General features: G+C 38.2%; 1 protein-coding gene and 2 long non-coding RNA genes across 3 annotated transcripts; all 3 read left to right on the top strand.

Moving 5' to 3' along the window:
- The first annotated feature begins 13,211 nt into the window (after window positions 1–13,211).
- Window positions 13,212–89,523, top strand: LOC139720829 (uncharacterized). Its single transcript, XM_071632165.1, has 17 exons — window positions 13,212–13,386; window positions 52,213–52,362; window positions 71,757–72,277; window positions 72,720–72,794; window positions 73,217–73,459; window positions 73,763–74,669; window positions 75,354–75,518; window positions 76,624–76,788; window positions 78,048–78,143; window positions 79,597–79,689; window positions 80,283–80,378; window positions 81,257–81,352; window positions 81,780–81,875; window positions 82,620–82,715; window positions 87,524–87,607; window positions 88,290–88,419; window positions 89,086–89,523. The coding sequence occupies exons 1-17, from the start codon at window positions 13,212–13,214 to the stop codon at window positions 89,150–89,152; spliced, it is 3,255 nt and encodes a 1,084-aa protein (XP_071488266.1). The 3' UTR covers window positions 89,153–89,523.
- An 11,155-nt stretch (window positions 89,524–100,678) lies between these two features.
- Window positions 100,679–104,843, top strand: LOC139720884 (uncharacterized). The gene is made up of 4 exons (XR_011710193.1): window positions 100,679–100,751; window positions 101,339–101,389; window positions 102,060–102,113; window positions 104,708–104,843. It is a non-coding gene; the product is annotated as an uncharacterized lncRNA (long non-coding RNA).
- A 2,707-nt stretch (window positions 104,844–107,550) lies between these two features.
- LOC139720885 (uncharacterized) lies at window positions 107,551–110,439 on the top strand. The gene is made up of 3 exons (XR_011710194.1): window positions 107,551–107,626; window positions 109,374–109,499; window positions 110,345–110,439. It is a non-coding gene; the product is annotated as an uncharacterized lncRNA (long non-coding RNA).
- Window positions 110,440–131,353: the final 20,914 nt, after the last annotated feature.

The following is a 131,353-nucleotide window of genomic DNA, read 5'->3' on the forward strand; positions in this document are numbered from 1 at the left end:
AATTTACAGGATTAATTCAAACCATATTCACATACAATCAAAGAAAAGATTTTCTCTTTAAGTGTCGCATTCATGCATCAATATCGCAGGTCCGTATTCCCATACATACTGATATCGACGATTGCGGTTGGAGTTCAATCGATTTGCTATAGCTGTGGGAAAACTAGTTTTCCTGGTTTTGTAAATGCAAAAGACGGGTAATGTTTCCGCCAATCGTGTCTAAAATCATTCTCAGAGCTTGAAATGACCCTGCACTTTTCAAAACTTGATCGTCACCATTCCCCTTTATACTTATAGCGTCATGTGTAATGAGCCGCTTATTATGAACTCAGTCTTCAGATATCGAAATGTGAATGTGCATTGTTTAATTCCCGCTTCACAAACTGTTCTATCAACGTGTTTGCTTGTGTGGTTGTTTTCATTTTGTTTGTTTGTTTGTTTATTTGTTTGTTTGTGTGTGTTTTTTTTTTTGCAGGAGTTATGTCATGTACATAGCTGTCAAACTTTGATTTTTTTTTTTTCATGAAGTGGAAAGTTCGGCCTGAATTGTATTGCAAATAGAGAGGAGCACTCATTGTAGGAAAGATGTGTATCCACCATTCTGCAGTTTGTTCTAAAATAACGCAAATAAATGTTTGGCGGAGATAATGTGGATCATATTGCTCACAAATAATATCAAATCCATGTGTCTCTGTCGTCACAAATGTTAACTTCAATGAAGCCTACTATAGAAACGGAGAACGATTCTACCTGATTGTATCGATACCTCTTGACAGTATCGTAAACGTCCGGGCTTGTCACTAAAATGTTTTGTCACTCGGGAGAAAAAAAAAAAAACCCAGAGCTTGGACGTATCATTATGTGCCTGGCCGAGTAGAAAAATAGCAACGATCACGCATGCTTTCGTAATCGGACAATTGAGTGTGATTTTATGGAAACCTGTCGCAACTGTCTCAGGAAATAAAGAAAGTTTGTGACGACGTGAAACATTAAAGTCGCTTTCATTTTTGAGACAGTAGTTTCCAAACTGTTTTAATCTGCTTGCAAAAGTTATAATTATAACAACATGAATAAAAAGACAATTTTTCACATGACAATATCATATTTCACGTGTGTGATAGACATTATGACAAGAAATTCAGTAACTTATCATCATGCCTTTTCCCACAAGCATAGCGTTATTTATTTTATTGAACACTAGGAGATATGGACTGTTTACAACTTGCTCAAAAACTTCTCGACAGGTAGAGGTGTGGTAGGGGAAATCGTTGGTCGTTCCGCTCTTTCCATGTTTATTGTATGAGGGGAAATCGGAAAGAAGGTCGGAGTAGACCTGATATTACCTTTGACGGCGGTCAAGTTGAATGTCACTTCCCGGAATGAATATTTGTTTGAAATCTCTGAAATATTGCAACTATACTGCCAAACAAATTGCGGTAATTCTTTGTTTTCATAGAGCACATTGTGGGGCAGGATGTGGATGATTCATACTCATGCACTAAACAGGTGTAAGATATGACTTGTTTTGTCTTTTTCTTTTTGTGTGTGTGTTTTTGTTTTTTTTTTCAAAAGTAATAAATGAATGAACATGGAAGGAAATGATTGATTGCTGTTTTGCCGATGGATGAAAAATCATCGTGAAAAATGAGCGGGAAAAACGTTGCACCGCCAGCAACAGCATAAACACCATTTTTGGGAATGGCCCATCATTATTATATGCATTTTATTTTAGCTAAGAAAAAGGAACAAACCTGTGTGTGCGCGCACACACACACACACACACACACACAGACGAATAATTGCTTCAATGAATTAAGTCAAAAACATTACCATGTCAAACAGTTGTTACGTGATCAAACAGGTGTTCAGATGGTAAAAAATGCTCACGCGGAATGTCTTTTGCAAAGGCGATACTAATTTTGTTGTGTGTTTTTTTCTTTCAGATTTCAAGGCATGTTTAAGTAACAAAGACCAGACAAAAAACAACCAAAAGATATAAACAATTGCGCCCTACTTTCAATTGCTGCGCTTTTTATACTTCGTTCCTTAAAAATCATTTATTTGATGATATGATTCAGTAATTTAAATCATGATATGTTTGCTTGCTTTGTTTGTCAAAACAAAATAGAATTACATTGTTGGATCGAATTCTACAAAATATAACTAAATTTAAAAGAAGAAGCAAAAGAAAAGCACACTCTCATATAATGCTACCGCATAATTATTCTTATAAAACATTATTATGGTCACAGTCGGTAAATCAGAAAAGGCAGGACATTGGTCTTATATTCCATAAGCATCTGTGTATATGAAAATCATGCTTCAATCAACGAGTATCAGAGGCTTACAGCTGACAGCGTTTGGTTCCCATGTATGTGCTATGTTTCTTTCTAATCAAATCCATATCTCTGTGATTTGGTTTCTAATGTGCATTGTCTTCTGCATAACGTTTTCTACGAAGTATTATTTCTTCTCTGCTGATGATTACGGGTTTTTAAAACTGAATATTTACAGGGTATAGACCACCATTAAGAGCGTGTAACAGACATAGCGGAAGAAAGCATAAATTATATAGTGACGATAATACCGAAACTCACATTTGGAGTAATAATGTTTCAATTCAATTCAATTCAATAGTTTATTCATTTCCATCATCACAAAGAAAAGAAAAGAAAAAGTTGACATAATCCAAAGTGATACAATTTTTTTTTCATTTCTCTGACACTCGTCCGATAAAGGATTTTTTCAATACAATATAAAGTATATTATACACGAATGATGTCGTAAAAAAGAAACAATGCACTTTGTCATGGCAACAAAAATAGTAAATAATCACAATGATGGAAAACAGTGTTCCACTAAAAAAGCCACGCTTGTAAAACGTGGAACACTGGAACAAAACAACAACAGCACAATTTGTTATACCAATAAGACATATTCATTTTAAATTCTTCTATATACTATTGTACATTTTACTCATTGATATAATGATGTTGATACTATGAACAATACTTACTATAGGATTTTAGGATGCAAACGTATAAACTATATAACATATCACATTTGTGGCACAGACACTATGGGGCCAGGTGTGCCAGGAAAATTGAACGGAAAGGAAGATATGCAATCTTCCACAAAAAAAAACATAACAACGACAACAACAACAACAATAACACAATACACAGAAATAACAGAATTTGAGGAAATGCACTCAGACAGATACTGGACAACGAAGAACGAGGAAAAAGGAGCAGGGAAGAATAGAGAAGGAAAAGGAGAGGGATGGAAAAGGTCTGTGGACACACTACAAAATCTCAAGGAAAAGTGAAACATGACGGGTTTTTTCATTGAACAGAATTAACTGGTATATTTAGAAAACAAATATTTTTTTTAGTTTATACTTAAATGTAATTAACTTCACAGACTCTTTTAGATCATTATCTAAGCTATTCCAAAATCTGGGTCCAGTATAAACAAATGTATTTTGAGTGTGTACAGTTCTAACTAAGGGAAGATGAAATTCTTTAGATTGTCTAGTGGGATAATTATGTACGTGGCTGTTACGGTGAAATAAAGAATAAAATATTTTGGGTAGATGATTGCAGTTGTAATTAAACATAAATTGACCGAGTTGAAACAAATACAACTCTTTTATTTTTCAGAATTTTGTGCTCAAGGAAAAGCTTGTCAGTATGTGCTCGGATATGAAGGTTAAAAACGATTCTGAGCGCCATCTTTTGCAGAAGAAAAAGTTTATCTAACAATGTCGAATATGTATTCCCCCAAGCAAGAACTCCGTAATTCAAGTACGGCAATACCAAACTTGAATAAAGCGTAATCAAAGCCGAAGAAGGAAGATAATATTTCAATCTATTCATTATGCCTATGTTACGTGCAATTACTTTACAAATATTGTTTATGTGACACTTCCATGATAACTTATTATCAACACAAACACCTAAGAATTTAATAGACGAAACCTCTTCTAGAGGAGTAGTGTTTGTTTGCTTGACTCTTCCCTGGTGACCGCATACAATGCGGACCTGAAAGGAATTACATCATATTTATACTAAGATTTCAGCTCACCGCGAATATTTAATTTAGTAGACATACGTAATCCTATAGTATCATTATCGTCATTTAATATGACTCGACCTCTCACTATCTCAGAGGTTCTTGTACCTCTTTGATATACAATAATTGTCCAAAAACGTTTTCTGTGCCTAGTGTTATTATTTCTTCATGCTCCAAAGTTTCGCTGATTCTCTCCCGTCTTGAAGGCATAGAGCTTCTAGACTGTTTCAGGGATACCAAGTTCAAAACAATTTTATGAGTGAGATTTTCATGACTCGGAATCTCAACGAGCGAATGTGCACGCAAGCGAGGGTGTAGGAGGGGTCCAACACCCCCCCCCCCCCCCCCCGTGGCCTCCCACGGTAGGGAGATTTTTCGATTTTCAGCTCTTAATGGTGCGGTCAGGTGCATACTTCAGTGACTATATTTTACTTATTTTGAAAGACAAAAGGAAGATATACCTTCAATTTGAGCTATGCTCATTATTAGTTGCCCAAATTGCAGACTTTACCCGATGCATGAGAAAAATGGGTGCCATGCGTGAGATCGTGAGACAACCCCTAAATGCTTGAGTCTCACTCAGAATGCGTGAGGCTTGGTAGCTCTGCTGTTTTACGACATTGAGATGGATACGGGAAGCCGTACGGAGGAAATTGTTGCCGGCGATTTGTGTTGGAAACACTCGCCCCTGCGACTCGTCAAGATATTGCGTCGTAGTGTGATTAAATTTGACGCTATTAGTCGGTTTACGACAAACATTGACAAAAGGCGCATTATTTGACGCGCATTTTGATTCGTGAGCTTTTGCCCCGTACCACAAACGGGCCTAACCTTTTTGAATCGGAGCGCCTCAGGCCGAGTAGTCTGTGCTTTCAGACTTCTAATAGTGCTTCCTGCTTGATAAAATCAACCACAAAGCAGTGCAGAAGAAGCTATAATCCGTGCACTGGGAAGTCTCCAGTATTCAATCGTCGATATCGCAAGCTTGATCTTTGTTTACCTCTTTTGCAGCGGATTACCCTTTCAGAATTTATAACAAAGAAACAAAATGTTTCATAGAAATTCATCATGAATGATAATCCAATCACAATTACATGACGAGGTAGCTAATTTCCTGGTTGGAACCACACGGGGTAAAGCAACACTGTTTGCAATAACTGTTATTGAAATGATAAGAAGTTGTGTCTCAAACTTCAAACGCTTCAGGCAAAATGGTATCAGAGGGTCAACAGACTATCTATCAAAAATTATAGATGCAATTATGAAAAAGGGCACGAGGTACTTCTGGGTGTCCTGAATTGGATGTGTGTACTTTGTGATCACAATATCTGTAACAATGGAAAGAATATGAGTAAAAATTCAAATTGATTATTATTCAATGTAACGTACTGTTAAATAATGGCTGATATGTACATCTTTGGCTATCTTAGGTTATGTAATGTTGTTTTGATGTGTTATGTTATGTTATGTTATGTTATGTTATGTTATGTTATGTTATGTTATGTTATGTTATGTTATGTGATGTTATGTTATGTTATGTTATGTTATGTTATGTTATGTTATGTTATGTTATGTTATGTTATGTATGCAATGACGTTTACTGCTCCTCCTGTCTACATATAGATTCCAGAAACATATCAGGTGACAGTTAAAGGGGATGGCTAGTAACTGATCAGTGGGAATGCTGGGAATGATTGTTCTAATTCTTGTGGGATTCATTTAAGAGTACATTACACATTTATTGTTGTGTGAAAATTATTTTCTTCATAACGGTCTCATATTCAAATAATGTGCAGTTTAATGCCCCGTCACTGTACAGGCATGCTAGCCTGGAACCATTAAACTGCACATTACTTGAATATGAGACCGTTATGAAGCAAATAATTTTCACACAACAATAGATGTATAATCTAAATCCCACAAGAATTGGAACAATCATCCCCAGTATTCCCACTGATTCCCACTGATCAGTTACTAGCCATCCCCTTTAACTTCATGAGAGAATAATGAAATCATCCCTGCATGTTTCAAACTTTGCTGCGTTGTTTAATCAGTGGTACCTTTTGACGTGGGGAAGGGGAAGCGAAAGGGTTGGGTTTGTCAGTCCAAATCTAAACAAAATATTATATAGATCATTACATGAAAATAATTTTATAATATGCGTCTGCCAAATTCTCATTGAAATATAACGTTTAGAAATTGAGCTAGAAAAAACGTGAGTTTAGAAAATGACGTCCTAATGACGTCACAGTTGAGCTATCACTTATAGAAAAAAAAACACGTTTTGGCATCTTGAGCTCATGATAAATAAGTGCTGCAAGTTTCAAGAGCTAAGATTTCCAGCTTTTTGCACAAAACTTGACTTTCTACAGAAAGAAAGGAACTATGATTAAAATAAAAAACCAAAGAATTCACCCAATAACAATAGGTGCTACGTGAGCTTCCACGGATCACCTGATAAGAATAGATTTTGTAGCATAGGCCTATTTCAATCTCCACGGTGAGCAACTCGACATTGCTTAAACGACGATTATATGTCTTATCATACCTGGTGAACCGCGAGGATTATTATTGTAACTGGAAAATGTAATGCCGAGCCCCGTTTCGTTTCAGATTTCATTTACTTTAACTTTCATTTTCATTCACTTTCATTTATTCACCTTGCTCACTTTTTAGTTTTGTTGAGAAAGGGGATGATCATTGATATCAAATCAAAACAGAAGATCAGCAAACGATGAAACTGTCAATTAGGACAAATGTTGAGATAGGCCAACTTACATCTTGAATATGACTTCATCATCTGACGTGTTGGTCACATGACCATGATGTGGCATAACATTCCTCCCGCATGAAATGATTTGTGATATTTCTTTCCGACTTGCAGATAATCGATTTTTCATGAAGACCATACTGACACTTAAATTACTTCTTTGATGCATTTCCGACAGCCATATCAACGAAAATATGTCCTCAGCGAAATTATGAAATTACGCTTTAGATTTCTTCCCAGCACAGTCGTGGATGAAAAGTTGCTTGTTTGTCCGTTTTAATCATAATTCACGTGCAAACCAAATGGAATTCAAAGGAATTCTTATAATCTTTGTGACGCTATACTCAAGGAAATTTTGACATGGCATAATTTCTGCACGGCATGAGTCGGCATATCCTAAATTAAATGAATAACTCATTCAGATACAAGTGGTTATAATTTTTTTGTTTCTTCCACAGTTTTTATGCTACAAATTTCACCAATCTGTCGCCTTTTGCATGCGAGTAGAGTGACTTTTGACTGGTGGTAGCCGATTAACTTTTAGAGTAGGGCCTTTCCTCTTTCCTCCAAGGTTAAAGAACAATCTCACAGAGACCATGACTGATGTTTCAACTCGACATCAGGTGTCCTGTATTTTCGACAACATTCAATGCGACTGGTGTATAGAGGACTAGCAGGAGTTAATGCTAGAATATTTTTCAAAGCGGAGCCTGTGTGGAAGAGACTATTCTCGACAAGTGAGGAATTTTTAGGGGGTTATTAAAACCCATAGTCTTGACGGATTATCGTTGACCTCTGGAGACGATTGTTACACCTCGGGCACACAGAGCGAGCCGAACGCGCCATTCTCCCGCCGATAGGGACGCTGAGCGTCAACTTTGAAAAACATCCATCGCGCCAGCCAGCCAGCCAGCCAGCCCCTCCCTTCCCTTACCCACAACGTCCACCCCCTCTCATCTCGCTTGCACTTTCTCGAATGTTTTGATGAGGAGATCGGGATCAAGCAACATACCACGTGTCAGGTTTATCAAAGAGGAGAAAATGTTGCTGCCTATGCGGCATAATCAGTTCTGAACATACAAAATGTATAGTGGATATGCGAGCACACTTGAACCCAGATATGTACTGACTTCCAACAAGCCGCGAGAGATGCCATTGAAGGTTGCCATACAGAGATGGCTTGACGTTCTGATATTTTCTGGCATGCCAGTGCTTGCTGTGATCTTTATTTAAAAAAATTGTAATAATGAACACAGGGCAATTGTACAGTGGAGAAGGTTTTGACCTTTTCATAATGATCATGTCGAGGAGCCATCAACGATGATGTCATAATGATGATGATGATGATGATGATGATGATGATGATGATGGCGATGATGATGATGATGATGGCGATGATGATGATGATGATGATGGCGATGATGATGTTGATGGTTTCTTGTATAGCGTCAGTATTCGCCTTTGCAGGCCACTTTTTGGCGCTGAAATGGACATCAAAATTAGAATGATGAACTTTTATGCTGTTTTTGTGACTACCAGTAGGCCTAATTATGTCTTCATTCATTAGTATCCATTAAGACCTTCCCAAACGACGTATTACTCAGTGATGTACACAAACACATATAAAAAGTAGGAAGTGTCTCGTATATTTTGTACATGAACACACGTTGCTCTTTCAGGGAAACCATGCTGAACACACAACATCTTCATTATACAATAAGCTAAATATGTTTAACATGCCTCAAGCATGTCTCTAGTCTGTTTAGTCAGCGTCGGCTCTCGAAGAAGAAGCCTGCACATTCCTGCTCATGTCATTGCATGTAGATCGAAATGATGAAAGTGAGCATACGGACCTATCCAAGAACTGGAGCAGGTGCATGGCAACATAATTTAAGCCGATGGAGGAGGGTTTACTTTCTTGTGGGTGGTAGACTTAAAAAGTGCAGTGCTACTGACGCCTACTCCATGTTTAACAAAACTTTAGCATTTAGTGTATAGGGCTCAAGTCGAACAAAAAGCAAAAGAAAATGTTGAGGTAGAACTTTCATTCAGACACTACCCAAAGAAAAGCGGTGCAATTTGTCCAGACCCCATTAAAGGGATTATTATAGTGGTGGTTGAGATGGGGCGTCAGGTTTCCAACTTTTTTCGTGTGAGATGATGAGAGACCTCTCATATGATATGAAAGAGAACACACTCTTAGCATGAATTCAAAGTTTATTTGATGAAAATTGGTTTTGAAATGGCTGAGATAGACAAAAACAAAGCGATCCTATAGACCTAAGATAATAGAAGGTTGGACGCATCTATTATCAGGATCGCTTAGTTTAACTTCGTTCTTGCCTATCATTCACTATCATCCAATAGTATCGTTTCAGGCAAGCAGGTGTAGATGAGACTTTTAATAAGGTGCTTCGTCCATAGGTCCGACTTTAATATCAATTCTACCCAATTCTGGTTCTTTGCTCGACATTCATTGACCAAATTCTGTGCAAAGCAAACGCGGAGTGGAGTGTGACTTTAAAGACTTCAAGTTCTAGGCAGGTCAATGCCGGTAAGCACTTTCTGTGACTTCGTGGCAAACTTGGCATAAACATGCCACTTGCAAGATTAGAAACTTTGTTAGGTGATTTAGGCGAACTCCAATAAAGAATCTTCCCAGAATATCGCAATGTTGGTGTCAGTGAATTTGATAAGGTAATTGATTCTTCTTCTTTTTTTCTCGAATAAGTTATCGGTTTCGGTGTACGTCATGTGGCTCGCATAAATATGAGTGCGAACATCAAAAGTTGAAATCATTCACATTTTATGAACTCTTATAAGATTTTTGTAGCAGTGAACCAAATTCAGTTAACACAAATTCTTAAGTGCGTTACAGAAATATCGGGTCAAATTTTTCCGTCATGATTCATCCTCTTTCTTTGAAAGTCTCTTCTTTTCTCCTCTTCCTTCTCCATCTTTTCTTGTCTTCTCTCTCCGCCTCTATCTTTTTCTTCACCTCTCACCTAGAGTAGTGTCAATGCACTTTCTATATCTTTCTCTTTCTTCTTCCACAGCAAATGGGCTTATAATATGTATGTGGGGTGTTTATGCAATTGATCATGTGAATGATCATGTGATCATGTGAAAATGTGAAAACGAAATCTTTACCATAATATACACTTGTACCTTGGTCTTGTTGTGGAACATCCTCGCATATAATATATATATACATATATATATATGTATATATATATATATATATATATATATATATATATATGCAATATGTATAATATATATAATGAATTTATAAAACTAGATCGTGCTGTCAGATTTTGTTGAATTTTCTCCTTCTTCCCCTCCCCTTACGTTTGAAAAGGTCGTTTAAATTGTTTCACTTGATATGAGAGTTTTGCCACATGTGGTATCATAGCCACTAATCGCAATGCAGCATATACTACATTAACTGGTTTTTTTTTTTTTTTGTACAATGTGGCCCTATATGCAGATTAGTCAATCTTACGCCGTTCCTCTATGGGCTGATGTTAGCTCGATTAAATACATGATGACATGTAAACAAAGAACGGATGTCATTCGTTTTCTGCCAGCGGGAGTTATTTCGGTCATGTGTAATGATCTCAACCGCAAGGAATCAAATGATCGAATAATTGTTAGCATAGGCATCCAGTAGTGGGGCCCCTATACGTCAGGGTTTATACAGCTGATCCAGCTGACGCGTGCGCTACTAGCATTACAAACTTAGTTGTTTTGTTTGTTTGTTTGTTGTTTTGAGGTGTTTGTTTGTTTGTTTGTTTGTTTGTTTGTTTGTTTGTTTTGTTGTTGTTGTTGTTTTGTTGTTGTTGTTGTTGCTTTTTTTGTTGGGGGGGGGGGGGGCGTTCTTTTTTGTAGAGTGAGCAATTTAGTAATGTGACAGTACCATAAAGGCTCGCTCATTTTGTGGAAGTGTCTTCCGACAGTCGCCGGTGCATTGCGCAATTATTGGTGAAATTTCTGCTGTTCATGTTTTTTCTTTTTGTAAATTCTATGGATATGTGTATGGTCATTGCAAACCATGTTCTAATTTAGTTATTACTTTCTTCTTGACTCTAATCCCCATCATATTGATTAAAACTATTTCTGTGCAGTCGAGTCATAATCTGTAGAAACAGAGCGAAACGTTTTACAAGAACAAGCGATTTCTGTGCCCCCCCCCCCCCTCCTCCCCCGGCCCCCGCCCCGCATTTTGCCCCGCAGCCTATCAAACTGTATCAAATGGTCACAATTAGCATTTTAATTTTTTCTATTCATCATAATATTGGTCCGAGACTTTTAACCTAGGTAAGAAAATGGACGTTGTGAAGGGAACTGCGATGTTACAAAACACCCCACCCACACACACACACACACACACACACACACAAATAATCAAAGAAAACATGCTTTCACGTCACAGCCATCTTCTCAGATGGAAAATGAACAAACAAACAAACAAGCAAACACCCCGTAAATGATTGCTGTCGTTGTTGAAAAGTGTACAGGTGTCTGAAACAAGGCTAACCATGGTCGTGTCCTGTCAGCCTCTATTTAGTTCCGGTCTGATGTGAGATAGCCTCTGGCAACTGGAATGGGATCATAGACAGATGATTTCCGTTCAGATTGACTGGGGTGACGAGAAATTGGCAGAGCACTGTCCAAAGCAATTTAAGTTGTACTTACAACAAAATCACTTGCAAATCATCATGTAATTTCAACTTGCAGTCATTATAAGCCATGGAACAAGTTTGGTCAAACCTTTTTCTTTCCTTTTTTTTTAAAATCATACTTGCTTTGTGACTCAGAAATTAATCCAGCCCTCTTTGCTAGAAAATAATCATCCTACCACAGAAGAACGGTTTAAAATAGTATAAGGAGAGTGTTTTGCAAATTATCATTAGAGACGGAAACGTTTTTGCATCAATATCCGTTTAGAAATTCAGTGTCAGACTATCTACCACGATGAGGTCACAATGAAACAGACAGCAAACGGAAACAGTGGAGCTATACGTTAGAGACTGTTGTGCACTGCTGCTTTTGTTTCCCTTCAATTTTATATATATATATATGCAAGTATATGCATATGATTTTTTTATTGTTATATGTATATATATCAGCGAAGCGCTTTCATCATACTTCGTGTATATCAAATACTCTGGACACAATGCTGGATAATGCAAAATAGGAATAAGATCACATTGCAAAAATTAACATTTCTGTCCAAAGAAAAGGAAAATAATAAAAGCTGTGCTTTTCTGCGTAGTCTTCGCTGAAGTCATGATAAAGTAATAGGATTGTAGATGAATGGTTCCCCCCCCCCCGAAAAAAAGAAAGAATGATACCATATCTCTTCAAATCGAATAATTTAAGTGGAGGAAATGTTTTACACAAACAGTAACATCAGTTGGGCGTCGATCCTCTTCTTTTCACTACGTATGTTTGCTTGTATCGGAGGATAATTTGCAAGGTCAATCAATGCTGACCATTTTACGAGCTAGTGCACTGGACGACGAGGCTTTGATATGAAAAGCATCCGTGAATTGGCAGTTATGACCGTTTTGCAGACAGGTTAATGCTTGGATATAATTTTCCGACCATCTGGAATTATTGCGTATGATTTCCAGGATGTATCCCATTACGCAATGACAGCCACCAATCATACAGTGCGCGACGGATGCTGCACGAACTCAACATTGGAAGTCTAACCTGAATATACGTAATCCCATTCAATGTTATACTTTAGCCTCGTTATTGTTACATCGAAAAGTTTGGATGTAATTAATTGCTTCTTTTTGATACAAACATGCACCCTGTGAGATTGATAAAAAAAAACACTGACGTTTCAGTAAACAGGTAATAGATATTTCCTCGGGGCAAGGCGTGATATTTAGCTTTTTTTCAATGTCATTGATTTGAAAGATGACTAAAGCTTGCGTGTGTGCATGTGTGTGGTGTGGGTATTTGGAGAGAGAGAGAGAGAGAGAGAGGGGGGGGGAGGGAGGAGGGGGGGTAGGGAGAGGGGTGGGGGAATGAGAGAGGTAGAAAACATCTATAAGATATGCAGAAAAAGAAAGCAAACGCTCCGTTACTCGACAGGTTCACATAATGATTTAATAATGACTGAATAATAAAACAGGAATGATGGATAAATGAGTGCACTTTGAATCATAATCATAGTCACCATGGTTGTCATGATAATACGAAATGACTATAATTTCAATGTTATATGTTATATCTCTCTGTCATTCCTTTCACAAAGACATTAATGATGGAACGAGAATGCTTAAAATTTAGATAACAAGGACCATGTTGTATATATAAAAAAAAAACAACATTTGGAGTATATATTTATATGGCTCGACATCGGAAAGGTACAGAGGCGGAAGAGGGAAAAATAAGGGAGAAGGAAAAGGAGGAGAAAAAGAATGAAGGAAGAGGAAAAGAGAATGATGAAGAGGATGAGAGGAAGATATGGAGGAGGAAGAAGAGGATGAGATGGAGAAGACAGAGAAGGAGGAATGGGGAAAGTGAGTAGGAGGAAGGGATGAGATGGAGAAAAAAAGGAGGTTTAAAAGACGGCTGAGAAGAAGAAGAAGAAGAAAGCGGAGAGGGAGAGGGATGACGGCGATGATGAGAGGGGATCAAGGTGATGGAGGAAGAATTAAGTGGGAGGAAGGGGGAGGGGTAATACTGTCTTAAACGGGGAAGTGTTTGCTCCGTGGTATCCTTGGAGCACAGCCGATAAAAAGGATCACAAAAGTCACATAAAAGAAGGCGAGCAGAAGAAATAAGCCAGTAAATAAGAAGTACATTGACTCGCGGAGGCAGGGATGACAAGACTTTGTAGAATTGTCGCAGAAATTTATGTTTTTCACTGAAGACCACGCAATCTTTCTCTCCCCGCCCCTGTCTTCCTTCTACCCTTTCCCATCTCCTTTCCCATCCATCCCTCTCTCTATATTTCTCCCCACCCCCTCTGTCTCCCATCTTTCTTTCTGTTTTACCTTTCTTTTCTTTTCTTTTTTTTTTTTTGCTATTTGATGGATTTCCCGCTGAGGGAAAATTGATGCGATGTTTCGAATCATCATTGTAAAGTCTAATTGTTGCATCTCCTTTCGAGGCGAAGCACAATAACAAGATATTTTTCTGACATTGATTGGTAGCACTTTTTTTTCAAATCTGGAAGAGGCGTTTGTACTTATCAAATGCTACCTTCGAGCACTCTCTCCTGCATGTGGGCACACTATGTTATGTTATAGCTTTTAGATTTTATCATGTTTTGAGATTCTAGTATATCTAAATCTTTCATGGTTCAAGACGGTAAAGCGTAGGCAGAACCTGGTATTCTGAAACAAAATAATGTAGCTTGTAGTCAAAGTTTCGAGGCAGGATCTCACTGAAGCCTACATCTTATGATAACCGTATATGCCACAATGATAATTCAAAGCAAAAGAGTCTTGTTTTCCATCTGATTCCATTTGCAAAAATAAATGAAGAAGTTTTGAATGTCTGTAAGAGATTTGTGTGGCGAGAACATCAACATTACCTTTAATTCTGTCTATAACTTTATAATATGGTTGTGACTAGAAGGCCTATACTGTTTCGTGAAAGGTAAGTTTTTATATTCATACCAGATTTGATGAATGTGCAACAATTATGCGTTTATTGTAATGCATAGTGGATTCTTATGCATCAAAGCAAACCGTAACTACGCTTAAGCAAGGAGATAACTTCAAGACGCTTGAAACATCCATTACACGGAGGAAAAACTACCGTCCAAATTAACAACAAAGAAATACATGTACTGTGTTCTCAATTGCTACAAATATCATTCATCTTTTATCACCTCACGTATCAAGTTAGATTAATGCTCTGAAGGGAAACAGAGAGAGGCGAAATAAACAGAACTGGCGAGTCGGATAAAAGTGAGAGAACTTACTGGGTGTTGTGATGAGGCGCGTTTCATTATCTCATTTGTGTTTAGTCCCACATTCGTCCCAATCCCAGTATCCCTTCGTTTTTATCTTGACCGATTCCGGACAACGGTTCCTGTTGTTCGACACCGATTCATGTCGAATGATCATGAGTGCGACAATGCACTGATGAATGTGGATCTGGACATATAAAGAACAGAAACAGCCGAACAATCACCCTAATGTAAAGAAAAAGTTCTTGTCTACACTGTATGCATTGAATGCCAGTGGTAATTCGCGAACATTTGTAATGTGTTTTGGACTTGTTCCCCAGACTGCCAAGAGATATCTTTTGAGAGACCTCTGATACGATATCGGAATATCATTCTTATACTCTATTGCACTCGCGGCGCTTGTTCAACCCGATATTGCCATGTGTCACATTGTGATGCATCAGGTATACAGCATATCGAAGTTTCCGCGTTCGCCTTTGTATCATCCGACTGCCAAGATGAAAAATAGAGGGGGAAAAGGCTGACCGGAAATACTTAGCATCTCTCCTTAAATTCTTCCGGCCACTGGACCAAGGGCTCCCACTGTTTGTCGAAATTCTTTGCGAGAAAACGATGTGAAAAAAATAGCAATAGTGATTGTGTGTGGTCTAGCTCTGTGTAGAAAAACTGAATTTACCTTCAGGTGTTTTGTTCGGGGAGGGGAAAAAACACAGATCATAATACGCAATAATATTATAATATCGCGAAGACATAACAACACAGAACAGAAACAAAAACAAAACTACAGGCGGCGGCTCAGTGATACACCTGAAGGAAAGAATGTGTCGTATAACATGACAGCGATTAAATAACACGTGCAAAGTGAAGGCATTTTGACAGTATAGCCTAACTGACGTGAATAGGTCGCGTCCTTGTCATGATCTAGCTGCTTGCGGGTGAATGCCGCTTGTCTCCCAATTTAGGCTTCAAATTGCAGCCTTTGCCCAATTCCACTCCATTTTCCTAAACTTTACGGAAAAATTGGGGTTCTTTTTTTTTTCTTTTCTTTTTCCATGGAAGCAGCAACCTGAATATGGTATATAAAAAATCAGAGTGCGTTGACAGGAGCGCAGTGTAATAAATTAGATATGTTTAGGTTTCTATTCTTATATAGGTCGTGTAACATAGTTTGTACCATAATATGTAGCAGGTATTACTATGTCGGGGGTGGGTGTGCACCCTACAAGCATTGCTTCTTTAGCATTCCTCCCCATTTGTAGCATGTTTTTATCTTCCATGCACATACTTCAGTTGTACATTCTAATGTATTAGTATGCACTTTTTTTCTCTGTTCGGGATGGAAGAATATGAATGAATGAATAAATGAATGAATGAATGAATGAATGAATGAATGAATGAATGAATGAATGAATGAATGAATGAATGAATGAATGGATCGATTGATGGATGGATAATAAATGAATGAATGAATGAATGCTTCAGTGCGCCAACTTTAAGCTAAAGCACTGTTATTCCCTGTTTTCAGTCTCTTATCTCTAACTTGAGAGCAGATCAACACATTGTCATTAATTACGTTGACATTATCCTCAAGACAAACTTTTATTTTATCGCCTGTATCGTGTTGATAACGGGTATGATGTGCATTGTTATACATTAGGTGAGTCTGCCTCAAAGCTATATTGAGCCGGAATCCTCAGGTTGTGAGTAACCCTAATCCAGAAGGAAGTATAGGAACATGACAGGGGTATACAGGATTGATGTATTATTTACAGGAAGTTTGGATATATAAGGAAAATTTGTTCATGAGAGAATAATAGGCTCCCAGAAGGATCACAGATTGGAAGGAGGAAAATTGACTCGATTGATCAAGCTTAAGCCAGACGGAAATTGCCTGCTTACGAATAACAGATTAAATAGGACACAAAGAGAAAAAAGAAACACACAATTCAAGGAATTTACGTTATGTATATGTGGTACTTGTTGGTATATTTATTTGTTGGTATGTGTGTGCGTCCTGCCTGTTTGTCTGTTTTTCAAGTTTGTAGAATCAATTGTCGCAGGTATATACGTATAGCGCCCTCATTATCCTGATTGCGAAGTGGACGAGAAAGTGGGCACAATTATTACATTCTGTTCCAATTGTCGAATAGCGTTTGTGTTCATGTCGATAACTTCTCATCATGAGTTTTTGAGCGATTAAAAACTGGAACAAGTATGTTTTGCATGGTAGGCGCCATGTTGTGCTAGCCCAGATTACATCGACAAAGTGCTTCCGAACCCCTGAAGCTAGCATAACGTACGACTTTGCAGACAAGACACAAAGTAAACTTGCCCTAAGTATTACCCCCTTTCTCCGTTTCATTTTATCTGTCTTCTATTCCGCGCTCAAAAACGAAAGAAAGAAAAAAGAGCAGTTCAAGAGAATGCTCATGATGTAGAAGGTGACAAATCAAACATGCTTTGTTTGCCTCTGGTCTGTTATAAGCTCGACACCACACAAACGCAGAAATAGCTATGAATACGACAAAGTGGTTTTTGGCGTGGCGAACAAATACAAAAAGTAGCCACAGAGTGAACTCAAAACAAATGTCTATCAGAAGTGGTTTCCTCAAGTGTTTTCTCACGCCACTTACGTTAAAATGTCAGCGCATCACTCATCGGCTAAGTCTTGTGCAGGTATTCATGATGAAACGATAATGATAATAAAAAAAGATAGATAGATAGATAGATACAATCGTAGATAGATAGATAGATGGACAGACATACAGACAGATAGACAGGTAAGCTGAGATACCGAAAGTGTACATTCGTATTACCAAAGAGCTCCATGCTATTACAGAGAAACAGTACACACGCAATGTGTGGTTTTTTTTTTTGTTCGTTCGTTCGTGAAGGGTGCATGCGCTGAGTTTGGTTGTACAGATTTATTTTTTTGCCACCATTTTGGTTATTACCTTTATGAGGAAGATATTTTGAGGGGATATTTACCTTCAGGGCGTGCTTTGTTTACCATTTGCAGATGAAACAAAATCCCAGCTTTATGCTCCAAAATAGTTCTGAAATGTGAGTAATAGGGATAGAAACAACCAGTGTAAAACAATTAGGGTCCTAATCAGTATAATCAATGTCAAGTGTTGTTAAATATACAAAATGTAAGCAAAAGTTATAATAGAATTGTGTCTATGCTAAACGGTCTACAGTTATGGTTTAGTGAGAAAAATAGTGATATCTCACTATATTTTAGGCTTTATTACAAAAATCTCATATGGCAGGATGTTTTATTATGATACAACTGACCTACACATCTGCATCAAATGTGATAACTCGAACACTTTTTAAATCACTGCCCCAATGGTAAACATTACCTTTAACAGGACTCTAACGAAATGACATTTTAAAAAAAAATGCATTTCATCACCATTTGTAGGGTCAGTGTCACATTAATCAGAACAAAATGATCCGCGGAAATCCCGGAAACATACCTTGCATTGCCAAGCCTGACTAAACACGTTCATCAGATACTTACATCACAGTGTAATATTGCCATTGACTGGTCCAAATTATAAAACTGTCTGACGCATAGCCATATTTTCCCCTTATGTCGAGTGCGAGACTTGCATGACCAGCACATAGATAACTGCTGAAGCTAATGTTTACATATCCAAGGCCTCGTCTTGGTAAAAAAGAAGAAGAAGAAAAACAGGTTCCAGTTTATTGTACACTTTGTAAAGCAGTTAGATTGGTTGCAATATACTTGTATGCTACCACAATCAATTGCAGTTAATCTTTCTTTATTTTTTTCATTATTCAGGTCTGCAGAACTCGATCGTACAATTTTTTTTTGAGGGTGAAACGTACTGGTAAAAGTCATGATGTTCCCATTCCGTGCAGATAGAATTCATCTACAATTTAGATATACATCAATGATCACAACTTTCAATAAATGTTGAATATTGTGGATTGCACATATTTGTCCATTAGTCTTTCACTTTCACGAGAGTATTCTCATGAAATGTACTTTGTCTTGATTATCAGACAGTGTCATATTGGTTCAGCAATTATCATAATAATTGTATGTTCACTTTATTGTTAATGATTTTATTTGTACATGTTTTATTGATCGGCGTAAGTTCACTCTTATCCAGTTCCTGACATTTCTGCTCTGTGTCATTACGCCAAATTCCGGAAGGAATTCTTTTGTAAATGTGGTCCTGATTTGTTCCACTTATCAATTTTACATATCAGCGGAACGATATTTTTGTTGATGGTTTAAATACCAAATAAACATAGCTATAGTCTTCATGGAATGGATATATCTGTCACAACTTTTTTCAAGGTGTGCTTTTATCATTAGGTCAATGTTTTAATGGTGTTTGGAAGACTTTAAAATGCTAAATAATGGATCAATCTACCACTGGCGTAGCCAGGGGGGGGGGGGGGCGATGGGGGCGATCGCCCCCCCCCCCCCCCCCTAAGATTTGGACCGGGGATTTGGGAGGCGGAAAAAAAAAATGCGTGTATACTGTATATGCATGCACATGAAGCGGGTCTCCTTTGCAACCTTTCATCAAATAAGATATTTTTTGAATATTTCACTCAAAGTGTGCACCAGATCGTTGAATTTCAATTCAAAATATGCAAAATCTCTCGTGCTTGGGAGGGGGATACCCCCTCCCAAACCCTCCCCCTCTGTGCCTCTTTCCCTAGCCTAGTACACTTTTTAGATTTACAAAAAATTATGAATAATTCTGAGTGCACAAGACTTATCACTTATATTCCGAAAACTCAAGGTTCCCTCATGTATAAGGGGAATTTCCCCTTTTAATCGACCCTTTCCTCCCTCAGCCCCCCCCCCCCATCAGTTTGTGCGTGTGTGTGTGTGTGTGTATTTCCCAAATGTTGATTCCATCAAAAATGCGTAGATGAGATATCTCAATTTCAACCTTAAAAAGGCAAAAGCTCGATCGGAAGGGAAGGGTGGGGATAACACTCGCCCACGCCTTCTCCCTGCTCCCCCACCCCTCCCCCCCCCCTTCCACCATGCATAGAAGTATAGACTGTGGCTATACCCAGATCGCTTTATTTCAATTCTAAAAACGCAAAAGCTCCGCGAGCGGGAGGAGGAATCCCCCTTCCTCTATATACATCACTAGACTTTATGCATACACACAGATGGTGCACATTCGGAATAAGAGCTAAATTCCGTGATTTTATCACTTCGATGAAAAAGTATTGCACCAAAAATTTGCAACAGATCGCTGAATTTCAGGTCTGAAAACGCAAAATCACCTTCGTGTGGGAGGGGATATGCCCCTATCTACACCCTCGTGTGCATGCTTTTTCTGTTTGACTGCTGAACAGACGGTGTTCATGATGTTCAGTGTAAGAATTAATAGAAGATTATTTAAATGATACCATTCTATAGGCAAATTGTTCAATAATAATATACACTAAATTATACTGCAACTTTAAACAAGTGGGACTGTTTCATCACGTTAAAACACGCAAAAACATGCATCAAATTGCACCATTTGCAACATCAAAATGCAAAAAGTTCTCACCGTGGGAGGGGGACACCCCCCTCCCACACCCTCCCCTCCCCCTTCACTCGCTCCGCTCTCTCGGGTTCAGTCGCGTTCATGATATTCAGTGAAAAGAGTTAATACAAGAAGTGTATTTTACTTATAGCATTTTATAGGCAAATTGTTCAATAATAATCTACATCAAAATAAACTGCTACCTTAAACAAGTGGGACTGTTTCACGTCGATATAACGCGCAAAAACATGCATCAAATTGCACCATTTGCAACATCAAAATGCAAACAGTTCTCACCGTGGGAGGGGGACACCCTCCCACACCCTCCCCTCCCCCTTCACTCGCTCCGCTCTCTCGGGTTCAGTCGCGTTCATGATATTCAGTGAAAAGAATTAATACAAGAAGTGTATTTAACGTATACCATTTTATAGGCAAATTGTTCAATAATAATCTACACTAAAATTACTGCTACCTTAAACAAGTGGGACTGTTTCACGTCGATAAAACGCGCAAAAACATGCATCTAATTACACCATTTGCAACATCAAAATGCAAAAAGTTCTTACCGTGGGAGGGGGACACCCCCTCCCACACCCTCCCCTCCCCCTCGCTCGCTCCGCTCGCTCGGGTTCAGTCGCGTTCATGATATTCAGTGAAAAGAAGTAATACAAGAAGTGTATTTGAATTATACCATATTATAGGCAAATTGTTCAATGATAATCTACATCAAAATATACTGCAACCTTAAACAAGTGGGACTGTTTCAACTCGTTAAAACACGCAAAAACATGCATCAAATTGCACCATTTGCAACATCAAAATGCAAAAAGTTCTCACCGTGGGAGGGGGACACCCCCCTCCCACACCCTCCCCTCCCCCTTCACTCGCTCTGCTCTCTTTGGTTCAGTCGCGTTCATGATATTCAGTGAAAAGAATTAATACAAGAAGTGTATTTAACGTATAGCATTTTATAGGCAAATTGTTCAATAATAATCTACACTAAAAATTACTGCTACCTTAAACAAGTGGGACTGTTTCACGTCGATAAAACGCGCAAAAACATGCATCTAATTACACCATTTGCAACATCAAAATGCAAAAAGTTCTTACCGTGGGAGGGGGACACCCCCTCCCACCCCCTCCCCTCCCCCTCGCTCGCTCCGCTCGCTCGGGTTCAGTCGCGTTCATGATATTCAGTGAAAAGAAGTAACACAAGAAGTGTATTTAAATTATACCATATTATAGGCAAATTGTTCAATGATAATCTACATCAAAATATACTGCAACCTTAAACAAGTGGGACTGTTTCAACTCGTTAAAACACGCAAAAACATGCATCAAATTGCACCATTTGCAACATCAAAATGCAAAAAGTTCTCACCGTGGGAGGGGGACACCCCCCTCCCACACCCTCCCCTCCCCCTTCACTCGCTCCGCTCTCTCGGGTTCAGTCGCGTTCATGATATTCAATGAAAAGAGTTAATACAAGAAGTGTATTTAACTTATAGCATTTTATAGGCAAATTGTTCAATAATAATCTACATCAAAATAAACTGCTACCTTAAACAAGTGGGACTGTTTCATGTCGATATAACGCGCAAAAACATTCTTCAAATTGCACCATTTACAACATCAAAATGCAAAAAGTTCTCACCGTGGGAGGGGGGACACCCCCCTCCCACACCCTCCCCCCCCCCCCCCTCGCTCACTCCGCTCGCTCGGGCTCGGTCGCTTCGCTCCCTCGCAGACTAACCGCCCCCCCCTAAGATTAAATCCTGGCTACGCCGTTGCAATCTACACATTCACGGCTACACAGTCATAAAAGCTTCCTTTTTATCTGATTATCAAGAAGGGCAACTTCATGAATAAGCAAGTGGAGATACATGCGTTTGACAAATTAAAGGCTCTTCTTAATTTGTTCGTTTGTTGTTGTTGGTTTTTTTTTTTTTGCAATCGACGAGAACGAAATGTTTCCAGTTTATCATAGTCCAACTCAGTTGTAAAAGTGATGGCTTATTCATCAAGTCCCAGCAGCCAGCTGTTTTTGTTTCTGTTTACTTCTTTTTTTTCTAGATTTCCCCTTTTCCTTTATCATATTTTACTTTTGTTTCCTCTCGATCTTTCGATCTCTTTTTTTTTTTGTTTATAGTGTTTTTGTCTGTTTCAATCGTGTTCAACATCAACAATCGGTTAGGGGATGCTTCATTATATAGTCCATCACCTCGACACGAACTAAGACAGCTGAACATGAAAAACAACATCGTAAGCTGAAGATTTCCTGAGGCATCCCGATTTGCTGCGATCAGGCGACCATATCATATCTTTTCTTTTTTTAAAAAATGATATACATTGTACATCTGATGAATACACTACAATTCGTCACTGGTTGGCCGGTCGAGGAACTGTATCATATACTTTGTGTGTTGTGCATCGTCTATTGTACGGCGCCTCCCTTTTGACGATAATCGGAGTTTGTTCCCATCACAGACACGATAAAACGCACTTAAATGGTGTCCGTGATGAACAAATGTAAATATTAACCCGTCCGAGTAGCAGATGATACAGTACTGTTTGGATTTCGTTAAGCTGTAACAACACTATCTGTAGAAGTTACATTCTTTTGAGAACATCGTGAGAGAATGTCGATGTTTATCATATTGACATAATAAAAGCCAAGGAGAGAGATAGACAACAATTGCCTTCTATACCTAATGTGTCTTCTCTTTCTTTCTTTCATTCATTCTTTCTTTCCATCTGTTTTCTGTCTCCCTGTCTCTCTATCCACTTACCTATCCTTCTATCCTTGAAGATCGTCTATCTTCCTATGTCTTATATCTGTTTGTCTATCAATCTATCTATCTATCTATTGATCTATGTATCTTTTTATTTATCTATCTATATATCTTCCTATGCATTTATCAGTGAAGCTATCCATGCCTATTTCTACTCCATACTGTAATCAACAACACAGTTGGTTCTGTCTTCTTGTGGCCACTCCGTTAAAGTTTTGAAAGAGCGCCAATATTGTGCATTTACTTCGTGGGAACTTTTCCAACTCGCACCGCCATCTTTTTGGTTCTCCCCTGATCAAAACAGGATACAAGTGTGACACTCGATGATTGACGGAAAATAAGGCGAAAATCATGTTTAAAGTGTCTGGATGATGACACGACAAATCAAATGCTGAGCATGCAATAAATATAATAAATAGTGAGCAATATCTTATTGCATGATGCCACACATGTCGTTGTTGGGTACGTGCCCATTTAATCACACAGTTCATTCTTCCAAAGGTATTAGATCGGCCGACAATGACGTCATACATATCATGCCAATTTTGTTTCCTCTATAGGACGATTGCTTGTTGAGCTATAAGGGTCAGCGGTAAATATCGATGCGACAAAAGTTTCGTTTCTACGATGTGTGTGAACTGCTGTTCTTATCATAAAAATGTAATTTCAGGGCAGGTTCAAGTTTGCTCTACTGATTAAAGTAAAACCAAACTATCAGAATGACGGACTTTTCATCAAGATCGGAACTTGGATAAGAACGTCATGAAATTTAAAATGTTTTTATAAAGTTTAGATTAGGTGATGATCCCAGTTCAAAAGTCTCCCATTTGCCTGCTCTCCAAGGTCTCTGTGCTTGTTATGCTACCTGAAAAAGAAAAAGAAAATGCGCATCGCTTGCATTATATCACTGTTGCGTGGCAACAACGCATATCAGTGAAGCCTTTTACCATTATCATTATGTTCGTGTGTTTTTTTTTTTGTTTTTTTGTTTGTTTTTGTTTTTTTTTTTTTGGGGGGGGGGGTTACAGTTGTGTAAGAAGCATGGGTGACTTATTTGATCAAAAAACCAATTTGGGACTGCTGAACTGATCACATCATCCCCTCGGCTAATTTGTTGGCAACGCGCGTGTTTACATTACAATTTTTACATTTTTTTACTTAATTGATTAGATGTACTCAGTAATTGATTAATTATCAATTACCTAATCGACTAATCAAATTAAACGATTAGATTAAATGCCACTGCACGGTGTGGTTACAAAATATGTCATTGTTCTGTGTATAATATGCAGAAAGCTGTTGATCTTATTCACTTTATGATTTATGATGTAAGTGCATACATTCATATAAACCCCAAAGTGTACCTAACATTGCATTAAATCAATGATCGTATAATAGTAATGCCTTGTTGTCCAGTAATGAAGTAATCAATTCAATGACAACATTCCGAGAAAAATAAGACCAAACAAAACAAAACAAAACATTAATAGGACACTGTATACCAACAAGTCGTGCATTTCGATTGACCAGTTACATTCTACCGTAAAGATAAAGTCAGAAAACAATGCATCACTGCTTTAAATCAAAGTGTAACAGCAGCATGCTACAAAAATATTATCTGTGTGGAAGTAAAACTTTTTGTGATTGCCATGAATACTTTTTCAGATGACGCCGCTCGAAGATAACCCTTATCATGCAGTCGACTAAAAGGTTAAGATACTTCTCCAGCCCACGTTGTGATTATTTTCTTTCAATCAATTCACAATCTCTCAAACTTAGACAGCAGAATAACGGTATCACCGTACTCTCCAAGGTAACGTGATGATGAAGGCCAACATGAGGTCATTTCCGTCCTAAACGAGATGTAGTACATGTATTTCTAGTTGGCCTTTGGTAACGTGTGTGTCATTATGCGTACGCGATATAATGTCGTTTTCGTGCCATCATGTAAAATGAAGTTGTAATCGTGATTCAGTTTACTTTCCTCCCCTAAATGTTCTTAAATTCCAGTATGAAAGTATTAAACAATTACATAACTCCAAAATCAGTTAATTTCTTAACACTGTTAAACAGAACAAACTGATTGGCAAATGAAATGAAAGGAAAAGAGGATTCAAGGAAATAAAGTTTACATATAGGTCTTAAATGGATAATGAATATTTGTAATCAGAGGTAGAGTCAATTACATGATTTTTTCTTTGTTCTTTCCTAATAAATTAGTAACCTGCAGATAATGTCCTTGTTCTAATTCCTACGATGACGGTCCATGGATATGATTGAGAGGAACCATTACCTTTGCCTCAGTATATATAGGCTTAGATTTGGTAAGAAGGATGACCGAGATTTTGTAGGGGGAATTCACTTCAATTATCTCTACTTATTTTAAGCTTCATCATGTTCATAAAATTTACTATATTCGTGTCTTTTGGACTTCATCGCGAAATAAAAAAGCCGACTTCCTATTCCTCTAGATTTCGAGGTATCATCCTTTTTTATAGGCTTTAAGCATGTTTGCTCCTTTTTCTCATCGCATCTATCAGGTTAAAGGGATGGTATAGTATTTTATCTTATAAAATAGCACAGAGCATACCATTCCTAGAGGAATTCAACGTTTATTTAATGACAATGGGTTTCGGAATGGCTGAAACATGCAAAAACAAAGTTAAAAAAGCGATCGTAATAAAAGGATCGCTCTGTTTTTTGGATATCTCGGCCATTTCAAAACCAATTGTCATCAAATGAACGTTGAATTCCTAGTCGAAGTACATGCTCTTTCATATTTCATGAGAGGTTTCTCATTATCTCACCAACAATGTAAAAAAAAACAAAAAAAAAACGGAAGTTGTTAGGCTCAACTTAAACTATACATTCCCTTCAGTTATAATCCCACAGGCACTGCCCAAGCAAAACAAAAACAAAACAAAACCTGTGAGTACTCCATTGGTTTGCATGATGATTACACAACATACATGGCAAACAATCGATGAACGATGAGATTGATTATTTTTGTGGAGTACTTCTCAAATTCAATACTGTGTTGTAATTGTATTGCAATAAAGGAATGCAAAGTTTGGTCTAACGTCTTGAACCCGAAATGGATAAAGCTGCAATTTTGATCACACTCTATCTATTCGCCTCTCTGTCTTTCAGCGAGAAATTTCTTCGAAGATATATACCAACACACACATATGCAGGCACACTTTCAAATCATTTCAGCAATTCAACCGTACTTTGACCCGTAAAGAGAGATGGCACAATGAAAAAGTTGTCCATGGAAAATTGAACATAAGTGGGGGGAATCGTTTCGGCAAATTCGATGTTCCCGCGCGGGTTCTGTTTCTCCGCGCATAGCATCACCAACTTCTATGGTAACGCCATACAAGACTCCGTGCATGGGATATAAATAAACACTTTGCGTGGGAATGGAGCTGAATCCGTGGACCATGTGTGACTTTGATCCATCCAATTCTGGGTCCTTCTTTACAATTTCTGCCAATGCGAATGCAAATTATGCCGAATGGATGGAGGTGCGTGACGCTGAAGAAAACCACATGTCGTTGTGCCTTGATGTATCTCCCCTGTCAAACTTGCTGTCTTCTGTATGTAGATGTTTCCAACCCAGCCATTCGCCAGTCAGTTTTTCGTGCGTCGCTGTTCCGTCCTTCCTTCCTAAGTCCATCCTCTTGTCTACTCTTGATTATAATCGTTACTCTGTATCATGTTTGTCAGATTATCACTTCTAATACATCCCCATTTTCTCATTCAGAGTTCCTTCTTGATTCCGTTTCCCGTACAGTCATCTCCGGATGTTTAACCTTGTCATAATTATCAAGGAGTTATCCTTGGTCATATCAACATGTTTTTCACTTTCTAGTTTTGAATCACCACTCCGTTCTCTAGTAACAGTTCTGCTACATTGTAAATAAGTATCAGGTTTATCAATGGCACCAAGAGATTGCAATAGTCGTCATTGCGCCTTTCGCCCAAACGTTATTGGTATCTCTTGTTTCTTCCATGAAGGCCGTCTGTCGTCCTTAAACGGTGTAGAAGGCGAGGATGAAGAGCTCAGAACATCCTGATCAAGTTGGCTGTGCTCACTAGCGCAAAAAATACAATGGTAGAAAATTTCGTCAAAATGGGACGTAATAAACTGCCATCTTTTCACAGAATAGTGATATTGATTGCAACCACATTGTGAAAAGTTAGCTGAAGTGGCGATGTCTTCTCCCATCAGGTCGTGGACAAAATCATTATCATTTACACGCACAAAAAAAAATCAAAATCACTTTTCTCGGTTTGCGATTTGGCGACTTCAGCTCTTTCTCCCTAAAAGTCATCATTGCTAATTCATCTTTAATTTCATGCCCCACAAGAGCTTCTGTGAATATTCGTATAAAGTAAATTGAGAGCATTGTAAGATAATTAGTATCATATCCAATTGCCGTATGCGGTCGATGTCAATTTGGCGCTTGAAACGCCTGAAACTTTTAAATTCCACAACTTTCTCATCTTAGGTCCGATTTTGATGACACGTCTACTAATCTGTTTTATTGATAAAACTACCCAAATTAAACGTGGTGTGGAAATTCAAAGTTCATCTCATCCCCTTTCATTCTTCCATCTTGCGAAGTTCAACCCATGGGCAATGCGATTTTCTCTACGCCCTTATAGACCCAAGGCCAAGTCTTGTTTAAACTTTCCATAAAAACCTTCCCTGCAGCTCAACGGGGTCATCCAGTGAACTCGGAGTGATTACAATGTCAATGCCAAACTGCTTCATATTTCGCACTAAAAAGGGAGAAGTAGGAACATGAGAAGGAGGAGGAGGAGGAAGAGGAGGAAGAGGAGGAGGAGGAGGAGGAGGAGGAGAGAGAGAGAGAGAGAAAGAGGGAACAGGTAGGAGTAGAAGAAGGTGAGGGAAAAGAGGATTTGTTGAGTTTGAGTTCAGATGTGTTTCATATAAGCCACTAAAGAGGCAATCAAAAGCTTATGAGCAAGCGACCAGCGGTCCATCGTTTGGGTTTGGAGCTGCTATAGCAGTCTCTTCTCCGGCGGACTAGGCACTGTGGACCTCCTTATAGCTAACGTCACTATAGTTGTTGCTGAAGAAGAGGAGGAATAAGTAGAAGTAGAAGATGAAAAAAAAAGAAGAGGAGGAGAACGAGGAGAGGTTTGGAGGTCATCATGGATATTATAAAGACACATAACTTCTCTAACGATGGTTCCCAATACCTCCACAATGAAAAGGATGCTAACAATACAGTTTTAGCTTTTATGACCCTCCTGATGGGAACAGGACACCGATGCACTCTCACACAGTGATATTGTATGTCGCACACATTCCTTTCTAAATCGAAATTTGTTTCCTCTGCTGTGCGTCTTTCCGAATGACACAACAGCTATTACGTTCAGACGGCGAGAATAAGCTCTATGGGGCGCCAAGTGTTGCACTGTCGATTTCGTTACAAAATCAACATTGCGACACTTGGCGCCCCATAGATCTTATCCTCGAAGTTAGCTTATTCTCGAGGTTAAGGATCACCGTCTCAACGTAACTATTAATAACGCGATTACAATGATACACATATCCTTAGTCAATAGCCAATACCAAGATTACTTTTATGATACTGATTATCATGACAACGATGACGACGACGATGATGATGAGGACGCATCTATCTGAGCAATGTTGTATGTTATCATACCCTCCCCTCTAGTAAGAAGCAAAACGCTGTACCTCGGATAGGACATTAATAAAGTGGAGGTACCGTATGTGAGAGAGTCACAATTTATGAACGTGAAAGATGCCGTTTTATTCTTCGAAAAAAGCAGGGTGCATAACCCAGTGAAGTGGTATCGCCTCACATCAATCTGGACCCCACGGAAGACCAGCCAGTGCAGCGTATGAATATGAACTATCCAGCCATCTTCTGAGTTTGAAAAATGAAACAAAAAGCAAACAAACAAACAACCAAACAAGGAAAATATAATATCCTAAAAAGTCTGTTGCAGAGATAATAGTAATGTTGGTGTTGATAATTGACAGTGATCATTGTTTTTTTCATCCGAACCTGCTTCTGGCCGTGGTGACACAGAGGGTGCTTGTATCAACTCTTTTTCTCTGCAGAAACAGGTTTTCCAAACAGCTTTCAAGGAATTTTTACGAGTTGATAAACACAAAGCTGTTTTGAAAGCCCTTTCGGAAAGCCTTTTCGAAAGGGTACGTTTATCAACTCTCTTTTTCTCGGCAGAAACAGGTTTTCCAAACAGCTTTCAAGGAATTTTTACGAGTTGATAAACGCAAAGTTGTTTTGAAAGCCCTTTCGGAAAGCCTTTTCGAAAGCCGCAAATTTGTGGTTTTCCAAACAGGTTTCCTAAACAGGTTTTCAGAAACCTGTTTGTAAAAGCCTTTTGAAGTTGATAAACGCAAAGCTGTTTTGAAATGGCTTTGTAGTATTGTACTGCAGTTACGTACAATGCACGCCTTATATGACTTGCGCAATGCAGGTGTGCAGTGACAGGCCAGTTATCGTGTTCGCGAAGAGAGTTGATAAACGCAACTATTTTGGAAGTCGTTTCTAAAGGGCTTTGGAGAGGGCTTTTGAATGCCGTTTAAACAGGGGAAAGTTGATAAACGCAGCCAAAGTCTCATGCCGCCACTCAGAAATATTTGAAGTATGTGCTAAACTGGAGCTGCCTCACAGATAGGAAGACAATTGATTCATGTGGCATTGCATCATCACTCGTCACTCTCAAAGGAAGATATGTCTTTATGATGGTAATTGCTTTTCGCCGTCCCTTGTTAGAAAACAAGCGGCACATTAATAGTACAGGGCTTTGGAAAGGGCTTTGGAAAGGGCTATGGAAAAGGCTTTGGAAAGGGCTTTGAAAAGGGCTTTCGAAATGGCTTTCGAAAGTCGTTTAAACAGGGGAAAGTCGATAAACGCAGCCTATGTCGAGTATCGATTGATTCTGACGTTCAAAACGTCCATTCTTCCACGTTATGTTTCACGCGGTACAAGGCATTAAACCTCAGTCTGCGATCTCTCATCCGGGACATTTGGTGTGTTTTTTTCCAGAAAGCTCTTATATAGCACCTTTTCACCCTTTGAGTTATCTGTCCCTCGAAAATCGAAAAGTCATTGCAATGCCAGGGGATTCGATGTTTCCTTGCTCTTTATCGCAAACGATTTTCTCATCACGTCCAATTTTATCAGTCCATTCTTTCAAAGGTGTGGGCCGATAATTCACTGTGTGGTTAGAAAGTTTGGCATTTGGTCGAACGTCGCTTTCTCTGAGTGTAACGTGGGTGGTGTGTAGTCGAGATAGCGAAGAATCATGGACCACAAGAATAATGTTTCCTTAATACCCTGCCCCCCCCCCCACATCGACTTTCCTCTGTATAGATTAGAATTTTAAAAAAAGGTAGAAAACAATCAAAATGATTACAGTGCAGGATTTCAGCAATGCGTCAACTCATATAATGGCTATATTGTCTAATGTCCAGGTTAGGGAGAACGGTTAGCGTTTTTTTTTTATGATTTTGGCAATCAAACTGCTTGCTCCATGATAAGGACAGGGTCAATATTTTTTTCCCTTCTCTTCAACCAGACACACACATACAGACACACATAAACAATTATGATACTTTTCGATCTTTAGTCTTCGTGTCTATAATACATTATGCTACAAACACTTCTGCTTGCTTCTTTTTTATGCCAGATATCACGTCTCTCTTGAAATACTCCTCAAGGTAGTGTCTCATCAAATAATCATTAATCATCATCCGAGTACATGACAACAATCCATTGATTTCCCAAAACATTACTTGAGGGACCTAGACCCCTCTATGCATATTTTTCAGGGGTACTGTCATACCCCCCCCATATGGCACAAGTGTGTGACCTATTTTATGCTTTTTTCTGTGTCACGCAATATATTACTTCCATTGTACGGTGTAATATGTGTTACATATAACGTTTGGACACAGGTTAACATGTCCAGGGTCTTCAAGAACACTTTCTAAACCTTTCAGACTGAAAGGCTACGATATGATTGTGCTTGTTTCTCTGCATTGCTACGCTGTGCCTTTTAACTGTCATTACTCGATAGCATTTTGACATGAATACCTTCATGATTGAACCTGTAAGGATTTGCTAAAACAAACAAACAAACAAAAAGAAAATACAGACACTAAGCTCACATAACAATCTCGCCTCCAGCAATGACATTTTTTTTTTGTTCGCTTTATGTTTACTTCTTTTGTGTTGTTGGCTTGTTTGGCTTATCCCATTTTTTTGAATTTACATTTTTTTTTTTTTTTTGGGGGGGGGGGTGAGAAGTGAGAAAGGGATATCATATTTCTACCTGTATGCAATAAAGCTGGAGCGTGAAAAGGTCTTCACGACCAGTAGATTTTGAAATTATGCAATAACTATATGAATATGTAAATCAGCAGTGTTCCCTCAGCAAATCTGATGGCATGCTTAAAACATCAAAAGTTTATGATGTTTTTGCGAAGTTTAGCTCCAGCTCGGAACCATAAAAGGAGACCCCTCGGGTGCTAACTATCCCTGTGAGACAACGAGGAACAACCCACGTGTTTGTTTGTTTTTTATTCAGATTTTGTGTGTGTGTTAGTGTGTGTGTGTGTGTGTGTGTGTGTGTGTGTGTGAGTGTGCGTATGTGTGCGGGTGTGGGTGTGTTTGAGAGGGAGAGAGAGAGAGAGAGAGAGAGAGAGTGTGTGTGTGTGTGTATGTGGTTTTAGTACATGCATATGCGATGAGTGGTGAGCGCATTTGTTATCAGCGCATCTATGCACAATCGACTTTTTCTCGGATGACAATAATTATATCATAACACTATTCATACATGCATCTCTAATAGCTCCCATTGGTATTCGATGTCAGATCCGTGTCAGTGCAGTGACACCGTGCCCATATTAGACAGTAAAGAGTAGATAGATTGTGGAGAGGCGGAGGGGACGGGGGAGGGGAAGGAGCGGAGGAGAGGGAGGGGTGAAGGGGAGAGAGGGGTGAAGGGGAGGGAGGGGTGATTGCCCGTGACAGGTGAGGTACAGTGCATGGTAGCTACATGATGGGAGATGACAATTCCATGAAAAACTAAAACCTCTCACGACGTTCAAAATGCTCTCCATGGTGGTGTATTATGCATGGTATGGGTATACTGCGTCGACAAAGGCATGACAGTACTCTTAACGATGTTTATGATCGGAACACGACCACGTGATGGGCCACATACGTTCCTCATGAGGAAGCTTGTCACGTTTAAAGGGATCGACAGAGGAGCGTAATGACATTAATGTGGCGCTCTGCGACGACTTAAGCCAGAAATTCGGGGCATCTTCTTCCCAGCTCTCGTTTAGTCAAAAGAGCCGTCTCCACTGCTCTTCTCTCGTGGTATGCCGTCAGAATCTTTAGCCCTCTAGCCCATTCCGAGGAAACCTTCCTCTAGGCTGTCGCATCTTTCCATGTGTGTATGACTTGTAGCTACGTTGTGGTTACCTATAGTTACCCAGGCTAGCGTAACTTCGCCGATTTCCCTTTTTTCCTCGCATTGTTATTATCGTTATTATTATTTTCACTCAGAAATGTAAACCAACACCGAAACGATGCTCAGCAAATGACATCAGTCATGTTTATGAGGGCGGTATTCCCTGAACACTAATGTTCACCAGCTGTGGGGGAGGAGCGCAGGGATCGAGGGGTTGAGCCGGGTGAGAGCGAACGAACCAACACTGCCATAGTTTATAGGGCGTTTCACACTTAAAGGGAACTCGTTTGTAAACGTGTGTAAAAACACGACTCATGCCAAGCGAAGTTTTCTTTTTTTCCCCCTTAAAGGCTGAATGAAGATTTGAAATACCTTTCGTATAATATATATGCATACATGTATATGTATTGATTCGAGTATTAGGGGCCCATATCCCGCTATGTGTAAATATTATATATATCGAGTTTTAATCGATTCTGCGGCATTAGATTTAAAATAAGATTGAGGAGCAGAAACTTAACTTGACCTAATATTTTCTCTTCTACCATGACGTGTGCATACATCCTTACGAACCTTGGCATGAAATCATATTATTTATTATTTATTTATTCCGTCATGTTTAAACAGGGTAGTCCCCTCAGTTTCTCAACTGCTTTCCAGGGGAGCCCTGTCTTGTACATAATGATAAAAGACTGGATTACAATAAACTTCATAAAAAATCACATACAAGTATAACACATATACACAAAACAATACACTCTTAAAAAGATACTAGACAATGGAGTCTGACATAAAATGTATTCTGAATTCGGTATAAACAAAGTGTATTATTAAAAAAAAAACAACAACTGTGTAATAAAAATTACTGTAATGACACACCAAAATAAAAACTGAGTTTATCGAATTTGCTTGCTTGTTTTTATTGTGGCACATCTGTTTTATGAAATGTAGTTCACATGACAGGTGGTTTCAGCCATAATTAGACTTAATTCAGTGTATGAGCATCTCGCATCTCTATACAAAATTAGAAACAAACGAGATGTTTCTTTTAAGTCTGAAATCGTTCTATGTTTCACGCACTATGCTATCACAAACACAACACGCGTCGTCTTTCATCAATAGACAATCGGATGAGATGTTCAGCCATCGAGAGTGCAACCCTCCCGAAACTATCCTCTGGAGATCCACTCGCCTCGGCCGAGGTCGATGTTTTATTGAGCGATGTCAAAATGTTGTGATCCCGGGCCCAATGAAAAGTCTCATTGAATAAAAGGTTAAATTCGGATGTTCCTTGGTGAATTTGGCATGATTTCTCTTGGTGAGCAATGACAGCCTGGCTGTTAGGGTGTAGGGCCAAAATGAAAAGCGCAGTACATGTACGACTGTGTTGCCATGTGCAGGTGCCTCGATCGTGTCGATATTAAACCTGATACCAAGTTAGACCATGGAGCTACACAGCTCCATTGTTAGACACACGATCAGGGAGATCCTCCTCCCCACCCCTACTGTTTGTTTCTCCTTGATCTCCATTGATTTCATTCAAATCATACATGGATTAACTCCGTGTGGGTGTAACAGGAACGCACCTATACTCACACGCACACGCACACTTCTTAGCCAAGCAACTGATCAGATAAATCATTCGAAATCGGCGGCGGAACTTGGCTGCAATAATTGCAATTATTGTGATGAGCTATATTACTCTCGTACTATATCACCGACATGATTCACAACGTTCTGTTTGTAAAGTTTCGTTATCTTGAGTAATCGGATGCTCTCGATTACAAAGATACGAAAAAGAATCCACTCTCCTTAATGATTGATACATCAAAATCCATCCCGTCGTATTCATAGACAGATTTTCACCTCCGATATGATAATCTGGCACTTAGGGATGAATAAAAAGTTCAGGTACCATTTTATAGGAACTACACCGGGTCGTTTGTTTCATTTTATTCTATTTGGCTTTGTCAGCCTGAACGCGAAGTGGAATCGCACAAATGCAATCATAATCACAATCACAATCACAATCACAATCAAAAGTACAAGCAAGAATATACACATGATCATGATGTACGCATTTCGTGATATCTTGCCCTAGTAAAATCATTGATACATCCGAAACGCTTCGTCGTTAGAGACTGACATAGCAAATAGCATGGAGATTCCCTTCTATAGAAAAAAAAAAAGAGCGACGCAGAGAATGATTTTAAAGTGTAGCTTGGCTGCTTAAAATTATGGGTCGTTCATGAAGCAATCTCTTTATTTACATACGTTAGTTACCTTATTTGTGGTTTGCATTTGATACCCTTAACCGCCGGCAGCCCTAACTGGTTATTATGTTCTTCATTAGAACGACAGTATACCTTTACTAGCCCTTGGCTCGTTCCAAAGACGTGTTTCCGCTTTATGAAAGCATCTAATGCGAGGTTCATGTAAGAGCATTACAGAAGGTAAAATATCGCGGTCATGTGAAGGAAGTGTGAACTTGCAGATAAATCACGTACGCTGCATCCTCATTCATCTTTAACGGGTACCCCAACGGCGTAACAAAACCATTTTGGACTTCCTGCTATGTGTGGTGAGCTCAATGAAATCATATAAAGATATATAACACCCACTCAACGCAACCAGGTATGCCGAGTGGTGTTTAATATGTGGGCAGGCACATCGCTTTTATTCGGTCGTGAACTCTTTACAAAGAAGCCTCAAGAGTAGGCCATTGGGAGGAAAAATGACACACACGCACACACACACACACACACACACACACACATACACACACACACACACACACACACACACACACACACACACACACACACACACACACACACACACAAGAAGCTGTGAGAAGTGGGAAGCTACTCTATACTCCGATAAATCTTCCAGTAATGAAGAAATAACGGGCACATTAAAGAAACTTGACTTTTTGTTGCTAAATATATGTAGAGTCCCTTTACATTGCACATTTTATCAGAGTGTTGACAAAGTACAAGTAAGTTTATTTTTCGAGTTGTGCTTTTGGCGTTTGCTTTGTTTTCATTTGCAAGTGGAATTTAGCTTTGTTGTTTTTTCCCTCTTGTTTGTAACTCTTAAAATCCTCTAAGAGTTTCAAAATGGGAGAGCAATTTGTTTACCTCCTTCAGAATGAAGAGGAAATAATATTACTCTTTGAATGTGGATGTACTTTTCATCATAAGATTAAATTTTGTGCAATTCTCTCTTTTTTCGCTATATCTATTGTGATGTCATGAAGTTATGGCCTATTATCCAACGACGACAGCACATTATTTGTATCAAAACTTAAAAAAGAAATAAACAGAAGACTTAAAAAAAAATAGATAGGGTATCAAATATTTACCAATTTGTCTGATTTTCTTCACCTTTCACATATGTGTTTTACAGATAGTTTTACATTCACTTAATCCATACTCTTGTATAAGGTTAGTGTCCCTTTAAGAGTCTAAAATGTCTTCACTGAAATTAAAGTTGACGGCGCTCCCGACTGAGGCTACAATTATTACCATGCTCAGGAAATATACGATAGACAACACCGCTGTGACACGTTGCATCACACCATGCACACACGAGCCATTTACGATTTATACGGGGCTGCATTATTTTTTGACATTAAGTTTCTTTCTTTTAAAAGCAAACTAAGATTGAGATAAAACCAAACATATAACACTTTTAAAAAGAGCCTTGTCACTCGGATAGCCAAACAATAAACAAACGACTGATCTTCAAGTGAATTCGTTTTCCATTTCTCTCTTTTCATTTTGTGTCACTACAGTTGTCCAACTGAAGATCTTGTTATCGAGTTACCTATAAATATTTTGAATTACGCTTGCTTTATGTCATTGGAACATACGTCGTTTTTCTTCAATCAATCATAACAGTAAATGCATTGCCAAACTCTCATAAGTATTGGCTGCTGGCCTCCTTTGCGATACTTGATGTTCGTTATTGGATAATGGGTGAAGCATTGTTCCCTATAAAAAACAGATACAGTATACTGGCAGAGTGGCCAACTCCTTTGAAAAGATGTAGGGCGTATTTGCAGCAAGAGAGACGCCGGAAGGAAATACATCGAAATAATTGCCATGAAATTTGGCAGCCGCAGGTACTGCCTCTAATCTAAGGATAAGTTATTTCTTCATTTTCATTATAGTCTTTCTTCTTTTTTTACGGGAACGAGGAAAACAATAACGACGGATAACCTTATAATTGAACAAAATGTTAAAGAAAAATGTAAACAACAACAACAACAAACTCTGAGTGGTTAGTAAATGTTTTCAATGACCTTTGTGGTTCACATGTCTACACGGGACTCGCATTGCGTATAGCTGATCTTTCTGTAGGTCCAGGGAGGTGGACCCTGGTAGGTCGGACGTAAGCCTCACTGAAGCTTTGGGGAAGCATTTTGGTTGCCACGGACCAGCGATGGATACAATCTGATTACATTGTGAAAGAGGGTTATTCTTGTCTACACCACGAATCTGATTTCTACTTCTTTTTTAATAAAAGGATCAGTGCCAGCACTCATGAAAACAAAAGAGCCAGCGCATTCTTTCGTCAAGATAAGTGATCAAATGCTGATTCACGTCACGTCTTAAATCGGACTACCGAAGTCAAACTGAATGGAGACAGATATTTAGAATATAGCCTAAATGAAAGGCTAAGTTTCTGTCATTATGTTAATCGTGCCAAAATCAAGCTCGAAACACGCCCTCCGTTTTGCCATCTTCAAGCATTCCTGAAAAGGGGCGTTAAAAAGGAACCAGAAAGTGCATAATGTAATACAAGGGGTTTTGTTGACTCAAAGAGGCAGTCTTGGCAAAAGTTACTGAGGTCGTATCCGGGTTGATTTCGGTGCCACGCTTGTGCCACGTTTGTCTTGGAGCTGCGAACAATTTATGTGGGCGAAAGTTGTTACAGCCGTAAATTAAACCGCATTGCCTGAAAATTGTTTTTTGTTCCATAGTCACGTCGTGATCTCGACACTTTCAACACCCTGCGCCAGGTATTTTGATTACTGGCGAAAACTCACAACAAATGACACTGATATATGTCATTTCGGGACAATCAGCCTCTTGACAGACAGATTTGATTTGATGTATTATAACGAGGCTTTCGGAGAATGTAGAGCATCCACTTGAGTCATGAAGGACCTCGAGAGTAAATCACAAGCAGTGTATGATTTTGGCGAAGTTTCGATCTCGTAAGGGAACTCAACCGATCACTATAGGTATCATAATTCTGTCTCCATTAAAGGGATAGTATAGTATTGGTGGAGATGAGGATTGGGCTTTTATCTTTTTGCGAGATACCAAGAAATCACTTATGAAATAGTACAGAGCATACCATTCTAAGAGGAATTCAAAGTTTATTCGATGAAAATCGGTTTTGGAATGGCCGAGATATAAAAAAACCCAAAGTAAAACAAAGCGACCGCAATAAAAGGTGGGTGCCACCTTTTATTACGATTGCTCTGTTTCGGATATCTTAGCCATTTCAAAACTAACTTTTGTCACATAAACGTTGAATTTCTTTCATATTTCATATGAAGTTTTTCATTATCTCTCACACACACCCCCCCCCCCAAAAAAAAAAAAAATGTTAGAAAAGAGAAGTTAGGTGTCAACCAAAACTATACGATCCCTGTATAACCATTTCATGGCTAAAGATGGCTAAAGGCGAGACCATCGAGTGCAAAAGCTAGTATGACATTTTGAAACAGTGTTCCTGAGCGGGTTACCGGTTGAAGTTCTGTTTCATTCTTGCAAGCCTTTCCCATCTATATGATGACATTAAACCTATGAAAATGAGCTGCCCTGGAAGAGGCCTAAAGCCTTTTAGTACAGATAAAAATTATTGTTGCAACCAAGCTCCTGGTAGTCCGGGTTAACAAAGGAACGTTTGTCTCTAAAATGTAAAGCATCTTCTATTCAGAGAAAAACCATGGAATGACGTTTGTTTTATTTTGGTTTTGTTTTTGGTTTTTTTTTTCAACTCGAGCATAATCCATTCATGATTTTGTAGTTCGTTTCTTGTTTTGTCGTAAAAAAGATATCAAAACAAGTAAGCAGAATCCTACAGCAATTTAGACTGTCGGAATTGGGATAGTTTTACTGTAGGGAATATAGAGGGAGGTAAGGGCGTTGGATTATCGAGGAGGGAAGCCCGGTATGATATATTGCGAAATGCCCTAAGTACGACGTGAAGATCAGGATTCGAGGTATTTAGCTGCTTTGAAGCCTTTCCGAGGTATGCGGGAGATATGATACTAGTACCTGGGGCCCCCCACGCTACTTTTTTCCCCATTTGAACATGCTTTATCGTACAAATTTTTTCACTTGTATCACGTATCATGTATGCAAGTATCATAAAAGTCTTCTCATTGTTTTGGCATGGAACGCAGGAATGCAGAATCAAACCGAATGAACTCAGACCAAGCAACTATTTCACTTTGTACGTATGTTGTTGCTGTTGCTGCTGTTTTCTCCTCTCTTTTTTTTTTGCATATTTTTCCATTTCACAATATTGTTCGGTATGCCTATTACAAATCTCATTTCTTAACGTGTGCCTGTATTAATCATGGCTTGTATCAACTCTCTTCGTTCCAATTAACTCTTCACTGAATTTTCACATGAACAATTTCTTTATTTTGAAACGTCTTTTTTTACTTTTGAAGTGTAAGCCTGCGCGAGCGGGATCGTCTCACGAACCCAAGTGGATGTAGGTCACATCGAGATCGCTGGGGCGTCTTAGAATGCGCCGTAATGGTGACAACTCGATAGGTCTGAGTGTTTAGTGCCGGGAGGAACATCCAACAAGTATGCTGACTGTTCGTCAAACCTCATCCATGGAAATAGCCCATCTCTGAAGAAAAAACAATATTAAAAGGGAAATACAACGAAAAGTCAAATAGGAAAGAGTATTAGTAGTTTAATCATGACTAGACTTTCCCTTGAACACTCGGGGACAAACGAGAGGAGGCCTCGAAATCTTTGGGCAATATTTGAGACGCCAGACTTTAAAGGACAAGTTCCCTCAAATGTATGCGTGGCTTGGGTGAATGCAGCAATATCAGTAATAATGATAATAATGATAATGATGATGATAATAATGATAATGATGATAATAATAATAATAATAATAATAATAATAATAATAATAATAATAATAATAATAATAATAATAATAATAATGATAATAATGATAATAATAATAATAATGATAATAATAATAATAATAATAATAATAATAATAATAATAATAATAATAATGTCTTATTTATCAAGGGTAGCCTCTTCAGTGTTGCCACTGCTCTACCAGAGGGCCCATTAGTATTACCCTAGCGTTGCCAGGTACCCATTTATACACCTGGGTCGAGAGGGAGTGGGTAAAACATCTTGTCCAGGGACGTTAGCACTGGGAGGTATTCGAACTCGGGTCCTCCGATCGGGAGTCGGGAGTCTTATCCACTATGCCACAGTGCCCCCACATCAGTGAAAGTTTGAAGAAAATCGGACAATTCATTCAAAAGTTATGAAGTTTAAAGTTTTGGTGCCGCCATCGCTGGATGAGAAATAAGAAGACTGCAGGACAACGGCAGGAGAATTCCGCAAAATTTCATTTGTTATGAAAGGTACACATTCCTTCGACTTTGTACTAAAACATGGTGAGGGTAATATTGTTCCCCCGGCTTTCTTAAAGAGGTAAGTCGAGTGCTGTTTTATTTTGCAGGAAATATGAAAATATGCATAATGCCATTGATATCTTCTTTATCTCTTTGTCCTCCAGTGATGTCACAAACTGTTGTAGTCTTCTCATCCAAAGATGGCAGCACTGAAACTCTAAAATTCATAACTTTTGAATGGATTGTCCGATTTTTCCCTAAACTTTACTGATGTGTTCTACTACTATTGCTGCATTCAGTCAATCCATACACATATTTGGGTGAATGTTTCCTTTAAGAGTTTCTTCGCGTATAGTGGTGATAGGGAGAAAGCGATAGGTGGAAATATGGCAAAGTCGTTCTTAGGATGGTTTGACCGCCCACAGGGTCATGGTATGCGGAGTGACGGGAGATATGACATGTTTTGAAGTAGACAGATGAATGTCATGAAGAGATATAGCAGGAGCAAGGGGAGAGAGAGAGAGAGAGAGAGAGAGAGAGAGAGAGAGAGAGAGAGAGAGAGAGAGAGGTTAATAAGGCAGAACGTGCACAGCCCACAGGAAGTGAGTTCACGGTATAACCCTTGCGCATGTCTTATTTTGACCCCCCTGCACCACAGACTTTCAAATAACATGGAAAGGTCTTGTGATGAAGCATTCTTTGCTGAAGAAGCCATCTCTGTAATCATTGTATTAAATGAGATGTATTGAGAGCTATTGATAAACATTGTTGATAAATCACTTTCACTTTTATGTTCTAGCAATTAATGTGAAGCATAAAACGATAAAAAGTCTAGATCCTCATTTTGCTTGAGGATTCTTTTCGTTTCAGAGTCAATGGCAATTACACAAACATCTGCATTTGACCATTATTTTGCACATGCGCAAATCACAACCGTGAACTGATATCCCTTATGAGATGGACATAACAAAAATACATTGACTTCTAGACAAAGACAGCACCGAACGGGGATACATGGGAGAGCTGTGAATTTAACAACTTGAAACGTTTAATAAATCCCGGATGGATTCATGAAGACACATTTCCATTATGGCTCTTATCTGATCAGTTTTGTTATCATGTAACCGAAAATACCATTCAGCCGATATATACATTCGTGGTCGAGCAGAAGACTGAGATCGTTATAATGATAAGACATTTCAGGTTAAAAGTTCATCGTGGAAGGAAAGGAACTGTGGATCAAACGTTTGCTGTGCAGGATTATCAATTAATTATGTAAGTACAAGTGACTCTGATGATTGTTCTTCAAAATATTCAAATTTTGACAGGTTGAACGAATTTGATTAATATTTACATTTACATTTTTTATGATTTGAGTGTTTGTGGTATGTGAGTGGGTAAGTGTATTCTGTGCTTTAAAACGAATGGTTTTCTTAATTCGCGAGATTAAATTGTTTGCTATTCTTTTATCTTGAAGGAAAACTCATGTAGAATGTTTTCGCTGGTTTTCACCGGTATACATCAATATATCCTATGAGATGCTACTTTCTTCATGAGAGTGATGCTATTTCATTAATACTCCTCGTGGATAACCATGGAAACAAGCCCAAGAAAAACTCCAAAACAGTGGAAAGGGGGGGGGGGCAAGGTGAAGATGAGTTAAAGGGCTTTTTACACTTGTACATTTTTGCTTAGCCCCGGACCAACGGTGGGGCTAAGGGGGGGGGGGGGGGGCCTTAGCCCCACCGTTGGTACGGGACTATCCTTAGCCCACTTTCTGTTTACACTCGTTTTTGCCAAAGTGGGCTAGCCCCACCGATAGTACGGTACTATCTGGCCCTGCAAAATAGCAGGGGTTAGCACCGCAATTGCGGTGCCAAGCAAGTGAGTGTAAACAGAACGAAAAAATAATCCTGGGCTAAGCGACGGAGACGAAGTCCGACCCTCACTGACCAATCAGAAACGAGGTAATCAAGTGCTGCCGGTGCGTGCGTGTACGTGTACAGTACACAGCGTAATTATGAATATTCATGTGGTTTGGAAAGTCCGGGGCTAAGAAATACGAGTGTAAAAAGGTCAGTTTTCTCCTTAGCCCCGGACAAGAGATAGTACGGGACTAATTGGCGAGTGTAAAAAGCTGAAAAAAATTGGTACGGGACTAACGATAGTCCTGGGTCAGAGAAAGTCCGGGGTTAAGAAACACAAGTGTAAAAAGCCCTTTAGAGAGGATTGAGGGAGGGGTAGGGTGGTGGAAGAGTACAACTGAGGTCAAGCACTCTGTCGCCTGGGACACTAATTGATGTCATATTGCGGTTGTGTTTTCAAAATAACGGAATACCATCAACGCTCGTTGGCGACCATCATCCAGTTACGAAGAAAGAAACAAAAATTCGATTCCAGCTGAAAATCTTTTCAATAGTCCCAAGTGAACCTTCTCATGAAAATAAATGACGGAAATAAATCAGAACAATGATGCTAGTTGCTGCCCACGTTCATGTCCTCTCCACTGATGGACTGTATGATTATTTTAGCAGATTGTAGCAGGTTTGAACGTTCTCCAAATTGTCACACTGTGTTGTCTGAAATTATAGTTACGCACTCAAAGTGACTTTCTGTTGCTTCGAGCGTTTCTCTTGTACATAACAAAAAAGGTGACATCTCCCCCCCCCCCCCGACATGTTGCACGTGCTAGATATGTGACCGAAAATCATGTGAAGCATCATACGTTTGCGCAAAATCGAGTTGAAAAATTGTGGGTTGATGACAGAGGTACATCAGCTGATTTGCATAATGTGATTGTGACCATTATCGTTAATCGGTGAGAGAAAGGATACTAAACAGTTAAATGTGCTCATTATTATGTCTTACGTGTTTACTCTATGTATAAGTCATCTTGGACATAATGTAGGCCTACACCCCGTTCGAAATTTGGAAGAAATTTAAAGGTACTATTTACCATTGGGAACAGTTATTTTAGGAAATGTTCGCGTTATCACATTTGATGCATATGTGTAGGTCCGTTGCAGCACAAAACATTATCATAACTATTGTTCACGTTTTGTACTTTTCACAATGTTTAGCATTGATTATACTGACTGGCATTTTTACATTGTGTTTTTTTTCCGGGTCCCTAGGTCACATTTTAGAACTACACGTACATGTATTTTAAAGAGAAGCTGGGTTTCTGTTTCATCTGCAAATGGCAAATAATAGATGTCGGCAATCCACAATGTTTTTGAGGTACATTATATATTATTACCAGATGGGTTCGATTTTGCCTTGTTACATATCAAGTGTAGCTCATGCTATGCCATGGATGGCAGGAAAGAAAGGGAGAGAAAGAGAGAGAGAGAGGGGGAGGAAGAGGCGGTCGCAAATGATCGTGATCTATTCGTCAAGTTCTCGGCCACATTCATCATATTTCACAACGTCAGTTAGTGTTTATTTTGAAATGACACCGGCATTTTGATTTAAAACACTGTTGTCATGACCGTTTACACTCTGTCTTTTGCGTTTGTGGCGCGTCATGATTGCCCAGCGTGAAAATGAGCGATTTCAAGAAGTTCGTTCTTCTGTCTGAGGGATAGCAGACCACACTGTAGTCTGGGAAACGAAACCTCATCATAAACTATGGAAATACTATCTTATAGAAGAGAAGGCATTTTGGATGGGGAATGTCCGCGTTTATTTCCTTGTTTTCAGGTGTTCTTTATGACAAATTCAAAACGAAAGCAGACTTTTTTTTCTACCTCCTTTCAAATTGTTTAGGCATGCACTGCTACTAAGTATATTCCCTATTCCCACAAGATCAATGATGTGTAACTAATGGCGTAGTTGTTCATTTGCAATCCTGTACAACCCGTGTTTTGTCTTCGGAACGAAAGTTGCTTATTGTTTATTCGGCCCTCTCTTACGTCATCAATTCACTTTACTGCCAGAGAGTAATAAATGTATCAGTGAGTTAAATTTCGAGATTACGAGAAAAGTGATTCTAAACCGTGCAATTCCCGTAGCGTATCGTCATCATACAGTATTTCGCCCATTGATCTTCATCATCTTAAGAATTATAAAAGTGCGACCCTATTTACATGGAAGACTTTTAAAGACCCTTCTGTACCCCATCCACCATAACTCTACATAATGACCAACCAATATAATAATCTCTCTCTTCTCCCACCCCTCTCTCTCTCGCTCTCACTCTCTCTCTCTCTCTCTCTCTCTCTCTCTCTCTCTCGCAAGCGCAAAAAAAAATAAACACACACACACACACTTTACATAAAACGAAATCACGCATGTGATTTTCGAAGTCGTCATACTTTGCCCTCAGATACCTGACTGGTTCTGTATTCACGATGCACTCTTTGTGACCTAATGGCGCAGTGGTAAAGGCCACGGGATCTCAATGATGACGTCTGTGGTTCGAGTCTTGCAAGAGCGGTAATGCCCTTGAGCTAGGCACGTTATCCTCATTACCTAGGTAGTCCCTTGCGCGGGACTCATCAAGGCCGTTGATATATCGGTTGCTTACTTTTGATTGCGTGTTTTATTGCCGAGAGAAATATGTCCAAACTGAATCCATCATGGACCTACTCAAACGGCTATTTCAGTTATTTTAATGACTGTTGATTTTTAGCAGATTATAATGTCTTTTGTTTCCTCTCCCACCCACGTGACCGCAATTAGGCAGCATTCCCGGGTTTTTTCACTAGAAAGGAAAAAAAAGTAGAGGTGGAATGATATCGAAGCTGTTGAAGGATTTACGATGTTTTTCTCAATCATGATGTGTTGACAGAATCTACAGAAACAACAGAAGCCAAAGTAAAGTTCCCTAAGAACCTGACATCGAAATGTGTCTCACCGAGGGCTCTTCAGACTGTTTATTTTCCAAACCAAAAATCATTTTTCATCTCCGACACATACACAAAAAACCCCGAAGAAATATATATTTTTTTTTTTCAGGTATTGAAAAATGAAGTTAATGGTGCGAGGCAAGCAGGTAGGACGAGAGAGCGAGGGAGGAAGAGAGAGAAAGACAGAGGGAGAGAGGGAGAGAAAGGGGAGGGGAGATAGGAAGAAAGACGGGAAAGGGGGAGAAAACAAGATTGAATATGAGCGTATGTGTGTGAGACAGGTCATTGTAAGAGGTGGAGTTGGAGTTCATGGACCGATATTACACATACTGTAGATTGGCGGGAAACAAGAAGTAAAACAAACAAAACAAACAAAACAAAACATGACAAAACAAAAAGAGGGATCAAGGATTAGGGGACGGAGAGTTAGGAGAAATTGATTTTTGTTATAGGCCTATGTGTGTGGTGGTTGTTTTTATCACGATACAAAACATGCAAAGAAACACAATGATACGTTTTTACAAAAGGGTCGTCGCGTAAAATTGCCGTTCTTTTCCTTTCCCTTCTTTTCTTTTCCTTCTTTTCTTTGAAAGTGAAATGTTATGGAGAGACTTATCCTGAAACCACGTGTATTTATCAAGTGTAACATTACCTCTATAGCAGCTGTGTTGCATGTGTTGCCAATGGCGTTAAGACGTATGAGCTTTGTGAAAGGGTTGGTTGACGACGAAGAGGATAATTTGCTATTGATTTTTATTAAATGTGCAATAGCATGCTTTCGTCAAAAGAAGTTTGCTCGTAACAGCTAGAAGCTTGCCTATGATTTTTCGTAGACTTGCGTACGTGTCTTTGGCACCAACTCGCACTTGCCCGAAAAACTCCTGCTACTACAGATTATCGAAGAAATACTCAAAAGATGAAATGAATTGATCACAACTGCATATCTTTGGTTTAAGAGTATCCATCTGTGTAAAAACTCATGAAGGTTAGTGTATATTCAACAAAAATTGCTTCGCTAGCAATTATCTTGAAGTGACTTGTGGATCATTCATTTCTTTTGTTGAAAATGAATAGGGGTCAAATTTAAGTCGTATAGACAAACCTTACTATATTTCAACATACATAGAAGGAAAAAAAAAAGGCAAAATACCCAGTTTTTTCCAGACTTTGAACCTCCTAGCGAGCGATAAGTGAAGATGGTTGCAGTGGGGTAATGTAAACTGTGGTCTCGTTGAGAGGACCACGGAGATTATCGCAGGGTCTCTCAGCCACGCAGTGATTGTCTCACACATGGCGCTTCATACTTTTTTTTTTCTTTTTCACGTCCCCGAGACATGGGGCTCCGCAGATAAGAGAACCTGATACAGTTACTGTATCACCCGTATCTTGAGGTGAAGACGAGTAAACAGTGAGGTTGTGTTAATGTGGATAGACAGAGAGGAAAAGAAACTAACTTTTGATATAACACTGGGTTTGTATAATAGGCCCTATCAATGCAGTGATCGATTACAGGAGTCCCATGTCGGGTCAATGAACGCTGAGACGATAAGAAGGCCCGCCCCTTTGTTTCAAACTGACTGTCGATAAGCTCGCCGAGAAAGAACGATATTGTCTCCCAGGCAAGGAACATGTTCAGTGAATCAAAGGAATTATTTCCTACTTAGTGTAAACGTTCGATGAGACCACCTGTTCTGTCTGATAACACATTCATAACAAACGTATCATTACTATCACTTGAAAGAAGAGCGACAAGGAAGTAAAACAAACTAGGTAGAGACAACAAAATACCCGATTCGTCAATCCGGCTCGTACATCACGCTGTCTAGAAGTGACGTTAACTTTCGCCTATGCCAAGGAGTTATAACAAACACCGCTCTCAGTGGACAAGCATCTTTGGGATGTTATCGATCATTCCACTGTACACGTGTGCATCTCGTTCAACAGAAATGTATATTTTCAGCAGCTAAACATGTTCATCAGGGAATTGCCGTTATTGAAAACGCGTCCTCTTTCCATTCTCCCTCTCCCAGTATAATCGCATGAGGGCGTAAGTGCACATTAAAAGCGGAAGATAATGCCCGGGGATAATGCACGAAAGCAGAAAAGTTTGTGGTGGTGACTATCAAGCATGTGTGTTATATTGATGTGTGTGTGTGTGGGGGGGGGGGGGGTCTAAGGATTAAAATGAAAGGAAATTAGCTCCTCTCTTCGTGTCTATCTTTTCTGCTTATTTCCTTGCCTTCATTTTGTCTCGTCTTCCTCAAATATCCTTCACCTCGTTCGCTCCCGTACTATACTTTCGTCACACTGTGATTTCCTTTTTTGCCAAAAGTAATTTATGGACCTGTTGAGCTAGTAGTGATTCCCCTCTCCTTTTGCCATTGATTGAGTATCTAATATTCAAAATATATGTTCAATATATATATGTTCCTGCTGGAAATGGGAAAAAATAAATGAATAAAAATGAAAATAATGTTCTGTGTCTTATGGAGCTAGTTCCATGATTTTCTCATCTTCGTCATACATTTAGGCCTACTGCATGTACTACCCTCTTTTCCGTCTATCACTTATTTCTTCCCAATTATTCTTCTCTTCTCGACTCCATATCAGTAAATAACTTTAACCGTATACAGCGTCGCTATTCACGGTGCAAAAACGAATGACTGTAATCATGGCCCAGCTTGATTCGTCGTTGTCCGCGTGTCCCGTCCCCATGCCGTTCATCGCGAGACGGTTTACTGTCTTCACTTTGGTTTCGTGTTCTTGTCAATTGTTTCCACGTGTCCATGATGTGGTAGTTATGAGCCCATCCCAGAGGTCCAGGATCATCAAGTCGTGCTGTTTTTGCCCGCTCTGTGCACACTTCTGAGCGATGTTTTCTTTCCCTCCTGTAACTCGTGCCTTTCCCCCCGCCACGGACCCGTCGTCCAGCCTGCATTCCTAAGATGTGAAATTGCAGCACCTTCATATTCTACAAGGACAATGTACCACTTATCGGCGTGTTGCACGGAAGTGAAATATCCCATAGAATAATATCCCTAAAGAGTGTATTACATAACGAAAGCCGAGCGACGTGATAAACACAAATTTATGTTATGCTGATATTTTAGCATCCGTTTCATATCGTAAGGCTTCATACACAATAATAAAGGTACCTTTCTGTGTCTGATATGATTATAGGGACGTACCCGGAAGCCTACTTGTTATCAGAACTTCACAAGACTTACCGGACAAAATTGAAGGTTAATATGGGAGGTCGCAAACTTCAGGGAATCTGACATATACCACCCAAAAAGGAAATCATAATTTTCCCCTTTCCTGTGTAGAAATTTTGTATTAAAAAATGAAGCCAGGACACACACATGGCGCGAACGCAATGCTCTCGGGCTTTGGACTTTTATTGGGCCCTAAGCAAACAACACAATATGATGTCAGCTAGCCAGGGAAAAGGGGGAGGTTTGAGGAAATTGAACCACTCTTCTGTGTTCTTACCCTTAACGCCCCAGGGTTATGGGCAGGATGTACAAACACCTCCCGCTGCTACCACCACAAAAACCGTTTGCTAACAAGATTCAATATTTTCGTATGCCCTTCCTCCCATATTCGTCCACTCGCCGTCGAATATTAACAGCCGATACAGCGAGAGGTTAACGCGTGATAATCATTGACAGATCGGCGACTTTTCTTGACCGAAGCGAATGAAAGAGAGAGAGAGAAAGAGGGGAGAGAGAAAAAAAAAACAACAACAATACCGATAATCCGATATATCTCGAAAACGTGGGCAAGGCTTATTACCAGATCTACAGCTGTCAAAATCTGATAATGATTAAGAAAAATGATGTTCCAAACTATATTGCTGCTCGCTTACCAGTGATCATGTAGCTCACCAGTGACCTGACATCTTTTTAGAAAGTTCCTTTCTTCAGATAGGGAATATCATATGGTCTAGTACAAAATAGAATAGAATAACAAAACAAAACAAGACAAAACAAAACAAAACAAAACAAAACAAAACAAAACAAAACAAAACAAAACAAAACAAAACAAAACAAAACTCTCCGTAGAGAGGTGGGGCACATTCGTGACATTATTTTAGCTGCAAGCGATGTTGTGTGTGTGTATGCATGTGTGTCTCTGGGCGTACGTATAACATTATGTTTGTTGAACGAAATGTTAGCGCAGGATCCAATGCAAGCATGCATGTGTAAACTTCCACTGACTAATTTGATTCAGGAGATACGATCTGCAATGAGACAGAAAACGCGCCCTGTTCATCATCCAGTTTACTGTTTACTTCCACGAGGCTACAGACGAGATGACGAACCGTGGTCCGTGTCCGTGACCTCGGCCTTTCGTCACCCCTGGCTCACTGCATCAGTCATCTCTGTCTGACAACATCACTCCGGAGAGATGGAGCGCGTGCTCATTGAGGAGCCGGAGAAGAAAAAGGGGGAGAAGGGGGAGCGAAGGGGGCGGTAGAGGGGTAAATGGTTTGGGTGTGACGCAACTGCTACTCTGGAAGAGAATTTCTCGAATTTTGCGTCTTCTTTCGATGACACAGATTTCATCCCGTGTCTCGACGATCGTGAAATTCTATGTGTGTCAATGCCTACCGTGGGATTTCCAAGTCACTCATCGAAAAAAGAAACCTCGGATAACCTGGTCACAGGGACTGGAACAAATTCGAGTTTTCCGATAGCAGGATAAAGTGGAATCCCTTGAAGTTCAAAGGTCAATGCTGAACAAAAACAGTGCCCTCATATCATGGAGGTGGGATTGAGTGATCCCTGTGAAGATGTTGCTGTGCAGGTAGAAGTGTAAATTTACAGTCTGACAGTCATGCGATTCTGTCATCATTTCACACCATTTCGCTCTTTATTTTCTCTTAGGAATAGTGTGACGTGATTTTGGATTTACGTTCTCCTTTATCTGTATTACCTGGTTCTTGTGTATCCCCTTGGGCGTTTTGAAGCCGTATCCCAATTTTCTCAGAAATTCATATCTTAGGATTTTCCTGATTCCCATGAAGATACGAGCCAGGATGGTCGTAATAACAAAGTTCCACTGTAAAGGGGGAAAACGACGACGACAACAAGAACACCACCAACAACAGCAATTCCCATCAGAGTCTGAGACCAGTGTCCGCCATACAGGTCATGTTTGCATTGATTTGGCCGGTGATATTCAATCATTAAATGAACTTTATCTGAAGGGACAAGGCTGAGTGGTAGCAGTTATTCTATCATGTTTATAGGTCTGATTCATGGGAAATGTCAGAAGTAAACGGATAAAGAGCAGCTTATACACCGAGTTAATAATACATTGCAACTGATCATGTGATAATCACTAATAGAATATTCCCAAGCATGCATGAAATATTGACAAGTTCTGTTTCTCTTCTATTCATATTTGTCAAATTCCACGTCATGACTTCGGAAGCCACAGACATTAATTGATTTTACATTTTTATATCTGGACCTTTAAAAGACACATTAATCCACCAATTTAGCAGTGCCTCATGGAGTATCAACACACGTACCATGTCGATGGATGTTGTTAAAACTCTCTTCAGTAGTAAAACGTTTGTTTGAACTAAGCCCCCGATAGATTTGCTTACATCATTGCTCATCAATTAACCATGACAACATTGCCATAATACTTATTTCCTGCATGATAGGAAATATAAAATTAGGAACCTACATAGTAATGATTCGTAAGCAGAAATAATGCCGGGTTCATTATATGTTCAAATGTGGTACATACCAAGGGCTTTTCCTGACAACCAGGAAATTTGTTTCGGTTTGTTTGAGGCTTTCCCGACAAATCAACATCTAATTCACACAGAGTTCATTAAGAGTACATAGAAATGCCTTACGTAATGTGCAGGTAGATGGAACAGCGTGTTTCTATGTTCTTAAAGGAAAAAAACAATATGCATGATATTTGAATTCACTCATTATCTATCCTACTGACACGCTAGCTACATACACTCATGTCACACGGCTGTGCATTTTGTATGAACCATCCTGTGGCCTTTACACATTGGACATGTAGGATGGTACTTTGGACGCGCAGTGGGTATTAACATATTTGGAATGCCTCAGATTACTCCTACCCATTATTACTCGTCTGTACCATCGCTTGTTTCCCCAATACCCCCTTTCTGACGATGAAGTGATATTGGCTGTAGGAGTGACAGACAAGCCATGTCACACATTTTCGCCCGTTCGATCATGCCCTATTATTTCTCATTCTGTGTTGTCTTCAAATAAAGCCCCACTGATCCCTGCTCTGATCTAGTTTCTACCCCTATGGACGCGGCGCGAGTTGTCAGGGGATGGTGCGTGAGGTGCTCCCATTGGAATGGGGGCAGGGAGCGGCGTATCGAATGAACAGTTGTTGTAATGAATACGTCGGCTGAAGTATCAGGTGGTAGCTTCCGCTTGTCAGTCAACATGGTCACTTTGACGAAACAAATCGTCACGAGTAGTAAAGGGTCAGTCCTATTCCCCATCTGACTCCCTGTGGACATGATGGAGAATTCAGTAACTCCTACCACCAGTAGTGTAGAATGAGTCCTTCACCTTTCTTGGTGTTCCGAAGTTCTCGTAACAGTCACTCAAGTACTGAACTGTTATCACGCTTATAAGTACTTTCGTAGAAACAAGCTATCCTCTTTGAAGTGTAGGGCATACACTTCCAAGTCATGAGTAGGTGCCTACTTGTACTTTCATGAGTATCCGACTACGTGACTCTTTTCGTCCTTAACCGAACATTTCGTAGAGCAAACGGCTTTTCATTGAAACTACTCGGAACGAGATAATCAAAACGTGAAAGCAACAAGCTCTTCCCATATGATTGATATCACGGAAGAATTACAAGACATATCAATGTCGTTATGCAATATATTTCCTTGCTTGAAATTGACATGATAATCCGAGTAATCTTATTTCTGTCGACATCCTTCATTGTAACCCATGTTGCAGAATGAACATAATGGTATGTTATAGGCCTACATTAATATCTTTGCATGTTTTTTCTCCCATTTCAAACTTTCTTTCATCATTCTATCTTTTCCTCGTCGTGCAGGATGGCGACCATGGAGTTCGTGGTCATCGTGCTCGGTGAACTGCGGGGGCGGATTCCAGCATCGGCGAAGACTGTGCGATCGCGATGTGCCGAACGCGTGCGAGGGAGAGGCTCGGCAGAAGCGGAAATGCAACGAATTCGAATGCGGAGGTACTTCACTTTCTTTTTATTCTTGCGGACACCAAAAATTGCAACTAACAACAATCAAACAAATGAATATAATGTTACAGCCCCATTCTTATTAGTGAAAAAGTCCAATCCTATTGACTCTAATGAATAAGTCAGACTCAAACAAGAAGAACCTCCTTTAATGTTAAACTTTCATTTAAATCTAACCAAAAATTTAAACTTGTCCAGTGGATATAATTGCGCCTGACTTTCGATTTTCGTGTTTTTTTATCTTATTTTTATTTTTTTGGTTTTGTTTTCACAAAGCAGCAATACTGGGAAGATCATACCAGCAAATTCTAAGAAGTGACATTGTCATCACACATAAGTTTTTGACCAATTTGCACATTAAAATCTCAACCAATTTCCTTGCCGGTACGGGTTATTGTTAAATGATATGTACCGTTTTTTTCTTGAGTTATTATTATTTTTTAAATCATATTTATGTGTGTGTGTTTGTGTGTGAGCACGTGTGTGTGTTTATATAGGTGTGCATATGTGTATATACATATTTTTTGTGTATGTCACGTAAATTAAGAACCCCGACACATTTCTTCTAATTTTTGTAAACCATAAAGATCATCTACACATTATGTATTACTGACGCACGTGTGTCTTTTGAACCTGTGTGTGTAACAAGAAATATCATAATTTTATAAGACAGGTGATAATGAGCATTAGAACCCCCAAAATGTCTTTCATTCCTATAGTTTATTATTAAATATCACTATTACTATTGTTGCTTTTTTTTCCAAGGGGGAATTCGGTGAGGGTTGGGGATATGCATTCACACATTATTGATCTATCATTCATGGTGTCAGTGGGGATAGCGTAGCTAGGGCCTATATAAGTGTATTTTTACCAGTCGAAAGACATCTTCTTCCAATCCGGAAGCCGTAGTAAAAGATAAAGCAGCTATTTCATTATCGGATCGGTTAAAACTTCGATTGCTTTCTGCTGATACGGCACTTAGCGAGCACTTGGCCGTACGTGAAGAAATGCTCAAGTTGGATTGCAGTCACTGATGTAAACAATCAAAAATCTTGAAAAAAAAGAGATTATCTTTCCATTACACTTATCATCTTGATGAAATATTCCACATGAACACACTCGCACACGCACACACACACACATCCACACACTGTCACACTGGCTGTACGATTATACGCACGCCTCACGAAGACTGGGCACATTATCATTGTATCAATATATTGGGTATCTGTTTTATCACACCAGAAGCAGTAATTTCTCGTTCATAGTGATTTTATAATATACAATTAATGGAGATTGAAAACAACATGTTTAGCTCTTACTCGAGTCAGGGAACCTATAGATCAAAGTACACTCTGCCTTCCTCTACCAGTAAATACACTTTGATGTTGTTTTTCTTTTCTTATACACATTACTCTTTGTAACTAACCAATGCGGAGAACCTCGAGATGGAAATCTTCTTCCTTTTTATAGGTTGTCCTTAGCCATTGGTTGCTGATTGTGCCATTGTGTGAAATGTATACTCTTAAGATTATGTCACAATTATTATTGTTTAGTGTTCCTGGAAGCAAAGGAAGAGGTATCTTGACATGATTTCATAGCATGATATAGCATAAAATAACGCAATATTAACGTTATTGAAGCACTTTTATAAGAACTAATGTAGGATCTAAACCCTATGTTCTTTAAGCGGACACAAATAGACAAAAATCAACAATTTTATTTTCAAAATGTAACGATTCTGCAGATTTCTCGTAACTTGATAGACTTGTAACCAGGCGTTTCTTGCTACCATCCTCTAATCCAGGAATTCCAGAGGTAATTTGCTGTCGAAAAAAAAAATCATGTTGTCCTCATTCAATTGGCAGTGGCGGATCTACAGGGGGGGTTTAGGGGGTTTAAACCCCCCTCTTGGGCTGCCAAGTAAAAAAAAAATAAGAACATACAAACAAACAGCAACTAATTAGTCAATTATTTGAAGACCAAAATCAACAATAAAGGCACTTTTCTTGCGTAAAAGCTGTCAATTTTAAAACTGAATATGCAAAATTTTCGCCCCTAGCGGGGCGAAAATTATAATACACTATCAATATACATTATCATATCTTTATACACTACTATTTACTTTATGAGTAAATTTAGTGTATAGATGGTAGCCTCGCGTCCTCGAGTGTGCCCCGTGAAACATACCTTTAGTAAAGCCTACTTTTTTTCTTTTCTTCTATGCTTTCTTGTAATACAAGAATAATTTTCATTGCTCAAACAATGCGATTACGTTTTAGCTTTTAATGAATACATTTCAGACGAATGGCAAAGTGAGAGTGGCTCGCTCGCTCTGTCCATACTTATAATAGAATGAATAGTTTGCATAATTTATGATCATAGTCCTTCGCGGGGATTTTTTTTTAAACTGTGTTTAGTTCCCTAGGAATTTGATTTAAATGCCCTAGAAACGCGACTTTTATACTCTGTTTTTACAAAAAGTCCCTATGCGTGGGACATGGGAAGAGGTATATCCCCCTCCCACACCCTCCCCCGCTCTGTCGCTTCGCTCTCGCCGCGGATCTCACACCGTCTCATGAAATAATGTTATACCCCCGTATAATCGGTTCGGTGTAAAAATGGCAGGGGTAAAAATGGCAGAGGTAAAAATGGCAGAGGTAAAAATGGCAGAGGTAAAAATGACAGGGGTAAAAATGGCAGGAGTAAAAATGGCAGGGGTAAAAATGGCAGGGGTAAAAATGGCAGAGGTAAAAATGGCAGAGGTAAAAATGGCAGAGGTAAAAATGGCAGAGGTAAAAATGACAGGGGTAAAAATGGCAGAGGTAAAAATGGCAGGAGTAAAATTGGCAGGGGTAAAAATGGCAGGGGTAAAAATGGCAGAGGTAAAAATGGCAGAGGTAAAAATGGCAGAGGTAAATATGGCAGGGGTAAAAATGGCATGGGTAAAAAGGGCAGAGGTAAAAATGGCAGAGGTAAAAATGGCAGAGGTAAAAATGGCAGAGGTAAAAACGGCAGAGGTAAAAATGGCAGAGGTAAAAATGGCAGCGGTAAAAATGGCAGAGGTAAATAATTATGTGGTAAAAATGTCAGAGGTAAAGTTGTCAGTGGTCGAAATGTCAGTGGTCAAAATGCTAGAGATAAAAAATGCCATTGATAAAAATTTAGTCGTTGAAATGCAAGAGGACGAGGTAAAAGTGACAGAGATTTTTTTCCTCCATGTTTCTGACACCTTTCTCGCAATACGCGCTTTTCGTGCCTTCTCCTGAAATAAAGCACGGGGGAGACCGGGGAGAAATGGGACACGGGGAAAAATATGGGACACTCATAACATGCCAGTCAACAATCCAATTATATCAGTAAAAAGATGAGCCTCGGTACACCTGAAAATGGACATATTAACCACTATACAGCTCTACATGTATCTTGTCGGTAAAATATCAAACTTACTTTAGATCTGGTAGGTCCTATACTATGTTAATAAGTATTTTAAAAAGTGTGCAAACTTCTGAAAATAAAATTGCTTGATAACAGACATGCAGCAATGAAAAATTGGTTACAGCTCGTTATTCCGAAGGTTCGTTATTCCGAAGGCTCTTTATTCCTAAGATTCTTCATTCCGAAGGTTCATTGTTCCGAATTTCATTTTCGGATTAACCAATCTTCGGAATAACGAACCTTCGGAATAACGCCACAAATTTTCGGATTAACGAAGCCTTTTTCATTTTCGGATTAACGAACCTCTGTATAGGTATACGGAATTTGCGTGTTTTGGATTAACGACCCTTCGGAATAACGAACCTTCGGAATAGCAAACCTTCGGAATAACGAACAGCACCCGAAAAATTTGCAGAGATCTTTTATTGTTTCTGTTACCACTGGGAGAAATTTAAAAGGGCAGTGTTACATTTCTCCCCGCGGCACATGTAAAGAGAGTCTTGCAGAGCTTCAGCGATCCCTGTGTAAATTGAATCGCGATCATAATATGGTAGTCAAAGGCGGTGATTTCAATCTACCTGGACTGGATTGGATTGGATTTTCTTACTGTTGTTGTATAACGAGGGAACAACGTCATTTTCGGTGGCTGAATCTACCAATCTTTAGCAACACACCATGTTGATAACATAATGGAATCTGACTTTGGAGCAACAGCTAAGTTTGAAAGGCATCAAACATTTACATTTTTTCGCCTGCGGATTCGTTCAACAATGATTGAAAGAAATCCCATGGCAAACGATCAGTTTTTACTCTCACTAGAACAGTTTATTGCTAAAGTTCGTCTCCAGTTTTAATAGGCATAAGTTTGTAAAGTGACCACAAAGTGTTCATTAAACTTCGAGATATTTGTTTTTGCGCCATGAGATACTTAAACAATGTAATAAAATATTTTGCAAGAGCTTATTTGTTTTTGCGCCATGTGATACTTGAACAATGTAATAAAATATTTTGCAAGAGCTTACTTATGTCTGCCGATACATTTGCTGTAGTTTGTCTTTTGCGTTTTGTATGTTTACTTCTACATCATGTCGTGAGCAGGCCTTGTGAGATAAATAGGCTCCTACGACACCTGAATGTGAGGAAATAATATTGAACAGGTGAAAAATTAGCGGTTTGCTTCGACTATGTCTCCTTCACTTCTTTACACTAAACAGTTCAAAAAATGAAAAGTAATGACAATATACTAGCCTGGACGTGAGCGGAATTCGTTTGTGTAAGAGTGTGTATGTGAGAGTATGTATATCTGCGTATATGTTTATACCAAAAGATGGTTCGTGTGTGTGTGTGTGTGTGTGTGTGTGTGTGATAACTTCATTGGGCGAAACAACGTAGGATTATACTGTTTAAGGGCTTTGCAGCATTGTTGGATCCCCCTAATAATGATAAATAATAATAATGATAATAATAATAATAATAATAATAATAATGAAAATAATAATAACAATAATACTGAATAATAAAAGTAATTTCCCATGGGCCTACTAGGCTCTTAGCTGGTTTATTATTTCTCTGCACACAGACAGATTACGCCACTGCACTTGAATCAAACTCAGAATAATGAGAGTGCTCTAATTTTTTTTAAACATAATTAAATCAATAATTCTTCAAATCTGCAATTTGGATTTGTTAATTCGATAAATACAGTTTGCTCTGACTAGGATATCATTCAAGACCTCTTCGTTAAGTTTATATCTGACGAAATCGCTCTCATTACTTCTGACATTTTACTTCTGCCATATTTACCTCTGCCATTTTTACCTCTGCCATTTTTACCTCTGCCATTTTTACGTCTGCCATTTTTACCTCTGCCATTTTTACCTCTGCCATTTCTACCCCTGCCATTTTTACCCCTGCCATTTTTACCCCTGCCATTTTTACCCCTGCCATTTTTACCCCTGCCATTTTTACCCCTGCCATTTTTACCTCTGCCATTTTTACCTCTGCCATTTTTACCTCTGCCATTTTTACCTCTGCCATTTTTACCCCTGCCATTTTTACCCCTGCCATTTTTACCTCTGCCATTTTTACCTCTGCCATTTTTACCCCTGCCATTTTTATTACCTCTGCCATTTTTACCTCTGCCATTTTTACCTCTGCCATTTTTACCTCTGCCATTTTTACCTCTGCCATTTTTACCTGGCACCGTATAATCATAGTCATTTGCAAATGATTCTATCCACTTTTTAATTTCCTAGAAATTTGCTTTTAAATGCTCTATAAACGCGACTTTTGTACTCCCCCTCCCCCCGCTCGGTCGCTTCGCTCCCTCGCCGAGGATCTCAAACCATCACGTCAATGTGCCCATCCCCGTCGAAATTTTGCCCCCCCCCCCCCCAAACCAGACATGTTCCACCGCGCTTGGGGCGCGGGTGGGGCTGCACCACCCCCCCCCCCCAAAAAAAAAAAATATATATATATATATATATACATTGTATATATGTTTGGCAAAAAAGAGAGAGAGAGAGAAAATAGAGCATGCATAGTAATTAATATGCTTAAAATTGCAAGCTGGCAATCCTAAAAATTGAAAATCTCCCTACTGTGGGAGGGGGGATACCCCCTCCCACACCCTCCCCCCCCCCCCCCCACTCGCTTTGCTCTCACTCACTTTGCAATACCCAGCTCAACCCTTAAACCCCCTCCTTGGAAAAAAGCTAGATCCGCCCCTGATTGGCAACGCTGCGTTTTCTGGTAATCCTATTATTGGAGAAAGAATTAGACGCAACTGTAAAAGTCATTGAATCTTCACAGACTCAGAAAAAAAAAATGTCCGTCCCAACCCCAAGACAAACAAACAAAGAAGCAAAAAAAAGGAAAAAAATATATATAATTCATAAATTGAAAGAAGAAAACTTCTTAATAAGTTGCCAATTTGTGAATCATTTAGAGATTTGGATATTCAGACGCTTTTGAAAATTCTGCAATATTGTACAACAAACAATATTTGAACAACATAGACTCAATTGTCGTTGGGTTTATTTCTCAGAACACCTTGTGAAACACAAACAAATACAAATCGTAAAGGATACAGCGACAAACAGACCTGTAATTTCTGGAACTGAGTGGGTCAAAGGTTTTGTGTCGACTCTGATGAAGAAGCTGGTTGCAGTCACAGCCACTCACCCCTCGGGGATGTCTGTCAGTTGACAGCATATTTCCTCATTCATTTATTGAAATTTCACACCAATGGCACGATTTCTTTTTTCCTTTTTTTTTGAGGGGGGGGGGGGGGGTGGCTGGCCACAAAAATGTGGGTATATCTGTTGACAAAAATGGATCACCGTGAAAGTGAAAGATGTGAGTTTCACCGTCGCATGATCGCAACGGGTGGAAGGGGGAAAAGTGGTGAGTTAGGTGGCGTTGCAAGGGGGAGTTTAGAGTGAACTATGCTTGTATTTTGTTTGATTTACATGTGAGAGCATGCTTACATTTATACAGTAAAGGTTCAGTTTACCTTTGGGAGCAGTGATTTAAAATTTTTCAAGACATCACATTTAATGCATTTATGTAGGTCTGTTGTATCACAAAACATCCTACCGTATAATATTTTTGCAATAAACCCTAAAATATCAGTATTTTTCTTAATAAACCATGACTGTAGACGGTTTAGTCTTGAAACATTTTCATTACAACTACTATTCACATTTTGTGTATCCAACAATACTTAGCGTCGATAATACGGATTCAAATTTTACAGTGGTTGTTTCTATCCCTATAACTCACATTTTAGAACTATTTCAAAGCACTAATGCTGGGTTTTTCGTTTCATCTGCAAATGATAAGTAATGCGTTTAAACTTATGAAATCAACATCCAACGAAATCAAATGAAATCAAGTGCTATCAAAACAAATCAAATGTTAGATGTTTGTCACTTGAATGTCACAACTGTTGAATTTTCGACCATAAAATAGATTTATTGATTTTTTAGGAGCAATGGGTGATTTATGCGATGATTATGATGACATTATAAATTCTTCAACATCGTACATCCACTGCCATTGCTGTTTCACCAATACATGGAGAGAAACATTAAAATGCTTGTTAATTTTGGTGCATTGTGTCCAATTTCAAGTGCCACCTCACTTTTGTCTTATTTCATTTCTTCTTTTTTTCCCTAGCTATCTTCTTTGTGAAGTAGGGTTTTACTTTTCTTTTCTTCTCTTACTTTTTTTTAAAGTGAAATTCACAATGGAGTGAAATTTCTCCTTAGATTTAAAGTACACATAGACAAAGTGAGTGGGCGTATAAAATCAAATGATCAGCATAACAAGTTGATGGTAAAGGTGGTTTGTTTGACCCCGTGTCTCCAGTAATATTCCTATAGCAAGTAAGCAGAGTGACACCGTTAACAACGGATAGCTGACTCAATTGTGGAGACGATTACTCCGAGATACCACATACTCTAGAAATGTTAAACCAGATGTTGGTTTGAAAAAGGGGGAAAAAGAAAGAAAAACTTTGATGGCACCAGTATGTTATCTATCTACAGCCAGTGACCAACCGCGAAAGCATTTCCCCTCTCTTATCCGATGTCACTGTACTTTGTAATTAAATTAAGGCGATAAGTGATGGCTAGTGAATCGTATAGGGCTGTACGCCAGGTAAACTGAACATTTTTGTTATGTTCCGAAACAAAACACTCGGAAATTAGATCGTTCACTTCCAGTTCGAACCACTTATATAGATAATCCTTTGTGTCAAAATCCTGCTAGACATCAGTGACGGTATATAGAGTAGTAGTGGAGAATTATTTTTCTGATTATGGTATCGAATCCAGAACCTCGGTAAACTTACGTCATGTTGGATGGCGTCCTTTTATCGATTATCAATCTACTCCTATATATGTGACTATCGCCTAGTTTAAGTCTGGGCCACGTTGCATAAATAAATTGGTAACTTTACAATTACTGGTATCTGCTTAAATCAGTGTTAACCATTTAGTAATTCTTTGGTTTTTGTTGGCCATGAAATAGTGTTGCCATACGGTAGCTACCATTAGTCGCAGAGCTATCCGTTAATAGGGAGGTTTTCATGGTTTTATGCATCACGGCCGAGGTCTGCAAGAAGCTAACTCAGACATGTGAGCCTGTCGAGTACCTGAAGTCGTTATACTGATGACCATGACTGCTTATTTCCCTCGGATAGATTGCAATATGCATCAATGCAGAAGACAGGCGGGCTCCATCCGTAAGAAGATGAGAGTGATCTTTTTTTTTTCAATGTCATCCGTAAGAGGACAAAATAGATCTTTTATCAATGTAATCGATAAGAGGATCAAATGGATCTTTCATCAATTTAATCCATAGGAGGATGAAATTGATCTTTTCTCAGTGTCATCCATTAGAGAGTCAAATTGATCTTTTATAACTATGTCATCCATAAGAGGATGAAATTAATATTTTATGAATGTCATCACATGGCAGCTTGGAATGGGTAAGAACTGAGAACAATTAGACGAAAATAAAGATAAATAGGCATCGAACGTCTTGGGAGGGAAATGATTACAGCTTGTGGAGCGTCATGTCGTCATGTGTTAGAATATAGTATTTCCCGTGCGTTTTGTGCTTCAGATGATATCTATTATTTTATGAATTTACTTCAAGATAATATAACGTGGAAGTAACCAGTGCAGGTTCAAGGAAACGTGAAAGGAAGAAAGACCTTTACGGTGGTGAAAGGCTTGTGCGATGTCTTCTCTCCTTCTGTGTCACGATGTACATTAGAACACGATCCCAGTAATAACACTCTCAAAATCCACTTTGCTGGTATTGATTGAAACTTGATGATGAATGATGCCCAGTCATGATGCTTTTGGTGAACCATGTCTTCATGATATACATAGATCATAGAACGGTTTTTGTGTTCTATGTATACAATGATGTAAGATGATACGTTTTTCTCATAAGTATCACTCATTCTACTCCTCCATCAACACTTGCCTAAATTTCAAATGAAAAGTAGCTTAGCATGCTTGAAGTTGTATGTCTGCTAAGTGCGTCATGAAATATCATAGTTAAATAAGTGTGTATGTGAAATCAAGATTTTAAGGAACGGTAAGTAATCTCGAATATTCAAGACGGTGAAAGGTAACTAAGTAGGCCCTCTAAATTTTTAGTGGACATCTACACCACAGAGAAATAGGATTGACCTGTAAGTTGGTATAACCAAAGAGCTAGGTAGCTCTTTGGTATAACCATGCTACTTTCGTTCAACCCACACTGAAATTGATGATGCGTATGCTCTAAAAGAGATATGGGATGCATGCGTAAACTCCACTTGAGAGAGTGAAGGCATTAATCGCCGTGGTAGACTTCAAAGATACGGATGGTGTTTTCTTGGTACAAAAGTAGTAAGATGCAATGAATGCCTTGATACGTTCCAACCACTAATTTACACACAAAACAAAAGAGAGAGAGAGAGAAAGTGGATACTAGTCTATCACGACGGATACGGATGGGAAACGTGAATGGAAACATTGATAGAGGTTCCCGGCGTGCCTTTACCCATATCTCATCGGGGCAATAAACACACATGAACGAATTTCCCTTCCACGTGTCGGTCGATATCTTCGACGAGGATCGATAAGAATCGATCACCGGTTGAAGTCATTTCCTATCGCCGACGTAGAGGGCGGGTAAGACCGGATGAGAGCACGCGAGGCCCTGCATCCGGAGAGCGTCATGCTCCGAGAACGATAAATACTTCCTTTCCAAATAGATGTCCGTGCCAAATCGTTTTACAGTGATGACAGGAAGAACTTCAAAGGACATTGTACCCATTAATCATTCATATGTTTGTACATGTTGGGAAGCATCTTTCATTTTTTATACTTTCAGTCACGTTGGTGGCATGGCGTTATCCTACGATGCCTTTTATTTTTCAACCAAGAACAGAATCTTAATCCAAACATCTCTCGAAGACACATTCGTGTTATCTTCCGCACCACACAGTGAATAATCTGATCTGATTTTTATGTACCCTGGCCCATGCACGAGGAGAGGGGTAGAAAGAAAATCTACCCCCCCCCCCCCGCCCTCCCCATTTGTACATGTACTGCACCATGCGGATTTGCGCTAGCAAAAGATAACGGCGTTATCAACAGTGCGCGGAAATGATATGAGCTGAACCTCGGTAAACGATCCGATAGAATGTAAGGAAAGATTTTGACCTTGCCTTGGTCTCGACTGAGGTCATAGAAGGAAGAAATATGTAAGAGAAATTGGGAAGAGTTCCATTGGGTCGAGCATCCGGGAAGGGGGGGGGGGGGGGTAATAACGTCTGCTAGCTATTAAAATCCTTCTAATTATCATACAGCTCAAATCATCAAGTCTCTATTATAGAGGTGCAGTAATATGAGGCCATATTTTGGATGTGACAATTCTTAAGATCAAACCGACATTCGGAACTAGAACGTATTGTATAATCTTTGCATCACAATCAAGTTAATTGTGTGCTACAACTCAGTTGTGCACATTCTGCGTTGTTTGTCAGATCAAAATTAATCACATTCCTCCATTGGGTTAAGTCGCAGTCTCCAGTTATAGACATTGTATTTTATTTTATGATTTATTATGATTATATGATCATCATAATGATTGCCGTTTTCATCATCATTATCATCACCATCATAAAACAACAACAGCAACAATTATGTACAATTAAATCAATAATTTTTCACTTTCATAATCATGTAATCATGTTTCCCTTCGTCTTTCACCATCACCAATACCACCACCACATCATCATCACCACGACTGCAGGTACTGTTATTATGTGTACCACCACTTCAACAACAGTCTAAATCTGCATCATCACCAGCATCTGCCGCACCATAACGCTCGTCTACAACATCATCAACAACATCACAGTCTACACTAACACCACCACAGCATGATCTGTCTCTTCCTCCCCTTTCCTTTCTCATCACCTAATGTGTATGACCCTCGTCCTGGTAATCACTGCCATTATCATCTTTATCATCATCGTCATTACCGTAATCGTCGTCGTCATCATTATTATCATCACAATCAGCATCACTCATTGTCGTCATCAGCATTATCAGCATCATCTTCATCATCATTATCATCATCACCACCACCGTCACCACCACCATCAACATCATCATCATTTATCATCATCACCACCACCAACATCATCATTTATCATCATCACCACCACCACCACCATCATCATCATTTATCATCATCTACACCACCACCACCATCATCCTCATTTATCATCATCACCACCACCACCATCATCATCCTGATTTATCATCATCACCACCGCCACCATCATCATCCTTGGTCATCGTTCCTGCTACAGTCGTTGCCACAAGCCGTCGTCATCACCACTAAGATGCGGCCACCACTACAAACACTGCTAGCATATTCTTTTTTTTTTCTTCTCGTCTCTCCTCATAGTTTTCTTATGCAGAAAAATACAACCATCATGGGAGTAAGATCTCTGATAACAAAATTTCACTCAATTTACATTCACCCAATTGTTTACTTTCTCTTAGGTAAGGTAAGGCATTCGATTTCATGCAGAACAACTCTTAAAGAATGTAATGGAATAAAGATGCTCAAAACCAGAATAATCTGTAAAACACAAAGTAAGTCATGTAGAGTCCTTTTGGAAGGATCCGAAGCGGAATGATTAGAAAGTTGGAAAGGTGTCGTGCATTCTTTGAAGGGAACCGCGCCGTAAAATCGAGCGCAACATTGCGTAACGACGTCCAATAGGACTTCAGCTTGGGTTATACAAGGGCTGACATGACTCATCGCAGCGATAATAGCATTAGGGCGTCCTTCACCGTGGCCATCCCCTCGCCGAACTCCACGTGAACCCCTGGTCGTCCGACGTGGAAGATAGAGCAGGCAAACACGTGATAAGGCGAACCACTGGGCGACGGTGACCTCCGCCAACATAAACATTCATTGTGCAAGAAAAGATGTCGTTTTGATGAGTCCTGCTGATTGACATTAACAAGTAGAAGAGCAGTGGCGGATCTACAGGGGGGGTTTAGGGGGTTTAAACCCCCCTCTTGGGCTGCCAAGTAAAAAAAAAATAAGAACATACAAACAAACAGCAACTAATTAGTCAATTATTTGAAGACCAAAATCAACAATAAAGGCACTTTTCTTGCGTAAAAGCTGTCAATTTTAAAACTGAATATGCAAAATTTTCGCCCCTAGCGGGGCGAAAATTATAATACACTATCAATATACATTATCATATCTTTATACACTACTATTTACTTTATGAGTAAATTTAGTGTATAGATGGTAGCCTCGCGTCCTCGAGTGTGCCCCGTGAAACATACCTTTAGTAAAGCCTACTTTTTTTCTTTTCTTCTATGCTTTCTTGTAATACAAGAATAATTTTCATTGCTCAAACAATGCGATTACGTTTTAGCTTTTAATGAATACATTTCAGACGAATGGCAAAGTGAGAGTGGCTCGCTCGCTCTGTCCATACTTATAATAGAATGAATAGTTTGCATAATTTATGATCATAGTCCTTCGCGGGGATTTTTTTTTAAACTGTGTTTAGTTCCCTAGGAATTTGATTTAAATGCCCTAGAAACGCGACTTTTATACTCTGTTTTTACAAAAAGTCCCTATGCGTGGGACATGGGAAGAGGTATATCCCCCTCCCACACCCTCCCCCGCTCTGTCGCTTCGCTCTCGCCGCGGATCTCACACCGTCTCATGAAATAATGTTATACCCCCGTATAATCGGTTCGGTGTAAAAATGGCAGGGGTAAAAATGGCAGAGGTAAAAATGGCAGAGGTAAAAATGGCAGAGGTAAAAATGACAGGGGTAAAAATGGCAGGAGTAAAAATGGCAGGGGTAAAAATGGCAGGGGTAAAAATGGCAGAGGTAAAAATGGCAGAGGTAAAAATGGCAGAGGTAAAAATGGCAGAGGTAAAAATGACAGGGGTAAAAATGGCAGAGGTAAAAATGGCAGGAGTAAAATTGGCAGGGGTAAAAATGGCAGGGGTAAAAATGGCAGAGGTAAAAATGGCAGAGGTAAAAATGGCAGAGGTAAATATGGCAGGGGTAAAAATGGCATGGGTAAAAAGGGCAGAGGTAAAAATGGCAGAGGTAAAAATGGCAGAGGTAAAAATGGCAGAGGTAAAAACGGCAGAGGTAAAAATGGCAGAGGTAAAAATGGCAGCGGTAAAAATGGCAGAGGTAAATAATTATGTGGTAAAAATGTCAGAGGTAAAGTTGTCAGTGGTCGAAATGTCAGTGGTCAAAATGCTAGAGATAAAAAATGCCATTGATAAAAATTTAGTCGTTGAAATGCAAGAGGACGAGGTAAAAGTGACAGAGATTTTTTTCCTCCATGTTTCTGACACCTTTCTCGCAATACGCGCTTTTCGTGCCTTCTCCTGAAATAAAGCACGGGGGAGACCGGGGAGAAATGGGACACGGGGAAAAATATGGGACACTCATAACATGCCAGTCAACAATCCAATTATATCAGTAAAAAGATGAGCCTCGGTACACCTGAAAATGGACATATTAACCACTATACAGCTCTACATGTATCTTGTCGGTAAAATATCAAACTTACTTTAGATCTGGTAGGTCCTATACTATGTTAATAAGTATTTTAAAAAGTGTGCAAACTTCTGAAAATAAAATTGCTTGATAACAGACATGCAGCAATGAAAAATTGGTTACAGCTCGTTATTCCGAAGGTTCGTTATTCCGAAGGCTCTTTATTCCTAAGATTCTTCATTCCGAAGGTTCATTGTTCCGAATTTCATTTTCGGATTAACCAATCTTCGGAATAACGAACCTTCGGAATAACGCCACAAATTTTCGGATTAACGAAGCCTTTTTCATTTTCGGATTAACGAACCTCTGTATAGGTATACGGAATTTGCGTGTTTTGGATTAACGACCCTTCGGAATAACGAACCTTCGGAATAGCAAACCTTCGGAATAACGAACAGCACCCGAAAAATTTGCAGAGATCTTTTATTGTTTCTGTTACCACTGGGAGAAATTTAAAAGGGCAGTGTTACATTTCTCCCCGCGGCACATGTAAAGAGAGTCTTGCAGAGCTTCAGCGATCCCTGTGTAAATTGAATCGCGATCATAATATGGTAGTCAAAGGCGGTGATTTCAATCTACCTGGACTGGATTGGATTGGATTTTCTTACTGTTGTTGTATAACGAGGGAACAACGTCATTTTCGGTGGCTGAATCTACCAATCTTTAGCAACACACCATGTTGATAACATAATGGAATCTGACTTTGGAGCAACAGCTAAGTTTGAAAGGCATCAAACATTTACATTTTTTCGCCTGCGGATTCGTTCAACAATGATTGAAAGAAATCCCATGGCAAACGATCAGTTTTTACTCTCACTAGAACAGTTTATTGCTAAAGTTCGTCTCCAGTTTTAATAGGCATAAGTTTGTAAAGTGACCACAAAGTGTTCATTAAACTTCGAGATATTTGTTTTTGCGCCATGAGATACTTAAACAATGTAATAAAATATTTTGCAAGAGCTTATTTGTTTTTGCGCCATGTGATACTTGAACAATGTAATAAAATATTTTGCAAGAGCTTACTTATGTCTGCCGATACATTTGCTGTAGTTTGTCTTTTGCGTTTTGTATGTTTACTTCTACATCATGTCGTGAGCAGGCCTTGTGAGATAAATAGGCTCCTACGACACCTGAATGTGAGGAAATAATATTGAACAGGTGAAAAATTAGCGGTTTGCTTCGACTATGTCTCCTTCACTTCTTTACACTAAACAGTTCAAAAAATGAAAAGTAATGACAATATACTAGCCTGGACGTGAGCGGAATTCGTTTGTGTAAGAGTGTGTATGTGAGAGTATGTATATCTGCGTATATGTTTATACCAAAAGATGGTTCGTGTGTGTGTGTGTGTGTGTGTGTGTGTGTGATAACTTCATTGGGCGAAACAACGTAGGATTATACTGTTTAAGGGCTTTGCAGCATTGTTGGATCCCCCTAATAATGATAAATAATAATAATGATAATAATAATAATAATAATAATAATAATGAAAATAATAATAACAATAATACTGAATAATAAAAGTAATTTCCCATGGGCCTACTAGGCTCTTAGCTGGTTTATTATTTCTCTGCACACAGACAGATTACGCCACTGCACTTGAATCAAACTCAGAATAATGAGAGTGCTCTAATTTTTTTTAAACATAATTAAATCAATAATTCTTCAAATCTGCAATTTGGATTTGTTAATTCGATAAATACAGTTTGCTCTGACTAGGATATCATTCAAGACCTCTTCGTTAAGTTTATATCTGACGAAATCGCTCTCATTACTTCTGACATTTTACTTCTGCCATATTTACCTCTGCCATTTTTACCTCTGCCATTTTTACCTCTGCCATTTTTACGTCTGCCATTTTTACCTCTGCCATTTTTACCTCTGCCATTTCTACCCCTGCCATTTTTACCCCTGCCATTTTTACCCCTGCCATTTTTACCCCTGCCATTTTTACCCCTGCCATTTTTACCCCTGCCATTTTTACCTCTGCCATTTTTACCTCTGCCATTTTTACCTCTGCCATTTTTACCTCTGCCATTTTTACCCCTGCCATTTTTACCCCTGCCATTTTTACCTCTGCCATTTTTACCTCTGCCATTTTTACCCCTGCCATTTTTATTACCTCTGCCATTTTTACCTCTGCCATTTTTACCTCTGCCATTTTTACCTCTGCCATTTTTACCTCTGCCATTTTTACCTGGCACCGTATAATCATAGTCATTTGCAAATGATTCTATCCACTTTTTAATTTCCTAGAAATTTGCTTTTAAATGCTCTATAAACGCGACTTTTGTACTCCCCCTCCCCCCGCTCGGTCGCTTCGCTCCCTCGCCGAGGATCTCAAACCATCACGTCAATGTGCCCATCCCCGTCGAAATTTTGCCCCCCCCCCAAACCAGACATGTTCCACCGCGCTTGGGGCGCGGGTGGGGCTGCACCACCCCCCCCCCCCCAAAAAAAAAAAAATATATATATATATATATACATTGTATATATGTTTGGCAAAAAAGAGAGAGAGAGAGAAAATAGAGCATGCATAGTAATTAATATGCTTAAAATTGCAAGCTGGCAATCCTAAAAATTGAAAATCTCCCTACTGTGGGAGGGGGGATACCCCCTCCCACACCCTCCCCCCCCCCCCCACTCGCTTTGCTCTCACTCACTTTGCAATACCCAGCTCAACCCTTAAACCCCCTCCTTGGAAAAAAGCTAGATCCGCCCCTGAAGAGACCCCCTGAAACAGCGAATTTTTCGATAAAGACTTGTACCTCTCTGACCTTGTTTTTGGTAGTTCGCCTCACTAATGATGGCACGAGAGGCGCGAAATAGCACATCGTCCCTAACGTTGCTATGGTAATGTGAGGTGCTCTTGAAGAGATTACATTATGGACAAATTTACGGCTGCCTTATCGGGCATGTGTCGTAAAGATATCAGGGGCTTTTACCAGTACTTTTTGAAAGCATTGTCTGCATGGGAAGAATATTTTCTCCATGGCGTTTCACAGAGTTTTGATATTCTGAAATTCTTAGAAAGGCAAGATCCGCTTTTCCATTGAAGAGAGTGCTACACAGAGTCGATAAGCAATGTTTATTATTGGAGTCCTCATAAACAAAGTTAACTTTCGCTGTTTATTCTCCCTCTAAAGTGATCTTGTACAAAAGTCTCCGTTTAATTGATAATAAACACAAGTTATTCTTATAGTCTGATGTAGAATGATGCACAGTATCTAGTTATCTCCTATATTAAAAAAACCCTTCATCTTCATAGTCTTTTTGCTTTTCAAATTTAGTATACTATATACTTTAATGATGACGATTGTTTACTTCAAGGGCAATGTCTGGGTTGATATGCATTTGTTTTACAGGCTCAAAGTTATTTAACAATTATTTTGCCAGTATTCTATGTTTAAAAATACACACCCTTTACTTTTTTTTTGTGCAGTGGAAAGGTATCAACGTTAGTATGTGACACGCGCTTTTCTTCTCCCTTTTTTCCTCCTCTTCCTCCTCTGCTCTTCTATAACTAATGAAGACAATAAGGATGATAATGATATTAATGATAACAATGATAATAGCATTTAATGATAATAATACTAATAATGACAATACTAGTAGTCAATTGAATATCATTATAGATGACATGATTATTATTATAACCATTTGACCCGCTTGAATAGCAAAGAAATACTGTATTTTATGTAATTAATATCCGCTACAAGTGCTGCTTGTAAATTCCTTTACATTAACTCTTAGTGAGATTGCATACCTCCTCTTTTACTCTCTGCAATTCCTTATTTCCCCAGGTGTGTGAGTGCTTCCAAAATTCTAAGTTCATTAATTTAGGCTACTGCATGCTGTCGGCTAACATCCTTCCATCAGAATGACACAAAATGGGGAGTCGTTTGCTCGGAAAACGAATCGGGGTCACATCGGGTTAAGAATCGGGTTGAGAATGTTCGATCACTTTGAGAGTTATTCCATCACCAATGAATAGAAGCTCTCAGAGTATTAGTACCATAACATGTTATCTCGTTGGGCCTGTAATTATTTCGCCCTTTGGGAAAGCGTTTTAGCTTCCGCATCTTGGAGGTATTGCGCGATTGGCCTTGACACATGAGAGTGGGAGGGTGTTAAAGAAAGACATATCTGTTACCCTTAGGCGCAGTCCCCCTTATTCTCTGGTCCTGCGATCCCCCCCCCCCCCACCCCGTATGCGCAGGTGGTGGATTGAATGAAGTTCACCTCTAACTGACTGAACAGTGTTAGCTCATGACAACAGCAAAGTGTCTGTCTGAAGATGTGCCCATGTTCCCGCTCTCAGATTGGAACAATTGACTAGTTGAATAGCCCAATTACAGCGGATTATGATGGGCAAACCAGGTGTGCGGAAAAAAAAAGATGCATCTCACGAATAAGTAAATCAGGTTCACGGGCATCTCACGTGGGTCATGAAACGGCATTTTGGATACTGCAGCTGTAGTCGCAGGGTGTCGCTTCTAGCACTGAGGGGTCGTTGCTAGTTCACTGACCATGTAAATAGCCTGTTCGTCCTAATAATCATTCACTTTCGGACAAGATAAGTGAGATTGATTCAAACACATGCAATGTATTAAGGGGGGGGGGTCAAACTCACAATACACTTCGTAATACTTAAACCAGCTCCACCTTCCTATCCTTCCCTCCTGCAAAAACAAACAAACAAACAAACAAACAAACAAACAAACAAACAAACAAACAAAACGAAACAAAACAAAACAAAATTTAAATATTACTTAACAAAATATAACTTAACAAAAATATTTTGATGAATGAATCAGTAGGAACTCAATGACCTCAACCTTAACACGTTTTCTTTCTTTTCTCACTGATAACCGTATAGGCCCTACAAATCTTTCCATTTCAATATCCGCATTTTAATTCGAGGCTGCATCACTGAATATCAGAGCTGTATTTTGGAATCTTATGATGTATGTGAACTCCATTCAGTGCCTGATGTTCGATATTCGATGTAAGAAGGATGGAATATATTAAACTTGATATATTGGCGGCACCCAAGATTTTATCCACGCACAGTGACCAATCACAATGTGTAAACGTGTGCATCTTCACTATTCATCCTGTGTGACTTGCGTCAAATCACATAAGATAAGTCTCTCTTTCACTTTTTTTTTTAGCCTCACTCTTGCCTTGCTTTTCGATTTGATATCGTTTTACTCACTTTCAGACTGACCGTTACGTGATAAAGACATTGAAAGTTGATCTTTTACAAACAGATGATTGAATTCTTGTTCTTGCATTTTTCTTATTCTTTCAGAAATCAAAGATATGAAAGCTATCTTGCGTCTCCACGAATTTCCGTCAGGAGTAAGACGCGCACCGAGTCGATGGTCAGCATACCGAATAAGTCACAAAGCCAAAACGATTCGAGCTCCCACCAGTCTGATCTACGGGCGAAGTTTCCCCGTCGAGTTTTCCGTACTTCTCACACTCAAGCCGAAGGTGACACAGCGGAAAGGCCGAGGCGACTCCGTCGTCCTCCTGTTTACCGCCGCAGACGGCACGATTGAATTCGGCGTGAAGATCGCCAAGACGCCGTCAATCATTTACAGGAAGGTGGACGGCTCGCTGGACGTGCTGAACTTCACCGACTACGTCTTGGACAGGAGCTGGCACGACATGTCCTTCAGTGTGAGGGAACGAGAGGTGACGCTCGTCGGTGACTGCGACCAAGTCTTCACGCTACCCACTGACAGAAGTGGTCGCGCATTGATTGACCCAGCAGGAACTGCTTCGATTGGAGCCGGTAGAAGAGGTGTCGCTAATGTATATTTTGAGGTGAATAATCGTCCACCTATTCTTTGGTTGGTGTATTGAAAAAGTGTCACCTCCCCAACTAGTTATTTTTACCTGTTTATTTATTTCAGTTCTTTACTGTTCACTTATATACCCTTGGATAGGACATAAAATGGAGGTCCCGTGTATGAGAGCGTAACAACTCATGCACATAAAAGATCCCGCTTCATTCATTCATCGTAAAGAGCAGGGTGTTTAACCCGGTGAAGTGGTACCACCTCAAATCCAATTGGACCCCATGGAAGACCAGCTTAACGTAGCTGAATGTAGGCTATCCAGCCATCTTCTCAGATGGAAAATGAACAAACAAACAAACAAACAAACAATTCATATCTCTTCTCTCTACATGTTATTGTGCTCAACCAATTGTGGTGCACCATCCCTATCTCGGTTCTTATCCTTGTCAATCGCGTTTTCATTTCAGGGTGACATTGATCAACTGGTCGTGATCGACGACCCCGAGGCAGCAGATCTTCAGTGCTCGCCGGCAGTGAGACGAGTAAGCTACTATGTCACCACCGACATCGTTTGCTGAATCTGAGGTGTCCTAGGAATGCACCTGTTGTTTACGGATGAAATTTGAATTAAAACATGAAGTGATGGCTTACTTTTTTCTGGATAGAAGTATGAATGATATTCTCAAAGGTACATATTATTCTGAAAGATATGACATAAATTCCGTACTTACGAGTGTTGATATACACCAAACAAAACATGCGTAACTGCTTTAACTATATACTTTCAATAAAGCTCAAAGGCGCCTATTAAATTCTCCCCCTATGTATTTTGGAAAGCTCTGCAATGGATGTTGCATCATGGCAAACAGTCAGTAGTTTCTGTGGACTTGATTCATTAGTTAGTCAAAAAGGAGTCAAACTCTTTCGCTCACTTGCTAGTAATTTTTGGATTGTTCTTATTCAGTTCCCGGATCTGCTCAAAATTGAAACCACCGCACAGCCGTCGAGTTCGGTCAACGGGATGGACGCGTCGATCGACATCGGACTCGTCTACGAGAACATCTACGATCCTTTTCAATTTGTCGAAGAAGAGACTACGCCATCGAATCCGATTGGAACCACGACTCCACATCGTTCTTTTTCGGAAGTCACCGCCGACGAAAATGCGATTGCGAGTATTCTCCCGTCTGGATCGCCCGGTCACAAGGTAATAATGTTGGACCATAAACATGCCACAAATTTTTGCTCGCCACTAGGAGAGACATTGTTTTTGAAATAACAGTTCTTACGACTGGAGAATGGCGGGTTGAGACTTCATATTTTGAAATGTATTTTATGACCTACGTAGGTTGATCAATTTATTTTTTTCTTCACTGATAATTTTGTCATTCAATATTCGTAATGTTGTAATGAAATATGCCGCAGGATGTTTTGTCAGTGTCCTTCTGTCCGGTACCAGCACTGAGGACAACAAAGATTAATTTGTCTAATCGTCATCTCTTTATTTTAGACAACGTCTCCAGCTCCTGTCTTTAGACAAACGATCGTATGGGATAATCAGTTGCCCGATGTCGATGAATCGGAAGGCGAATTCATCGAGGACGGCGTGCGGTCGGACGCGCCTGTAGAGTTTGGTGCGGATGGGATGATTTCTATTCAATCAGCGGACGATGTAAATACTGCTACATCTGAGCCGTCAGCGACCCTCCGTGTTGACGCAGTGACGACTCTGGCGAAATCGACAATGAGGCCAGAAACCACAAGAAAAACCTCAACACCGGAGACAACTACAACCACTCCAGAGAGGACTACGAAGGTAGCTACTACCAAACAATTTACAACCGCTTTCTCTACAACAGTCGTTACAACAACTCCTATTACCACTACAGTCGTAACTACAACACCAGCAACAACCACCGATACCCCGACGACCACCACTGCCCCAACGATCACCACTGCACCGACAACCACCACTGCACCGACGACCACCACAGCACCGACGACCACCACCGCATCGACGACCACCATAGTACCAACGACCACCACTGCACCAACGACCACCACGGTACCAACAACCACCACTGCACCAACGACCACCACTGCTACGACAACCCGTGCTACCACAACAGTCGCCACTACAATAGCTACAACATCAGAAGCAACAACTGCAGAGCTTACGACAACTACAACCCAACCCACCACCACGGAAACGATGACGACACCTGCCGATGCCGTTCACACAACGTCAAAGACAGAGAGTAATAGAATCCAAGGTGCCCACGACACACTTACGGGCGACGACCACGTACTCGCCGACGAACCCATACGGCCGATTCCTCCGAAGAACCTTATTTCTCCTGGTTCTCCAGCGGAGGTTCCTCGACCATCCATCCAGGAATATGGGCAACCTATAGACGGTAAAAAAATGCGGGGGACCCCATAAATGTCATTGTTACTGTGTAGTCTTCTTTTTTTTCCCGAAAAGCGCTCGTATTGACATCCATGCTGTATGATATCAAAGTGTTTCACTGAGGCAATCAGATATTTGGATCACCCTTTTTTTTGTACATTTCTCCGTTGTTTACATGCCGATGAAACATGAGACAAAGATCGGTAGAGGGGACCTCTCGTAGAAAGAACGTACCACAACCTGCTCCATTACCCAAACATTGCTTTTGAGTATCTACTATCATGTTATGAAAGTGTATGTGAAGTGTTCCTTATATCTTTTTCTTTCAGCTTTGGGACAGAAGAATTATAGATGAATGTCAAATTTAAGGCAACAACTCTATACTCTTTAAATCATAAGATTTAGATTTATGATGGTTTTTGGCGGTGGCGGTGCCCTCTTTTAAGAGGGAAAAATGTGATCACATCCAAAAGTAAATCCCTTTAAATGGAACCCTATGTTCCATCCATCCATCTTAAAATTTTCAGGGCAGACGAAGATTTCAAACATTCCCCTTTTGTATAAAACTTTTTTTGAGAACAAGAATACGTTCACTTTTCAAATGAATAATTATATTGACTTCTACTTCTCCCCTTCTTAAGTTTAAGGAATCATGTTGAAGTGAACTGTCCATTTTCATCTTCACCCATAGATGGCGCTAACTGGTCCACATGGAGTACGTGTAGTCGATCTTGCGGGACGGGTACCCGGTACCGTTACACCATTTGTGGTCCGGACACCAAGCTGTCCGACTGCAAGAACGGTCGCGGGATTGCCGCCCAGCACAAAACGTGTCAACTAAACAACGATTGTCAAGGTGCGCTTCTTCGATGAGCCAGATTTTACAGCTGTCTTTCGCTTTGTTTCTGTTTTGATTTTGGTCTACTTAAGTCTGTGACTCCACTAGACCGATTTGCTAATAATATTCCAAGCTTATACATACATTTTACTACCGTAATCTTGGAAAACCAGAAAGCTTACCCTAAATTTGCCCAACATAGCAACATCTAGCGTATGACTTGATTGCAAGTCTTGAAATGTGTTCTTAAAAACAGGTTCCTTGTTCCTTGATCATCATTGCACAATAATATGGAATACATCGCTATACAGCTGGATATTCGTGTCGTTTGTTCCCAGATCAAGATTTCAACAAAATGGCGAAGATGGTAGACCCTAGTTGCACGATTTACTCCGCTGCATTTGGCTTCATTTTTCGTAGTTTCTGTCTTTCCATTGTTCATAATTATTTCATTACCATCTTAATGGATGCGCTTCACGACGGTACACAGTTCCCTCATAATTTGCTTCTGCTGAGGCAAATATATCATTTACATGCATATGTTTCTCTTCTGCACCCGTAAACTGCTGTGGAACAAGTGCATGTAAACGTAATATTGGACACGGTATCTGCTTTGCTGAGTAGTAGCATCCTCAACATTAATTATCAAACACAAGCTCGACAGCAAGTGTCAGACTTTCAGCCGTGGTGATCAGTATATATTCGAGTGACTATAATGAGTATAGTTTTCCCGTGAAATTTTGACTGCAACAAATATATCATACTTAGGAAAACACCTTATAAACGCATCTAATTCTTTGAAAGCGTTTTAACAACATAAATCTGAATGGTTCCACTCACGTGGTATCTTATAATGTCACATCTATGGAGGGTGTCCACAGTGCAAGACCTGTTATTAATCAAGACGGATTAAACTGATTTTACCATACTTTTTGTTGCATAATTATGTTCCTAACGACGAATTAACTGGAAATATGTCATTGTTTTTATGTAGTGCTTAGACATTACAAATCTTCGTTTCTGAAAAATGTTGCACAAGCAAGTAAATAGATGAATGAACTATGACATGCGTTGCGAAATTTAAGATCTTTCTTCATTTAACATGTCTAATCATCTTATACAGGCGTTGTACGATGGAGTGACTGGGGTACGTGCACACGGACCTGTGGTACGGGCTTCGAGACCCGTGTAGCAATCTGCCGAGATATCGAATCGCACCCCAACTGCACCACAATAGGACAATTACTTATAGAGAGGCGTCCATGCCAGGGTCTACCAGAATGCCCGAGTAAGTACAATTTGCACTATCAAAAAGATTTGTTACGAAATACAGAGGGAAAAAGAAGATGTCGTAATGACATTATTTATGCGGACCAAATCGTTCGTATAGGCCTACATAGGTCTGCTATTTGTTCCATACTTATTGTTACCAATGGTTATCAGTTCTTCTAGTTGCAACTGTAAGTTATGGTGAAGCTATAGTTTGTGAAAAAGTCGAAACGATGAATAGATAATTCGGATGATAATTATGAGGATACCAGTGGTTATGATGGTAAGTTAATAATTGTAATGAAATTGTACTACACCAACATGAAAAGTGTTTTTATTTTAACTGCTAAAGCAGCTTCTACTGCAAGTCTGCCTACTACTGCTGCTTCTATTACCACTACTACTACTACTACTACGACTACTACTACTACTACTACGACGACGACGACTACGACTACTACTACTACTACTACTACTACGACGACGACGACGACTACTACTACTACTACTACTACTACTACTACTACCACTAACTACTACTACGACTACTACTACTACTACTAACTGCTGCTGCTTCTATTACTACTACTACTACTACCACTACTACTACTTCCACTACTACTACTTCCACTACTACTACTTCCACTACTACTACGACAACTACTACTGCTGCTGCTTGCTACTGCTACTACTACTACTACTACTACTACTACTACTACTACTATTACTACTACTAATACTCACACTACGACACTACCTCTACTGCTGCTACTGATCCTTCTAATTCTACAGTCTCTTACATTACCAGAAGATGTATTTTAGAATCACCAGTGTTCCGAAACAGTGAGCCAGAGTGGAAGGTGATCGTGGCTTATGCAGAGGCTATAGTCTAAAGCTGAATACTGATGAAGGCGTAAATATTCACAACCAAATGACAAGCGCCTCAAAAATCAAAACAACAGCATAACAACATAGCAACTACTAACAACGTAACTATGGCGTTATGTAATTTCACAGAGAGAGGGGGTTGGGGGAAAAAAGGGTGTACGGATAATTCAGTAGTATAGTAACATCATTATCGTCGTCGTTATGATGATTGTTTTTGTGATTTTTGTGTAATTTAATATCTATATGACTGATGTTCTTATTGTTGTTATCGCCATCAATAAACTCTCTGTTTTGATTTGTTTTTGCTTTTGTGTTGTCTCAAATGACTTTGAATTCATGGTTTGTTGTTACTGATAAAGTATTCACTCCATTTTCGTCACCATCACACAGTGTACTGCCCAGGCGGGTGTCAGAATGGCGGTGAATGTGGCCAGGGTGGGGTGTGTATGTGCCCCATTGGATATACGGGCCGATATTGTGAAACAGGTAAAATGATGTGTTATGACAATATACAAAATTATTATGTAACTTGTTTTTCTCTTCCCTCTCTCTCTTTCTCTCTCTCTTTCTCTTCTCCAATAGATTTGAGGGAAAACTTGTACTTTCTCTTCAGTCAGAACAATTGTGATATTTCAGATTAACCCTAATCAGGCTGGGCTTTTTTGGCTATGCTATATCTGGGGGGGGGGGGGGGGGGAATTCCGCCCCCCCCCCCTTCAGATCTCGCCTATGGAACGCGTGATCGATCCGAAAATCGGCACACGCGACGCCCGCGACGTATACTATCAAAATGTATGGTTGCTTTCTCCAAAAATTTTCTCTTATTTTTTATAGTAATTAATTATTATAATTTATGCATAAAATCAGTTTTGGGCTCTAAATCACTTATTAATGCTCTAATTAAGCTAATTTCTTTTTAAAAATGTTTCTTGTATCATTCTCCTGAGACGTAGGATAAAAAAAATCTGTATCGAAATTAATTTCTTATGTATTTGATTGTTTTTTGAATTTCTTATGTATTTCTTTGTTTTTCGACCTTTTGTTTTTGTTTTTTGGCCAAAATTTGTCACAGACATTTTTCGAAGCTTTATTATGCTAAATTGAATTAATTTCGTCCATTCTAAGTCAAGATATGAATTTTTATGTGAATTAATTGAAAAATCACAATTTGCATTGGATTTGTACACAAAATCACGTTTTGGAGCAATTTTGGGGTTGACAAATTTTTTTCGAACGGGCGTCGCGTCAAAACGGTACGCGTGGGCGCAACAATTTTGGTCTCAAAAGTTGCGCGATACTTGAAAGAAAAAAGTCATGAAACATCGCGGCGGCAGCTTATCGCGCTGCGAAGATATTGCGCGAAACGTCGAGGGGGGGGGGCGTACCCCCCTCCCCCCAGCCTGATTAGGGTTAAATCACTTTGTTAAAAAACAGTACCCTGTGCAAAAAGTTCATGGCACACTAGACGAAGAGATGTGCATGATTAGAAAAAAGAAACCGTACTGTGCTGTCTTAAAATAAAAATAGCAGTGACCTACAATATTACGTGTTTTTTGTGTGCCCGGTCTTTCCCGAGAAGTCTGAAAAAGAACCCCACATATCATATTTTGTATGTTTCTAGGAAAAGAAAGAAAGAACTGTTCCTTTCTTGCAAGACATCTGTATGGACTGCTTTCCACGTGCAGCCATTAGATGTTGCTATAATCATATGCTGGCCAAGTCTCGAACCATGGAATTCTGACTGTCGGAAACAATCTTTAATGCACAGCAAATATGCAATCTGAATACGGTAGTAAATCAGTGATTTTTGTTGTTTTGTCCCTGTTTTTGCAGTTCTGTTACACATGTATGATGTCTCCTTGTCTTTTTGTTCGTCTATTCCAATTGATCATTTCTTCTTTTTTTTTATTTGCATCATTTTATTTCATGACCATCCAAGAGCAATGTCGGCATTCCTGTCAGAATGGCGGACGATGCATTGGCAGAAATAGGTGTTCCTGCCCGTATGGTTTCCTTCCACCGTTCTGTCAATGTACGTATAAATAGAAAGAGAGCGAGTACATTGTCCTATGCTCGACAGATTCTTTCACGAATTGTTCTTCAAATCAAAGCAGAATGAAAGTTATCAGATTGAAAGAACGAACTACACTTGCAGTGTTTGTTGTTTACATTATATACAATCCTTGTCACTTTTCCCCAGATGATTTCGTGTAAAAAGGGAGACGCAATACGGTATCCTTCATTCTTTCTTTTATTCAAGGGGGCTGGAGTTAGTTTCCCTTCTTTTCACCTTATTTAGCAGCAGAAGCCACGTATCAAATCACAATGAAAATAGTGCATACCTAATCCGTCCACGCAATGTCAGAAGAGAGCAATTATTATTTGCTTATTGTTGATACACAAATGTATGGTGTCATAGCATCGTATTGGTTTTTATTTCGTGGAGGACAATGATAGTTTTGTCAAACCCTACTTGTCACCCACATACACTTAAAATGAGAATAATTATGTTGACGCTATAATATAAACGCTAATTTTTTTGTTTTGTTTTGTTGTTGGTTTTTTTTTTTACCCATCTTCTTACAAACCCTACGTTGATTATTGAATTTGTTACATACTTCACAGCGCCCTGCAACCCTCCTTGCCTAAATGGCGGCCGTTGCCTACATCCGGCTCGTTGCGTATGTCCACGTGGTTATACAGGCCCGGATTGCAGTAAACGTAAGTATAGCGTCAGGGGTTAAGGTCATATAATTTCACTTGATGGTATGTGAAATAGGAAAGTATTGCAGTAGTTCGTTTTCTTTGTGTCGTACAGGTGAGTGCACGCACTCAAAATAAATGTATTTGTTCGTTTGTTTGTTTGTTTGTTTGTTTTTTGGCCGTTTCCTGTTCCACGCGTTCGGACCTTCTTTTCTGATGTATTCAGGTGTCACATGTTACAATGTTCAAACATAGATTGGCATAACATCGCACTTGTCTCGAGACAATCATAACGTATAGCTAAAAAAGTGGCGTCTCGTGTTGTGGATATTCACATCGTGGCAGGTCATGTATAACCTTGCAAAAATGTAATTAATTATGCAACCTACAACCACATAACTGAAACCATTAAGATATGACAAAATGAGACTTTTCATTGGGCCTATGGATAAATGATAGCACTATCGTGGACGCATCGACCTCATCTTGCTAGAACCTGAAATGTGTTTCACTTCCATTATACGAGACAACAGGAAAGAGTCAGCACAAGCAAATGAGCGAGACGATGTCACACACGCGCAGATATTCAAACTGACGTCATCACGGAGATGTTCCCTTTGTCGACACATTCTTCACCTTCTATTGGGACGGGGAAAGGGATGTATTAAGAGAAAGATTATGATTATGGAAGGCGAACCTCTTTCATGAATCAAACGATTACGGCAGAAAAAGTCACTATTCGACATGTAATGACGACAATGACAAATTTTAGCAGTATATCAATTAATTTCAGTGGAAATCGTAGATGTCTGTACAAAAACTATGCTGTTCTATCATGGAATCACAAATATGGGTCATGCTTTATTTCCTTTTGTTTTCTTTTTAAATCTTCACAGCAATATGCCAGTCAAGGTGCACAAACGGTGGTGAATGCATCGCGCCAAACCAGTGTCGCTGCCCAATAGGTTACAGCGGCGCCGACTGCAGTCAAGGTAAGACAGATAGAATACTTTTTGCGAGAAGTTGTTAGTCATTACATTTCGTTGAGATGCTACTGGCATGGGTTAAAGCCAGCATATTATATGGATCAGATTGAATGTAACAATGTGCCTATGTCCTACCTTTTATATTAATGTGAAATTAATTCATCGGTGCAATTGGAAATTTGGAAGGAACTACTCTTCGACAGGAGTATATATATATATAATATATATATATATATATATATATATATATATATATATATATATATATATATATTTATTTGTTTGGAACTTTTATCAATGTGAAAACAATTTGGAGTCAATATACTGAAACGACTACTGAAACGTACTGAAATGTATGCAGCATGTAAACTTTCTCCGTTACTCGGTAAAAATTGACAAATAAATTTTGGTATTTTCCCCCATTTCATGACAGTGGAGTGCAGTCCTCCGTGTGAAAACGGTGGACGTTGCATACGTCCCGGATTCTGCCGATGTCCAGCCGGCTATAGGGGTCTGCAGTGTCAAGTCGGTAAGTTATTTCTTAATCGATCGCTCACTCTACCTCGCCTAAATTCACTTGCTTATTAAGCTTTATTTAGCTTTTCTGTAAGCACTCATTTGATATCAAAAGTCATAAAGTGTATAATAATTAATGGAGACAGAGGTCTGGGTGAGTCAAGACCTTGAACGTCACTTTGCAGTAAATACAAATATTATAAAGGGAAACTACGTTATGAAATCATTCCTCCTTTTGGTGCTTCATTTCTGTCATTCTCCCCTAGCGTTTTAGAGACAAAATATTACGCTGTTCCATGGTTAATTTATTTAATACTACTGTTATTAGCACATTGTCGCCGTTGATAATACATATCTTTCTCTTTTCGGTGAGATTTTTCACGTTTATCTGTAATCCATATATGCCTTAAACTATACTAAGCTACTCACATTGTTGAAACATGATGGACACTCTATTATATAGCATGTATTTACTTGTTGTTTGGGGAAATGCATCCATCAAATAACAGTTTTGGACAGAATAAGCAAATATTGATATGTTTCATTCAATATGAACTGTGCATTCATCATAACTTCAATGTGCTAGAAATTCACCTTTCAAACAGTATGATAAACTATTATAATATTAAACTGTTATAAACTGTTATGATATGGTATTATAGTGTGATAAGCTGTCATAAACCCACAACTGATAAATTTTGGAATATACCAGTGTATCATAGTTTCTTTCCAAACCCTCCTACTCTGACTTTTTCAGCATATTGCAGACGATCGTGCCTAAATGGCGGGCAGTGCTCCGGTGCTGATACATGCACGTGTCCACGGGGCTACACTGGGTCTCAATGTCAGCTTAGTAAGTGATGAGAATTAGGCACACTTTACTACGTTAAAAGGGGACCTCCGGATGATTTCAGACTTTTACATTTCTTTTGAACAACTATACATTAGTTAAACTGAGTACAGACTTTCAGAATTTATAGTGATTGGGATGAGGAATGAGAATGTTTTCAAAATTTATAACAAATAGTCCAAGAGCATTAGGTCAAAAAAGGCCTAAACCTGGACATTTTTGGTAACAAGCTGATTTTTTCAGGATAGGTCCAGAAAAATGTCTAGAATTACATACTAAAAGTCCTCATAAATCCTCTTTGAGCATTTTCCGCAATCCAAGATGGCGTCCAAAATGGCCACCATTTCCAGAAATTCTTATAACTTTTCAACCAGAGAACCTAAATACAAAATTTAAATGTCTAAATATATGTTTTGAAGCATAAAGAACTCAATAAAATACATATCAAGAGATGTTGGTGCACGTAAATACCGAATTCCAAGATGGCGTCCAAAATGGCCGCCATTTTTTGAAATTTTTATAGCTTTTCAGCCAGGTAACCGAAATACAAAATTTAAATGTCTAAATATTTGTTTTGAAGCATGAAGAACTCAATAAAACACATATCAGGGGATGTTGATGCACGCAAGTACCGAAATCCAAGATGGCGTCCAAAATGGCCGCCATTTTCTGAATAGCTTTTCAGCCAGGTAACCCAAATACAAAATTTAAGTGTCTAGATATATGTTTTGAAGTATGAAGAACTCAATAAAATACATATTAAGAGATGCTGACGCACACAAGTACCGTTATACAATATGGCATCCAAAATGGCCGCCATTTCCTGAAATTTTTATAACCTTTCAACTAGGGAACCCAATACACAATTTAAGCGTCTTTACAAGTTTCAAGAAGGACTGAATAAAACACATATTAAGAGATTTTGACGCTCGCATGTACTGATTTAACCGCTCGAGCTCTTCCTAACATGGAAAATTGGGTGCAAAATGGCCGGCAGTCACAATTTTATCTCACAATTATGTAAATAAATGTCAGTATAGTTTATAAGAAACTTTTTATTTAAAATAAAATTCTTATGTGTAAAGTATACAAATAAAAGCATTTTGCATGTTAAACTCAAGGAGTGTGTCCTTGTTACGAGAGAAATATTTCACCAACAGATTTGTTGCTAAACAGAGAGCCTATATACTAGAAGGCACTATCTTTTTACCACATGGTCTATTTTCGTCACCTTAAGCACATGAGATGAAAACTTAGTGCTAGCCCCTTTTTATTACCAACGCATTTGATGTCTACCATGAGGTGAGTTCCAGTAAAAACAATTCTTAGAGAAGTAAAAGCAATTCTTTTTTATTTCTGTGCTACATAAAGGTAGACACTAATAATAAATTAGTGTCTACATGTGCTAAAAAATAATGTGTAATTCATCACATGACAGTGAATTTCTTTGGTGCAGTATTGCTTACCTAAACATATAGTGTCTAAATTATCTTATTCATTTCGTGTAGATTAGGTAAAATTATATAATGAATAGAAATCAGAGAATATGGCACTCATAGTTATTGGCACATGGAGGAGGGATACTCCTCTACCGCACGAGGGACCTTTTTTTCTTTCTTTTTTTACTCGAAAGTGAAACACATAGTGCAAACGTTTGGTAAGATATTGAATTATTTCCATCAAAGAGTAGGAAATCGGATATAAAGTAGTATTCAGGGAAATGGGTAATATATGGAAGGGTGTGGAAGGGGGATCCCTCCCTCCCCCCCCCCCCAACATGAGGGAGATTTTGCATTTTCAGACCTGATATTCAGACATCTGATGTACCCTATTGGTGAAATATTAGATTTTTGTTTCCATCAAAAAAAGAAACAAAAAGATATATAATCATGGAAGTGCGCGCGGTTATAGGGTTGCCTGCTCCCACATGAGGGAAATTTTCGTATTTTCGGACTTGAAATTCACAGAGCTGTTGCACCCATTTGGTGAAATATCCGATATTTGTTTTCTATTTGAAAACGTTAGGAAAAATATATATTCAGGAAAGCGTCCGGGAGGGAGAAGTGTGAGAGGAGAATACTCCTTCCCATACGATGGAAACTTGGGGATTTTCCAATTTGAAATTCAGAGACTTAGCGCACTCTTTTGTTGAAATATCTGAGATTTGTTTTTGTCCTATAAGTATAGAAAATATATATTTATGGAAATATGCGGGGGAGGTTTATGAGGTCATGCACCTCCCACAAAATGGAGATTTTTTTTTTCAGGTTACGGGTTTTATGGTGCGCTCTGTTGATGAAATACTAGATTTTTGTTTCTATTACAAAGTGTAAGTACAATAAAGACTAGTATATTCAAGGCAATGAGCTAGTAGAGGATGGGGGGGGGGGATCACTTTCCACTGGAGGGAGTTTTGCATTTCGATGATTGTCATTAAACGGCCTAATGCACCCTTGGTGTTATATTGAGAACATTGTCCATCCTCAAAGAGGAGATAATAATAGTCTCAATATGCTCAATATCCCCATCCCCCCACCAAACCGAGGGAGCTTTTACACTTGAATAGAAATGAAAATGATTATGTCATTTACATACACTTGATGGAATATTTGGGAATTGTCAATCAAAGAGGTATTCAATTAATATTGGGGGAAGTGAGCGGTTGAAAAGTTAGGGCAAATTACTCTCCAATATGAGGGAACTAACATTTTGTAAGTGAAAGATCTAGTGCACACTTTTTGACGACAGATTCGGAAATTTGTTAATCTCAAAAGTGTACAAAGTCTATGGAAAGGGGCCAAGCGAGGGACGTTTAGCATTTTTATGATTCTAATTCAATGACAAAGTGCAAATACTTCAGGTTGAATATTTGGAAAATAATGATTGTACAGGCCACCACCTTCCCCAAGGACGGGGGGGGGGGGGGGGGGACGGGGGGGGGGGGGGATGCATCCAACCCAACCTATACCCGTTTTGTGCACATTTTAAGGGAAAGATTCCGCTGGACCTTCTGAGTTGTTGAATCTCGAACATTATGTTTAATTTCTTTGTCTCTTGAAACAGGCTAAAAACAGCATTTTTTGATAAACAAACGGCGGCCATTTTGGGCAACATTTGGTTTTCGCGAAGAACTCATGTGGTTTTATTTGTACTTACAATGTACGTGCTTCATGATCTCTGAATAAGTATATCGTTGGGTTCCTTATGTCTCAAAATTTATATTATACATTTAAGTGCATATCGCGGTCACCTAGTTGCAGGGTTATGGAAAAACAGGAAATGGCAGCCATTTTGGACATCATTTTTGAAAGTGCTTAAGTGCTTTATTTGTGTTTCAAAATCTCTGAATAAGTGTTATATTTGATTCCCTATGACTCAAAACGTATATTTCGACATTCCAGGTGTGTACAGCTGAAATCTACTGGCAAAATCATGAAAAAAAATCAAGAAATGGCGGCCATTTTGGACGCCATCTTGGATTACGGTACTTGTGTGCTTCAACAACTCTTAATATGTATTTTATTGAGTTCTTCATCCTTCAAAACATATATCTAGACATTCAAATTTTGTATTTAGGCTACCTGGCTGAAAAGTTATAAGAATTTCAGAAAATGGCGGCCATTTTGGACGCCATCTTGGATTTCGGTACTTGCGTGCACCAACATCTCTTAACATGTATCTTATTGAGTTCTTCATGCTTCAAAACTTATATTTAGACAGTTAGATTTTGTATTTGGGTTCTCTGATTGAAAAGTTATAAGAATTTCTTTAAATGGCGGCCATTTTGGACGCCATCTTTGATTGCGGAAAACGCTCAAAGAGGATTTATGAGGACTTTTAGTATGTTATTCTAGACATTTTTCTGGACTTATCCTGAAAAAATCAGCTTGTTACCAAAAATGTCCAGGTTAAAACTAATACTCTTGGACTAAAATTGCAATGAACAAGGATGATGACATGACAGCCTCACCATAAGAATGCATGAGTTGGGCCTCAAGAAAGCAGAACAAAAGAAGAAGGTATGCATAGATTCTTCACAGGCGAACTTGTTGAGCAAGCAGGTATTGTTATGAAATTACACTGCTACATTTCTGAAATATGTGAGGCTCTGATGTCACCAACACTGTTCAGTGTAATTTGTTTAAGATTTTCAGTTTATCGGTTTCTCTGCTCAAGGACCACAATAAATTCCACGAATCTATACATGGAGCTGTCGATTTATGTACTACATGATATGTAATTATACAAATCGTTTGGAATGCCCCTTTAAGTGCAGGTCAATCAAATTTTCAATACAACTGTTCGTGAATTTGACTGTATATGTTCAGTTGTTCTTAATCCCATACTTTTCTGACTGTACTACGAATAGAGACATATCGAGGACACCGAAGAAAGAGAGAACAGAACGTCATGACAGTTCGGCATCTCTTATATTGAAAGGGCGTGCATGGTACAATTTGTGTTATATATAGGCCTACTATTGACAAATCCATGTGCGCTTTGTTGTTCGTGAAATGGACCGTGTTTCCTTAGAGGAACACATCACTTATGAGCTTTATTTGTAACAAAGTTGGCCAAAGTCATGACGTAATATATCACAGTCTGTTACTTAATCTTAACTCCTGATGCATGCTATGAATACAGAATCAATAGAATGGTAACGGTAATGTTAACTCCGAAAAATAAATGACGATAAATCAACGAGGTTTAGTTATCTATTGACCAAGATGTACACTATTAATGGCATCGTTCGCAATGCGAGATATTCTTTATCTTTAAGATGATATATTCATTTTATGTCATTATGTTAGGCAAGTGCCCCCGTGGCTGTACAGGCGGCTCTGTGTGTGTTGGCTACAATACCTGTTCTAATTACGTCTCGTCTTCGGCGTCAAGGTACGTTAATTTTCCTGTCGAAAACAGAAAATACGAGAGAACTTCTATAGTAGCGACAGTATTTTTTTTTTTAAATACATGTATCATGATGTAAGAATGTATACAATGTTCAATATATAAGATCATTTCAATTTTAGTGCTGCCTTCCATTGTCAATATACTGATACAAAAGCTGATAAGTGTCGGCATGATTGTATACAAAATTAACACACATAGTTATGTAGTTTATGTAGTATATCCATGCATAAGAAAGGGTTTCTTTGGAGTAAAGTTTACAGAACACAACTGGAATGCAGGGGACCATCTTCATAAGCATATAGCTTGACTATAGGAAGATGGCCCTACAGCATGGTAGAAGGATGACCTTCGCTTATCAATCTACTGACCATTCTCTTATGTCAATGGACAGTTTGGACAGTCGTCCTCCTGATCTCGCATTCCATCAGTTTACCGACCTTTTTCATGTGAATACATGTGCACGTGTTTGTGTAGGCCTACGTCTATAAAGAGACACAAATTTCCTCTTTTTTTAAACTACCCTGATATGTTTCGATAATTTGAGAAATCTGTGCTTCATGATGGAGGGCTAGAAACAGTTTTTCTTTTTTTTTCTTTATTAGACGATTTATATGTCATTGTTTTGATTTTCTTTTATGCATCTATTCATTGATTGTTTTTTCCCCCGTAGACAAACATGGTGTCCGCTTCAATCATACACGCAAGCCTACACAGTGACATATGTGAAACCTGTCATACAGAAATACAGAATATCTTGTGGGTCCCGAAGATTGCAAACATGTGAATCATCGAGGTAAGGCTGATCAGGTTGTCTCTTAGAAGTCACTGAGCGCAATTCTATTCCAGTCTTTATTGTATCATAGGGCTCATAATTAACCCCCCCCCCCCCTTTCTTGAATATTTCAGGAATGGATGATCTACAGGTTTGCTGAAAGTAATCATTATTATTTCAATGAAGCAAGTTATTGTAAATGATTATGATAATATGTATTTTTCATTGATTTCTTGATGTGGAGTTTCATTCTTGAGACAGGGCGTTACAATATTTTCATACTGTCATTCACAATGTTCACCGAGTATATAGGGGTTATAGATTTGGTAGCGATTTCAAGAGCCTTAAATGGATTTGAAAGTTCGAGCAAAAATAAAAGTAATCTATCCTTACAGAGACAGGGAAGACTGACAGCAATGGATTTCACAAAGCAAAGACACGATTTCGCACTGTCCGTAATGGCACCTTAACATAATAGCCACTTATTGACGCTTCAGCAAAAGCTCTTCCTTGCTTAGTACTTTTAGATTACATATCAATTGTCTATTTCTTACTCGAAATCGTCAGTTATCTGTGATCAAGTACGTGTTTTTTTTTTGGTATCAATCAGATCTATTGGTATGCTTTACAGGGTAAGAATATGATACAAGTGTTTGTTTTCTTCTTTCCATTTCTTTTGCATTCCAGAATAATCTATCAGATAGGCTACCGAACTAGTCAACGAACAGGATATAGATGCGCCCCCTATGGTTGAAAGCTGCCGGATTTTTTTCCTTCTACGTCAGTCCTTGGACGCATCATTGAAAACTCGTCTCGTACGGTGGCTTGGAAGCCTTGGTCCTCAAAACAGTCGTGAAACTAAATTGTGTGGTCAGTCAGTGTATGTGACTAATTCGCTCCTCATCAATGGTGCTCGTTTTTTATATATTTATGCCACAAATAGTTTTTGACTTCACAAGGATGTGTTGACTGCGAAGTTGTGCTCGTTAATGGAAGGAATGGGAAACTTATGCGACGCGATGGTTTTCTTCACAGGGACCGTGCGAACAATCAACTACAGCACGCATAATAACTGTTTTGTATTACAATCATGTCGATTGTTAGACGTTTCGACAATCGATGATAATGAAGGCACACCTTGGAAGCATCGATATATTTTGATTTTCTGGACGCTCCGGATGGTCATAGAGATACAGGATTTCTACAAAGTTCTTTTTTGCTGTCTCTTTGAAAAAAAAAGGTACTACGCACTGATGTGGCATTTGGAGACAGCTCCGCCCCGCTTCTTGAGTCGCCATGGAAACGTCAGCATTTGACGAATAATTCGTGCGCTTACGTGGTACTTATTTCACTTGACAGCAGATTGAAACATGCATCATTGGAAATTTGAATACTAAACATGCACGTACAGCCTTATTACTGAGCAATAAGACAATCACGACGATCAGACATGGAGACTCATTTTGCATGTCATTTCAATTTCCTTATTATCTGTATTACTTTGTTGTGATTCTAAAAAACTACCAGCAAAATGCAGCAGTGTATTGAAACGAAAAGAACTTATAGAGTTACTGATTATCGTAATAATGATTGTTTATTTGTATTATGAAATGTATCGTTAGAACTACCTAATGTGTGTTGGATGAATGCGTCTCCTCAGATTTAGTATTTAGCTTAATAAAGATAGAATGTTGCGTAGTTAAAAGAGGCTTAAATCTTATGACATAGCTCTGATATGAATCCTTAAAATTCATAGCAGTATAATTAATTTGGTATTTGAATTATGCATCAACTATGTAAATATACTTCCAAGAAGCCAGTACCCATATGTGGCTTTTCGCAATAGATCATTTCTGTTATGTATTGAAATTTGATGTTTAGCATGTCATTAGCCGTAGCCGTTGCTAGTTCGGCAAGCCTCTGGCAAGCTTTGTGGTTGTTGGGGGTAACTCTTAAAGAAGAAAGGATGGGTATAAAGTTGGAATACATTACATAAACGGCTTATTATTGGACAGTACGTGACGCTCTTCTTCTTTTTTTCTTTTTCCTTTTTTTTCAACTACATGTATTTTTGAAGACGAACACATGCGACAGATTTGCAAAATCTGGGCCTAAGTCGGATAAACATTTCAGTTTCTGAAATATAGGGGATTTCATGCCATAATTATGCTGATGGCAACTTTTTTTTTTAATAGCATACCCCTTTTTCTCGTTTGTTTAATTTTAAGGTGAGAGTATAGTAAATTTCTTGAGCATTAGATTTTTATTTGACACATATCGCTTGCTCAGAAATAAATATCACCTGCAATTAATGATGATTATGTAAAATGACATGCATCCTTTCGTAGTTATTATTGTTGTTGTTTCATGAATAATGAAAAGACCGAAAGGCTGAAAAAGACAGAAATAACAGAGCCTTGTCACACACTTTTCTGAGTCGAACCACTGAATGACATTATCTGCAGAGGCATTATGAAGTGGCATTCTGAGTTTAGGTTGTCCGTCCGTTCGTTCTTTCTACATCTCTTCAGCAGTACGAATTAAGATTATTCTTCATGGATCCTTTTAATACTTAGGGTGTACAGATGCGAATAGCAGATTTTGCGCAAAATATCACCAGGTCATAGGTCAAAGATCACAAATCTTAAACTACTTTACTATATCTTTGAATGTTGAATTGTTAAATTGATACGCAGACAGGTCAAGGTGAACAAAATCTAATTTTGATGAAGTAACAAGATGAAAATTCGGGATAAACGACCAAAGGGTACTCTTTATACAAAGATAGATCAATGGAAATAATCATTTAGGTACGACGATTGAGCTGAAGGCTCGACTTGCAATGTCACTGAAAGTTAGCTGGGAGAGTAATAGATATACGTTGTGAATCTATTCATATGAAAAGGTAGAGGTATAATAAACAAATGGAATAAGATAGAATCCAGGTCCCTGAATTTTTTTTACATAAATCTCCTTTTACTCGTTTTTTACCAGGACGGTCCAATGGGAGTAAAAATTGACAAAACGAAAGAATGAATAATTGTTTAATCAGTGCTCTGAGATTAGAAAAAAAATTAACCTTGACGGTCAAAGGTCAATGCCAGGGAAATTAATCTTGATATCAAGAAAGTTTCATGCTCACTGATTAAAGTGTGAAAAGCTAGAGCCATCTCTACTTTTTTTTCACACAATTCCACTTCTTGCCGCAATCGAATTGCTGTAGTGGCATGTTAGTAGTCCTGATATCTGTGTAACAACTGACATCTGTATGGTATAACAGTGCTCGTAAACAGCCAAATTTGTATCAATTCAGATAATATGATATCGTTACATTGCTCTGAGAAACCAAGGGACTTGTGGCAAATCTTATGAGAATGAGATATCATGCTGTTAGCATTTTTTTTTTTTGGGGGGGGGAGGAGTGGGGGAGTATAAGATAATGTGTGGTCTAAAAAAGATTGATATCGAAATTGCTGATTTTCTCCTACGTGTTACCATTCCAAAATGAGGATATCAAAGCTGCACTCTTTCCTTTGTTTGGAATGCATTGCATTTGAAAATCACTCGTTGCAACTACACATCTATGTCGGTAAGGAAAGCTGATATTCTGAGAAAAGCCCTAAACAAACAAACAAACAAACAAAAACAAACAAACAAACGCTGTTTTAAATATCGGATAGGGTGTCTAGCATACCATGAAACTTGGTACCTGTAAATAGTCTCCAGTGTGAGATTCAATATCTCTTTCGATTCTATGCGTTCCAGGATGTCCCCATGCCGTCTTCAAAGTGTAACACAATGCAATATGTCTCTATTCAGTGATGTCATTTTGGTGTTATCATAAAGTATGAGGACGAGCATGGGCACTGAATAATTTTAAGTGGTGTGTAAATAGATAAAGCCCATCTTGTACCTGTTTGAATTGTTATCCTTATGAATTGATATTTAAGTGTATCACAGTACATCCAGTAAACTATTGTCATACATGAATGATTGCAAACATGGTCGTATATGAATAAACTCTCGAATGAAAAACAAAATGAATGCGTAATGATTATATTTCATTTACTTTTTATACTTTGCCAACATCTTTACAACAAACTGTCAACAATCTATACTATCGTAGAATCTAATTGAGAAGTAAACGTTAGCGATAATGTATAGATTGCCATTATGCACGTATGTTATATGCAAGTAGTAACTGATTGATCGTGAAGATGATACAAAGTCATGGCGAAATGGTCAGAGCACTAATACCCCCAAACGCACACACTAACACACAAACACACGCACACACACACACACGCACAAACACACTCACACGAATATTCAAAATGGCTATGAAAGGTTTTTTTTCATACCTTCAAGCACTTTTAAAAAGTGTATTGTTGTTTTGATTTATTACAATTGATAAAATAAACTATAGTGTTAAAACGTGAAGTTTAACTCTCCCACGAATTGGGATATTAGCACGACTGCACTGCATGTGTTGCAAGCATGCCAAATATACATTGTGTCCCGCTTTGTCAAAGTGCATTCTTTTACTCATTGGTAAAGTTGTGTGCAGAAAGTATCTGGGTATGCTCTACCAAACACTGGGGATACATTCCTTATATAGTGCATGTGATATTAACATAGGCTATGTTGTTTGTAATCATACGATCCCCACTAATAAGAGACAAAGACACTCTCTCCCTCGGATAGGACATAGAATTGAAGTCCTGTGTTTGAGAGAGTCACAACTCATGCACGTATAAGATCCCGCTTCATTTACTCACCGCAAAGAGCAGGGTGTTTAACCCGGTGACGTGGTCCCGCCTTACATCCAGCTGGACCCCATGGAAGACGAGCTATTGCGGCCGAATACGGGCTATCAAGCCATCTTCCCCAGATGGAGATGAAACAAACAGACAAACAAATAAACAAACAAACAAGCAATTCAAATACAATTAGCAATTGGACAAACGTGATCGCATGTTAGACCAGGACAATTGTACAACTGTTTACTGTTTTCCGATTGGAGGGGCGTTTTATGTTTCCCATTAATACATTAATGGGAAACATTTTTACATAAACAGTACAGCAAATAGGGAAGCGGCGCCAAAATAGGCCCCGCAGATAAAGGTTATCGTATATCCACTGCGCATGTGGACTATGGTTATTGGGGAAATGGATAGAATTTAAAGGTGCAGACATATGCGATTTGATATCACAAAGTGCTGTCACTCATTAATATGACACTTTTGTTGGCAGGGATATAGAGACTGGTCTGACTAGGGCTTCAAGTTCTTCGATTTCGTATTATAAATTTTGTCTCAAAAGCATTTGAAAAACCTGGACGGATCATGAAGAAATATCTTCTCTATTCGATAAATGCTAATCACTGACTTACCAAATACCCAAGAGGAACTATACGTTGTACGGTAACAGCGACAAGAATGCAATCGCCGCACTTTAACAAAAGCACCACCATGTATATACAGGCTTCAGTGATTAGAGTGTCTGTTGATTGCGGGTATATAGAGCACTATTACCCCCCCCCCCCCAAAAAAAAAAAATAATAATAATAAATAGATAAATAAATAAAAAAATAAAAAAAATAAAATAAAATAAAAAATAAAAAATAAAAAATAAATCAAAAAATCAAAAAATCAAACAAACAATCTAAAACAACAAAAGCAACAAAAAGAAAACAAACAAACAGAAGGAACAAAAGAAAAAAAAGGAAGGGGAGTCCAACAAAAAGCTAGTCGCTTTTTGCTCCTGCGACAATTGCTCCGGTCTTACTTTCTCCAAGGACTTAGGGTTAGGGTAAGGGTTGTCATAAGGTTTTAGATTTAGTTTGATGTGAGGATTAGGATTAGGGTTAGGGTTTGATTTGATTTATTTCTGCATCTTTCACAAAGTATATAAAACATATTAAACAATTTTCCAATACTATTCACATTATATCCAACACAAAATGAATGTAAATATATCATATATAATGTACCAATAATGAAATATTGTATAGGTGAATCATAATCGTACAAAAAACAATTGAAAAAAACAACAACATTGATTATCAAATCGAATTGATACATATAAAATGCAGGAGACCGTCATCTTAAGCGGAAGCTTGAGATGATGGCGGCCTCTAGAAAAGCATATGGCTTATACTTCTTAACAAATCATTTAATACGTATCAAATTGTGTAACCGAATAGGGTAGCTACAAAATGCATCAGTGCAAAGGACGTGAGTTAGGATGCAAGGGCATATGTGCAGTTTTGTTGTTTTAATTATTATTGTTAAGTTTGTTGGCGGAATTTATTTTTGGCTTAGCGAGCAGGAGCTTTGTTATGCCAAGGAGTTATCAGACACCAATATCTGATGAGACAATAATACACACACACACACACACACACACACACACACACACACACCATATATATATATATATATATATATATATATATATATATATATAGATATATATAACTGTATATATATATTACCTTCTACAGTCATAACTGGATATCTAGCGTAGTGATGTGTCGGGCAATAGAGACTAAAAGAAAATAGACTTTAGAGGTCATTGACACGTCATCTTCTATTTTTTATTCCAGAAAGTAGTATGTGCGAGCTATGTATAGTACATACTTATGTCACTGTTGCTTTAAAAACAATGAACGCTTCATTGTTTGGCTTCATAACTTGACTTTTCCTTTTAAATTCCATACCCGATTTTAACGAAACCTTTACTTTCTATGGATTTTTTTTCTCCATCCTTTGATGTTACGGAATTACACTTAAAACTAGTGCAGTAATAGAACTTGTGAGACGCCCATGAGTTCACAATAGCCCATTCAGGGGGTTTTCTCTGCAGTTCTAGTAGTGTGCCTACATCTTCTTCAGACTTATGCTTTGAACAGTAACACGCAATCTGTTTCTCCTGAGAAGAACAATATAAAAAAAATTCTGTATGACCTGAAGGAGATAGAATCAAAAACCGTTCCACGGGCCCTGTAGCTGTCATAGGCTACCCCTGAAACTCACATATAGGTCAAGAATTTCCAAACATCGTGATTACAGCGCAAAAGGATATGGAGAACCACTCAGCTTCGAGTCAAAGGCAGATGTTTACGCTGCTGAAATACGTTGCAGTCTGTCGAATTATGTCCAAATGTTTTAGCGGGATCGTAAATGTGCCTACTGGAATGTATAACGTGTAGAGATCTGGCCCATAGCGTCAAGAGCGGATGCTGGCGAGTGCATAAAAACTGTGGTTCACCTATGCCATACACCAGAAGCATGATCATTGCCGGTACTGCACACTATACACGCAGAAGCTCTAGCTCTGTGCATCCAATAGTCTGTATATGTGGTAGCTCACCCACATACGAAGAGCTGGGAGGAGACGAGCGTGATGAGCCTGCTGTATACAGACATCAAAAGTTGTTCTTATATATTAATGTGAATGTATTGTACTCGACACGGAAGTAATCAATGTGGATTTGATGTGAAAGATCCAATGGAACGTGCAGATCTGACGTCGATGACACAGTCTGAAGGAGAAACATCATGGTGAGTCTTATTGATATTATCTTACCCTGCGATTTTACGTAGATGCTTGTCTCATTCTTCTCAGTCTTGGTGTCCGAAAATTTGATAAATTGGGTCTGAAGTGAATCGCGGGGGGGGGGGGGAGGGGGAGGGGGAGGAGGGAATGCCGAAAAAACAACAAAAATACTAGAAGCCCATGACTTCCGAGGGTCTTCTCATAATCATGACCCTTGACCCAAACTTTAAAGGAAACTTTCTCCAACCCCACCTCGCCAAAGAACCCCTCCACAGACACACACACACACACACACACACACACACACACACATGCAGGATTTTGTATTTGTATTTGTATTTGTATTTATTTATTTACCACTTGTGGGATGGATAGCCCTTTCAGCAAATTGCTGTTTTTCGAAGGGGTCCAACCAAAGTAAAAACAACATAACAATACACAAAACATTCAATAGGGGAGAGTAGTAAAAAACAACAACAACAAATGAAAAAAATGACTGTACAAGAAATACACAAATTCAGCTGAACCAGTAAACAAATATAAGTATACGCGAGGTACATATAAGGAAAAAAAAACTCAAACAATAAGGAGCAAAAAAAAAAATCAGAGGTAGGAAGGAAAAAAAAAGAAGAGAGAGAGAAAAAAAAAGAGCTAAACAAAAATAATATCTCGTACATTATACCAAATCAAAATGCCATAAACTCAATAATATAAAGCATTCAATGCAATTGGAATGGTCTTCAAATAACGTTTAAAACTCTCAACTGAAACAAATTTACCATATATTATATCTAGGTCATTCCATAATTTTGCGCCACGATAGATCAAAGATCGTATACCATAATTAGTTTTGGGTTGGGGGAGTTTGAGTTTATGTTTGCCAGATCTCGTTACATATGGGGTTTCACGCACATGAAACATACTGCTTAAATATGATGGACAAAAATTATGGGTTATTTGGTACATAACGCAACGCAGGGGGAGGATGTTTCTTCGCGATAGAATTCTTACATAGTTTACATTGAATTCAGTAGGGAAAGTAATCATCACTATTTCCAAATGAAAACTAATAAAATCAATGCTGAGTAGGGCTTGTATGGAAGGTTGATATTGCGAACGTATAGAAGGCAAGACATTTTGAATATTCTTATGTCCACTGGCAAATTATATGGTTCATCTATTCGCTAATCGGATATGCTTTGTTCCACATGTCCATCGAATTGCATTGCAGACGATTTATATACTTTCACACAATGTGATAGCTAGCACATAAAATGACAGTGCCCTATTTAGATTTTTGGAATTCATTGTGGTTCCTGAAGAGTAGTTATGAACCAATTCTCTGAAAAACCCCGAGACATTATTAAACTGAACAAGGATGATGATAACATAGGGGGCTCACATATTATAGCGAAGTATAAGATATATTCCATTACAATATATACCACTTGCCTAATAAGTTCACCGCTGTGCAGAATTTATGCATTTTTTATTTTGTTTTTGCTTCCTTGAGTACCCAGTCATGCATTGTTATATAATATGAAACTGCCATGTCCTCATCCCAATCAATATGAATAATGAAACTCTGTTTACCCAGTATAACCTTATACGCATAGATGTTCAAATGCAGAAGTCTGAAATTCATCTAATTGTTGTGATCTCTATCTCCAAATTCATGAAATTCGTTCGTCGAGATGTTTTCATTGCAACTGATTGACAAATTGCCCTACATCGACGTAAATAAGCACATCGACGTAAATAAGCACCGATCTCTCTCTTCATCCTAATTATGCTCCCCTCTTTCTCAATATTTTTTGTGTGCCTTGTCTATTTTTGTCCCACTCTAGCATATCTTTTTCATTTCTATGCAGACAAATCCTACATCGATACCAGTCGTTCTGTCTCTTTTGTCTGCGTTTCATTTGCAGGTGAGCGCTTGAAATTATGATTTTATACCCATATCTAAACATCAAAAAAAATATTGTAAAAAGTAACTCTTTAAGCTCTTTCAGGCTGTCAGTGTATTTGTATGAAAAACCCGCATGTTTCTAATAGTACACCATGACTTCCGAACTACAGTGTACTTTACCTGTTCACTATAAGGACTGATATAAGCAGACCACGCAATCTATCATTAAAAAAAAAGAAGTCACTGTGTGCTCCACCGGGTACATTATGATGATCAATATATGAGTACATGTATTTGGAAGCAGGGGACTCGGAACCAGGGGATAGGAGAGCTCCGTTGACCTTTGACTCTCCCATCGGCCCGCAGCCCCCCCCCCCCCCCGTTCCTTGGCCCCTGGATAGTAAAACTTGCCATTATCACTATGATAAAGATTCTGCACACTCAAGTGACCCACGTCTTACAAGCTCTGCTTTTCAGTGGACCACTTTTTCCATTCTAATACAATGTATTCATTTTTTTTTGGTCAATCTTCCAGATTACATTGCTGTTTTTTTGTTATTTGATGAAATTATATGTAAGTACTTCATGGTACTTTTATTATGTATTGTCTAGAAAATGGAAAAAGTAATTATTGTGTAATGTATAATTGGTGTTTCGTTACGGCTTTTGTGAACGAATGGAAACAATTTCAACTGAACTAAACTGAACCAGTTAACAGTGACAGAGATGGAGACAGACATGTGCGATTTCGTAGTTCGTGTAAGAGCTTTTTTTTTTCATCTATGTTGACAGACAGACAATGTCTCGTTGATACTGACATGAGCCGAGAAGTATACATCGTGTATCAGTGTGGTGGGGTTATGTTTTCCTTAATTTCTAGGGGTATTTATGTGGCCGTCTACTGACAAACTTTTACTTCCTTGTATATATTGCCATAGCACACAGCATTAACACGATAGTCTGACAACCTTTCTCCCCTACACGTTATTTCACTTGTCTAGACTTTGTGTGCTTTAAGAGAGGTGTAACAACATGCAGCTGTTCGTCTCCCCCACCAAGAGTTCCTCTGCCATTGGGTATGTCAGTAATCTATCAAATCATCATTTATACATAGAAGAGCCTGCATCCAAAAGGCGCTAAATCCATTGCAAAACGATGAATTTAGCGCGCAATGGATTTAGCGCCATTTGGAAGCAAGCTCTTCATTATCATTATCCACGCCTTACTCTCTTTTGTTTGTTTGTTTGAATTATTTTTCTTCCAACACAATTTCATACATAAATCAAATTCTTTTCAGTAATATCACATAGAATATCAATAAGCAGATTACAATGTAGATGATTCAAAGAAGGAAAATTGATGTGTAAATCAATTCCATTAACAAAATATAACTCGTATTCGGCCAAATTCCGCAAATATTTACGCGCATACTGCGAAAACCCATGTACTTTTTTTTTTGTGTGTTCTTATCTTGTGGTGGAAACATCGGTTCATTTTCCTTCTCTCCTCTAAGGATTTCAAATATGAACAATTCATGTCATGCTTTTGAAAAGTGTTGAACTTTCGTTTATGTGTATCTGCATAGCATTACTGTTACACCATTAGTCAGAGATACCATGATGTGTTATACCTCTTTGACATATAGATTGTGCAAATCAAACAAGAGACGTGGTGCCACAGTGATGAAGATGACGACAGGTATGTGACGACCTCTTACTTTGTGTAAGATGTACCTGAAAGTTTGTACTGGATGAGAGCAGCATCGAAATGAAGCATGATAGTCTTCGAACTTCACTCTTATGCTTGCATTCTATTTCCATTTCATTTTTTTTTTTGCATATTTCGACAAAAACATATACAATTTCTTTGATAACAGAAAATAAGATGAGTAAAATTATGTGAAATGAAAGAGTGTATACAATAAGATTAGAACTTTACGATAAATTGTACTTTGGCATTGGCTAACGGGGGACCATTAATAAGGCGCTCATCTGGCAACGCGTGAATTTAATACCCGTAGACGTCAACGTGTCAATATACTTACGTGGTGGAGCACTGATCTAATATCCTGCTGTCTTTAGTTGCCTATCAGCCTATGATTGTGTGCAACCAATTGAAGCGATTATCATTTAATGGCGATTAAAGGGTTCTTCATCATGTCCTTCATAATACAGATTCCACAAGTACAACCACGGTTCTACCGATAGTGACGAAGAGCACTCCAGGTGTGTGTAAGTTCAAATAAAGAAACGTAAATAAGCAAATGACATCTTGAAGCTTAATTTCCATCGGCACAATTTCATATTTGAGTCTAAGATTTAGGATTACTAGCAATTGCATTATTCACCCATTGACGAGCAAATTATATAGAGACTGAATTCGTAGTCGTGGTGTCTGTCAATAGTGCAACATCCCGGGCCACTCACGCACAAGTGTTTGTTCATGCCTATGATTCATGTGTTCATCTGCAATTACTTGCTCTTGATTAAAAACATATAATGTGAATGGGCAACTGGTAAAAAATAAGATGTAACTTGGGTACAAATGTTATGAATCGTACAGTACCAACATCCATGCTCTATAGAGCTGAAGTCAATGCAGGGATGAAATACACTTGTAGCAATAATTAGAACAAAAAAGTGCCTTGATCTGTTGATGTGCTCTTTTTTGATAAACATGTCCTTGCATTCATGCAAACGTGTCAGTATCTCACACCCTATTATCTCTCTTTCTGCATACATTACGTATCTTGAATATAAGCAATAGAATAATTTCATGAAAATAATGTATGGCATTCTTACCAAAGGGTTGTCAACCATGACCGATGATACGCCTTTCCAAAGCACAGGCACGACCGTACCGTTAGTGACAGACGGTAAGACAGGTATGTGTCATATTCTACATTTTGTGAGATAAGTAGATATGCAAACAACTAATTGAAACATTATTTAGCTTATTTGTTTTATCAAAACAATACTATATTACGCTGAGCTATCAAAAGTTGCTCAGAAGTATATCATATACTTATCGATCTGCACATTATTTTGATATGGATTTTAAGCTGTGGTGTCTGTTAATAGCTACTTCATGATTAAGAATGATTACGTCTTTGCGTTTGTACAAGAATAATCCACGGTGAATGTGTGTGTGTGTGGGGGGGGGGGGTGGAGTTTACGTTCACGTTTGTGTGTGTATGTACATTACACACTGGTTTTTATTTCCATAGGGTACTGATGAGGAAATAGAGTTGATCCATAGAGCTGTATTATTTGATCGAACTGTCTCATAGTATACTTGTCCACGAGCCAAAATGAATATGTCGGAAGTGTGGTGGGGTTTTTTATGTCTTATTCCGGGATTGGTTCGATGATTTGGTGTTAGTCTAATGCCAATTTTTACTTCCTTGTATAGTGCTGACATTGCACACAATTCACGACTTGTAAACTGTAATATCACGTTCTTATCACATAGAATATCCACACCACACAACAGACGAACCAAAAGTTCCAGATATGAAGACAGGTATGTGCTATCTCGCACTCTGAAAAGGAAAAAAAAATATAGTATTGTATATATATATATATATATATATATATATATATACAACATGTATACATATATGAAATGAAATGAAATATGTTTGCATATATATATATATATATATATATATATATATATGTGGGGGGGGTGCTTGTTTATAATGCACATGTACTATAATTTTATTTCGCAGCAATTAAAGTCATTACTGGATTGGGAGTTTCGTGTTTGGTGAAAAGTTGATTGGATGGTATAGTGGTTACTTGATTTGGTACATCAGTTTGTATCTGATCCAATGTGAGCTTCTTGGTGCCATACTATGGCAATGGTATGTATACATTGATTATAACTGATTGTCGTACTAGATGGTACTTCTCAATGGGAAGAAAAAGAAAGAAAGAAAGAAGAACAAGAACAAGAACAAGAACAAGAAGAAGAAGAAGAAGAAGAAGAAGAAGAAGAAGAAGAAGAAGAAAGTGATATACGCTTTCGGAGTAGTGATGCATGGGCTTTATTTTTTTCCGGGATTGGTGGGATGATTTTGGTGGCGGTTTAGTGCCAGATTTGAACTTCGTTGTATATGTTAACTTCACCGGAGTTATCGTATTGTATTGAACTGCAATATATCTTTTTTTTTTCTCTTTTCATGACTTAGAATATGCATACCAGACAAAACCAGACGTACCAAAAGTGCCGGACATGAATACAAGTATGTGTAAATTTGTACTACGTGAAAACAACAACAACAAATCAAAACTATCCACATCATATCCCTGATTTCCCTGGATTAATTTATACATGTATATATGAAGAGTTTGTTTGCAAAAACCGATAAGTCCATATTTGTCAAATGGAGATATTTGCCATTAAAGATCAAGAAATATAAAGAGAATAATAAGAAAATGTTTGCTTCTTTTGACCATTACTTCAAAAATATACCTTTATATGTAGTGACCAATATATCATTTAAAAGGTATTATTTTGTACTTTAAGACAAAGACCGTACTTCAAAATCTTCAAAAATGGACGTATCGGTTTTTGCAAACAAACTCTTCATATATATAGAATATATATATATGTAGAAATTATATTGACTATATATATATATATATATATATATATATATATATATATATTAAACAATATATCAGTGGCCCGGGGCCACTAAGGATTGAATTTCTTGACCCGAACGGACAACCAGAGAAAAAAGTTGCTTTTACGTGAAGTTTGTGGAAAGTTTCCTTTCAGATCCTAAATGAATCCAATGTAGCGTCATCGCTGGATATAGCAAGAAGGCTACAAACCAAAGAGGCGGAAGGACATTAATTCCTGACAACCTTCACCCTATGCCACAAGCATTATATCTCTAAAATGTCTTTATACGCTTTTTAGTTGTCAAGGAAACAAACTCCATAGGCACGTCCACAGCAGCTGAGTGCCCAGTTTTTACTTAATGTCAAAGACTAAACATCGATATTGAAAATGTTGATGGAAAAAAATCCAAAACGTGTTACCGGTATATCACCAGCTTGTCTCACGTTACGTCTAGGTACAGGCAAGGGTACATTGGGCCGAATGCATAAATGCTAGCAATTGCTTGTGCTAGCCTTTTACTCGAATCCGCATGCATAAAAACGAGCAATTGCTTGCGAGCAGAAGCTTTTGCTAGCAAGTACAAGCAGTTGCTTGTTGCCCGCAAGCAATTGCTTAGAGACCAGGCATTTGCTTAAAAACGTATGTATAAAACATACCTTTTGCTAGTTCTTGCTTGCAATTGCTTACGATTTTCCAAGCTCTATAAAATGAGCTTGAGCTTTTGCTTAGCTGGGACGTTCCCTTTTAAGTATCATTTTCATATTCATGAAAGAAAAACCACACTTGTGAAGGAGTGGTATAAATCTACAAGAAATTACTCATAAGTAGAGTAAAAAACTTTTTCATTTCAACAACGGGAATGTCTAGTGGTTAGCACGTAAAATGTGATGAAAAACAGGTAAGATGTCTGACTTCGGTGGAGAGCAAAGAGACCCGCTCCACGTGCGATCTGGAAGATCCGGGCTGCTGTAAGCAGGGATGGGAATCAGCCAGTAATACATGTGTGTGTACACTTGTGTGTGTGCTTCTGTGTGTGCATTTATGAGTGTCATTTCATAGCTCTTCTGCTATGTCACCGTGTATGTCAGGAAATGTTTCCGCACACATTATGCCCTTTCAAATACGTGCTGCCACACTCCTTTGTTCTTGTGTTCGCACAGGCGTGACGACCCTTTTGTTGAAAACGCAAGCAATTGCTTGTGCGGGTCAAGCAAAAGGTATAAGCACAAGCAAAAGTTTATGCATATGGATTAAGCAATTGCTTGGGCTAGACCTTCTGCTAGACGAGCTTGTGCTTTTGCTTGTTTTATGCATTCGGCCCATTGTAAATGTACAAACTTGTTGCAAGCAAGGAACTCGTTCCAATGGTTGTAGCTCCATGGCAAATGTTGTAGTTGCATTAGATTTCCACTTGCCTTGACGTAGTTGAAAGTTAGGCAGCAAATTCGGATTGTTCTATAACAATAAAATCAACCGTAGGATTATGGACAAGTTCGATGATCGTCATACTTGGTGTGATACTACTTGATAAAAAAGAAATCCACATAACCCAAAATTGCAATTTGGATATGAGGACAATGATGTCAAAACTTTGAAATGACAAATTCCTTGCAACCAATTTACAGTGACGCCATTTTAGTGTAATCTGGTTTGATACTCAATAATATTTTGACGTGCTCATCCCGTTCATCGTTTAAAGGTACTATGCACCATTGGGAGCAGTGGTCTAAAAACAAAAAATGTTGAAATTATCTTATTTGGTGCATATTATGTATAGGTCAATTGTATCACAAAACATCCTACGACATAAAAATGTTGCAGATAAGCCTGAAATATTAGGAGATATCATTTTTTTCTTAATAATCTACATGATCTATAAGTGTAGACGGTTTAGTCTAGAAACAATGTTATCATATCTGTTGTTTACATTTTTTAAATATATTAAGCAATATTTGATATTGATTATACTAATACAAGTTTATACATTGGTTGTTTCTATCACTAACTCACATTTTAGAACTATTTTGAAGCACTATCAAGCTAGGTTTTTATTTCATATGCAAATTGTAGATAATGCCTTCAAAACTCGGGAAATTCTTACTGTCTTTAAAGGAATTGTTCTTTCATTTGAGATTCCAGCTTCAATGTCATCATTCCGTTTTGTTTGTTTGTTTGTTTGTTTGTTTGTTTGTTTTGTCTTGTCTTCAGTGTCTACCGAAGATGACACCTGGTGGTCACCGTGGACTGCTTGCAGTCGATCATGCGGGACGGGTACTCGGTTCCGCTATGCCGTTTGTAAACCTGAAACCAAAATTTCCGACTGCAAGAACGGTCGCAGTATTGCTTTGCAGCACCAAACCTGCGGACAATACAACAGTTGCAAAGGTTTGCTGTATACTTCTTCCTGTTAAATTGATTTCCGGATATGTTGGAGAACTTTGTTGTTTGTTTGTTTGCTTGCTTAATTTTGTCTCTTGTATACTACTTATCTATGTTCTGAATTTTTTTAAATGACGTGTTTTCGAGAAGAACTCCGAATCCAACTGTCAAGAAAAAAAAAATGGAACTATTAATTTCTTAGTGTACATAAAAATATATTTTTCCTTTACTCCCCAGCGTACTGCCGACGAGTCTGTCTAAATGGTGGAAGGTGCGTTGGCCCTGCAGATGAATGTCTGTGTCCACGAGGCTATTTCGGATCACATTGTCAGTTTTGTAAGTTTGTCGTTAGGTGTTCGTAACCATGAATATGCAAATTAGGTGAACTACTGATGCCATCAGCTGGTTCCATCAGCTTACAATTCTTACATTGGTTTATGCACAGAAATATCATTAAAAAATTCACCCAGCGGGCTACAGCTGCCCTCTGTAAAAGGAACAGGCTATAGTAGCAATGTTAAGAGAAGGATTATAAGAAGACTGTATAGCCAAAATTCACAGTGGGACAATGAGACATAAACACGACACTATTACAAGTGATGGTAGTATCAGACTCCATACTGCGAGGGACCAACAAAAGAATAATGTATTGGGCAGTAGACAAAACAATGGTGACAATGTATTATGGCCCACGTACAGAAACCTTTGTGGTGACCGTGCCTTCGCCTCCATTGTCCCCACCCTTTGGAATAAACTCCCTCTTCATATTCAGAATACCTCATCTATTGAATCATTTAAAATCCTTTGCAAAACTCACCTGTTTAATCAGTTGTATTTTTTTTTTTCTGGAGGCGCAGACAGTCAGTCACTGTATCACATGTGTTGTTTTTTCTTCTTTTTTTATGACTGTAATGTTGGTTTTGCATTGTCCTAATGTTGTGTTTTCTAGTATTTTTGTACGAATAGCACCAGTGCGCTTAGAAACACCAGTATAAAGCGCCATATAAGTGTAATAATAACAATGAAAATAATGATAGTATTAATAATAATAATGATGATAATGATAATAATAATAATAATAATAATAATAATAATAATAATAATTATTATTATTGTTATTATTATTATTACTACTACTACTACTACTACTACTACTACTACTGTTATTACGTGTCTACGATTTCTAGCATTGGATGAGATAAGGTTTTTAAACACGAAAATATGAATTAGATAAGTGTTTATGAAAATTGAATGTATATTTTGAATAATCTTCCCAGCATATTTCCGACGATTGTGTCTAAATGGTGGAAGGTGCGTTGGTGCAGGTACATGCATATGTCCACAAGGCTTCTATGGACCGCAGTGCCAATACAGTAAGTCATGTAATAGGGACGTACAAGCAAATTCATAAAATCATAGACATAAACAGCCCCGGGCCGATACTGAAATACTCCGTTAAAAAAGTATCGTATAACATGATTCAGGAATACTTAGGAATATATATACAAAGAAAAGGAGGGGTCGAATATCTACAAAGTAAAGCGATAACCAATGACCCTGAGATCTTATGTTTGGTAAATAACAGAATATTAAGACGTTTTCAGTTATTCCTGGTCACATTGAGCTTATCCATCGAATAACTTGATACTTACCTTGCTTTTTTATTCTATCAATCATTGCTATCATAAAGAAATACATAAAGAAAAGCTTAAATGTGTTTCATACAAACGAAGAGATTGCATGACGTCTAGTGTAAAATGCTATTGTGCGCAAATAATTATCCAATTAATAAAAGAAAAGACAAAACATGAATACACTGGTAAAGATGAGGGTAGTCGTACCTCAGTACCCGAACAATTAGGCCAATACTTGTGTGGAGGCAAAAGTTCCAATAATTTCTCGTTCACAAATAACAGTAATGATTCATGAGGCTGAAAGTGTAAGGTTTACCAAAATGAAATTGTTGTATATCAGAGTAAGGAAGAGGAAGTGGAGTATGAATTATCTAAAATGTTATTCGTAGACTCAAGTATATGATGGACTTGTCTCTTGACCCTTTCCTTTGGCTCATGTGTAAGGTTTAAAATACTGAAGTAAATTCCAGACTGCAATGCTTGTGTACCAATCAGCATACCATTCTAATGTTATCTCTTTAGGTTTACTGCAGTTTAATTCCAATTTATTTGTTACATTGTTAAATCAACGTTGATATCGTACAATTCTACGTTGAAAGTGATATTCCTGCCTGAAATTTCAAAGAATTCCGTTTGTTTGTTCCGCTGTCATTTACAGTGTCTGACTTCCAGGTTAATGTCAGGGCCAATGAAAAAATAAACCTAGACAATAATATCTACCAACATTAGTTACAAACATCCTAATTTTTCGTCAATCTACGGCGACATCAATTATTTTCACGGTTACCGTATGGACAATCACGTACATTAAGTTCGCGGCTACGATTGCAGTATCAGGACATATTAATAGGCCTACATCACAGAATGATTAGTCGAAGTTTAAATAACATCTATTGCATATAACTTTACAAACTCATATTATGTTTTGGACTTTTAGTTCTGCTAAAAAAAAAAAAAAAGATCCCTTCTAATATTGACACTACACACCACATGAACCATTCTCTACACCAAAATATATCGCATCTTTTATTTTTCCAGGCAAGTGTCCGCGAGGCTGTGCGAGAGGGTTTGTGTGTGTTGACTTTAACACATGTTTCCGTTACCACTCATCATGGTAAGTTCTCGATCAACTTTTGAAAAAGCAGGAAAGGGTATTGGCATTTATGCAATGTCATCGATTAATCGCTGTTTATTTGAGGCATTTGTATTGTTGTTTTGAAGCTAAAATAGATAATCGCGTCTTCTGACCTGTCAGGTTTAAAAATAAAAGTTATATTAAAACATGGTGTTTTAGAATAAAATCAATTATAAGATAATAAAATATACTAATGCTGTGGCATCAATCTGGAATCAATTTGGGGTCAACACCCTCGAATTGACAAGAAACCATCAAAAACATAGCATATATCCAAAAACAAGGTTAAATGCATTTTCTATGGAACCTTGCCTGGATTATGTGCCTCGCTTAGTTTTATATATTCACGTAAGATCTTCGGGTTTAATAAATAACAAGAAAAAAAAACTGCTGACAAGTTCTTTGAATGTGAACTGTTATCATTGCTATTAATTGTTCAATAGTCGTCCTGCAATTTTCTTTTTTATCATTGTAGTTTCTAAAGGCACGATGGCTGAGCATGACATTAGTGTTCTTTTTTTTTTTTTCATGTAACTCAGGAGTTTGGAAATGAAAGGATGAAAAAGTGGCAACCTTTAACCCACGTTTTTAAAACATAATCTATTGACTATGATTATCATTAATTTTATACCTCATATATAGAATCCTCTCATCTGATTGATTAAAAGTGGAGTCATGAAAATAGCTGTGCCCCAAATCAACTGTGCCCTGTAAATAGGTTTGGAGACAGTCGCGACCCCGTACACATAGATCGCTTATGTACGCACCAATGATACGACCGCCGCGCATTCCATCAGCGTGCTGTAAAAGAGACTAGCGGTCACAGGTCGCGATGAATTTGACCTTTCATTCACGTTCGCAGACGATTGACCTTTGCTTAGTCCTTGTTTAATTCAGGTAACCTTTTAACCAATCAGATAAGAAGAATCTATATTTTCGGTATATAAAACAAATAATGACAGCTTGACATTCGGGGCACAGTTAAAATTATGTAGGCCCTCGGTGATGTGAAAACCATAATTTTAACTGTGCCCCTCATAGCAGTCATTATTTGTATACTATAGCATCATATCGGAGTCTAGCAGACTGATCAATTAGTATAATTATGTTTTTAATTATAATGAATTGTCTTGAATTAACATTGATCAATGAGATTGTAACATCACATTAATGTCAGCCTTTCCATTTGTTAATGTGTGTGGGGTGTGTTTTGTTATAGATTTGGGTTGGGCTTGTCTGTTAAAACAAACGAACGCACACGCACACACAAGAAAAAAAAAATAACCCATTAACAACTGCACATATTAGGAGTGTGATAAGTCAAAGTTATTGAAAGGGGAGAATTATGTAAATATTTATGTGGATTGAGTGCATGAAGCAATATAAGTAGAGCATATGAGTTAGTTTGAGGAACTAGCCGGACACATCATTCAAAAGTTAAAGAAGTTTTAAATTCTCGGTGCCTCCATCGCTTGATGAGAAGACTATACAACAGTTCCTGACGTTACTACAAACTGTACATTCACTCAATTTACGCTTATACTTGGGAATTTTTCCCAATTAAGAAACAAATATACTCTTAAAAGGAGATTTGTCCTTTTTTTATCATTTAGATATTATATTTTCTTGTTAAAGAGGAGTAAACATATACACTTTCAGATGTGCTTGGTAAACTTCTTAAATTTTCACCAATCTCTCTCTCTCTCTGTGTGTGTGTGTTTTTTAGGCCTAACTGGTGCACATTTCAGTCATACAGACAAATCTTTGCAGTGACCTACGTGCAGCCGGTCATACAGAGATACAGAATATCATGCGGGTATCCAGAGTGGTTACAAACATGTGAATCGGCAAGGTACGTAGAACCGACTTGATAGTTTACTAATGCAGGCGTTGCACTGTCCCAAAATTGAGCAGAGACAGACGCAAATTCATCTCAGATCGCAGTAGCGGATCCAGGCGTGGGCGCACTTAATGGGAGCCCTTTAATTTTTGTTTAAAAAAAAAAGCAAAAAAAATGGAGGGGGGGGGGAGCACGCGCTCCCCCTTAATTCTGTAAATGGTCCGTCCCTGGATGGTATAAACTTTGGGTTATTCTTGAAACCATTTTGAGTCATCGTATGATGATGGGGTTTCTCCGAATCCGTGAGCGGTTTCAAAGTATTTAGCAAACCATGAGGTACCCCTAAGGTCTTGCAAATGTTCGTTCAAATGACAATTCTATGTTTGTATGGTGATCTTGTGTCAATTTCAGGGCAATATAACGCCACCATTAGGGAAGATTTTACTGGAATCACTCATCCCTTGAAATTGACACCACTCTTTTATTATTATCATTGAAATGGGGATCTTTGTTTGCCTTCGCCACTTATCAAAATCGACTAAATCTTTAACAAAGGAAATTGAAAATGTCAGGTCTACGGAAGGTATAATACACTAGATATCGTATACGCTGTTAGCGCATTATGTTGGAAAGACACAGAGAGCAAAGATTTGAAAGATAATTTGAATGAATGCGTTGAATAAATAATCATTTATCTTTCTTTTTTGTTTTCAGTGAGTAAGCATTTCTAAATCAAGTCTAACTTCTCATCATTTTGAATCAGCCGTAGATATTTATTATTCCCATTACTTTTTAGTAATGAAACATGAATAAGTATAGTGTTTACATTTCTCCTCATTTTTGCCTTCTAAATCCAGAGTGATTTACAGGATATACTACCGAACTAGCCAGCGAATAGCCTACAGATGCGCTTCCTATGGTTGAAATCAGCTCGGTGTGATCCAAACTCAATAGAAGTCTTTTGAAAATATGTCGTAATAGAATGTGCATGTAAGTTGTTGACGAAATGATATGATGCCGTAATGATTTACTCTCGGTGCTAGTTTAAAGTGCGAACTCTTTCACTCGGACCTTTGGAATGGAAATACATAATATATGTATATATATATATATATATATATATATATATGACCTTCTACTACAAAACCAACAAAAAGTCGCCAAAGGATGGATTCTTACGGGCAAATTCTGAAAGAGAACTGAAAAAAGTGGCTCTGAAGTACAGGGTCTTTTCAAGCGCTTAATCTTTACTAAGCCGTTCTACCTCTGCCATGAATGGGACAAAAATATGATGTGAACCACTGTAGCAACAACAATTAAGGTATTATTGGATTAATCTGAAATTGAGCATGCTCTATCAACACATTTTGTCCATGATTAATGTCAATTTTCAAAGCAGTAGCATCATCCTTAAAACACTGAACTAGGGCTTTCTATAGCTCAGTCGGTAGAGCACTGGGCTAGCATCCGGAGGTCTCGAGTTGGAATCCCGATGGAATCCCATTTCTTTGTTAATTTTTCCACCTTCAAAAAGTTATCAGAGTTGAAAGTGAAGAGCGTCCAAAGGATTTTCAAGAAATTTAAGGGGCCTCCAAGAAAAACCTAATCATACTACTCTGCCAAAAGGGGGTTGTAGAAAAAAACTGCTGAAAACCCACTTTCCCATTCAATTTATAACCCCAAAGTCAAGAGTAATGTAGACTAAGAACAGCTCTTTCAGAAAATATGGAAAACTCAAAATTGACTTGGTTTACCCGTTTCACCTTTCTTGAGTCCTCACGTAAAATCGAGGGGTGCGACTTTTTCATGTTTTGTAGTGCACGGCCACATGTATATTTATGTATATAATATTATATTCCTTTTTTCTTGATGTATAGTATACCCTTCGAAACGAAGTTGTACACGAGTCAAAGTGTGTCAGAATGTGAAAATTAGCGTACATACTTGAAAATATACATTTACATATTTAAGAAGTCCATAATAAGGATATGCGTATGTACGAAATCTCATTTTGTAAAATGATGGTGAAGTTATCGTTTTTTAAACGATATTTAAATTAGTCTGTTAGAAAGCAATATTGATGATGCATTTCAGTTTTGTTCATTCTCCTTCCACAGACATGGTTGTATATGAAGAAACAAATGTAATTGTCAACGCATTGCATTTTTTTTTTGTGCATGTCATGAGTTCGACACTCACGAATCATATACATGTATCCCACAAGTCGTACAGCCCATGACTCATACAGTCCACGAGCTATACAAGCCACAAGTCATACATCCCATGAGTTCGACACCAAGCAAACAAGGCGCGGGGAGACTGACAAATTAAGCCCAGGAATGTAATGTCGAACTCGTGGGCTGTTTCTTATAACGTAGTTTCGAACTCATGGGCTGTATGACTCGTGGCCATATGATTCATGGACCCTTTTCAATGTCGAACTCGTGGGCTCCATGATTCGTGGGTGTTGGTCTCATGGGATAACCCCATACATTTTTATAAGAGACAGAACATTGTGTTAGGTGGAAAAGAAAATCAAGTGCAGTAGACAACGCATGGATCTTTTGCACAATATTTCCTAGTTGGGCTTTTACAGAAGTCCTCTGGACAAGATTTTGTACTCATCAAATTTCCCGACTGTGAAGTAGTGTTTTGATAACTTTCAATATGACTGGCCTATTGATGATTGGCAAGTTCATCATGGCGGACAGTTTTTAACAGTAGAGAAAAAAAAATTGATAATTTTTCTTTTAGTTTCTACCATTTAGATATCGATGTTGTTGTTGTTGCTGTTCATGGCTTTTGGCGAATTATTCCTGCAACTTATTGGTTTAGGCTTATGTGGTGGTTTCTGTAACTTTTAATTGTTGTATAGAGATCAATTTGTCATTCATCTTAACATTTAAAGCCCAGCGAAAACGTTCTGCCATTGACTCGACTGAACTGTCTCATTTTTACCTATTATAAATACAATGAGAATCCTGGTTCAATTTCACCCATGCGTCTTATACATATACTCCAGCTTTTACCCATGTCATGAAAATTATCCATATATCATATTACATGTATATATACAAACAGCTTTTGCACGTATATAATTTCAGTACTTTTACGCACCTTGTAACAATGAATAAAAAAAAAATAAAAACGAAGTCAATCGATTTATGTTGAAATTAGATTGAGTGTTGCAGTTGTTGTTATGTGTGTGTTCTGAACGTTGGATATTTTCATGTCACGATGGTCATGAGCCGTGATAATCTCTGATCGGTTTCGATCCGTTATTACTGATAACCACTTCCATCCGTGTTTTACAAATCCCTGGTATGTCTACCTATCATCGTTACTCGACACCTAGTGCAAGATGGGGGGGGGGGGGGGGAGGGGGAGGCGGATACAACAGGTAAGACATGTTTTACAGCAGGATAGGAACATGATAGAGAAATATAGAAAACAAACACGATAAAGAAAAACGAAACGAAAATTTGGGGAGCTAATAAATTCATAAATTCCCACAGAGGTGTGCTTAATTTTGCTGCATGTAATTACCTTTCCGTATAGGCAAATCTGGCCACGAAAGCCATATACATGTATAGCTAAATTTTGTGAGGATTTTTTTTTTCGTCAGACGTTGGTTCCCAATGACGTAGACTTCAATTGCCTATACTCTTTAATGAAAAAGAGAGATAACAATAGATTACAGCCAGTCACTAATTCTTGAACACTGCTTTTAAAAGATGACACAAAATACAGTAGCGGTTGTCGCGATGACCATGTAGACAAACACCTGTACTTACTGCTGTTGTTACAATTTACAGTCACAATACTAACAAATGTTTTTCGTCATGTCCGCGATGGCCTATGACAAATGGACATCTCCATTAGTGATTATTACTCAGGTCAATTATCAATTTACTACAACATCTTTTAAATTAGAATGGAAAATGTACAATCCCCCGACAGTATACGTCGTTGGTGTAACGCATGCACCGTTTCCATAAGGTGATACCAATGGCTACTGCACACAGGTATAAGGGGCATGGTCCAACTCTTGTGTGCTCATTTATCAGTTCTGCACTTCCCCTTAAAGCAGACGAGTGGTGTAAGGAGTTTTCCTCAGAACTCGGGGGGTAGTAGCTACCTGTACCAGGCTCAAGGTTCTTAATGTACTATAGTGTGACAGACACTTAAGTGATCCGTTCCTACAAATATTAAAGACTTCAGAAGCAACAAACTGTCTGGGTTTTCCAGCTATAGTCATCAAAGTATCGTTCAGGAGGGGTGGTTGTCAAATCCTGCTTATATTTGTTTAATGTTGTACGTCAAACGTTATTTACGCGCCGTACCTGCAGGGGTCGGGACACGGTGTCTGATTTACCCAAATCGTGCAACCGTGAGCGACCCTTAAAATTGCAGTACGCTCAACAAGCAAATAGCACGTGACCTCTAGATTGGTGTCCACAGTACAAACTAACAGATAAAAAAACAGGACAATAGCTAGCTTCTACTAAATTACGATGAGGCTGTGCGGGTATTTTGCAATTCAGTGTTAGAAAGAGATTATATCAAGACCAAGTTGTGTGCATGCGGGGCATGTGCGTATTTTCCTGAGATAAATTCCTAATATTCATCGTCATAGTGGAACATGGATATAATACCTTTGAGGCATGTGACGAAAGTGTAGCTTTTATAGAGGAAGCTATGAATGCAACTCAGTTGTAACATAAAAGTCAAACTTGATTACCTGTGACCTGTGGTTTCGGATTAAAAAACATTGAAAGGTACGGAGACAGATTGTCTGGCGGGCGGAAAGATCATGGCACAAGATGCTACCACACTGACGTTGGTTGTCGTCCTTGTGATGACCCTGGTGCTGTCTTATGGAAGAGGTAAGAGATTTCCTGTCTTGTGACGGAAGTACACTACAGAAGACAGAAATTTACTACTGGAAAGTATGTTTATATATTGGTGTTTACGTGTCTACATGTATTTTTGTGTTTAAAAGTTGGTTTTTAGTTTCTGTACTAGAGGAAACTGGTGTTCATTTGTGTCTGTAAACTTGACAAACACACACACACACACACACACACACACACACAGATAATTATAAAGAACAAATTATGACACATTAACTGGTAAGTCTTATGGTGAGGTTGACTGTCTCAATCCACCCCTTCGGGGTAATTGTGCCATCACGCCAAACCATGACGTTTTTCATAATCTTCTGGATTTTCCCATGTAATACTACGTAGGACATAGGGAAAATCCAGTCCAAATATAAGTATTCTGTTAAATAGGAAGATATTACGAGTTCAAAGGTACAATTTTGATCGAAATCGGATGAAAAATAGGAAGTTATGACATTTTGAAGTTTCGCTATTTTTTTTGGAAGTTTTTGAACAGTCAATATGAATATGCAAATAGAAAATTACCATTTATGATGTAATCCCCTCACAACTTGCCTTATAGTTTGCACATAAAATTCTGAAATTTCCAGTCTTCCAATCAAATGCAATTATGCCTGAGTATCAAATCCTGGTATACCTAACTAATCACTATTATGAAGCTATTAAACCAGGAAAAACATCATGTTTCTGACTTCAATAACAGAAACATTGAATTTTCGTCATTTTTTTTTTTGTACACGATCAACGGAAAATTGTGAGGTTATGACATGGTTGGCTCACTCATTTGCATATTCAAATCTACTGTACAGGAACTATTTTGCAGAAATTAGCAAAACTTCAAAATGTCATGACTTATTTTTCGTCCGATTTCAGTCAATTTTTTATCGTTGAACTCGTAAGATTTCACTCTTTTTTTTCGTCAGACCAACTTATATTTTGACTGGGTTTCCCCTTTAATAGTTTCATCATGACAAACAATTTCATATCTCTTTCTTTTTTTTCATATTCCCTTTTATTTTGTTCATGTTATACTACATGATATGGATGGTCAATTTGACCCACACGGGATAATCCGAATCAGATTGCAAAAGAATAGATTCAATGTATGCATTGCGTTCAGCTGAAAATATTGAAAGACGGTATTTACTTTTAGATTTCTCGTCAGAATATCCATGTTTCTAAATTTCATTCCACAAACGATGAATTGGCAAACTGGTCTATACGTGGACATATAAAAAAAATGCACATTTTCAACCTTTACTATAAACATTAACAGTTAAGGTAGCGTAATAACTTGAAATGAACTTACACAAAGCAAAACTAACCAGAGTGAGACAGTCATCACAAGAGTGCTATACAGTATCGTGGACATAGGCGCCGGAAGTGGGGGGGGGGGGGGGGGGGGGCAGGGGGGGCGGCCGCCCCCCCAATCCAAAAAGTGGGGGGGCAAAACGCATTTTTGCCCCCCCAAAAAGCCCCCCCCCCCCCCCCAAAAAAAAAAAATAATAATAATAAAAATAAATGAATAAACAAAGAAAACAAAATAAATATGTATATATATGAATAAAAGGGAAAAATATGGCTACAAACGGCAGATTTTGGACTGTAAAATGTCAAAATTTTCAAGCTCGCTCGCTTCGCTCGCTCGCATCCAGCAGTTGAGCCCGGTGCGCCTCCCCTTTAATTTCTAAAGCGAAAAACATAGCTACGACGGCAGTTGTTGGACTCTAGAATGTCAAAATTTTAAAGCTCGCTCGCTTCGCTCGCTCGCATTGAATCGTTATGCCATTCTCCTAATGTTGCTGACAGTAATTGCCAGTAGTTGCGCCCGATGCCCCCACCCCTTAATTTCCAAAGCGAAAGATAAATATAGCTACAAACGGGAGTTTTGGGACTGTAAAATGTCAAAATTTTCAAGCTCGCTCGCTTCGCTCGCTCGCATTAAATCGATATGCCACTCTCCTAATGTTGCTGCCAGTAATTGCCAGCAGTTGCACCCGATGCCCCCCTTAATTTCCAAAGCGAAAGATATAGCTACAAACGGGAGTTTTTGGACTGTAAAATGTCAAAATTCTCAAGCTCGCTCACTTTGCTCGCTCGCATTGAATCGTTATGCCATTCTCCTAATGTTGTTGCCAATAATTGCCAGCAGTTGCGCCCGATGCGCCGCCCCATTAATTTCTAAAGTGAAAGATATAGCAACAAACCCCAGTTTTGGGACTGTAGAATGTCAAAATTTTCAAGCTTGCTTGCTTCGCTCGCTCGCATTGAATCGTTATGCCATTCTCCTAATGTTGTTGCCAATAATTGCCAGCAGTTGCGCCCGATGCGCCCCCATTTATTTCCAAAGCGAAATATATAGCTACGATTAAAACTGCAGTTTTGGAACTGTTTAGTAGAATATCAAAATTTTCAAGCTCGCTCGCTTCGCTCGCTCGCATTTTATTGTTATACCATTCACCTTATGTTGCTGACAGTATTCAATTTGTCGATCGTTTCACACCGTCATTCCATAATCCATGTAAGGAAAACTTACAATGTTCCTCAATGACTGCGTTGTTGAATGTATCACATTCACTAACGTATTGTAGTCCCATTATTGCTCACGCACACACGCACACACGCACAAGCATACAGACCGTCAAAATTACTTTATGGTTCCCCCATATTTCGACCCACCGTACGCCACTTTACATATATATATATATATATATATATATATAATAGATGTGTGTGTGCGTGTGTGTGTGTGTGTGTGTGTGTGTGTGTGTATGTGTATATTGTGTAACATATGCATGGTCTAATCTTGAGCCCCCTCCAATGTTTGCCCCCCCAATCCAAAACTGCTTCCGGCGCGCCTGATCGTGGATACAGTTTGTAATAATCGTTGAGATATTATCAGATAGATTCTGACTTCAAGAGTGCGCATTAAACTCATGTATCTTAAAAGATAATAATACTTCGTGAAAATAACGGTACTGTGGCGATAACACGGAGTGGTTTATACATCTACCATATTAAAGAGAGACCAAAATCGAAGGGTCGTTGGGACTCTAACTAAAGTTTTGTATTCTTTCCATTTAATATTTCCTAACAAAAAAATTTCATATCATATCTATAGTGCATCTGGCAGGAAATGACTCATATTCCACTTGATTATATCTACTTCAGGCGTAATAACAAACGCAATGTGATGGCATTGCCATACTATGTCTTCTTCTTCTTCTTCATATTAAATGCTCAAGAGGAAATCTGCAGGATATGAAGCAAACTTGTAAAAGAAGGCATGAATATGGACCCATAAAAGTTTGCATATACTGCTCTTCAGTAAACATGTGACGATGGCAGCCACCAACTGGTACAAGAGCATATAAATACAATTTAAGGACCAATGATGCCAAAGTCTCCAATATTACCCCGTAATACGATGTGCAAATCTGATAACAGGTGTTTACTTTTACTTCAGAGTCACCCACCGACAACGGCTTATCAAAGCCGTTCCTTGTCCGGACACAGTTAGCAAGTAGATATTTGGCAGTAAGTCTTACATATAAACCTATATTATATATAAGATTATATACATGTGAAGATTTGATGAGATGATGATGATAAAAAGGTTTATGTAGGTTTTTTTATATATGTATGTGTGTGTATATGTATGTATATGCATATATATAGGCCTATATGTGTATTTGTATAATTTATTATATTTTAATGCGGATTATTGTATTAATACTGTGGATGATAACTACATTACTGCTGTTATTGTAACACAGAAATAGTATTATGTATTGATTTTTTTAATTGATTGATCACCGGTAATATTTGATATTCTATGTGCGATATGGGTTGCAATAATGTAAACTCTAATATTGTTGTTTTTTACCCCCATGTACGTGTCTAAACCTGCCATTCGTTTTGAATGAAACGGTGGACCTGGTTCTTTTGTATACTTGTTATTCTCACACTTTCTTGAACTTGAATAAAGTCATGATTAAACAACAGTATATAGACATTCAACTTGGTATTCCTTACGAAATGCATGTATATATGTTTGGGAAACACAAATAACCATGTACTCTCTAAAAAAAAATCGAGTGAAAATTTTCACTCTAAAAAGAGTGAATACAAAAAAGAGTGAATTTCGAGTGAAATTGGAGTGAATTTGGAGTGAAAATGAGCATTTTCACTCCAAATTCACTCGAAGATTCTGGAGTGATCCCTGACGTCACTCAAAAATGAGTGAAAATGAACATTTTCACTCAAAATTCACTCCAATTTCACTCGAAATTCACTCTTTTTTGTATTCACTCTTTCAAGAGTGAATATTTTCACTCGATTTTTTTTTTAGAGAGTATATGTGACCCTGAACCTCAAAACAAACAAAAAGTCGCCAGACAGGAATTTTCAGTTAAGACCATATTCTGAAAGAGCAGACTTTAAGCTTTAAAATGATGTATAGCTCAAATCAAATGGACTCTCCTAACCTATCTAAATATTGGAAAGAAAGCACAAACTCAGGAAAAGTGTGAACTGAGAAAAGAGGCTCTGAAGTACAGTGTCTATTCAAGCGCTTAATCTATACCAAACCGTGCTGGCTGTGCGATGAATGGGACAAAAAACAGGAAGTAAACCACCAGAGTAACAACAATGAAGGCATTATCAAATTTAACTGAAATTAAGCATACATCATTAACACATTCTGTCCATAATTAATGCCAACTCTCAAAGCAGTAGCACTATCCTTTCAAAAGTTATTTGAGTTGAAAGTGAAGAGTGTGGACAAGGTTTTTCAGAAATGAAAAAGGGATTCTAAAGACACACCTAATCACACTATTCTACCAAAAATGTTCGAGATAAACTGCTAAAAAACACACTTTCCTACCCGTTTTATGATACCAAATTTTAGCATGATGTAAAAGAAGACCCGCTCTTTCAGAAAATATGAAAAAGTCAAGTTCGGCTAGGTTGACCCATTTCACTTATTTTCAATCCTTACGCAAAATCAGTGTGTGCGACTTTATGTTCGTTTTGAGGTGCATGGTCACATATGGACATGATAAATACATATGCTAACACAGTTATAAAGTGGCAAAGCTATAGGAACTGCATTTAAAGTTCGCAGTCCAGGAGCGGAACGTTATCTTGCTTATGATTTTAACTGTGGCGTTTAATCAGGAGGTCACGATCACTACATTAAAGATAATGATTAGTTTGACCCTGACTTCATGTATGGGCTGCCACGTGATTTTCAAAGGAAAATGTTACATTTTCTGTGCCCGTATGGTGACATGAGCATGAAATTATTCAAGAGCAATGGAAAGATAAATCATTTTTGTAATTGATTACAATAAATTATTCATGAGTATTTTTCATTCACCTGCTCCCTCCAAGAATTCACCAAGTTGTAGTGCTAAGTTGTCACTAGTCTCCGGCAAGCAGTATGGTTGTTAAAGTTTACTTTTACTTTTAATACAGTACCGAAACGGCCTATTGAAATAAATCATCTTTCCTTTTATTGGGAGAGTATTCCAGAGTAACTGAACATTCAAACTCACTGATTGATATATATATATATATATATATATATATATATATATATATATTGTAAATAGACCTGAAATAGTTAAAAGGGCAGGGATTATAGTTACAGATGTAAGCGATCATTTGCCTGTGTTTTGTCATTATGATTTAGGTAATATTGAAAGTCCTGAAAAGATGAAATATTCATGATGAAATTATTATGATATCATTTTGCGAAAAGTTAAGTGAGATTGATTGGAACACAGTAATGATGTAATGCATAGTAATGTTGATGATCAATTCTTTGAATTTATGAAAGTGCATGGTAACCCAATTGTATAATCAGTGTTTTCCATATGTTGAAATTAAACGGAGGTGTAATCAATATAAAAAACCATGGTTTGATAATACTCTTAAGAAAATGTGTAAAAAGAAAAAAAATGTATTGCATTCTAATTATCTGAAGAATCCAACGGAGTATCGAAAGGCTGTTTATATTGCATATAGAAATAAAGTTGATGCTGATTTAAGTCAAAAGAACCGAAATTATTAATGTGATAAATCTAAGAATGTTCACAATGATATTAAAAGTACGTGGAAAACTATAAACACGCTTCTTTGTAGGTGAGGGAAAAAGTGCAATATCGCATTTTTTGCAACCGAATTGGCAATTTGTGTGTGACCAATATGGCATTGCTGATACATCCAATGTATTTTTTTAGTAATATAGCTCCAAAAATTGTAAATACTGTACCGTATACCTCTTCACATTTTACAAAATTTCCATCCCCAAGTGATCATCCTCACTCTGTGTTTTAAGGCCTATATAAACGTTTGTGATATTCTCGAAGTTGTACAAAATGTCAAAGCGGGTAAAAGTCCTGGATATACATGATATGATGATATTGATAGTTATTTTATTAAGAGGAGTATTATTGTATTTGTAAATCCATGCAATATGTTTAATACATCATTAGAGGATGGTGTTTTTCCAGTGTTTAAAAATAGCAAAATAGCCGAGGTGATAAATATCTTTTGACAAACTATAGTCCTATTTCTCTTTTATCTGTTTTCTCGAAGATATTTGGAAGGTTGATATATATTGATGAAATTTTTTACTTGAAAGATATTTCTTATATTCGAAATAATTTGGTCTTAGATAAGGGTATTCTTCATACATGGCTTTGATGGAATTATGTATAATAGCACAGTCTTTCGAAATAAAAAGATTTTGATGTGATTATTTTTAGATTTGTCTAAAACTTTCGATTGTATGGATCATAGCATTCTTATAAAAAAGATGGACATATATGGTATTAGAGGAACTGCATTGAATTTGTTTTGGAGTTATTCATCTGTTCATGTGATAGCGTGCAATACGTGTCCATAAATGGTATATCGTCTACTTATCGTTGTGTTAATATTGGTGTTCCTCAGGGATTTTTTTCTTTTTTTAAGTTTCGGTGCCGGCATCGCTGGATGAGAAGGCTACAAGTTTATGACGTCACAGCGGGACAATGATAAAAAGATGATATTCAGAGAATTCAACATGGCAATTTTCATGTTTCTAGCATAATGATTGAGAACTTGATTTACCTCTTTCAGGAAGCAGGGGGAATAACATCACCCTTCATATGTCAGTATGTACCCCCAGACAAAGTTTGGTTGTCATAGCAGACATCAAATAATAGTCATCAGGGAGATCTGATACCGGTTAATGATCACGACGTATACATCATACAATAACGGTGAATGTTGTGAGCTACAGTATGTGCTGCGATACATTTTCATCACCATTCCCAACGCGCCGTATAGCATAACTACAACTATATGCAATTACGCATAACATTCATGGATGAAAATGCAATTATGACGTGAGTAAAAAACAAAACAAAGCAAACCAAGCCAAAATGAAACAAAAACAAAAACTAAAACAAAACAAAACAAAACAGACCGTGCACTTTGATCGCATTGTTAGGGCTGAAAAGCACCTTTCAATTTCCTTTTTATTCCAGGATCATTTATAGGATGAGATCAGAACAATTTCACCTCATCCCCTTTCTCCTTAACTTCACCTTTCTTACAGTGGAAGGTGCGTCGTGCCCCAGTGGATGGATCAAGAGGCCGGACGAGTACGAGTGCTACCAGTTTGTGACCGATACCCAATCGTGGGACGGAGCACGGGCCTACTGCGGCATTTACGAAGGCAGTCTGGTATCCCTGAACGAGCCTGGAGAAAACGTATGTTTCCATTCACCAGTTCACTCCTCCCTCCATTCATTCATTTGTTATTGATTGATGTCTTATTGCTGTCAAACCTGGAACTGAATAGGCGTAAGAGTGTAAATGTTTTAAAATGATTATGCTTTACAAATCAGTCGTGCAAATACAATAAGTTTGTACATGTGTATGCATTTGACACTACTTTATAATAGACAGTTGAACAACAACATTCAAAACGTAACAACTCTGTCAAGTCCGCTGTATCAGTAATGTTTATGTTAGATCTCATATGAAAATAAGTGAAATCATGATTACCATAATAAAACATCAGGTCAAATTTATTCAAGTAATTGTGCATTATAGATTTAGGGGCCAAGCCTACGAGTACTCAAAGATCATGAAAGATTATGTCAGAAGATCAGACGTTGATTTAGTGTGATTGGAATTATTATCGCGGATCGAAGATTCCATGAGTAAAACTACTCTGAAACATTTCGTAATACTTCGAAATACATCCCCTTATAAGTGATGATAGAACACCACAATTGATATTGTTTTTATGGAGCAAATTAACCATATCTTTTAATTATTCAGACTAATGACATCTCTTCGATATAGCTTACTTTCAAATCTAACGGCGATGTCAAGGTTTTGCAAACCTAGAGGCATGTAATGTATGAAGGGAAAACCTGGCAAGTGATAGGAAAACTGTTTGAATCAAAATCTGTTATGAATACATAAAGCCTTTTACCAAAGTTCGCTTCGGTGAAACAATTTGAAAATGACATGAAATGGTATGCATATTTCAATTTTGTTTCTTAAAGAAAGAACAAAGAATACATGTTATGCAATATGTGAGTATTGGCAAACAACTCTCTACTTCAGGGATGGGGTCATCTTAGGTTATAATTTGCACATTTTCAACTATCACGATGGTGGCACATGCAGACCGGTGATATAACAACGTGCTTTTTGTGAGTGTGTTTTGTAAAATCATGTGTTGGTGTGTAAAGTCCAGAGATATGATATCAAAGCATACATGTCGCATGTTCTGTTTGTTTGTTTTTGTTTGCTTGTTTGTTTATTTGCCTTCGTTTTCTCCGGTCTAACATTTAGTGCTAAATTGATCTCTGAATGAAACATTCCAGTTGTCTTTTTTTTTCATCTTTTACTTGCAGGAATGGGTGATTTCACAGATCTCTGGAAACCAGGATTACTGGATTGGATTGGTTGATAATGACGGTCTTCTTCAATACTCCTGGAGTGATGGATCGGTGTATGACCCTTCCACTGCGTAAGAGAATCTCCTGCCATTCAGAAAAGAAAAAGCTAGAGGGAGAGAAAAAAGACTACCGATTGTTGCAGCAAACACGTATACTTCGGGTGGAACTTTTTAACAGTAATACCATCAAAGTTATTTCCTAGGTTTCAGATCTCCGCTTGATTAAAAAAGAATGTTTTCATAAAGAGATGATTATTTAGATCCTAATATTACCATGACTATATACTTCGTAAGTATAGATCCGATCTGTTCTTTCATTGTCTATGCAAGCTGATCACATTACTTTTATCTTTTGGAATTTGGCAGTACAATGTATTTGGTCACTCACCTACGGTATTGTCTGAGCGACAGTGACCTATAGTTTGACTGGCCATTTGGCCCCTGTATGGGACTCCGATAGTGTAATTCTTATTCATCTGACTGATTGCTGCAAAGAAGCAAAACTCCTTTTGTTCTCCTTGACTTCTTGTCAGAGTCTATTCATCTATCTATCAGATCAGTGTTTAGTTTGTGTGTATAACCTTTCCTTTCAATTTCTCCGAGACAAACATTTCTCATGGCGATCAAATCTCATTTGTTGACAAAACTAGTGTTACTAGACAAGTCAGTGCTAGTGAAAGGGAATAAGTGTAAAAATGTAACATCTCACAAATTTTTAACTGAAAACAAAATAACGAGTCCCGAAAAGTAAGTGAAAGGTGCAACATATCGTCATTGCTGAACATATTGCTGAACATTACTTGAACAATACCTTAACCAGTGGCTCTTTCTTAATCGTTTGTTTTGTACAAACATTATTTAGCCAAACAATTGAATGAAGGGACATGAGTTAAAAAGAACAAACAACAACAACAACAATAACAACAACAACAACAACAATAACAACAACAACAACAACAACAACAACACAACAGCAAGCAAGCAAAGTGAGGTTATGGATGTGCTCTGTACATGTCTGTTTTGTTAGATCTTGGGCAAGTGGGCAACCGAGTCATGGGAAAGGTGCGAGGACGTGCGTCAGAATGTCGGCTCGTGACAACTGGCAGTGGGTGGACTCGGACTGCGGCCCGGCAAAAGCATTCGTCTGCGAACGGTCGTTGTGTGAGTTTGACTCTGATACTAATAGTTAACCACAGAGTTGTTGGCATTTATTGCCGAAGTGATACCAGATGCGGATATAAATTCATGGCTCAATTTATGGCATGTTCGTGTTTACTTTGCATTTTTATTGTTTAATCTTTGAGTTACATGTTTTGCATGTACAATATTGAAGAAGGCATGGAACAAAACATTGTTTACATCGTCATGTTATAATCATGTTTATATCCATGTATGTCTTTCTACGATGCACATAAATGCATGTGGTACAATATACCACATGCACCATATATAACATGATATAATATAATAAAATATAATGTAATATAATATGATATAACATAATATAATATAACATAATATAATATAATATACACATTAATCATATTGATAAAGAGAGGGAATAGAAAGAGAGAGGGAGAGAGAAAGGGGGAGAATGGTTTGTATTGTGCGTCTCAGATAGTTGACTGAAAAATAAATCGATAACTGCAACCAAATACATGAAATGATGCGATGATGCGTGTGTACGCTTGCTTTGCTCACTGCAGAATTATCAGACCACGTCAAACTATGTATCGTAGGCGATGATCCTGAACCTGCACATCTAATTTCCTGCACATTTCTTGTACCCTGCACATTTGAATTCACTGTGATTTCTTGTTCCCTATTTGATATTTTAAATCTTTTGTTTCCAGCAACCTCCATTCTTTGTGATGAAGCGAACGGGTGGCAGTCCATGTCAGGGAACTGCTACTACCTCTCAGACGTCTGGAGGAATTTTGACGATGCTCAGGTAGGCTTATGTGTTTGGCCAATTTTTATCGTCACCGATTATTATCTCCTTTTTTGTGCGTATGTTTCTATCACATTCACATCTACTTCTTTCCTCATCTTCTGATTGTTTGTTTAATCTTTACATGTAATCTACATCTTAAAAATCATTCAGTATCGTCCTCTAACAATATTCGTTGCTTCTATAATCTAAATAATCAGATTCAAAATTTTGCTCGAAGACGTGACGGAAAAAAACAAAACTTGACATTTCTGTTTCTATTTATCTTTATAATCCCATTTTCTCCCTTCCATTTTTCGTTGATTTCATTGTCATTTCATTTATTTCATTTCCAACAAAGTATGAATACAACATGATAACTATAATATTTGCTGATACACATAGTTATCACAAGTCAAAGAGGCTGGTTTATCGTGACAAGGGAAACTATAGTGTAACGACATAGTATAGTCACATACATTGTACTGTGGAATTTATAGTATGACAGAAGATCTGTGGGAAAGAGAGGGGACTGCAGAAAAGCGTTTCTTGTTACTTGTAGTCCCCTCATGAACAATATTTAATTATAGTTTGTACTGAACTAAAGAAATTGAGGCAGATTGCCTGAAAAAAAAAGGAACACAGAAAAAGGCAGAACATTGTTTTTCTCTGCTCCCTTGTTAATAACTTTCCCGAAGCTTAACTATTATCATTTCCATTCAATCTCTCGCTTTCCTTCTCTCCCTCTCTCTAACTTATCAAACCAAATTTGTATTTACTTATTTTTATCGCCCTCACTAATCTCCCTCTTTGCACCGCCCCCTCTCTCTCTCTCCCTCTCTTTCCACAGACCTACTGCGAGCAGTTCGACGCCAACCTAATGGACGTCAAAGACGAAGATGAGCAGGCGTTGCTGGTTGATCTCGTCATTGAAGCGGGGCTCGACTCCTGGATCGGTTACCGCACCGATGTGAGTAATAATCTGTAGCAATCAAGTGCAGGGGATGTCTTGACTATAATGACCTAATAGTGAATTATATTTTATCTTTGCAGATTTCGATTTTGTCGAGTCGTTTTAGTTACCGCTTACTTTGTCGAAACTTTTTGACAATTTAGAGAAAATGACAACATGTGTAACTTTCTGAATCAAGTGATAAAGTAAAATAACACACAACCAACTTGATTGCAACTGATTGACTAATTGCCCTATCGACGTAAATAAGCACTGAATTGATCAGTGCCTTAGGAGTAGCCATGGTCAAAGAAATCATGGGCGAAATACTCGAGCAGGATTCGAACCTACGACCTCCTGATCCTGCTGATCCTGAATTTCATGAATTTGAACAATCAAATTGATGTTTGATAATTCGTCATCTGTAATCTATATAACATACATAAGATGTAAGTTTAAAGAATTTGCGCATGCTTGATGACATGGTAGGCCTAAAAACGGCTTTTATACATCTCTAATTGACAATGGGGTTGTTTTAATGCTAATCTGCTCAACGGCCACAAATTTCAAGCAATAAAACTGGATAAAACAACAAAGGCAAAGCAAAACTGAATTAAGTTTTGAAAAATCATCTCTCACATGTGACATCTTCCAGAATGGGAAGAACAACTTCGCGTGGACGTCAGGAGCTACGTGGAACTATCAGAAATGGGGGCCAAACGAGCCAGGAGAGTAAGTCTTCTGCTTCCGTAATAATGAAATTAATCCAATAAATTTATATATGATTTTAATTCAAACGTAATGACAAGACACCTTGATAATTATGTCAATGTCTCAAAGCCTTAAGTTTAAAAAAAAAGAAAACCAACCACAAAATAAACCGCAGATGTACTGTATACTGTTATTAGCTGCCATTGATGGCTGGCTTCCGTCAGTCTTGCAAATATACATGTGTGAACAAGAGTTTCTGGCCCCTGATTATAGCTAATAGAAAGTACGGCAATTCTAGAATGCCCAAAATTAAAGTAAACTAACTTCGAATAATGTACATAATCTGCGCCACATCTGTTCGGAAATTGTTTGTTACCAGGGAGTATGAAACAGTGACTAACAAAACGTTTCTTTCATCCAAATTCCATGTCAGTAATCTTCAAATGTGCACCTGGGTTGAAAGTGCCAGCACCTTAACTGGAAACTGGAGTACCGGCAATTGCAATGACTGGCTGAGGTTTATCTGCGAAAAGCCCCAAGGTATCACAATGATTTCCTTTGTCTTAAACCTTCCGTTTTTTTATTTGTACTTGCTTTTCATCTTTGGAAGAATTGGGCCTTTTTATTGGATATGTATTGGCAGGTTGGCTGACACATCAAAGGAAATTCCAGCACATACTTACGACTGATTGTTCGAATTCAATTCAATTCAAATTTTATCTCATTTGTCGAAAAGAACATATACATTTCCTTGCAAAGTTTGCATTTTCTTTCTCTTGATACCACATTCATTCGTACATTATTATTATTTTTTTTTTGCATTTTCCCTTATGACTTGTGGGCCTACTCCTTAGAAATCAAGACAATATGATTTGTCAAAATTGTATATTTTGTATTACCTTTTGTAGGATGGAAGTAAAGTACATATTAAAACGGAAATAAGTATTTGTGTTGTTGTGACAAAGGCATGTGTTATCCCGGCTGGAAGATGCACAATGGCTTCTGTTATCAGCTGTCTGCTAATGAGCCAACCACGTGGATGTATGCCAAGGAGTACTGCGAGAAAGAGGGCGCTGTTCTCCTCACTATAAAGAGGTATGTACGGTACTCGACAAAAAGAAGGAAAGAAAATTAATTGCAATAATGTGATTATTAATTGTTCTATGGTGAAATCGTGAATTACTATAAAGAATATACATTTCAGATATTGAAAAAACAACGACAACAACCAGACAATTAAGTAACCATTGTTTCATTAACTTGGGGGTTGTTACGACTGTGTATTATCCGTCACGATTTACATTATTCTCTCGTTTCTTTTTTATTTTGTTTGTTTTTAGCGAAATAGAGCAGGAGTTTATCAATCAACAACTGTCGAGCTTGTCACAATCAGGAATTGAAAATCTATGGTTTGGAATATCAGGTATGTAGCCCTTGTGGTATGACTCTGATGCATAGTAGTATAGTTATGTTTTGTACATTCATTGTATTGTGTATTTATGAATTCATTTATCTATTGCAAAGGCAAATGTTGTGTTTATGATGCAATTCCTAATTTATCTTATATAATGTTTTGTTGGAAAAAGAAGAATGAAAATAAATGAATTGAATTGAATTGAATTCATTCTATTGTGTATTGTGTGTATAGACAAAGAGAGCTGATATGATTTTGTCCACGCAATACTTTATCTTGTCAAATTATAACCATGGTTATGACCCTCATCAAGCAATGAACAGTGTTACACTAACGAATATTTTTAAACATATGCATTAATAATCATTGCCGTGAATTTTAAGGAATTAATAAATCATCGAGGGCAAACTACAATAATTTTATCGAAATCCATCCTCAGTTAGTTACAAACGTATTGAGTGAACTCACTTCTAGCTCATTGTAAGTGTTGCAAGTTGAGGATAACACAGCTTTTAAAAAATCCTTTTCGTATTGTTCGAACTGGTCATTACCATGTTTATTATAGTGTTGTATGAATGTATTCACTACCCTTGGCATTTAATTGCTTGGTATAATTATGGTATAACGCCATATGGTTTTCTTTTCTTCTTCTTCTTGAACTTCTTCTTCAAATCAATCCTAACTAATAAACACAACAACAACAACAAACAAATAAACCAACAAAACTTCCCAGATGTTGAACACGATGGGACGATCCAATGGGCTGACGGCACGGATCTGGCACCGGATGACTACCAAAACTGGGCGTCACACACGACACCAGTCAACAGGGAAGACGAAAACCAATGCGGCTCCATTTATACGGGTAACTCAGCACACAGCAAACCAATCACCGATCTCCACTTCTCTCACTGTATCTTGATGGGTTAAAAATCCAACATTTTAAGACCAGTGCAAATCTAAGAGGAGTGTACAGTACAGTACTTTTTGCTTTAACTCTTCGTCGTGAAAGCTGTCTCAATCAAGCACCTGTCGAGATGACTACATAAATGATTGGAAAATGCCACCAGAAATTCATCTTGTCGGGAATAAGCAAAGAAGACAGTTTAAGAATGTGATATCCATCTCAATTGATATAAATTGAGTTCATTGTTACTGTTTATGAATCACGAGCCATTCACCAATAAACTTCTAGAAGCACATTTTATTCATATTTACATAGGAAGTCATGTGCATAGCCGCAGGCAAACTTTTAACGTCGGTGACAGCATTCACCAAAATAAATCCTATGCAACGTACTATCTCCTCTCCTATACGTGAGGGTACAGGAGACCAATGTCTGCAATGAATGATATGGTTCAAGAGCAAATATTAGCTCACGGTAGTCTTTACATGAAATAGAGAACAAGTAATAATGTAAAAACGTATTGAATCAAAGTTCAGGTAATATAAAATTGCGAGCCACGATCATGATTGTATGCAAAAGAAAACTGCGCAAACAGCAACAGTTTATGAAGTGCAGCTTTTGCATGACTATGATGTGCAATCTGTGCCCTTCTGTATATAGAAATGCGAAGAAATTTAAATGAATGATATATTCAGGTAAAAAGTTTTAATCGATACAAATTTCTTATCTGGATGTACTCTTTTCGTACAGAATCTTCTAACGGTCAGTGGGATTACGGAGACTGCATCAACGAATACAGCTTTGCCTGCAAGATTAGGGAAGGTACGCCAGTCACATCAACATGTTTCACATATTAATGTCCCCTACATAATTATGGGGCATAATGAAAAATTATCGTTATACATTTATAATGTTCTTAAGGAGGAACCTATAGCATATATACCACAAAGACATTCAAAAGAGAAATTGTGTTTTTAGCAGTTTTTTTTTTTTTCTGGAACACTTTTTGTGAAATAGTGTGCTTAGGTGTGTCTTAAGCGAGTCCCCTTTCCTTTCTGAAAAATCTTTTACACACTCTTCACTTTGAATTTTAATCACTTTTGAAAGGATAATGATCCATCTCTAAAAGTTAGTATCAGACATGGATAAAATGTTTGCATAGAAAATAATGAATCCAACCTAATTTGATAATCCCTTCGTTGTTGCTGCTATAAATGAGGTTTACATTCTGTTTTTTCCATTCGCTTGCACTGAGCGTTGGCTTAAATAGGCCCTTTACTTCAGAGCCTCAGTGTGTGTGCTTTCTTTCAATATTTAGGTAGGTTAGGAGAGTCCATTTGGATGAAGTTGTACATCATTTTAAAGCTCAAAGTCTGCTCTTTAAGAATCTGCCAATTTTGGCGACTCTTTGGTGTTTTGTGATGCAGTGTCTCGCACTCTTTCTCTCCCAATATAGGATCCGCTGTCAAACCAGTTGACCCTGACGTTCGTAAGTTACAGTTGCCTTGTCCTTCCTATAAAAAGTTTGTAATAGCTTCTATTTCTTTTTCTGTCTGTCCATCCACCTTTCCAACTATTTTTTCATCTTCCTGTATATTCTTCCAATTGTTATTCGTCTCTCTGTCCATGTAGCTATCTATGTACTTGTGTATTATGTGTGTTTGTGTGTATCATATAAATGTATACAATTTGTATGTATATATGTATGTATATATGTATGTATGTATGTATCTATGTATCTATCTATCTATCTGTCATTCCATCTATCTATTTATCTATCCATCAATCTACCTATCTATCTGTCTATCTTACTGGCCATCAGATTCTACTCTTTACAGACCTAAATGTATACAAAACCACCGTATACTGTGGTTGAATTTTGTTCCTTTAGCATGTGTTGCCTGTGTCTTTTTTTTTTTTTGATTGTTTTTGATACAGTTTTCAGTTGTCAGGCATTCAATGTGGATCCATCCGACGGCATAAACGATACCAAAGTCAAAGCTCCAAAGTGATGGGCTTGCCCTCCTAAAACATCCGGGTCAGAATTGACCCGGAAAGGGTCCGTTGGGGTCACACCAGA

Source organism: Diadema antillarum, unplaced genomic scaffold (assembly GCF_040938485.1).
Source record: "Diadema antillarum isolate AM-2024a unplaced genomic scaffold, OU_Dant_1.0 scf00000134, whole genome shotgun sequence".
In the NCBI taxonomy this organism is placed as follows: Eukaryota; Metazoa; Echinodermata; class Echinoidea; order Diadematoida; family Diadematidae; genus Diadema; species Diadema antillarum.

What these genes read in the sequence shown, in the direction of transcription:
- LOC139720829 (XM_071632165.1), top strand. Translation starts at nt 13,212, where the DNA reads ATGGCTCGACATCGGAAAGGTACAGAGGCGGAAGAGGGAAAAATAAGG. An exon ending in CAACGAATTCGAATGCGGAG is followed by an intron (nt 52,363 to 71,756) that starts GTACTTCACTTT and finishes TTATTCTTTCAG; the next exon opens with AAATCAAAGATATGAAAGCT. An exon ending in TGGGTCTCAATGTCAGCTTA is followed by an intron (nt 82,716 to 87,523) that starts GTAAGTGATGAG and finishes TCATTATGTTAG; the next exon opens with GCAAGTGCCCCCGTGGCTGT.